We start from the raw sequence: 144,179 nt of genomic DNA on the forward strand, positions 1-144,179 counted from the left end.
GAAAATTTTATGTTCTCATAAAGAAAAACTCAGGCCAAATGGCTAGGCCAAGGAATTCTATCAAATATTTAAAGAAGAAATAATACCAACCCTTTATAAGCTCTTTCAGAAAAATACAGAAGGCAACACTTTCCAACTCATTCTATGAATTCAGTATTATCCAGACACCAAAAGCCAGCCACAGAATTCTTAGGAAAACTGGAGATCAATATACTTCATGAATATGGACAACAAAATATATTCTCAATAATCTATAGAAACATATAAATTCAGCAACATATAAAAGTATTATATACAATGGCCAAGTGAGATTTATCTCTAGGATGAAAAATTGGTTTAACACTTAAAAATCAATTAATTTCATTTACTATATTAATAAAATAAAATTACAATCTTCTCAATAGATGGGAAAAACACTTTGAATAACATATAACATTCATTCATAATTTAAATTTTCAAAGTAGAAATGAAAGAATATTTTCAAAGTAAAAATGAAAGACTATATATCATATTTATGGTGGAAGTAGAAATGGGGCATGCATAAGTAACCAAAAGGAACTTAAAAATATATAAAATAAACAATACTGAAACCAGACAAAAACACAGAGGGCAAGAAAGCCAAAATTAAGTATTTTTGAGTAAAGATTATTGTCTCAAAAATCTTTTATCCTGATGGGTCCTTTTTTATGTGTACCTCCAGTTTCTAGCTTTACTAATATTTTCCATTAGTAATAATGAAGTGTGTTTATATATAAAAATGATTTTATTGATAACTTGCATTAGGCCATATGCTTTATATTAGTTTTTGCTTATTCATAATAATATATTTTTTACTGAATATTCTACAATCTATTGCTGCTTCTATTAAAAATCAAGAGAAATAATGGTAAAATATTTGGCCAAGATAACTGTGCAAAGTATGGCTATAAAACCAAAGCCCTCCAATTATTATGTGTGGAAAATAGCTCTCTAACTTAACTATTACCAAAGAACTAAATTCAATCTGCCATCCTAAGTACAGAGAACTCTGGTTTTGAGTCAAGATGTTTTTAACAGCTATATTATACAGCTATACATAGATGCACCTGAAATATAATTGCAAATACTTAACATTATGACCAATGCAAAAACTGATTTTATTATCCCTAAAATTATGTTTAGATAAATGAAAAAAAGGTTTAAATACTCATTGCTATATTAAATGTCAGAAACATGAAATTTATTGAGGTGATATTAAAATAGGTGATTTTTAAATAGGTTAAATAAAGTGATTAGCGTATGAAAATGCACTCTAAAATTTCTCAAGTAGCTATTCAAAGTACAAATCAGGACTTTAAAACACCATATTTTAAAATGCAATGATGTTTACTACATAATGACTATATATCAGCTTTTATATTAATTGTGCACAGTGGTATATCATATTAATTTTATTGTGTTATTATTTGCATGAAGAGATTACTAATAGTTATTAAGGGAAACATAACTTGTAATTTTTTTACTTACATGTTTAAAAAAGTTTGCCCTTAATGTTTTATTAATGTAAGATTTTGCAATTAATTCCCAAAGCAAAAAGTAAGTAAATTAAAGTAAGAAAGCTCTGAAAAAAAAAATTTAAACCCAAATTCACTTGTAATGGATTTTTCTCTGAATGTGTGATTTGAAATTCAGCAAACAAAATTTTAAATGCCTAATTATGTGTCCTTTTATGAAGTTGTTCTCATTATAATAAAAGCAGCTTTATACTTTTCCTTTTCCCAGAATTTTTCACCTGACATAAAAATAAATGCCACAGTTTAAAAAACCAGACTATTTAGTGTAGGACTCCTGAAACAAGCCCTATAAATCAATGAAAAATAGTGATGAATCATCATTACTGTGCAAGACTGTGAATGCCCTTACATCCATTTCTTAATTTAGCTCCAGGGCCCATCAACAAATCCTAGTTCCTTCATTACACTCTTTGATTCAATAGCAGGAAGCAGTATTTCTCACTCCTTCTCTTTTAGAACTGCATCTGTTGCTTCTTCAAGGCATTTATCATTTGTGTGCTCTACAGTGGGTTCCTTCTAAAGTTTAAAATTCTACTCTGATACTTCCTACAATACCTAGCAAAGTATTTTGAGCACATGATCAAAAATATCTTTTGGACTCAAATTAGTAATCTGATACATTCTGCCATCAAACCCTGTGTTCTTAAATAATCTGACAAATTCTTGCGGCTTTTCTCTTGACCCCTGATCTCAAAGGGAGATGGAATCCCAGATTCATTGTACATCCCATTATTAAGACACCGTCCTGTTTACTTACTAACACAGACTATGCATTATTTGAAAGTGCTAACTTTAAGTGGATGTTTCATTGTTTAGCCCTGACAGAAGATAAAAATGAATGGTTTCACTGTATAAGGTCACAGAGCCAATAAAATCCTAATCAAAATCCAAACCCTTTTTTGTCATGTAAAACTTGTCAATTTTTTTAAATACAAATTCAAAACGTCAAGAAGAGACAGGGCATTTTTTTGTTGTTGTTGTTAATCCTCATCCCAAGATTTTTCCCATTGATTTTTAGAGAGAGTGGAAGGGAAGGGTGGGGGAAGAAAGAGATAAATAAACATCATGTGAGAGAGACACATGGATTGGTTTTCTCCTAATAGAGGTACCTGTCCTTGATTGGAATTGAACCCAGGACCCTTCAGTCCATGGGCCAACGCTTTATCCATTGAGCCAAACCAGGTGGGAGAGACAAGTCATTCTTGAAGAACAAGGTGAGAAACTTATAAAGTTCCAGTAATTAAGACAGTGTGATATTGGTGAAAGGATTGAATGAAAAGAATAGAAAGATTGACAGCTGTAAGGTTCATAGATAGAGGCTTGTTTTATTGCAAAGTTGTGTGATCGAATTCATTAATAATCACTAAAATCTGCCTCTCTGAAGAAAAGTAATATGTACACAAAATTGAACTGTTGACCGTGTACTAGCTTTGGCCAATAAATTATGAGAAATTAGTATAATTTCAGGGCAAAGGTTTACTACACCTCTATGCATGCTTCCCTCCTTCTCTCCTGTGCCACAAAGACCTGCAATGTTCTAGATCAGCCGTGGGCAAACTACGGCCCGCAGGCCGGATCCGGCCCATTCGGCTGTTCTATCCGGCCCGCGGAGCCGAAAGAGTGGAGGGTTCTCTTGCTCTCCCCTCCGCTCCTTCACCAGCAGCAGTGTTAACATGGCAACTTCGGGAAACATGGCCGCAGCTCCTTCTTCTGAGTGGGTGGATTTATATCCGCCCATTCAGTAGAAGGAACAACCTCTCAATCTTCCAGAGGCTCCTTGTAATGCCCACGGATGCGTCTCCCGACATCACCCTAGGAATGCGTAGACTTGTTATCGTGGTGATGTAGGGAGACACGCCCCTGGAGAGCACAGTATCAGAGCCTTTCTGAGGTAAGATTAAGAGCTCTACTCAAACACAATTTTTTCCTGTTCCCACATTCTGTGCATTACAATGACTTGTTAATAAAACAACAAAGACTTTCAGCTTTTAGGGCTTGTATCCACTGCAGTTTTTTTTTTCCCACTGCGGACACGCGCAGCAGGGAAAAAGACACACAGAGGACATGTCACACTAGCCATGCTGCGGCTGCATTTTTTTGCTGATACGGATGCGGTATCAGTAACGCTACTGTGGCCACTAACCACACGTGTTAGGGGCAAAACAAATGCATTTTGCACTGCGTTTGCTTCTCCCCCTTGCGCCTGTAAAAATGCGTGCTACAGGGCATTTGTGTTAACATGCATCACTGCACATTAGCATCAACACAAACATGATGGAAACCTGTGTACCCTGCATTAACCCTAGCTGCGCTGCATTGCAGTACTGCACCACACTGCAACGGCAGCACGGCTAGTGTGAACGAACCCTAATTCAGTGGGTTGAACAAAAAGATTGTATAGAAATGTGATGAACTAAAGATTTTATTACAAAATCGCTTAATTTCAGGGTTTCAGAAGTAATTGGACAAATGAAAAACTGAAAATCAAATGTTCTTATCTAATACTTGGATGAAACCCTTTCCTGGTAATGACAGCCTGAAGTCTTGTACTTATGGACATCACCAGATGCTGGATTTTCTCCTTTGTAATGCTCTTCCAGGCTGTCACAGTAGGGGTATATATATAAATATCCTGCCATTTCCAGCTTTTAATAAGAAAAACCGTTGCAATGGGCATTTAAAAGTGGCATTTGGTTGTTTTTATAGAGTCCAGTGGATGCAATCTGACATTGATAATGGGCTCTTTCACACTATGTGCACTGTGGCTGTTTTTTGCCAGTAATGGAAGTGCTAGTGGTAACTACTGGTTACCCATGTTTTGCACTACCCTAGCACCTCCCATACAAGTGTGTCTGGAAGACACAGCAATGTGCAGCTATGTGTGTTACCATAAACAAAGGGCCTGTGTGAAAGATACACAGGTTTCCTATGGAGGAAAGGGGTTGTTCTCTATGGTCAGGGTGTGCCTCTGTCCCATGTCTCAACTTTTTCAGATGATTTTGTTATATATATATTATTATAAGACCAAAAATGTTATAGTAGAGCAAATTTAATCACTTGTTTTTATACTTTACTGTCTTATTTTAGTAAAGAATTTAATAAGAGAACGGTACTGTTGGTTTTAGCCCAATATTAAACATGAGTGGACCAAAGAAAAGGAAAGTGGACAGTGAATGCCAAGTGTTTAAGAGGGAGTGGACAACAAAATATTTTTTCACTGAAGTCCGATCAATGCCGGTATGTCTGATATGCCAGGAAACACTTGCCATCTTCAAAGAGTACAATCTCAGCCGTCACTTTCCCACAAAGCATGGCAACTATGCTAGCAAGCAGTCACCTCAAGAATGGGAGGCTACTGCACAGAGGTTGATGGCTAAATTACAGGCTCAGCAAAATGTCTTTTACAGATAAACTGCAATTCAAGAGATAACTACCAAAGTAAGTTTTATGCTATCATTCAAATTAGCAAAAGCTAGCAAACCTCTCTCTGAAGGCGAGTTTTAGAAAGAATGTATGATAGAGACAGCAGGTCTCTTGTGTCCAGAGAGCAAAGGCAAGTTTGAAAAACTCAGCTTATCGTGCAGGACAGTGACTCGTTGAGTGGAACTGATTGATGAAGATTTGGCCAGCAAGTTAAATAGTAAGGCAGAGTTCTTTACATTTTATTCACTAGCATTGGATGAAAGTAATGACATAAAGGACACTGCTCAGCTCTTAATTTTTATCCAAGGGATTAGTGACAATTTTGAAATTACAGAGGAGTTTTTAGCCATGGAGCCACTGAAAGGAAAAACACAGGGAGAGGACTTGTATGACCGGGTGTCTACTGTCATCGAGAAAATGAAGCTACCATGGAGTAAACTTGCTAATGTCACGACAGATGGATCTCCAAATTTAACTGGAAAAAATGTTGGACTGCTAAAAAGAATTCAGGATAAAGTGAAAGAGGAGAACCCTAACCAAGATGTTATTTTTCTTCACTGTATTATTCACCAGGAATCATTGTGCAAGTCTATATTACAACTTAATCATGTTGTTAATCCAGTCGTAAAGCTTGTTAATTTCATTCGAGCAAAGGGACTTCAGCACCGTCAGTTTATTAAGTTTCTGGAGGAAACTGATGCGGATCACCACGACTTACTTTACCACTCTCGTGTCCGCTGGTTGAGTTTGGGCAAAGTTTTCCAACGAGGGTGGGAGCTCAAAGAAGAGATTGGTGTATTTTTGAAATTAAAGGGGAAGTCTGACGAATTTACTGAGCTGAGTGACAAGAATTGGCTGTGTGACTTTGCATTTGCTGTAGATATATTTTCACATTTGAATGAACTAAATGTGAAGCTACAGGGAAAAGATCAGTATGTACATGACATGTACACTAATGTGAAAGCCTTTAAATCAAAGCTGATTTTCTTTTCCAGACAAATTTCAGACAAAGTCTTCACTCATTTTGCCACACTAGCCACACAGAAGGAGACCATCCCAAACGTGAAGAAATACAGCAAATCACTGGATGACCTGCATGCAGAATTCTGTCGTCGGTTTTCTGATGTTGAAAAAATTGACCAGTCACTTCAACTGGTGGCCTGTCCTTTGTCACAAAACCCTGAAACAGCACCAGAAGAGGTGCAACTGGAACTCATCGATCTTCAGTCTGACTTTGTCCTAAAGGAGAAATTCAGCTCTCTGGAACTAAGAGACTTTTATGCTTAACTTAATGAAGCCACTTTTCCAAACATCCAGAGGATGGCACAGAAGATACTGGTGCTGTTTGGGTCAACCTATGTTTGTGAGCAGACATTTAGTATCATGAACATCAACAAAGCCCCTCACAGATCCAGCTTAACTGACGAACACCTCAGATCTATCCTGAGAATAGCCACAACAAAACTAACTCCAGACTTTGATGCATTAGCTAAAAAAGGAGACCAACAACACTGTTCCCACTGAAGTTGATGTTTTGAAGACCAAAAACCTTTCAACCCAGTCTACATTGCCATCTACATCTATGTCCCGGGCATAATTTGGAAGTTGCACTAAAGAAAATGTTTAATTTACTGTTTACACATTTTGTTCTTTTCTATTTGTTTTAGTTTTAAATTATTTTATTATATTTAAGTTTAATTTGAAAGGCTTTTGTACCTTTCCTTTGTTAGGCAATTTTATTTTGCCTTTGCCATCTTCAATATAAGGTATGTTATTGTGCTATGATTCCTCCATTTTTTGAAGTTTCAAATTATAATAATTAGTGTTTACATTCTTCTTGTTAAAATGTTTGAAATGAATAAAACTATTGAAATAAAAAAAAAAGACCGTACCCTTTTATGTAATGATGTTTACTTTGAATTTATATTAGTTCACACAAACACTCCATCCATGCTTTTGTTCCGGCCCTCCAGTCCAGTTTAAGAACCCATTGTGGCCTTCGAATCAAAAAGTTTGCCCACCCCTATTCTAGATAGAGAAGGTAGCGTGAAGCCAGAGCCCAGCCATGCAGACAAGCAATGTAATGAGAAATGAACTTCGTGGTTGAAAGCAGCTAAGACTTGAGGATTATTTATTGCTATAGCAAAACTGGCCTTTCCATATGATAAGAGTTTGCACTATAGAAAAATTATCCATACTCTTTTCCATTAATAGTGCGGGGATAAAAGTAGCTCCACATGGAAAAGGAGTTTTTGAAACTTTCCCCTACCCCACATCATAGGCAAAAGTTAATTCTAGTGAGTTACAAGTCCAGGAAAACAAAATGCTTTTGGCAGATAATGCACAAGTACATATTTATGATGCTAGGATAGTGAAAGGTTTTCTAAACAAAACAACATTATCCATAAGACAAAACACTAATTAATTGAACTACATAAAAATAAAATGTCTCATCAAAATATACCATTTAATGCCTTAATGTGGAACAAAAGAATATTTGCAACATATATAATTGACAAAGGGCTTATAGACAGAATACCACACAATTTTGTTTTAAATGGAAAAATCCTTAAACAGCCACTTAACCAAGAACTTATCCAAGTGTTAGCAAACATTGTAAAAAGGAGCTAAATCCACTACCAATTTGTAAAAGAAAAATTATAACATCATTACAGACCCACCAAAGCAGCTAAAATGAAAACAACAGACAATATTAAGTGTGAACAGAGAAGTGAAGCAACTAAAAACTCTCACACACCTTAATAAGGTTATAAATAGCATAAGCAATTTGAAAAGATTTGGCATTATGGGCAAAAGTTAAAGGTACTCATAGTCTATCACCCAGATGTACACTCAGAAGAAAATGCACCTTGCCTGGTCTCGGAGCCATTCAAGAGGCATCTCAAGAAATCAGCAAACACCCTCCAGCTATTGGCTCCTCCATTATATGCTTCAGCTGCAGAGAGCTTTAAAGCCCCACCCATTTGGGCCTTCAGCATGCTCCTGACCCACCTTCCAGGTTGCCAAGACCTTCTCACAACTGTATCTCAGTATAACTTTTATCTGTGTCAAAGTCTGCTACAACTTTTTTTGTCTTTTATAGTTGTTAGTCCCTAAAAAGTACTGCATACCCCAAATTCAATTTCATCATGTGCTTCTGAAAAAAATCAACCTATAACAGCTGGTGTTAGAAGTGGTCTGAGAATGTATCTGACAAATTAGGATTTGAGGCTATTTCATTCACTGCCCAGCTGGCAATGAAAACTCCATCAAGAGTAGTAGGTGGTACACAGACAGCCCCTGGTGCACAGGTGTTGATCACACTGTAAAAAATTTCATTGGCAGTGAATGCAGAGGGAGTGCTGGTGACAACGAATTCACCTGTATCAGTCTTTGAAGGTGTTTGGAGAAAACAGTAGCCATTAGGTATTGAGTAACTATTGCTAAGCACCATTAATGCTCTACAAAAATATAACACATAGCTATGGCAATGGACTGGCAATTTAAAGCCAGTTGTGAAACCCAAAGGGCCTCTTGGGTTGCATACAAAGAAGCCCTCATCAACTCTCTTGACAGGGGTTGGAGAAAATGGAGGATCAAACCCAGGCATTCACAGAGTAGCTGCATTTTGAAGAGAGTTAAATGCCCACTGAAGTCAGTTATGGCCTAAGGACCTCTCCTAGCTCCCAGCCATTTGGAAGATCCTGACGATCAGCTAAAGAAGGAGCTAAAAAAGGAGGAAAATCTATAAACTTGGATGATGTTATGGGCTGAATTATGCCCCTATCCCCCCGCCAAAAAAAAAAAAAAAACTTGTATGTTCAAGTAGTAACTCCCAGTAACTCAGAAAGTGACTGTATTTTAATGTAGAGTCTTTAAAGAAGTAATTATGTTAATCCAATATGACTGGTGTCCTCGGAAAATGAGATTAAGACACACAATAGATAGATAGAAGATAGAAGACGGCCATGTACAAGCCAAGGAGAGAAGCCTCAGAAAAAAACAAACCCTGGTGATTCTTTGATATCAGACTTCTAGCCTCCAGAATTGTGAGAAAATAAATTTCTGTTCCTTGAGTCACTCAGTTTGTGATGCTTTGTTATGATAGTCCTAGGAAAGTAACACATATTTTGTTACCAAGAAGTATTCCCTAGGCCTGGCTGGCAATCAGGGCTTATCAGGGATTTCCTTCCCCCGGCTGCTGGCAGCTGGCCCCGCCTGCACCACTTCCACTGCTTGCCATCTGTGAAGCTCTACCTCCCCTTTCCCGGCCACCAGTCCCATCCCTCTGAGGGCTACAGGTGTGGGGTGTGATTGCTTGGCTGGCCTGGACCTCCCTCTATGGGGCAATCAATAGTGGGGCCCCTAGATGAATTGCCCCACAGAGGGAGGCCATGCCACCTGGCTGGGGCTCTGGGATCGATTGCCGTGTGGAGGGTGGCTTGGGCCTCCCTCTGCAGGGTGATCATGGGGCGATGGCATGGCTCCCCAACCAATCGCATTGCACCCGTCTTGGCTGGCCTGGCGCCAGTGCCTGTCAGAGCGTGATTGTCAGGACAGTCATTCTGCTCTTTGGTCATTCAGTCAATTTGCATATTATGCTTTTATTGTTATAAATTATTCTCTGAGTCCCCAAAAGACATAGTCTTGAGGCAGAAAATACACCCACCATGAGCTCACAATTGTGAAACAAGTTTCCAAATATTCAAATGTTTTAAAGCAAATGCATACATATGCATACACATAAACACACACAAAGAGCAAGTATATCCTATATAATAAAAGGCTAATATGCAAATTGTCCCTTCCTGGGAGTTCAACCAGGAGACTGGGAGATCGATTGCTCACTATGATGTGCATTGACCACCAGGGGGTGGTGCGGAACATGGCGGGGTGCTAAGGAGCAAGGGAAGGAGGAGGCAGGGAGACTGGAAAGCAGGGAACCTGATCGGCCCTGATTGGCGGCCAGGCCTAGGGATCCTACCTGAGCATGAATTTTATGCACTGGGCTTCCAGTATCCACATAATATTAATGAATGCCATTGAAAGGAGTTTTAGGGACAAAATAGGCAGGTTTAGGGAGTCTTAGAAATCAGGAGGGTCCATGGGAGAGGAATATATAGATGGAGACTTGAAGATGCCAGGGTGCTTATCTTACTTGTACAGAGGATAAAGAAATGCCACAGGAAGAGAGGGTCCAGGCAGATGGAAACATTTCTGACCTGCACAATTAAAACAGCCGTAAACCAAGGACAGTCAGGGCTATCTCTGGCCTGAGCAGCTGGGAGATCAAAGGCCAACTCCAACCAGCAAGATAAGGGGGAAAGACAGAGGGGTTACCAGGTGGACTTTGAGCTTTGAAACTAATTCTATGCAGCAGAATGACAAATTAGGAAAACATGGGCATCCTAAATTAAGAAAAGGACCAATAAGAAAAGGTCAGATTCAAACAAAGAACTGCAGCATATATAAACCAGAGACAAAGGGACAGGAGGTGGGATTTTTTTTTTAATTTTCCCATTAGAGAGAGCAGGCTTTTCCCATTGGGGGGCCTCTCCCCATGGGGTCCACTTTGGAGACGCCCTTTCCTAGATGGAGTTTGTATCTGCTTCCAATAAACTTCTACATTTTTTATTAACAAAGCCTTTTTGACCACAAGTTTATTCTTCAAACTTCGTGAGGACAAGAACCCACGGGAAGAAAAGTCTGCACCCTGAACCTTGCCTTTCACCATGAGAATAACGCATGGCTGTGCTGAAATGTCTATGTTCAAAAAGCTATTTCTCATTTTCTAATTTCTTTGCCTTATATAATTATCCTTTCTTGCAAAATAAATGCAAGTTGGAAAGATTCTATTAATTTAAAGAACCTCCACTTGCAATACCACTAAGATAATTAGAAATGGTAACCCGAAGGAATAATTTGTAACAAACCACCCTTCTCATTTTAATATTACCATTTCCCAAATAGTTCCTACCAAAAAAGTCAAAATTTTTATTCAAATGGAAATAATTATTTTAAATAGAAATAGAAAAAAAATGCTGAACTCTTCAGAAAATGTCTGATTGCCTATGAACCTTGGAGGCAGCCATCTATACATTAGCATAGATAATAATTGCCTGCTTTGATGCTATGTACGAATTTGACATTCCTGCTACCTGTTTCCATGAGTAAGTATAAAATATTTACCACTTCTGGCATCTGACCAACTAATTACCTTCAAAATCCAACCAGAGTCTGCATAAAATAGAAAATTAAAACTTTTAAAAGAGTTTCTTCACATTCTTTAACTTTATATTCTCTTTTAATTCTAAGTAGGCCTTGGGGCTAAAAGTCTCAAGGTGCTGAAAAAGTCATTTGGAGATCCTAGAAAAATAACTAAGGTCATGCCAGCGGTTCTTAAACACACTTTATGTGTTTAATTGAAAATCACATTTTCTTTGCCTTCTTTCAGCATAAATCGTACTTAACACTCTGAACATTAGCCCTCAGAATAAAGAAATGAATAATATATAAGTTGCTCTTTATTATGATTTTGAAGCCTGATTTAAAATTAATTTTCCAGACTATTATGGAATACCAAATGTCGTATTCACTAGTACCTGTAAGCTGCTTCTCAATTGCAATGTGCTGTTTGCCACAGCCATCTGTTTATATTCGCTCTCTTCCAACTTGAATGAGTATTGATGGAACCTCTTTCTAAAGAAAAAGAATTAGGGATTTGAAGTTCTCCATGTTTTTCAGAAAGTTCATATAAAATTTACACCGTGTAGCTAGGAATTATAGGAACTCACATCAAGTCATTTGTGATATGGTTGGGTATGCCAGAAAAGTGTGTTACTGCATTTAAGCAATAGGTCTTATTGCACGAATGCTCATAAAGTATTTAATAGGAAGTCTATAGGGATTATGGAAACAAATGCAATGAATAGTCTATGGGATGTAACCTATTCTAAAAAATAAATAAATAACACTTAGAAAAAGAACTTTCATACAAATGATGCCAAATGCCCAAACTCAAATCTTCAGCACATTGTTTTTATACTTATCAAGCAAGAAGGACTTCTCAGTGTTCAAAATATGCATTTCTTGACTGCTGGGTGCAACAGTGACTCTGACAGCTTTATAAGTAGTATTTGACAGTTTCCAACTTGTAAAGGCATGTTAATCCAAACAGACTAAGTTCATACAGTGAAAAACATTTTGTGTATCTACTCTACATGGAGCACTATACTAATTTGGGAAACTGAAGAAGGAAAGAAAGAAAAACCACAAAGAAAATAATTGATAAAGTGCTTATTCTCAAATGTACTTTATATCCAGTAGGAAGGATAGCTAGGCTAACATACTGTCAGGAGAAAGAAGATAGAATATCAGAAAATCTGGTAACAAATAATATAAACAATACAAGAAGCCTTCATCTCCACCAATGTCAAAAGCAATGTGCTTTGTGTAGAAACTTTCCTTTTGAAAAAGAAATTAGGTAATCTAAAGAGAATAACCCATGAATATGTCATCACAGTATTTCTATATTTCCTAAGAAGATTAAAAAGATGGCTTTGGCAAAGTCTACTATGTGAAATAGCAGGCATGGAACTATTTCTCCCTCCTTGCTGTGAAAGTGTAAATAGTGCCTGGTTCCCTGCCCAGATCTATTGCCCAATGCTTGGAATAAATTCCAGGAGTGAATATGATCTGTCTTGTGACATCTTAGCCCAACTGAACACCGTGGTTGATATAGTTCACCAGGCCGGCTCCATAGGCATCCTTTCTTCTTCATCATTTCATGGGTGTCATACTAAAGCTGTTATTCTCAATTCATTTCCAGGTAATGGAAACTCATTCTTTAAAATAAGGCTGTCTGAGGACATGAGTTCTCTTGCTGGAGGTGCCAAACAAATAAACTGTATTTCTAGAGACATTACTCAATTCGACTAATTTCAGCCTGTAGCTTTTTATTATCTATACAACTTATGTTTTATCATGTCTGTAATATCACTGAGTAAGACTGCATCTTACCTCTGACAGCCACCTCTGTCACATTTCCAATTGGCATGAGCTGCCAAAACTGAATCACAATCTTGAACAATCAATGGCATGCTCAAATACATTCTGACTGGCTGAATGGCAACTGAATTGATTCTGTTCTATATATTCTACCACATTAAGCCTTTACTTTGATACAAGTCAAGGGACAACTTTAATTGCTAAATCCCACAAAAAAAGTATTATTGGGGCAATGCAAGATTGGCAAAAGGCAGAGTTTCTGCCCTGGTAGATCTGGAAAGCAAAAACAAAGTAAAAAGATTGATAGGTAAGGACAAATACATACCTCATTTCTTTTGTTGTTGTTGTTAATCCTCACCTGAGGATATTTTTTCCATTGATATTTTTAGAGAGAGGGGGCAGGAGACAGAGAGTGAAACATTGATGTGAGAGGAACACATGCATTGGTTGCCTCCTGCATGTACCCTGACCTGGGGCCAGGGATGGAGCCTGCAACCTAGGTATGTGCCTTTGATTGAAATTGAACCCACAACCCTTCAGTCCACAGGTTGACACTCTAACGACTGAGCTAAACCAGCTAGGACACATATCTCATTTCTTAGGAGAGAGTATACTGTTTCATTAATTGGCTATTCCCTCAGATATATGCCAAAGGAAAAAAAAAGTGTCACACATACACACACATATATATTTCAAGTTATTTCTCCATTACTGAAAAGAGATTACTCTAAAAGGTATCCAAGAGAGCAAAAAAGGAGATACTAATGTCCTTTTTTCCTTTCCCAGACCATCAAGTAAGCCAAAATAAAGAGCTTGATACAGCAGACAGGCTTTTAGCTGAATGTGTCAGCATGAAATACAAGCACTGCAGCAAAGGAGAATGGATTATATGTTTTCAAACCAATGCACATTTATATAACCTACCCTGTGGTGACCATGTGGCGAGACACATCAGGTGGGGATAATCAAGCAAGCTTTACCAGTAAACACTTCCATGTAGATTTTTTTTTTTTTCAGTAGAAACCACATTTCCAAGGATAACTTTTATTCAACTCCACAAACTCCTGTTTTTAATAGCTTATTTAAAGCATTTTTAAACAATTCATTACAGACTGTGAAAGGCTCTGCACAGCATTTTGAAGTGGGCTTTGCACTAGTGTGATAAGAGATATCTTTTAAAGAAGAAACGAAGAAAGGCCAGCAGAGCATATGGTGCTTACCATTCAGACATTTCTGGCTTTTTCTACTAAAACTCACCCGAGAACACTGAAGTTTTTAAGAAACAAATGAAAATACTTCCATACCTACAGGGATGCTCTTGTTTCTCCCATATTTTAATTAACTTTGAAAACTATATTATCACATCTTTTAGAAGCAACCTTAAGAGTTGGATAGGAAGGGAACTGGTGATGATTGTGAAACTGCTGTTGTGTTCAATGCCAGGCCTTCTGCATGTGCTATCCCATTAGAGTCTTTCAATAACCCTTTAAGGTAAGTCCTATTATATCACCTTACAAATGAAGATGCTGGAAACATTCGCAATATCTCACAGCCTTGACAAGTCGCAGGATATGTATGCAGACCCCTAATTCATGTATTCTAAACCACATGCTAAGCAAAATGTGCCAGAAAAACTATAGTAAACAGAACCAACATGCCCCTGCTTTCTTGGAATTAATACACTGTCAGAACCACCAACAGCATGATCCTTGGTGTCTTTTCTAAGGAACCTTCCTACCTGGTAAGTACCCTAGGGCCTCCAATAAAGCCCCAGTGCTATCCTAGGACATGAGTACTAGGGTACTTCTAAGAGGCCATACCCAGAGAAAGGACTAGAAGAATTTCTATACCCAGGGCCATGACAGTAGCCCCCCCCCCACCCCCCAATGTCTTTACTCTCTGATTACCCTTGAGGGTGATGTTCAACTTTTGTGGGGGTAGAATAATTAGGAAATGGGTAAAAAGAGTGGATCAGAAGACAAAAACCCTTATTTAATTACATCTTTAACGATAGATTCTTCTAAACGTTTCCATTTGCTTGGAGAAAAAAACTAGAACAAATAAGGAGTTTAGACAGAATGATAGCAATGAGAGTAGTATGGAGAGAGAAAGGAAGACATGCATTGCTTAAATGAACTGGGGTACATGTTTTCTCCTGTGGATGGTCATATGCATGATACAATAAACTTTTGAAAAGACAAAAAGGCATAAGAAAGAGGTCAAAGGGCCCTATCAGCATTTATGGATTGTCTAATTGTATCAAGTGTTTTTTTGTATAATTTTCATAGAATTATCACAATGATCCTGAAAATAAGGTAGTATCATTCAAATTTGGCAGATGAGAAATCTAAGGCTTAAATTGTTTCAACAATAAGCTCTTAGATAACACAGCCTAATGGATAAGCTTTTGAATCCAGACAACTTGGCCACAAAGCCACTAGGCCTTAATAGCTGGGGAGATGAGAGGAGTGGGTGTGGCTGTGTGTGCATGGCTTTTTATAACCCAAACCACTGAGATAACTTGCAAATAGGGACATTGGTTGGTGTATGAAGGTCACAGCACTGCCCATATCTCCTCAGGAATCATGCTTCCCCTCCACTCCCACACCATCTCCCCTATGGCTCCTTACAGTACACACCTGTGACTGCCACTCTGGCCCTTGCAGCTGCTCCAGTGGGACTAGGGAGGCCCTCTGCACTGGGGAATTAATAATCTCCTCCCTATCTCCCAGCAGCTCTCTGCTAATGGCAGGTGTGTGAGTGAATAAATGGTTCAGCTTCCTCACTCCCAGGTGGAACAGCTCTGAAGCATGCTCTCTGCAATCGTCCAGAAGTCCCAGAAGCATGGAGCCTTAGTTGCCCACAGAGGTACCTGCTCATGAACATATCCTGCCCTAGCTTCATGCCCTTTCCTTTCTCACGTGCCTACCGATGCTCCCAGGAAACACTTCCCAAATATGCATCATACACTCTGTCCTTATCTCAGATTCAGCTACAGGGGAAACTCAACCTAATATAGTTGAGGACACTTCAGAGAGAGGCAGAATTTAAATTGGACCTTGAAAAAAATAAGTGGAGTAACACTCTTCTTTCCTCAAGAAGGTAGAAGTGTTTTTTATGGTTAACCATTAAGTATTCATGTTCTGCCTTATTCCAGAAAGGACTTAAAAAGACTGAAAGGTTGATATCAACTAATTACCTACAAAGTTTGAAATTCTTATTTTATTGTTCAATTCTGGTAACAGTCCTACTGATAGAATTCTTCATTACAAAACCAATAGGAGAAAAAGAAAGAGAAAAGGATAGTTTAATGTACTAATTAATATAAAGTATTTCCTAGTTTCCTGATCACTTCCCTATAAAAGGCAATTTGTTAAATGAGAGTTTTATTCCTGCATTTGCATTATTATATGGAAATACAAAATCTTTTTTTAGCTTAATGTGCTTATAATGTCATCAAAATAATTTTTTATTCTGGAGAAAGGCGAGAAAAAAAATCTCTTTGGACTCCAAATACATGTTTTTGATGTCTTGGAAATTTAGGGATGAAATGCTAAACCTTTAGCAGAAACAAAATATAGAACATCATATGTTAGTCTTGATATTTAAGGTGAAGAGACGATATTTTCTAGCTTGGGCAAAACAATTAAACCTACATTTTTTTTATTAATTTCTTTATTGATTAAGGTATTACATATTTGTCCTCATCCCCCTATTCCCATCCCAAACCCCTCCCCATGCATGCCCCCACCCCCCTGTTGTCCGTGACCACTGGTTAGGCTTATATGCATGCATACAAGTCCTTTGGTTGATTTCTCCTCCTTACCCCCACCCTCCCCTACCTTCCCTCTGAGGTTTGACAGTCTGATCGATGCTTCCCTGTCTCCAGGTCTGTTTTTGTTCATCAGTTTATGTTGTTCATTATTTCCCCTAGATGAGTGAGATCATGTGATACTAGAAATACCCTTATAAGAACTGAAAATGAGACAAGCAATAATGGTTATGCTGGGAGGCAAATGAATCAGTCTATAGTGAGTTTCTTTCTGGGCCAACAGTTCTTTTGAGTCCCAATTTCAATGTCAAACAGTTCCTTATGTGTACATGTCAGCAGGGTACAGCAGACAAAGAACTGATCATGTTCTCATGGTTTTCCTTTTCCATTTTTAAAAATTTCTACTTCACCTGTTTTTAAAGCCTTGAAGGAACTTTCAACTGCAGAGTTAAGCACTCAAGTGTAGTTGAGAGTATGTAGACTACGATTTGCTTTAGGGACAGCAATTAAGACATTTTATAGTCAGAAATTGCTAAAAGGTATAAAAAGGCTCCAAAATGGACACCATTCGCTTTGAGGAATAAACAGCTTGCCTGGCCCAAAATCTCCCTAAAGGGCAGCATTTAGAATTTGGAAAAAGTGTTATATTTTCTCTTTTCCCCTTTCATGAGATAACTGCACATGAAAGAAACTGTTTCAAGTTTCCATAGTCTTTATTCTACCCCTAGACCTCAGTGACTGAATGGTGTTTGTGAATCCTCAAACTATGCAATTTACACAGCTTTTTTAAGTAACCTTGAGAAGATTCCTAAAACTGCCAAGGAGGGCTTGTGTGGCCATCTTGCTACACCACTAGAAAAGAGCAATGAGCCCTAGCTGGTTTTGCTCAGTGGATAGAGCCTAGTGACTGAAGGGTCCCAGGTTCGATTCTGGTCAAGGGCACATGCCAGTAAGGTGTGTGTAGGAAGCAGTTGATCAATGATTAGCTCTCATCATTGATGGTTCTGTCTCTCTCTCCCTATCCCTTCTTCTCTGAAATCAGTACAAGTATATATATATATTTTTTTAAAAAGAGTAATGGGAGGTGTTACATGAAAATTTCAGCTGAAAAAGTGGCTTATTTTGCATTTTACTCTAAATGGTTGTGCTAAGGATTTAAAAAATATTTACATTTTTATTTTTAAAGACGAAGAGGAGAAGATATTTTAAATTATTACTCTTTACAAATGAGTTTTTAAAATATATATATATGTTTTTATTGATTTTATTACCCTCAGAAGCATGTCTCCTGTTTTAGTGCTCTCCCATGTGGCGTTATTCTTAGGCAAGCTCTTTCTCAAGAGAAGAAAAGTGGACAGAAGGATGCTTTCTGGCATTTCTAAGCTGCCTAATTCTTACCGTGTAGGATCCCAAACACAGATACTAGCTGTTCCAATGCCTTTGTCAGTTTCATAATTCATACAAACAAGTGTCTATTTGATATCTGTATGACTAATACTATATCTAGAAATTAGAAATTTATCAGTGAATATGACAAAGTCCTTTATCCTCATAAAGCCTAAACATTTTCTTGGGGAGACAGACCGATAATAAAAAAAAAAAAATGAGTTAATGACATATTAAAAAGTGGTAAGTTCTATGTTAAGAGAAAAAGTAAAGTAGAGGATCAAAAATGCCAGGTTGTAGTATTAATTAGGGGTCAGGTAGGCCCCATTGAAAGAGTGAGACAGAACAAAGGTTCAAAAGAGATGAGAGAGTGAGCTATGTGACTAACTATTGGGAGAGCATCCAAACAGAAGAAACAGTCAATGCAAAGGCCCTACTACAGGTGAACTGATAGTGTTTTTCAGAAACTATAAGGAGATTGGTGTGGCTGGGGAATAAGGAGAAAGAGAAAGAGTAAAAGGAGATGGTTGTGAGGGGCAAATCATTTAGGATCTCATAAGCCATTTTAAGGACTTTGACTTTACACTGTATCAAATAAGAATTCACTCAGTGTTTTAAGCAGAAGAATGGCATCATCTGAATTACTTCTTTTTTTAAATCCATCTGGCTGTGTGTTGTGAATTGATTTAAGTGGACAAACATAGAAGCCAGTTAGGAGGGTACTGCAGTAATTCAGGTAAGAAATAATGGTGGCTTGACCCTTTATTCAACAGTGATAGAAATTGAAATGTAATCCTGATGAAAAGCAGTCATGCTATGAATACATTTTGAAGAGAAAGTGAAATGGATTTTGTGTGGTGGGAGAGTTACAAAGTAATCAGATATGATTTTATAATTTTCAGCCTGAATAAGTATAAGTAAGAAGTTACCAGGAACTGTAATGGAAAAGCCCATGAGAATTGTAAGTACTGGAGGAAGATCAGGACTTTTGTTCTGGACATATTAAATTTTAGTTGTCTAATAGACAGCCAGATAGAGAAATCAGGTAGGCAGTTGAATATATGAGTCTGGAGTTTAGGACAAGTTCTGGGCTGGAGACATAAATTTAGGCATCATCCACATATAAATCATATTTGAAGACTGGATAAGATCAACACAGGAGTAAGAATAGATAGAGAAGTGATCAAGAACTGATCATTCCAACACAGAGGTTGGCGAGTAGGGAGGGGTAGAGGTAGAACAGCAATGATGTGACAGAATTGAAATAGGAGGAAATCCAAGAGAATGTGGTGTGGTAAAAAACAGATAAAGAAAGTATCAAGAACAAGGAAATGGTCAATTGGAACAAAAATTCTAAGTGTTGCAGTTAGGGCTAACAATTGGCTATTAGATTTGGCAGCAAGATGGCCACAGTGACAGGAATGACAGCAATTTTGGTGGAGTATCAGACTCTAAAGACCTATCCACATACATTTAATAGATACTACAAAGATTAGGAATAGGGGACTACATGGCAGTAAGTGGAGCAATTATTGAGTGTTACTGCAAAAGAAGCTGGTGGTAGATAAGAAATCAAGAGGAAGCTTTTTCATTTCTTATGATGGAAATAATCTTAGGTGTATTCTGTAATGACAATTTTAGTAGAGTATGAAAAATATGACATTGTAGGAACTAGAAGGGAGAGTTGTTTGAGCTATTTCTTTGAGAAGGTAAGAGGGGGTTGAATCTACTATACATAGGGAGGCATTGGCTTAAGTAGACAATGTTATTCCTTTACAGAAACAAGTGAGAAAGCAAAGTGTGTGAGTGCAGAGGCAGTGGATGAGGTTAGTTGTAGGGGATGGTAATTACCATCTGAAAGCTTTAATTTTCTCAATGAAGAAGGAGGTGAGAGAGGATGTGTTGAGACTAGAAAAGAGAAATTGGGAAATAGTTACCAGAGTGGGAAAATGAAGAGACCTGGGACATTGTGTGATGACTGGCTGTATTAAGTACACTCTTGAGGTTCCTAGTCATAAATTTAAAATGAGACTAGTCATCGGATGGTGTGTTTTCCTTCAGCTCTATTTAGCTGCACAGGTACAGGTACAGAGTGAGTACATGGTTGAATCTAACTGGAGTTTCAACCTTGCCAAATAAGTTTAAAATTCCCAGGGCAAATGGAATATGTTTAACTTGTCGAAAACAGGTAAAGTTAAAGGAATTTTAAAACTCCTGGGTATCATATCAATAAAAAAAAAGTGTCTTATTCCTAAGTACTTATTTACCTAGGGATTTTAAGGCTCCCACATATCTGGCAAGAATTCAGCAGCATATATAATTGTGTAGTTGAGCTTTAAAAGTTTGTGTAATGGCCAAGTAATTGAAAGTTACGTATTTACAAGAGGTTAAAAAAATACTGAGCTAGTGCATTTTACTATGACAAACAATTCAACATCCTATTGTTGTGTCAGCATAAAATATAGTTAAATAAACAGCTGTCATTTTCATTTACCATTAGAAGGGTCTATGTTTTATTCCCCAACTAGGGTGACTGTTTATTTTAGGCAGATACTGGGTTTTATTTTTGTATTCCCTACTGAACTTAGCATAAATTATTTTTAAAGCATGTTTTTCAACTGGAATAACTTCTAAGTATTAGCTAAACAAAAGATTTTAAATTTGAATTACTATCTTTTTTCAATGACTTAAATATAATTAAACATTTGTCCACATACAGAAAATACTTCGTTTACAAATAAGCTACATTACCAGGAAAGGGCCTTATCAATTTGGATCTTAAAACAAAACAAAACAAAAAAACCACCAAGGCAGATTTTTAAGACTGAAATATAAATCCCTGAAAAATATAGCATTTATAATGAAAATGCTGACAGACCCATAGCCATAGCAGCAGTGCTAGCAGGCGCCGCTCTAATACTGAGCATCACCAGCCAATTTGCCTCTTCATTCATGTCTGTTGCTAAGTGTCTAGTTACTGTAAATGCTTCAGATTTTGCATAATTTATGTAAATTATTAAACACCTGTTCTCTTCCCAGAAAACAAAGATATGGAACAGTCTTCTTAGTTTAATTGATTCCTGGCTTGAGTTGTCATTGTTTCCCCAGCAACCACAAGGCAGTTGTAGTTCCCTAATGGTCAGATATCATTGGAAAGACGCAGATGTTGAGAACTGATCTTTCAGACACGTATATCTGTATAGCTTTATGTGTGGTTGGGTGAGCATATAAATGAAGAAATGAAAATGTCATTGTTTCTCCTGAATGCATTTAGAACAGAATGTGTGTGTTATCGATAATACTTAAAAAACCTTTACTGTTTTTTTCTACATTAACTTTTTATACTTTTAGTATCACCCTTAAACTTAAAAATACAAAAAGTGGGTTATATTTTTCTTTAATGAGGCAATCCATACTAGTTTCTGAATTCTTAATTCAAGTGGTTTTCTTCAAAGAGTTTCAAACATCTAATTCAAGAATTGTACTAAGATATAGAAAAAAATGTAGTCACTGAAGCCTATTAGAAAAATATATTTTTGCATTAAGTCATTAATTGTTATTATTATTCTCCTTATTTTAATGCCAAAACATTCCTGAATCAAAATAATATTGGAACTCTGGCCGGTGTGACTCAGTGGTTAGAGTGTCGACCCATGCACAGCAGGGTCACATTCCTGGACAAGGGCACAGACCTGGGTTGCAGGTGTATGTCAGGGCTCCTGCTGGAGGCAAACAATCCATGTGTGCTCTCTCACATCGATGTCTCTGTCTCTTTCTCTGTCTCTGTCTTTTCCTCTCTTTTTCCCCCTTCCTCTATCCCTTCCACTCTTTCTAAAAAACAAATAAAAATCAAATATCCTTGGGCGAGGATTAACAAAAATATTATAAGAATAATCCTATATAATAAAAGGTTAATATGCAAATCTACCGAACTGTGGAACGACCAGTCACTATGACATGCACTGACCACCGGGGGGAAACACTCAAGGCAGGCGCTGCCCCCTGGTAGTCAGTGCGCTCCCACAGGGGGAGAGCTGCTCAGCCACAAAATGGCTGACAGCTGGCGAGCACAGTGGCCAGAGCCTCTCCCACCTCCTTAGCAGTGCTAAGGATGTCCATCAGTTGGACATCCCCTGAAGGCTCCTGGACTGCTAAAGGGCGCAGGCCAGGCTGAGGGATTCCCTCCCCCCATCCAGTGCACGAATGCCATGCACTGGGCCTCTAGTAAATAATAATAATATTGGAATTATCTACAGTAAGCCCCAATTCTTGGAGTTAACAAAAATTTGAACTCAAAGTAGCTGTAGTCAACCTAAAAAGATGAAGAAGAGGAAAAAAGAGGCACATTGACAATGTAAGACATTTAATGCAGATGAGTTAAATGCATTCAATTTTTTGAAAGATAAATATCCAACATAGTAGATATTGCATGATAAAAATCTAAGCATTTAACTTAATATAAATTTAATGTGAGTCCATTGCATAAGGTGGGCAGCTAATGAAATGAAATAACATGCCTAGTATATGGCAAGTAGGCTGTATATCAGTCATTTTTCACTAGATAACAAACAACACACAATTTCAGTAGCATTCTAAAATAACAAGCATTTATTTCTTGCTCACATGTTTGTAGCACAGCTGGGTTCAGCTTAGCTAAACTGGCTTCTGTCCTCTGGGCTTGATTCCAAGCTGTGGGATGGGTCCAAACCTTTTCTACACATATATCATCACCTTGAACTATTAGGGTTACAATGCGTGAACTTCTCACAGTCAAAAACAGGAGCACAAGTGGGCAAGCCCATCTAATCAATCATGTATCAAGCCCCTGCTCACATATTGTCTGCTAACATCCCATTGCAAAACAAGCCTTAGGCTGTTGCCAAGCCCAACATCAATGGGATAGGAAATATGTTCCTCTAATGAAGAGAAAGAATAATAGAGTGAATATGTGCTGAAGAAAATTTTAGTCATCTTTAGGCAGGCAGCTATTATTATCATTTTAAATGTAATAATAAACTGAGGCTACATTAACAGATGTTTAATCCATGTTCAAAGGGAGCATGTCAAGTCCAGTAGTAAAAGAAAGAATTCAGCTATTTTAATGGAACTTACCCCATCCCAGCCCACAAATAGTATATGTATGTAGTATGATTATGTGTATGTGTGCGTGTGTGTGTGTGTGTGTGTGTGTGTGAGTGTAAAGAGAGCGAAAGGTTTTTTTCAGAAGTAATCTTTAAGTTACATTACTATCATTTAAAATATGTTCTCAATCCATGACTTACATGGTCATGGTCTCTCTACATAGTTTCTCCAATACGATCCTACACAATGTCCACGCCCCTCTCCCGAGCCACCATATTTGATTGACCAGAGGATAATGCCTCTACAAAGCTGCACCAATCAAATCATCAAGGTTGGCCATCTCACAGAAATACCAGGTACATGTGGGTGCTAGACATGTACTGCAAAGATTATTTCTAAGAGAGAAGTAAAGCCGACAATGGAGAAACTATGAGGTGAGAAGAGACCTATCTTTGTTTCTGGTTTTTGGATCCTAGTTCTATCTCAGATGAAGCTTATCCCTTCTTGGGCTTTGTGAGATAACCTAGTCCTCTTCCAATTAATTGATTTTACTGTGGCCAATTAAAGTGATATTCTATTTGGTACATCCAAAATAATCTTGGTTCAAAGCAGAAAATTCTTAAGTTTAGGTTTCACGGAAGCATATCCATAACTATCACTGAAGAATAATCAAATGATCTCTAAAGTATTTTCAGATATAGTGAGCACATCTATCAAGGATAGATATTAACTCATATTTCATCCACAGTCTAAATACATATTGATACACTGAGAGAAAGAAAAAAAAATTCTAATTAGCGAGAAGCCTATGTGCTCCTTGAGTCAATGACCACCAATTAGTAGGTGGAGAAGCATTTGATTTCCCTCCTGCTCCATCCCAATGGGCCTACCTGAATCATGAGATATACAGTTGACCCTTGAACAATGTGGATTTGAACTGCACATTCCACTAATATGGGGATTTTTTTGTTTTTACTCAATAAATCCATTCAGGCTTTTGTATCTGCAAATTAAACCAACCTGGAATAGAAAACTATTTTCAAGTTCCTAACTGTGGTTTCCCAACAGCAGATTCCCTACCACAGATAAAAAATACTGGTTTTCAATCTGCAATTTGTTGAATCCCTGGATGGGAAGGGTTGACTGTCAAGTGGAATGTTTTATGGGATTTTTGACTGTGCCAGGCTCAAAGTCCTAACCCACCACATTGTTCAAGGGTCAACTGTATTAGCTTTTAATGCGTGCTCTCCTGGCTAATATACAAGGGCAAAGAACTCAAGGAACTTCCCCCACTAATGGAAGGAAAGCATATCTAGAAATTACATTAACAACAAGAAATCTGTGATATTTGAAACTTTCAAGGGCTACTTTGCCTTTTTTCTAATAGCCATGTAAGTCCTGTCAATAAATTTTACACTTAGATAAGGTCACGTGGGAAGTTACAGCTTGTTTTAATCTAGAATATAATTTTCCTAAATGCTGTCTTTTATAATTACTGACTAGTGGCCTGGTGCACAAAATTCATGCATGGGGGGTATTCCTCAGCCCAGCCTGCACCCTCTTCAATTTGGGACCCCTCAGTGGATGTCTGACTGCCAGTTTAGGCCCAATCCCTGTGGACATCCCTCTCACAATCCGGGACCACTGGCTCCTAACCACTCACCTGCCTGCCTGCCCGATCGCCCCTAACCACTCTGTGTGCTGGCCTGCTCGCCCCCAACTGCCCCCCCTGCCGGCCTCATGGCCCCCAAATGCCCTCCCCTGCTGGCCTCATGGCAACCAACTGCCCTCCCCGGCTGGCCTGATGTCTCCCAACTGCCCTCCCTGGCTGGCCTGCTGGCTCCCAACTGCCCTCCCTGGCTGGCCTGCTGGCTCCCAACTGCCCTCCCTTGCTGGCCTGATGGCTCCCAACTGCCCTCCCTGGCTGGTCTCCCAGTCTAATTAGCATATTACCCTTTTATTAGTATAGATAAGGTATTTTTATATTTACAAAATAAACGCTTTATTTTATTTTTTTATTTTTTTTAATATTTATTGATTTTTTTACAGAGAGGAAGGGAGAGGGATAGAGAGTTAGAAACATCAATGAGAGAGAAACATTGATCAGCTACCTCTTGCACACCTCCTACTAGGGATGTGCCCGCAACCCAGGTACATGACCTTGACTGGAATCCAACCTGGGACCTTTTAGTCCACAGGCCGCTGCTCTATCCACTGAGCCAAACCGGTCAGGGCTGCTTTAGTTTATTTTTAAGGAGGCATTATGTAAGATCAATTTTAATTTTCTGTTTACATTATGCTTATAAGTTGGAACATAGAGAAATAGAAATGAAAAGATTTTTCTGTAAGTATAGGCAATTTGAGGACTGTATTATTTAATTTTCTGTATCTTCTTCTATAGCTTCTTCTGCAGAATCTTTCCATAATGCGCCTACAGCTAACCAATATGTGTTTCTGAGCAAGAAAGTAAAAATGTTTGCAAAAGTACATTTTTAAAATTAATTGCAATTACTTCTTAAATCTCTCATTTTCACCTCCACCATTATTACAATTTTAAGGTTTAATTTAATTTTGCTTAAGCAAATTGCAATAGAAATGATTCAGCCACCCAAAGAATTCATTCTGGGGAATAGAAGCTCACAGTTATTTGTTCTGAGATGTAAGTGTGCCTTAGAGGAATGCTTTAGAAACTGCTTGGGTTTGCCAGGTGTTCTAACTCAGATAGACTCTTGACTAGCGTGACATCTAAACACTTTGCCAAATGAGGACTTCTCTATTAGTGGCTCTCCATGGTGCACTGCAGCACAATGCAAATGGTTGCCTATAAGAACAAAGCAAACTATATTTGCATGAGTTTCATCTGTATTAACAGAAGTATATTTTGTCAGGCTATATTCTCAGTAATGCCAGCAGATTGCATGCAAAGATTATGCTAAGTTTAGGAAATATTTCCTCCCATGAGCGTCAAGAGGTTACATACTTTTAAAAAATATCTTGGTTATTAAAACTATCTGGTTTTATTACCATATTTATTTTCAGTTAGAAGAGCTGATTCTTATGTCTGTAATATTGTCAGGAATTTTGACTTCTAGTACTAATTCCTCTGCAGACTATATGGGGAACTTGTGCAAGCCACTTAATATTTCCTTTCTCTCAATTGTATCACCCCTCTAATAGGAATAATAAATACTAAAGTCACTAGAGGCCCAATGCATGAAATTTGTGCAAGAGTAGGCCTTCCTTCCCCCAGCTGCCGGCACTGGCTTTCCTCTGGCACCAGGAATCCAGACTTCCCTCACAAGCCCAGCTTTGTCTGGAAGGTTGTCTGGAAGGAGGTCTGGTCTAATTAGCATATTACCTGTGTGTGATATGTTTGCTCTTGTGAGTTACATGAGTTGAATGTATTATTTGTCCATAATTTTTAGAATGAAAGAGTTAAAAAGTGCCATTCAGTATGTTTCACCTGATAACCACTGATGACACTTTCTCAACATTCCAAAAACTGGTCCATATCAAAGAGTATAACATGAAGGGGCAATTTTCTATAATTAGTCTGCTTTAGAGGTAAAACTCTATGTGGGCAAAGTAAGGTTTTCTCAGCTCCCTTTCCATAACTCTTGCTTCTTTTTGCTTCTCCAAGCAGTAAAGGTAGTGCTAAACTTTTATTGTTCCCTAAATTTAATTCTACATGGCCCTTACAAAGATAAGTTTATGAATGAGCTCAGTTTTTATTTGTTTTACTCAGGACATAAAAAGATATGCACAAATCATTTTATGTTTTCTTTATATTTTTTTCTGATGGTATATTTGCAGTCTTGAAATTTTAAAAAATAATTAAAGCTCAAGTAGTTTTAGAGAAACAATAAGCTAATTATTTTGACCTCATTGATATCCTGCCTTTCGTATATAGGTAAAATACACTTCAATATTTTCAACCTCTATGATTTTATAATTATAAGCACACATACACTTATAACTGGCTTATAATTTAATGCTAACCATACGAGTATGCAGGGCTCCAGGGCTTAAATAAAGTAGGACAAGAGTCAAAGGAAAGGAAAGAAAATATTGCAAAAAGAAAAATGCCCTTAGACCCCTCGTGGCCAAATCATCAGTGCAAAGGAAATAATTGAAGGACATCAAAGAGAGGATAAAGGCCCTATTCAGCTGATATGCATGAGGGAACACCTAAAGACCAGGTAACTCTCTAAGTTGAAGCAAAATTAGAGTTTTATAGGGTTAGAGGAAGAGAACACTACACGTTCTTATGGTTTGGTTCTGAAGGGGTTCAGACTAGACCTCCCCAAGATGTGCTGCATTGACATGTGGATTATTTTTTAGATGAAGGCAACTGAGATTCTATAAGCTCAAGAGAAACTTTACTTCTCCCTTAAAGAATTTAGTTTGGGGCCTTGCCCATATTAAGAGTTATAACCAAAAACAACTGTAACCTATTTATAGGGCAGGTGAAATTTCTAATTACTAAATATCTGCTCTTCTTATTGTCCTGCAAATGATGTTCCTCCCCTCTGAAACCTCAGGGCACCTTTCTTTCCTTTTTTTTTTTTTTTTTTTGGCTCAGGATGTCTTAATACCTTATTTTACCTTTATGTCTCTGAACCTCTTCTGTATGTGGGGTTCTCATATGTATGTATGGGACGAAATTTGGTTATTTTCCTTGGTAATCTGTCTCATGTAGATTTAACCATTAAACTAGCCAAAAGAACCTAGAAAGATAGAGGAACGTGTGTTCCTCCCTCACAGCTCAGATTGCACTTTTTGTCTCTAAGTGCTCTGAAAAAGTGTGATTGCAATAGATAGAGAGTATCCCTACCTCTTTCTTGGTAGTATTGTTATAGTTCTGTACTAATAACTGCCACCATACTTCTTTCAAGACCTGTTATTAGCAAGCCTTGTTGATTGTTGACTGGTCAAGATTCAGGGAGCAGATGGTAGCAAAAAATATGGGAAAGGGCAGGGAAGGAAGAAAAAAAAAATGGAAGAAGTTAAGGGTTGAAGGTTAGGTAAATTGTGGACTCTGCTATGTCTAATCTAATTCTTTTACAGATCTTTTGTTAAAATTATGAATTTCTTTGTCATAAAATAAATGATCATTTGGGATATAAGAAAATAAGTTAGGAGTCAGAGAAAGGCTATGGAATTTATAAATTCTTTGAATCTTTCTCCAAGATTGTATTTTATAGCCCCTTTTATTTATACTATTACAGAATATCAGTAATGCCATTTACTCATTATAGTCATTTGCATAAGTAAAGTCTTAGTACTCAGACATTTATATGTTACAAAAAGGCCCAGTTCTAGACATCCATTGTAGAGAAGTTACTATATGATAAAACAAGCAATTCAATTACTAAAAAAAAAAAAACATTTCCTCTTCTAAAGCATTAGAGAAACAATTCTTCCTCTTCTAATTACAGTACATTTTAGTAGTTTGAATAGATTAGAATTCACATATGGTTTCAATAAATTTGAATGAAAGAGCAGAATGGAATGGATTCATTAATGACATTGGAATGAACCTTTTATAATTTGAAAGTTAACAAGGGTCTTATTGGTATCCAGTCTTACACTCTAGAGCTCAAAGGATGGTTTTATCTACATTTTGTTAAATAACAAAAATTCTAATTCAACTGAGTAAATTTAAAGATCAAATTGACTTTATTCAGTGATTCATGAATTGGGCAGCGTTCCATGTAGCAAATAGTAAGGAGCTCCAAAGGGCAGTACAAAATGGAAGATTTTAATGGCAGAAAGGGAGCAGAAAAAGGAAATTACTAGCAAAGAATGCATTGTTCCAGGCAAGGTTATCCTCCTAAGGGGATCAGTAAGGGTCTATCAGGAGGATTATCTGTCTAATGCTGACCAGGTAATTCCACATTGACTGGTTAAATGTTATATACCTAGGAAGCTCAAACTGCAATTAGATTAAGGATTAAATCTTGGTTTGCTGATGTGGGCTTGACACAATTGAATTCATTTTGGGTCTATTGCTTCTTTTTTAACAATTGTAACACAATGTTTTAATTTACAAACAATCTTCTTTTACAACTATATCTTTTTTGACCCAGTTGTCTTTGGAAGAATGAAAGGTTTTTGGCATCAATTTCTATTTTTCTCCTATATTGCCAGTAGATACTGAACTGATTGTTTCCAGAATAATCTTTCTTATCTTCTTTCAGAATGTTGCTTTACAGCTCATTATGGGCACTTAGATTTTTCAGGACCAAAACATGACCAAAATATTTGAAAACGTTATTGGTGTTTACCTAACTAAATTTGTCTTTGCTTGATTTCCTCATTATAAAAAATAATGTTTTTCCCCTAAATATTACATTAATCATGCTGGAGTGTGTTGACTGGTTAACTGTAGAAATTATCTCAATTCTATTCTTGTTTAGAATAGCTAGCCATTGAACCAGAACCTCTCTGGAGTTCTTGCTGTTTCAGAAAATGTATGAAAAAGATAGTAATTTAGCAACATGTGCCTTATAATTAGCTTAATTGTTGTCAGCATGTAGCTATAAACCAAATACCAATTAGTCCTATTTATATATTCATTGGCTTTTCTGGTTATCTTTGAGTTAAAGTTTCTTATTTGTGCAATTTAGAGCCCTCCCAGTGTGCAAGAGAAAATGTTTTTTATACATTTCAAATGTGTAAATTAACTATATATTTAGTTTCACTATGTAAATGAGCTGAGCTGATAAGTTTTTATTAGCAAAAGGCAGGTTTTATAATACTTAAAATTCAAAAATGTAGGGAAGCAATCTGTGATATGCTTCAACAGTCCACCAATTGTGGTTAGGTATTAGAGATTCAGTTACTGTTTAACAATCATTTAATCTCTATATCTTCTTGTATTTTAAAAAAGCCTATTTTTCAAATTGAAGAAAGAATAGTGTACCAAAATGATCCATGCTCCATATTAAGACAGGCACAGAGAGAAAGCATACATGCTGAGAGAAGTACACTATTCTGAAAAAGATTCAAATATATATGGAGAAAGGCACCCATAAGCAAAGTAAATCAAATACAAACAAAGAGATCCATGAACAATTCAAAGAAATACACATATTCAGAAAAAAAAAAGAAACATATTTAGGTCCAAAACAACAGATTCTAAATCCTTATAGAAATGTAAAAAAAAATGTTCACCAAAGTCTTTTTTCTTATCTCTGGCATCAAAAATCATATTTTCCAGCCTGGATTGCATATGTAGTCATGTGACTGAGTTTTAGACAATGGAATGAGAGAGGTAATGATTTCCACTTCCATGGTTTTCCCATAATAACATCCTAAATGTCTTTCTCCTCTGGTTGAGTAGGATGAAGATAAGCTCTTGGTGACTTTGATAGCTCCTTGTTAACCTGTTTAGAGGAGGAAAAATAATACTTCTTCTACCCTTCTAGATTCTTGGCTGAGATCACTCTGTAATAAAAAGACATATTAACAGGAGAAAATCAAATAGAAGTTTAATAACACTGGGCATATATCTCCTATGTGCCTGGGAGATACCCAAGAATACAGAATAACTCCTCAAAATGGCCAGAAACACACTAAATAACATCTCTACATAAAGGCAAAAGGAAATGTTGGGAAGGAGGGGAGCCAGTTATGGAAGATTATCCAGCACAGCACAGTGTACAAGGGAATGGCTGTTATGCAGATTATGTCAGCAGCCTTCTTAGTTGATAAGAGTTTCTAGAGGTTGCCTCATCCTCCTCTTCCTGGTACAGACAGGAGACACCTTTAAGATGGAGATTTTCCTTATAAATATAAATGTCTCTTTCAGAAGGGTTATTTCTACTTGGTTTCAGAGATTTTTCAATGTCTGCTGTTTCTTAAAAATAACCAGCTCACATAATTCTTATGTCAAAGTGGCATCTTTGGGGGTAACATATTCTGCGCCCCTCACCTGGATCCCTGATTTGGTACTGAGACCCTCCTAACTCCTTTGCCATCCACCTTGAACTATTAAAAGGAGAGAAAAACATTTCTATGATAGTTGAACCATTATACATCTTGATCTGTTACTTGGGCCTAGCGGGCTTGAACTAAAGCAGAGAAAGAGAGACAAACTTCAAGGATGCTTTCCAGCTTCTAGTTGACTTTTCCTTTTCCTTTAAGGATTATTAGAAAGTAATGAGTTGAAGAAAATGCTTGCTTTGGTGGATCTGACTTCAGCTACCATGAAGTCTTGTATTATAGGTCAAATACTGGGACTTAATGAAAAATATAGAATGGTATTGTGTTACTAGCACTGGACTAGAAATTAAAAAATGACTATATTCACGGTACTGTTACTTCCTAGATAATGACATAAACAAGTGATGTTTCCTAACTAGACCTCCTTTTACTTCCACTTCAGTGAGATGTGAACATTTTGATTAAATGACCACCAAATCTCTATCATACTGTAGTTATAATTCTGTGATTTTGTAATTCAAAAGGATTCAGACTACTACAGAGATTATTTGTAAATTAAAGAATAAAATTAGGAAAGGTGAAAAATTGTATCATAGGACTTTTTTTCTTGTATTTTCTCTGGGACTTTTGAGCTCTATTTTTTATGTAATCCTGAGCTAGTACCTACCTTTTTACTGTCTTGTTTATGACAACTCAACACTAATTGGGCATTATGAACAATTTCTAAAGTTATTTCGAAATCTAGTGCACCATGGCACTGAAAGATAGCGTTAACCTCCAGGAATGCTTAATATACTGGAAACGTTCTTAAACATACCCGGCTTCTCTGAACAAAAGAATAATATGAAAACTTTGTGGGTTTTATAAGATCTGTGTGATAATGAGCAAGTTGCTTAACCACTCAGAACCTTACTGCCTTCAACTGTAAATGGGAACTATCACTGGCCTCCTACTGTTGTTACCAGGATTAAAGGAGATTAGAAATGTGAAAGTTCCTAGTTTAGCCCTTGCTATGCCGTAGCCTGTGTGCACATGTGTTGCCTTATTCCCCATGTTACTGTACAGTGTAGGAAAAGTGTGTTGCACAGAAGGCCAAACTTTGGCCCAAACACTTTCAAGCCATTGAGAAATATTCATGATGCTTAACAGGGACTTAAATATTGGCAGAACATGCAGGTTGTGGCAGAAAATAAACCAGAGATAGATCATGTAAAATTAACACTAACCATGATGAATACTTTCTTGGAGTTACATTATTTATGCTTATAGGAAGAATGAAAAATAATTGCTTTTATTATTTTTTAATATTAAGCAACTGTTTGCTTTCAAAGTAGTAAAGGTCATTAACCTTATAATTGTTATAGAATTTAATCCTCAATATCAGACTTTTGAGTTAGGTTCCCCCCCTCTATCATGTAAGTTAAAAAAAAAAAAAGTCAAAGAGCCTACATCATATATGTGCCCAAGCCATCTACAGAACTAAATGTAGACAGAAAATCCACATATAGAGCCAAACACAAGTTTGTCTGGCTCCAAAGACCTATTTCTTTTTACTACATGACATTAACCTTTAATAATAAAGTCTACAACACCTCCAAATCAGTGTGCTTGAATTCACCAGCTCTTACTGTACTCCCCATTCCTGTCAAGTGAGCTCATATATTAAAACTCAGAAAAACAAAAACCAGGGTTGGGATGCGGTGGGTAGCCTAGCAATTTATAAGATTACTAATCCTCTCTAAGTGGTGTTTTGCATTGTGAAGGACACAGTTGTCCTAGACTACTTAAATGTGCATAGTTATTGGCAGAAAGTGTGGAGATGGTGGGAGTACTCTGATGTGTGGTTAAGTCAAGTAGAGCATGGTTAGCATAGAGAACAAACAAGAGAAACTTTGTTGTGACAGTTCCCCTGCATGTCGTCATTTGGTTCTTGTTAGTAAAAATCTGTAAATGACATCTGTTTATCCATTTGTGAACAATACACAGCCAAATTTTGTACCAAGTTTCTCTGCAAAGTCCCCTGAAGGAAAACTCCTTGTAAGTGATGATGTGTCAAAAGTCACAAAAAACTGTTAAAATTCTGCTTCTGCTGAGAAAATAGTGTACTTGATGAATATGTGTGTGAAATGTATTAAATCCAGATGAGAGTGGTATTTCTGTCTCCATTAGCAACAAACACCCAGGAGAATGAAATGTTTAACTTAAAGAAAAGATTGTTTGTGATCAGAATGGCAATTTCCTCGAGAGAAGCCAAAATGCAGACAACTCTACCACCTGGATATGTTTCAAAATTTTAGCCCCCACCATCCTCCTGCAGCATTATATGTGTACAAGTAGATAACTTCAGAAAATGCTTTACTGTTGTTTTGGAAAGAATTTCTTTTCTTTTCTTTTCTTTTTTTTCCTTTCTTTCTTTCTTTCTTTTTTTTTTTTTTTTTTTTACAATTCCTTCAAGAATTGTTATTCCTAAAACTTGCAGGAATTGTCATCAAAACTACAAATTAACTTTCCTTTTTTTTTTATCATGGGTGATTTTAAAATACTCTTGCATCTTTGTCTCACTTCAGCAAAGTTCCTATTTATTCACCACTTATGTACCAAAGGGCTCTATATTTAAATCAGGAAAAGTGCCATGTGCTTATCTGTTGTATGCTTCTACTAGGAGACTTATCAAAGCATTCAACCAGGGAAAATGTGTGGGTATGCATCATGACTGAAATGGGTGTTCCTATGTACATGTATATAACATCACTGAGATATTTTGATTTAAACTTGTGGAAATAAAAAAAAACTAAAAAGGACAATAATAATATTATGAGATAAATATATGCTAGTTATTTCAGTTATTATTTGCTGGTGGGGGCGGATTGCTTAACAGCTTAAAAACTATGAACCATTTTATTTGCTCACAATTCCACAGATCAGCAATTTGGACTGGGACCAGCTGAACATTTTTCTATAGATCTTACCTGAGATCACTCATGAAGTTGCTATCATTAGACAACTGAACTGGAAGTAAATAACCCAAGATCAACTCACATGTCTAATTGTTGGTGCTGGCTGTTGGCTGAAGCTCTAAGGGCAATGGGGCCATTCCGCGCCCCCCACCCCCCTCATATTCAGTAAGCCTGTCTGTGCTTCTTCATGTGGCAGTCTCAAAGGAACTAAAACAGAACAAATTTACAAGTGTTTTCCAAACCTCTGCTTTCTTCCAAAGTACAAGTGTTTTCCAAACCTCTCCTTTCTTCCAGTTTGCTAATTGGCAAAGTTTGTCTAGTGGCTAAACCTGCATTCTTAATGGAGGGGCAGGAATGCCACATTGCAAGGAACATTCATTCAGTGACAGTTTGTCTTCTAGTAACAAAGTATTTATATCCCCCTGTATGCAAATATCCACAACCCCATCCAAAGAGTGATTCTTCTTTTTTCTCTGTTGGACTTAGTGATTGGCACTGCCCACATTAATGTCCTCAGGACTCACTTTTCCTTTATTGCAGTAATCAAGGTTCTGTGCTTCCCAATGCTTTTTGTTTGTTTGTTTGTTTTACAATTCTCTTAGGTTTACTTCATCAAGAATGTTTTTCTTCTAAAACCATGAAGTCTGTCAGACCAGGTGTCATTGAGCCCCCTGTCTGTCAGTGAGCCTCACCCATGGGCAGAAACACAGGTGGCTGATCTCAATTATCACATAATCTTCTGCACTTGCTTTGCACTTGGCTATCCAAACGTGGTCCACCCAGTGCAGCCTGGTGTCCTACTGCTATGGCATCTCTCTGCACTGCTCAAAACCTTGGCATGATTTTTCACATCTCTCCTGACTCTTGTTAGCTATCATCTGAAATTCTCTAGGAACTCTTATTTATCCTGCTCTCAAGAATTCTAACTTCAGCTAGTAATAGATAGAAGTTAGGCTGCAATAGCCATTTTAGAAAAAGCAGATTAATGTAGCTAATTTTTTTTTCCACACTTTTTCTTTTCTCAGTAATAATAAGGTAAGGGATAGAAATGGCTACTTAATATGCAAAACATCTTGTCATTTAGACAATCACTGAAAACAAAACAAATAAGTAAGACCAATTTACGCATTTAACTTAGCACCAAATATGTCCTATTACATTAGTATCCAGAACACTGGTATCAGGTGTGGACGAGCCCTTTTTATTTTAGATGTCTGGTAGAAGAGAATATTGGCTGATCCATGCTAAACTCTATTGCTTAATCCTTCTAAACTTTTCTAGTTTGAACTCTTGAAATGATCAAATGTGTTCATGCAAGTGCTCAGACAAGACCAATGTACAGAAAGTAGCATGGCTAAGGATATCCAATTGAAATAGCCACAGACTCAACTGTTCCTGGCTGCTTCCTTTCTGTTAGATAGAATGTACTGCAAAAATGTCAAATGGAAATAGCTGTTTTACTAAAAATTCAAGCAAATCTCAAGATTTATCTAAGTTTGAAGGAGCCTGAGGCTGTATTTGAATGTAAGATTATCAGCATCAGTAGAGGAGTAATATTTGTCAATGACTCTCTGATCACAGGCCCCTTAGGCAGAGGTGGATCCTCGTTTGAGTCATGTAGTTCCAAGGCCAATACATGACCTTTAACAATGTGTCCACATGGTTGTGAATTTTTGTAAAACTTTCAAAAGTGCTGTTTAATCATAATTTTATATCTCTTAGCCATCCACTTATACTCCAGTATCCCCTTAGTCACACTCCACCTCTTGTCTGATGGTTGTGGTGTGGCACCAGCATAGCTAAGGTGAAGGAGTTATGAATCTTTTTAGATTAGGTTGGGTGTTTTGCAGTCACTTCTGTCCAAGGATTGCTTCCTTCCAAATTTGGAAACAATCCCCAAAACAGTTGATATCACCAGTAGTAAGGTCTGAAGACGAAAGAATTTTTTTCTAAAACTGAAAATAAAATATTTTAATCAACAAGGATTGAATTATTTGAGAAAAGATTAAATTATGACTATTTATAAGGAAATTGATAGGATAAGGTTGCCATGTGAAGAGGTAAAGAAAGAATATGCAGCCAAATGTAAGAAAAAAAAAATGTAGGTAAAATAGATAGGTAAAGAAATGTCTCAAGCAGCTTAGAAACTTAAAAATATTGTTATTTTTCTGCACTTTGTGATATTTGTGATTAGCTTTTTAAAAATGTATACTTTTTTAATTTCCAACTTCATATAAAAATTTTGTGATTGTATTTTCTTTTAAAGAGGTCTACAAGTTGGATAAGTTTCAGGCCCTACAAAATCAGGATCTGCCTCTCCCCCTGGGTACATAGATGATGATAGAAGATAGATGATAGATAGATAGATAAATAGATAGATAGATAGATAGATAGATAGATAGATAGATAGATGATAGATAGATGATAGACAGACATCTAGAAAAAGTGAACAGCTCTCTCTAGTTCACTTTAGCTTCTAGGAAATACACTAGTAATTAACGAAGGCAGACAACACCCAAACCATACAGAACTTTATGGATTAAAATCAATATTTCAGTGCAACCAGCTTGCACTTAGGAGCTAGCTAAGAGCCAGGGTAAAATACATAGTTGACTCATAAATAAAGCAAACCTCCTAATGGAATACATGTGAAAAATTAAGACAACAACAACAACATCCCATTTAAGAAAATTAACTGATGAAACAGGGACTCAGAACTGTTGGACATTGAAATTGGGACTCAAACATTTTTTGTTATACGTTTATTTCTAGTCTGCAGAGGCAAGATTTTTTAAAGGAAAGAAAAGGGGAAAAAAATAGATACAGAGGCAAAGAAGCATTGAACAGACTGTCAAACTACAGCGGGAAGGCAGAGGAGATTTTGAGCGGATGGGCACGGGGGGTGGGGGGGGGCTGTAAGAGATCAGCTGAAGGACTTGTACGCATGCATATAAGCATAACCAATGGATAAAAGACACTGAGGAGGGGCGGGCAGGTAAAGGCATGTACTGGGGGGAAGGGGAGCCTGGGGGGAGGTCAATGGGGAAAAAAAAAAGAGACATATGTACTACTATTTGTAATACTTCAAACAATTAAAAAAAATAAATTAAAAAAAAAAGAAAATTAACTGAAGAATCCAATCCCCTTTGTAGAGATGGTGTATTCTCAGCAAAACCTTGGGACACATGAATGGGACAGTCGCCCAAACCTTTCCCATACTTAGCTCTCTATGCTCTTAGTGAAGAGGAGATAGATTTAGGAGCCATTTGAATTTGGAGAGTATTTTGTCTGATGATAGATTTAAGATTAGATAAAAATGTCTCAATCAGAATATTATTGACGCTCAATAAAAATCCTAGTTTTTAAAACAGGAATTCAGGTTGTATTTTTTGTTTGTTTCTTTTTAAAGGCTCTTTATGATTTCTGTGTTACCACTGGCTATGGTGTTTTACTAAGGCAGTGGTCAGCAAACCGCGGCTCACGAGCTGCGGTTTGCCGCTCTGTTGACTAATGAGTTTGCCCACCACTGTACTAAGGTGTCCTCATTGTCTCTCAAATGTTCAGAAGTTTATAGCCTGTTCTGAAACAACATGTTGTTGGATGAAACCCAACTTATAAAGATGTGCATGAGAAACTTTTCTTTAATATCCTTGAACAAGAAAATTTCAGTTGCTAATACATTTTGAATTTTTTTTAAAAAGTTTTCTTTTTAAATAAATAAACCCCTGAAAGAGAATTTTCTAAAATCTTAACCACACAGTGTGAGATTAAAAAAGCTCTGAAGATAACAAACATGTGTATTTGCAGGACAGCATGATTCCTTCTCAAGTGAGAGCCCTCTGTGCCATTGGCCTCACCTCTGAGCCTCATTGCATTCATAGGTAAAATGAATCTAACAATGGAGCCCAAAATCTGAGTCCTGTGGTGAGGTTAAATGTGATCACAGGTAAGAATGTTTTAACACAGGGCCTTTATGAAATAATTAAAGGCAATGCTAAATTCTTTCTCAAATTTATATTGCCAAAATTAATTAAAGTTACCTTGCTGCTAAAATGCTAGTCACAAAATTTTGGGAAAAAGTTCCTATGGGACTAGTAGTAGTGATTACTATATTAAAAACACAACAAACAAGAACAAAATACAATATCTGCTAACTCAGATGAGTTAGTAATATATATGATATATGATATATGACATATGACATATATATAATTAAATATAATATATAATATATAAAATATTTACATATAAGTATATAATCTATATATATAAAAGGCTAATATGCTAAGTGTCCAACCATCTGGGTAATGATGTCATGTAGCAATGCCAAGCTTTCTCTCCCTAGCAACTAGCCTCCTTGCAGCTTCTTCAGCCCAGGAACACAACTTGCTTTATAGCCAGGTGGAAACATTTCACACTGTAACCAAATGTCTGTGAAGTGTTTTCCCATACCTCATCTCTTTTGATCCTCACAGAAGTCCTGGAGTAGGTAGATAGGAGACTCGGTGGAATCCTATTTTCTTTTCATTAGCTAAAAAACGGAGATTTAGAAAGCTTAGAAACTTGACCCAACTGAAAAGAAGTAAGAAATGGTGGACCTTGAAAATGACTTCAGGTTTTCTCACTGCACAGAATATAGTCAAACACTGCTGCAGTTAAATATTTTACCCTTTGTTCTCCCTGTGTGATCTACAATAATTATCTGCTTCATGTTGATATTTACTGATGTGTTGCTGATAATTACCTGAAAGAGAAGTTGGGGTGCTTCACTGGGTTGAAAAAAGTTTAGCTAAATCAGAAAGCAGGTCTAATTTAGCAAGTTTATTCTATATCTATAAAAGGCTAACTTGATTCACGCATGTGCGATATATATAAAGCTGTGTTTTTCCATCTGTCAATTGTGAATTAGGTTGGCATTTCTATTATAAAGGTCAAATAGCGATATTAAAATATTTGTTCTAATTAATTCCTTTCAATGTGCATGAATCCGTGCACTGGGCCACTAGTATTTATACATAAATAATACATATGTATATTTCCCCTGTGGTAGAGTTTTACGTTCCCAAGCCAAATAAATGCTTCTATAAGTTAGTCATGTTTAGGGTAATTCAGAGTAATGGTTATCTCTCTCTCTCTCTCTCTCTCTCTCTCTCTCTCTCTCTCTCTCTCTCTTTTTAATGCTTCTAGTGCATTTTGCAATAAAAAGAACAATTCACTCCAGTAAATTGTTTTGGAGGGTGGGGGTTGCAATTCAGATTTTTTAATAAAGAAACAAATACCATATCCTACTCTCAAGGACTTGAAAACCATTCTGTGACTTAGAATATCTCTCACACACACACATACACACACACACACAGACTATTTCTATTTTTTACCTTAGGGGAGCAGAGAGGAGAAGATGCTTAAAATTTTGTATGTGGTGGAGGAAATGCCAATGTGCTAGTTTTTGCTTTAATTGTTCTTCTTGACTATTATTAATAACTAGAGGCCCAATGCATGAATTCATGTACCAGTGGGGTAGCTCAGCCTGGCCTGCAGGAATGGGCAGAAACCAGCTCTCTGACATCCCCCAAGGGGTCCCAAATTGCAAGAGGGTGCAGGTCAGGCCGAGGGAACCCACCAGTGCACTATCGGGGCTGGGGAAGGGTGTGGGAGGTTAGCCAGCCAGGAAGGGACCGCAGGAGGGCTCCAGGGTGTGTCCAGCCCATCTTGCTCAGTCCTTATCGGCCAGACCCCAGCAGCAAGCTAACCTATTGGTAGGAGTGTCTGCCCCCTGGTGGTCAGTGCACATCATAGCTACTTGTCGACCAGTTGACTGTTTGCCCCCTGGTGGTCAGTGCACATCATAGTGAGCAGCTGAGCAGCCTTAGCATATCATTAGCATATTATGCTTTGATTGGTTGAATGGACACTTAGCATATTAGGCATTTATTATATAGGATTGTGACTTTTTCTTTTCATAAATGAAAGCAACATAAATGAGTTATTACTATCAAAATTGTAATTTGCATTTTTAGATATAATCTAGTGATTTCACATCCGAACCTTTTTAACAAAATACCAGACATTTTAAATAGCAATATTTTAAAAATCCTAAATTTCACCAGGTTCTATATTATTGACTGGTAGTGACAACAACTACATAACAAGAATAGTTAGAGTTCTGTAGCACTAGGTTAAATATTTTATTATATTATCTTCTGTATTTTTTTAAAAAGCCTTAGGAGATGTCCACTTTTAACATTTTAAAAATGAGAAAACTGAAATTAAGAGATCAATCCCTTGCCATAGGGAGCTGCTGGGAAGCTATTGACTTAAGATTTACATTTGAACTCAAGAACCCATCCTATATAATAAAAGGCTAATATGCAAATCGACCAAATGGTGGAACGACCAGTTGCTATGATGCACACTGACCACCGGGGGCAGACGCTCAACCGCTCAATGCAGGAGCTGCCTCCTGGTAGTCAGTGCACTCCCACAGGGGGATCGCCGCTCAGCCAGAAGCTGGGCTGATGGCTGGTGAGCACAGCGGTGGTGGTGGGAGCCTCTCCTGCCTCCATGGCAGCACTAAGAATGTCCACCAGCCATCAGTTGGACATCCCCCGAGGGCTCCTGGACTGCGAGGGGGTGCAGGCTGGGCTGAGGGACCTCCCCGCCAAGTGCACAAGTTTCGTGCACCAGGCCTCTAGTTTATATTTTATTCTCCATATGATTATCCGTAAAGAACTACTTCCTGGGTTATTGTTTGGTATAATAATACATTAATAGTTCATATTTTTTAACTTTCACTATGCCCAGAATTCTATCAAATCCTTTATATGTATGATTTTTTAAATCAGTACAAAGCCCTATAATTTTAGTACTTTTATTATTATCTCCATATCTCCATAAAAACTAAAGCTCAGAGGTTTCCCTATCAACACCTACATTATGTATTACTAGGTTATGTATGAGATGCCCTCTTCACACAGTTTAGAGAAGAATTGATATAGCATGAATTGAAAGACACCATAGGTTTCCCATAAGAAGTCTCACATTTGGAGCCTTTGGCTAAGATAGTGTTTAAAGGCAAGTGACAGGTAGTTTGTCTATTAAGTTATTATCACCTAATCCATGACACAGCTAAGGCCACTCTACTTCATCCAGGGAGGGGACTAATGAAGAAACACTGAAAGCTATTGGTAAGGGATAATCTTACCCTAAAAGGACAATTTAACTGGAGCAAAACAATCAAGTTGTGATATCAACTTTGTGACAAAACAGAGAAAGACCAAACTTAATGTACTTTTAAAAAAATGACAAATATGCACAGGGCAGGATCTTAGTTTTAAGTGCAGTAATAAATACATGAGTGGGCAAAAGTAGGTTTAGAGTTGTTTGTATGGAAAAATAATCTATAATAATAAAACTGTAATATGCCAATTAGACCAGATGTCCTTCCAAACGACCTTCTGGATGAAGCCAGGGCTGCAAGGGAAGCCCGGGTCTCAGGTGTCAGAGGGAAGCCAGTGCCAGCAGCCGGGGTAAGGAAGGCCTACTCTTGCACAAATTTTGTGCATTGGGCCTCCAGTTAATAAATAATAATACAAACATAAACTCTATGTTTCACGTACTCACACTGTCAACCCACTTTTAACCATCCCTGTTTATTCACTTTGGAAGATGTCAATAAACTGTATAAAGCAAAATATCTCTAGACTTTCTGTTGCTTGTAATTTTTCAAATGCTAACCCTTTCATTATTGCTTTGGTACTGCTATTCCTTTCAGTATGATTAAGAAGTTTGGAGATAAAGCATGTTTTCCAAGAATTGCATGGATTTTACTTAAGAGCCACCTCTATGCTTGATGTGAGATGTATAAATTAGCAGAGTTAATACTCTGTCTTCTAAGTGCAATAGATATCTTTTCATATGCAAAAGAGGTGAGCTCCAGAAAGTCAGTCTTTACAGCAATATTCATGCATTAAACAAATCTATATTAAGACAAAGTATCTTTGTCCCCGAGAAATGTTCTAGTGAAGAAAAGAGTGGAAAGTTAGCCATTACATTTATAAGGGTTGCTGTGGTTCATCTGGGGTATATTTTGTTGACACTTCTGAAGTCATAACAATTTTTTTCATGAGAAGACAACATGTCTTCTTACTCCAGTAAGCTTCTGTGTTCATTCTACTGTTTCTGAGTCTCAAATGTGGTGCTCCCACTCTCACTCAGGCTTTGATACTCTCAGGAACCCCCAAATGGGGAACATGAAGACCTTTGGAGTCCTGTGTTCTAGGGGAACACTATTTAAAAGAAAGAAAGAAAGAAAGAAAGAAAGAAAGAAAGAAAGAAAGAAAGAAAGAAAGAAAGAAAGAAAGAAAGAAAGAAAGGAAGGAAGGAAGGAAGGAAGGAAGGAAGGAAGGAAGGAAGGAAGGAAGGAAGAAAGGAAGAAAGGAAGAAAGGAAGAAAGGAAGGAAGAAAGGAAGAAAGAAAGAGAGAGAAAGAAAGAACCACTGTAGAGTTCTCAAATTAAACTAATCAGACTGAATACATCAGTCTGTCTGTCTTTCTTGTTTCCTGGCTCCTGACCTCTTTTCCTGACACTTGTCCATAGTTTCTCTGCCCCCAAACTATCAATAAACCAAAGGAAGAAGAGCCGAAGAAAAATTTGTGAATGGCCACTTCTCTCATCTCCAACTCACATTCATGGTTTATGTTTTATTTTTTAAACTTTTTTTCTGACAAGATTTCCTCCTTTCTTCTCTAGTGTATTGCCTCAGAGGGCAAGACATGGTCCTTGAATAGTGGTTGTACTAGAGGATTGTGAGGCGAGAATTGGTAACTAACAGGAGAGCTACAGTATTTTCATTCCCATTGTCTTAACAAGCCAAAGAATCATTCTTTTATCGTGCCTATATTTCTTGCCTTTCAAATTATCTATTCAATACATATTTATTTGGCACCAGTACCTGTCATATTTGTGTTAGTTTCTAGGGATATAAAGATAAATTGGATATGGGCTCTTCTCTCAGGTGTCTTTCCATTTAATATAAATATGCCTTAATACATCCAGCTACACATTGGTTATGGTAGATTATGTTTCCAAAGATGGTCATAATAATATTTCCCATCCTATATGCTCTTTGTCAATGGGGTTTTGCCATCCTCATATAAACATGTGTAGTCCAACCAGCGTGCTCAGTAGTTGAGCATCGACTTATGATCTAGGAGGTCACGGTTTGATTCTTAGTCAGGGCACATGCCTGGGTTGTAGGCTCATTCCCCAACAGGGGCGTGCAGGAGGCAGTCCATCAACGATTCTCTCATCATTGATATTCTATCTCTCCTTCTCCCTTCCTCTCTAAAATCATTAAAAATATATCTTAAAAAATGTGTAGTTGATTTTCCCTCCCTTTGGATTTGGGCTTGCTCTGTGAGTTATTTTTGTCGATAATATGTGAAGAAATTGATGTTGCATAATGTTCAAGGCCAGGCCTTAAGTGTCTATCTGGAATACCTTTGTTGGAAAACAGTCACTATTTTGTGAGGAAACCCAAATAGTTAAGTGCAGATGCCCAAGTGAAGAAAACAGAAGCTCCCAGCTAATAAGTACAACTGAGCTCTCACCAGAGGCTTGTCCTACATGTTGGCCATGTGGATGAGACCAGTTTTGGATTTTCCTGTGAGCTCAGACCAAATGAATCAGAATAACTTCCCAGGCAACCCACAGAATATGAAATTAACACATTATTGTGGTTTAAGCCATTGAAATTTAGGGTAGTTTGTCGTGCATGCAGCAATAGGCAATTAAAAACAAGTATGTAGCTTACATTTTTCTCTAGGACTGGCCTACCATACTTGAATTCAAATATATGAATAATATACTGTATTTAAGTGAGTAAATATAAATTTTATTTTAGTTCTCACAAAAGCAATTCTATGTAAGCAATCATTTCCACTGTACCGTAGAATGGGGAAGTATTATTTCATTCTTTATTCAACAAGAATCTGGGGGACTCTGCTATAAATCAGGCATAAGTCTTGGCACTGGGGAAGGAAGTAGGACCTCCACCCTTAATAATTCTCAGTCTGCCTAGTAAAAGAGGTAGACAATTGCATTTCAGAAATAAATGATGTTTTACATTGAAAAATGTAGCCGACTCCCTGGAGGTCCCATTTTCACATCCCTAGAGCCCACTTCTGAATTCAGCTCCAGTCACTGTAGAAGTTTCCATGTTTGCTCAGACTCGCATTGCCATGGCAGGACCCACTTCAAGCTCCTGTCACCCATCTTCCTGCTTTTTGCCTTAGGGACTTCTCCAACACAATGAAGCCTCTGTCTGAACATTTAGGAGACTTAGTAACACCAGGGGCAACTCTAACTAAATGAAGAAAGGCAGGCAGTGAATAATGGAAGCTAGCCTTCATCATTCATATGGGCATTTCTAAAGAACATTCTGCAGGCTTCTTAGAGTTTCCAAAGGAATTAAGCTTTCTGGGCACCCTCAATAATGCACACTTATCTATGCTTTGTTTCTTCCTGGTACCACTCTTCTTTTTCCTTCTCTCTTCACAAAGAAACTACCTGCATCAATTCTGTTTTCAGGTGAACTGAAAACAAAACAATGGACAGTGTGCTCCAGGAGCATAGAGGAGGGCCACTTGAGACTGGAACAAGATAAGCAACTTGTCTTTGGTGTAAAAGTGTGGTCAGCAGAACACATGGTGATTGAATGATGAATTGGCTGAGTGATTAAAGGAAGGAGCTATCATCGTCCTAATCTGAACAATAGGCATGTGTTAACTTTAAATCTGTAGTACCCAAATTCAGGATCCTTTTGGCTACTAAGAAAGGCAGGAGAAGAAAATCAGAGAGAGTAGGATGGTTGAGAATCAGATGAATAAATGCAGTTACCAGATGTTTATTTTAAATTTAAAATTAATGTGGTGAAAAAGTATATAGTTTGTCAAGAGAGTCTATGGAATGGAAAATATTAATAACAAGAATGTCTTATAAATGATGTACTCCCCAAACAGCTGAGTATACAAGATAAATTCAATTTCAAAGCCCTTGTGTCATTAACAAACTGCTCATGCTTGTCTCACTAGGCTTATGGATTCTCCAGGACCTTCTGTGCATTGCCTCACATGGTAAAAATTCATTAACTTCTCTTTCCTATTTTGTTATTGTTTGACCTCTGAATTAATTTGTCTCTGTAGAATTTCCATCACTATTGTTTTTTCAGACAAAATTAAAGAGTAAATTCAGTTAGAGTGAAAAATGTTGTACAACTTCTCACTAGTTCCAGTTGTGTTTAGCATTGCTTGTGGGCCAGCAAAAGTAGCAAGGAACCAAGTATTCCACTTGATCAGTAGTTTTCATGTTTTAACAAGATGTTTCATGGAGAGTTGCTTTATTGGTGCAGAAAGAATGATCTAGGGGTTAATTGTTCATTTCAATTTTAGGGAAAGCTAAATGAAATAAGTGTGCTCCGGCTGGAGTCCAGTGGCTCAGGGTGGAAATGAATATCTCTGAGAACAGCCATTGTTCTCCCCCTTGCGTCACTTACAGGAGAAGGCATAGCAACTCGTCTCATCTCCTCATTTCATTTCACATTAGCTTCATTCATACGTCAAAGTGGGAAGAGTCAGGGTTGTGAATGTGGGAAGTGAATCAGAAACATACCTGAGCCGCGTGTATTTAGAATATTTTATTCAGTTGGCAGGATTTCCATTTGTGAGGAATTTTATCTTAATAGGGATGCTCAACACACAAGTAATATCTACAGATAAATTTTCAAGAGTCATGCTAATTGCTATATTACATAAAAACCAAATTTGTAAATTGGACCACATATTTGAAGTTAAATCTGTGCTTATTTGTGTATTTTAAAATATATATCTGTGATAAAATTATGTAGTAATCAGTTCTATGATGCTTAAATTAGAATTTTTACAAGTTATTTGCAATCTACATAATCTATTTTTTAACTTCTATTACTTTTCCTCAACATGTTTTGCCTGTTTTCTATTTCAAGCCAAATAGTAAAAGCATTATTTTTTAAATACCTGTATGCATTTTTCTCTTCATGTATCTCAGCTCTTTCTTAAACATTATTTGTCATGTTTTTTAAAAAAAATCTGCCATTTGAGGCATAATAAAGCCTTGATTCTGTAACTATACTTTTCAATGGCTCCAGATTGCCATCAGCTCCAGGGCAAACAGCTAAAACTGCTGTCAATGCAGGGCATTCCCAGAAAAATGTCGTCAGCGGTGGCTGCATTCCTGCTTTTGCCTGTTCTGAACTTCTAAATCTTAGGTCAGGAAGAGTTCACCTTACTTAGTGGTCTGCGAATAACCATCAGCACTATTATTACTACACACTCAGATTTCAGTTCTCAATAGAACTGAATAGTCAGGAATTTTGTTCTGCTTTGTTCACTATTGAATCCCCATTGCCCAGCACAGTGCCTGAAACATAGAAGGAACTCAATACATATTTTTGAGCAAATACATTATAATTAATTGTAGTGTGAAATAGTAACAATAACTATCATTTTATTGATTTGTGACAAATACTCTGTGAAAACGATCAGACCTTTCCTTCCATTTTCCCCTCATTTAATCACTTTTCATTTTTCAATTGCATTTTAATTATGAGCTGTTCAATTGGACCTAGAGCCAACAGAGGGACCTGTTTTTTTTTGGAAAATAGTTCTAAAACTTCACAAATCTCAACACACAGCTGGCAGACTGAGCTCACCAGTGTGATTCTTATCCTTATACTTCCCTCCTTGTAGCTCTCAGAATAACCATCATGAACCTGGTGGCCAGCTGTCTGTGACATTTTTGAAGCATTGGGCGTATTTCCATTTATCCCTGCACCCTCCCACACCTCATGTCCCCTCCCACCACATTCATGACAGATTTGAATCTGATCCTCTTTAGAGAGTCTTGTGTGCTCTAGGTCCCAAATGCAGGCTTAGCCACATGAACTACAATATCACAACATACAGGGCATGAGGTGGGGGACAAAAGAAGGTTTACAGCTGTGAGTATATGAAACACAGATAATTCTTGTATTATTATTATTATTATTTATTAACTGTCTTATTTTCCATAAGAATAACTGTTAACCTACTTTTCCCCATCATGTATGTGCACTGATACTAATTTGGAGTCTCTCCTAATCAAAGAGCAAGTGTTAGCAACAAGTAAGCATGGCAAAAGAATAGCCTCTGTCCTGGCCCATGTATGAGCAGGGTTCTCTGAATGTAATAATGATATTAGAGAGGCTTTGAAACCCTGAGTGGGAAGGATATCTAAATGAGGGTAGACTAGATTATAGTATCAAGCGGACCAAACACAAAAATTAATTCTGTTGGTCAGGCTGTTCTGCTCTATGCAGTCATTCTGATGTCTCTGATAACAAAGATGGCATTATCCTTTATGCATGATTTTCAAAGTTGCTTGGGAAATTGTCCATTTCAATTGCATGGAAGAAGAAATGAATGACTTCAAGGAATAAGTTCTTTATTGGCCAAAGCTGGAAGATGCACCTCAATTCTGCTCATATTCATTTGGTAGGAACTCAGTTGTCATGCCTAACACCAAAGAAGGCAGAGGAATATAGTCCAATCAAAAGCTCTTTAAGAAGAAACAGATTGTGCTCTAACTGGTTTGGCTCAGTGGATAGAGTGTCGGCCTATGGACTGAAGGGTCCTGGGTTTGATTCCAGTCAAGGGTACATGCCTGGGTTGAGGGCTTGATCCCCAGTAGGGGGTTTGCAGGAGGCAGCCAATCAATGATTCTCCCTCATTATTGAGGTTTCTATCTCTCCCTCTCCCTTCCCCTCTAAAATCAATCCTATATAATAAAAGCCTAATATGCAAATTGTCCCCTCAGGCAGTAGTTCAACCAGGAGTTTGACCACTCACTATGATGTGAACTGACCATCAGGGGGCAGCATGGAACATGACAGGTATCTGCAACCTCTCGCTGGCTACCTGGGGGCGGGGTGACAGAGACGGAGGTTCCATGAGAATGTGGGGTGTCCACCAAGCTTGCTCTCACTCCCCTGCTACCCTCCGCCAGGATGCCAGGGCTCGCGTGCCAGGAAGCCCCCGCACTCAGGTGCTGAGTGCCCGCAAAGAGTCTGCCCTGCACTCATGCGGCCTCTTCTGGGTAAGCCAGGCTGAAGCCATCAGGACCACAGGGGCCGGTCAGGCTCCCTGTGGGTTTGCACAGGAAAGCCAGCTGGGAGAGAGTGTGCTGCCCGCTCAGCTTCTGTGCAGCACAGCTGGGTGGCCCAGAGGCCCACTCGGTGCTCTGGCCCACTGCTTCTCCACATGGGGACTCGGGCGACTTGACTCAGGCGGAGGGGGACACGCCAGGGCTGGGGGCCCAAGTGCTGCCCAGGGCCCAGAGATCAAGTGGGACCTGCCCTTCCATGCCAGGCCTAGGGATTGCACCCATGAATGAATTTCATTTACCAGGCCTCTCTCTAGTAAAAATATATTTTAAAAAATAAAAAGGAGAAGAAACACTGTGGCAGCCATGAACATTCACAGTTCACATATCCTGCAGCAGAGCCCATAGTTAACTATTGTTCCCAGCTGCTGTCCCTCTGCATCCACCACTGTATGAGGATTATGCCAAGTCTCATACTACAAACCTTCAAGTGCATCCTTTAGCATGGCTGCTTCCTAAACTCTACCTAAAGTCTTGTTCATGAAACTTTATGTCAAGATTTACAAGTGCAGAGTAGAATGTAGTAGTTAAAAGTATAGACTCCAGATCCAAAAGGTCTGGGTGACCTTGGACAGATTACTTAATCTCTCTGTCCTGTTTCTTTATCTGTAAAGGGAGGATTAAAAGAGTTATGTATGCAAAATTGTTAGAAGAGCATGTGGCACTTATTAACTATTAGTTGTTATTATTCTGCAACTATGCTCTATGAGATTTTGAGTTCTTTTTTTGTAATCCTCACCTGAGGATATGTTTTTATTAATTTTAGAGAGAGAGGAAAGGGGAGGAGAGAGAGTGAAAAAGATCAATATGAGAGGGAAACATCTATGGGTGGCCTAACATCTATGTGCCCCAACATCTATGTGCCCCAACAGGGTATTAAACCTGCAGCTTAGGTACGTGCACTGACTGGGAATCGAAATTGCAACCTTTTGGTTTACAGGATTATGCTTCATCTAACCAAGTCACTTGGCCAGGCCTAGAGTTCCTTTTTTTTTTTTTTTTTTAATGATCTTGAAAGCTGTCAGGGTGAGGTTCTAGACTTCTTATTCCAGTTTTGACCAAAGAAGCTCTAGTTTTATCAGGTTTTTTGTGTGTGACTTTGTTGGTGAACACAGTCTAGGCTTCAAGCTTTTCCTCAGTTAAAAGAGCCACTTTGGCCAAGTAGCTTCCACTTCACTTCCAGGAGTATATCTGATGCCTATTCAGAGCAGGGGTATAAAGGACGAGCCATACCACCCACTGCTGGACAATTGTGATAGACCATTCAGAGCTCCTGTGAATCTGGGAAGGTTTGTCTGTCCTACATTGCAATTGAGCTGCTTCTTCTGCCAAGTCTTGCTTCCTCCTTCTCCCTTTCACAGGTGTTGCTAACCCCTCCTAAACCCACTGCCTGCCAAACTTCCTATCAGTGCTCTCAACGCCTGCTGCTGGAAAACCCAACCTGCAAGAATTTCTATGTAAGATTCTTAAAAACAAACAAACAAACATACATAGAAACAAGGGAAACCACTGGTGGTGTCTACACAGTTTAACCTCATCTAATGACCTCATTGCTTTATTTCTTTAGGATATTTCTGTAATGAGATTACAAGCTTCTCAAGGGCAAGAACTTGAATACTAGTATATAGAAGGAAAGGCTGAATGCCTACTTACCTGACTCACTGGCTCTTTTGTTGGTTAATTGATGGAAATTTACATTAAATAAATCAGTGATATGCAACAAAATTAACATGTGAGTTTATTCCCGACTTCCTAATATAGCAACAAAAAATAGTACTTCAAATAACTTGTTCTAATTTCACAAAGGAAAGTCACAGGAAAAGAGTTAGGTTTAAAAAAACACACCAAACTGTCACATGTATGTTAACCAAAGTCTTCACTAATTACTTACTAGCTTGCCCAAATTCTTTGGCATTCTCTGTTTCAGTCAGACAGATAATAATCTACTAAACATAGCATCATATGTCAATGTTTGTCTCTGAACATTCAGGCCCAACCTGCTGATGCCCCCAGGAGCCAGAGGAGCCGGCTGCAACAGGATCTGCCTTGCAGACTGCCACTGATGACTCTAACAGTTGAGACTTCTTAATAGTGAATTGAAATCAGCCTCGGTAAAACTTTTAACCTATTTTCTTCTTTTTTACCATTTGGGGGGAGGCAAATAAGTCTACACTCTTAAAGATTACAATCCTTTAAATACTTTAAGACAGCTCTTGAAATTCCCTTATGATGTTTTCTTTTCCAAGCTAACAATTCTTTGTTCCTTTAAGAAATGAGATTTTCAGACTATTTGCCATTCTGGCCGTCTTCCCTTGGATGCATTCGAGTTACTCAAAGTCTATCAGAAAGTGTGGCAGCCAAAATTTAATATCATACAGCACAGTTCATTGGGACTATTAGTTTCAGTGTTTTGATCACTGTTTCTATTACCGCTGTCTACGTTTGCAGTGATTTTTTTTAGCTCCTTGTTTTATTATGAGGTCCACCCTAGTGGCATTCCTGTCAGATCTTTATGATTTTACTTTTCTCCAGTTTAATTAGACATTTACAACATTAAAAATTTCCTCCCACCTCTCCTCCTCCCAACTCCATCCCTCCTGCCCCAGCAAGGATAGAATTTCCTCATTAATATCATGGAAAATGTTTCCCATCTGGCCTTTTTAAAAAACCATTATAAGTAGGAATCTTACTCAGATGTTGAGTGACACGGTTCCACTTACAGAATACTGGCTCTCTGTGTATACTTTATAGGATCTCTGGGATCACTGCATGTAAAATACAATCCATGAAATAGAATTTTATTTTTATAAAGGTAAATTGATTCAGGAGAAGGAAAATTTCTCCCCAAACCTTCTGGAAATTCAAAGCAAGGTTCCTATTGTCATTGTTTGTGGATTTTGTTGTTTAGTCTAAATTTTATATTTTGTTTATATTGAGCTAAGTCTACACACCTTTGTAGTTCCTGGGATCTAGCTTCTTGTTTAATTGCTTCAGAAATTCTGTCTTGTGAGACACCTAGCACAAGAAAATTGTGTAAGCTATCTTTTTTTTTAATCTGTACCTTATACACAATCTGGTAGCAGGTAAAGCCAAGAACTAATTATGCAAATTATTTACACAAATATAACACAACCTATGGTGATTTATTTCCTGCAAAAGTGTGATTACCATTCTTATTATTTATGAAAAATTGATATTTCCCAGAAGTTCAAAATACAATATAAAAGTAATAGCTAGTATTTACTCACATGTTGTTACATATCAGTCGTTAGTAACAGTGAACTGAAGTTTCCTGAAATTTTGTCTCTCACCAAAGCAACCTTTATATCACTTAGGAATTCCTGGAAGGAAAATGAATTCCAGAACAGATAATTTCCATAGCAAATTTTACTTGGAGTCGGTCAAGAAATTTTAAAAATGGAGACCATTGTTTTGAGCCTTCAACTTCTGAAATGTACCCTCCAGAACAATACTTGAAATTCCCCAAAGGTAGTGACTGTGTCAGGCTCATCTTTGTAACCTCAGTTCCTAACACCAGATTGGTCAGAAGTAGGTCCTAAAGAGATGCTTGTGGATGGAGTGAATAATGAATGAATAAATAACGAGTGACAACTTTGAGAGTGAACATCTTGTGTCACTCACAGGCATTCCATGGAAAAGACAGTGAGAGCCAGGGATGATCAGGGGAGCTACAGAGGAGCAAATGTAAAAGGAACATTGTTGGGAGACCAGAGAGGACAAGATGTAGCAGCAGGATGGGAAATCACTAGGGACGACAGATATGGCAGGAGTTGGAGGTGACCAGCAACAGGAACAGGAAGAGAACCAATGAGCCTCTGGAAAGTCTGTACCAGGAAGGAGATGGCGCTGTGTGCTGAAACAATGTGGGAAGACAACTCTCAGGAAACAGACAGAGCATATGTAGCTTGTTCACTGAGGGATTTAAACATTACATTTGATATATAAAATTAATAAAGATGATGAAAAAATTAAAGAACAATGAAATGGATGCAAAGATGTCTTTAACTACATGTGTTTAATGATCATAACAATTTATTATAAAATGCTTGTAGCTATAGTCATGCTCATGAGATGAATGATTATCACGAAATAAAAACAGCTGTGGGGAAATCACAAACCAACAATATCAATAAAAGCAGTAAAATTAAAAGATGTACCTTGAAATATTATTTAAGCAGACAGTACATATGCAGTTATCTTTTATGCTATATATGACTCAATTAAAATGCAATTATAAAAACATGGTCATATTTGTAAACATTCTGTATCATCCAACATAATCTACCACAGGAAGTTTTTAATGCATTGGTATGTCTTGATAATTATACACTTAAAAAGACTGTATCGTACCATCTACATTGCAACTTGCTATAGTATAAGAATAGCAAATATTAGTTAGATGGGGTGGAGAACTTCAAGTTTTATATAAGAGCATCTGTACTATGACTAACAGATATGGATCAATGTTCATTAGGTGTAAAAGCTAATGATAATATATATAGGCAATAGCCAGGAGAGAAATCTCATATTGGAGTTTTAAATTAATAACATCTTATTACATATTGTTAGCAATATTGCTTAGATTTTTTTCTTTTTGAAAAAGAATTAACCTGGATATGCAAGTGGATGCATTTTGTTATTCTTTGAGAGTATGTGTATATAATAAGTTTTTAAGTTCTATATGTTTTATTTAATTTGAATATATATTTTTTAAATTTTTATCTAATTTATGATTTAACAAATTCATGAACTTTATTATTTGTGGAGAAACACACTCCCCTATATTATTATATAACTTTATATATGACAATTAATAATGTAGTTTGCATTTACATAAAGATTTTTTTGCCTACTTTACTTCTTTTTCTCACAGTAATTCCATATGATAAGCAGATTAGGTATAATCTTCATTTCAGAGATAAAGTAGGAGAAATAATGAAGTTAAGTATTTTGATTAAGGGCATATAATTACTTGATTTCCTAGGGCTAGAAGTCAGTTTTTCCAAATTGGGTTTCTTTGACACCCCCTCAGACCTTTTTGCCTTCTGTTTCTAGATGTGCCCGTCACAAATGGCTGAATAGAGTCTCTACTCAGAATGCTGAATTCTGAGTAGGTGAAGGCAGACAATCGGTATTCATTATAGGTGAATAATAACTGCTGCCTGTTAGGTTCACAACTTTGAGGGCCAAGCAGGATACTTTCTCATTTCCAAAAATAATAAAGTATTACCTCTTTTACTCATAGTGATCATATCAACCCCCTCAAAAACGATCACTTTATAACAGAAATCAAGCAATCACCATTTTAGGAAGAAATAAGCATTAAATAGTGGGGTTATAATGGAAGAACTTCAGTTACAAAACTTGACTGTCATCTTCCTGGTGAGAATATTTAAAATGCATTATATAGATTTTAGAAATATAAGAGGTGGCATGTCCTTCTGGACAGCAGACCACATTCCACTCAGTAACCTTGATCATCTATCACCATAAACACTCTCCTTTTCTGAAGGTTCCAGCTCATGAATTTTTCAATATCATTCTTTTTCATAATAGTTTTGATTTTTTCTTTGACTCTCCATTATGCCATTAATAAAATTCCATAGAGACCTTTTTCAAGTAGAACAAGAGCAGCACTTAATTACCAGAATTAGAAATGACAAACATCACAGGTTTTATCTAGTTGATCTCCTCTAAGTAGTCCTTGTGTAAATTTGAATAATCTTAAATCCATGACATTTAACTTCTTACAAAGACTTCTGAAATAATTTTTAAACTTTTTACATTTCTCCTAGAAAAGGGCAACATTTTTTCTTTCTTAATATGAGCCATAATAAGAATAGTAGCTATCATGCAAATATTAGCTTTTGTTTCCAATAAAGAATTTTCTTTTTTCTTTCTTTCTCTAAAGTTGTTTCCCATGCATCAATATTAATATAATCTCCAGATAAACAAATTTATCTGTTAGAGCAGTTCAGATTCTTTGCTTATAAGTTATAAAAATTGACTATGGCTGACATAAGCAGGAAAACTTGTTGAGAGAATGACAGACAGTTCCAAATATCAACAGAAAAGTAAACCAAATTGTGAAAAATATACTGTATATAGAAACAAGATCAACTGTGAGAGTTTAAGTGTCAAGAATCACTCAGCTCTCTAATCAGGGCTCTCCACTGGAATAAAAGAACTCAGGTCATTTTGTCTATTGATTCTTTCAAGAGTCAAAGTACCAACCATGAGAATCTAGTGGCCAAGATTGGATTACATACAGTACCTCAATTAGTATAAGTCAAAACAGCTTGATTTTCAGTCTCATTAAGACTATGCAAAATGAGAGGAAGGCAATTATTCTCAATAAAAACAGGATACTCCTAGCAAAGAAAGAAGGAATAAGTACCAGGCAGAAAAACATAGCAGCAGTAACAAAACATGTCCAATACCATAAATCACAGTTCAAACATTTTTTAAAAAAGAATATAATACCAAAAAAAAAGAATATAATTCTGGAAGCTAATTAAAATGCTGGACACATATAACTTTTATTTCTTCTGTGGCCAGATATCTGGAACTCAAGATCTATAGTCACTTAACTTCCTAAACACTTCTTACTTTTTAATTCCCAGCAGTCAGCCATTGGTACCAAACTCTTTATCAAAATCGGTACCCCTGAAATATCTAATCATTTACTTTTAACTGAGGCCAGTGAACATTCTTTTCTGTTCAATGGGCTCACAATCTCCATGGCATCCAATTTTAATGACTACAATCTGTGGCACTTCTTTATTATTTGACAAACAATTATTAAATAAGTACAGCTGTTACTCACTAGAATGGAGAAATACTAAGACTGCTAGACCCTTGAGGGGGTTCACATTTAAGTGGGATAAACTGAGCTTAAAAAATTATGGCATTGTATACCATGGGATTATAGACTAATCACTTATCTGCACACAAAGAGAAGAAGATTATTGGACAGAGAAGGATGAAGTGTAGTGGGGAGAGAAAAGGATGCACACAAAAATTTTATCCTATCTAATAAAAGAGTAATATGCAAATTGACTGTCACTCCAAGACACAAGATGGCTGCCCCCATGTGATCAAAGATGGCTGCCCCCATGTGGACACAAGATGGCTGCCACAAGATGGCCTGCAGGGGAGGGCAGTTGTGGGCAGTTAGGGGTGACCAGGCCAGCAGAGGAGGCCAGTTGGGGGAGACCAGGCCAGCAATGGAGGGCAGTTGCGGGGGACCCAGGCTTGCAGGGGAGGGCAGTTGGGGGATACCAGGCCTGAAGTGGAGGGCAGTTTTGGGTGATCAGGCAAGCAGGGAGGGCAGTTGTGGGCAGTTAGGGGTGACCGAGCCAGCAGAGGAGGGCTGTTGGGGGAGATCAGGTCAGCAGGGGAGGGTACTTGGGGGTGACCAGGACTGCAGGGGAGTGCAGCTGGGGGTGTCAGGCCTGTAGGGGAGAGCAGTTGGGGAGACCAGGCCTGCAGGGGAGGGCAGTTGGGGGGGACCAGGTCTGCAGTGGGGGGCAGTTGGGGAGGGCAAGGCCTGCAGTGGAAGACAGTTGGGGGGGGACCCAGGCATGCAGGGGAGGGCAGTTGGGGGGGACCAGGCCTGCAGGGGAAGGCAGTTGTGGGTGATCAGGCCAGCAGGGAGGACAGTAAGGGGTGACCAGGCCAACAGAGGAGGGGAGATGGGGAGACCAGCCCAGCAGGGGAGGGCAGTTGGGGGGGACCTGGCCTGCAGGGGAGGACAGTTGTGGGGGACCCAGGCCTGCAGGGGAGGGCAGTTGGGGGAGACCAGGCTGGCAGGGGAGGGCAGTTGAGGGTGACCAGGGCAGCAGGGGAGGGCAGTTATAGGGGTAACCAGGCCAGCAGGGGAGGGCAGTTGGGGAAGACCAGGCCTGCAGGGGAGGACAGTTAGGGGTGACCAGGATGGCAGGGGAGGGAAGTTAGGGGCAATTGGGTGGCCAAGGAGCAGTTAGGCATCAATCAGGCTGGCAGGAGAGTGGTTAGGGGGTGATCAGGCTGGCAGGCAGAAGTGGTTAGGGGCAATCAGGCAGAGGCAGGCAAGTGGTTGGGAGCCAGCAGTCTGGTGGGATCGGGCCTAAACGGGCGGTCAGATATCCCTCAAGGGGTCCCAGATTGGAGGGGGTGCAGGCTTGGCTTAGGGACACCCCCCAGCGCACGAATTTTGTGCACCGGGCCTCTAGTCATGATATAACAGGGGAATTCACAGCACCGCAAGAAGCTATGTATGATTCAAGTTAAGAATGTCAGAAGCTAAACTTGTATGGACAGACAGGGGCTTCATTGAAAAGCCATCTGTGTGACCTATGAAGGAACTTAAATGTTAGCCTATAGTGGGGTGCAATTGAAAGTTTTAATACAAAGCAATAATAATATCTGTGTTATAAGAAGACTAGTCTAGTGACTGTAGATGGGACTAGCTTAGGAATGGAAAGAGGAAGATATTTTAACACTATTGCAGCAGTCCAAACCAAAAATTAATAATGCAGATTAAGACAGTTGTATTAATTTCCTGGATCTGCTGTAATAAATCAGCACAAACTCAGTGGTTTAAAACAACAGAACTTGGCCCTAGCTATTCTGATTTTGTGGATAGAGGGTTGGCCTGAGGACTAAGGGTTCTGGGTTTGATTTCAGTCAGGGGCATGTACTTCAGTTGCAGGCTCTTTCCCTGACCCTGGTTGGGCATAGGCAGGAGGCAACCAATCAAAAACACATCAATGTTTCTCTTTTTCTGTCTCTCTGCCTCCCTTCCATTTTCTCTAAAAGTCAATGGGAAAATATCCTCAGTGAGGATTAAGAAAAAGCAAATAAAAAAGCAGAACTTTATTCTCCCACAATTTTGGAGGCCAGAAATTGAAATTGTGGTAATGACAGGTCTGTGCTCCCACAAAGAACCTGTGAGAGATTTTGTTCCTTGCCTCTTCCAGCTTCTGGTGGCTGCCGGCATTCCTTGGCTATGGCCCTGTCAATCCAATCTCTGCCTTCATCATCACATCTACTCTTCTGTCTTTAAAATTTCCCCTGGGTGGCCAGTGCAGGCACAGAGACCACGCCTTCTTGAGAAACAGAGCTGCTTGAGACTAGGATCCTGGCCTCAGCACCACCCAGTCTGGTCTCAGACATAAACCAGGACCCTGCAGCCACTGAGGACAGAGACCTGCGACCACTGCTGCAGACCAACAGACAACAAGAATCCAGACATCGCATCCACAGATTTCTGTGAGTCAAGGAGCCTATCCCCCTCCCCGCAGGCTTATGGGCAGTGCCATATTAACTGATAGACCCACCCCTCGCACTGGCCACAGCACCACTACTAGAATTTGAGCCTGCACACTCACAGAGACTGGAAATCTGCTCCCAGCAATGCAATTGGGCGACCAAACCCAAAGCCAACGCAGGGCGGCAGTGCCACCTGACTTCTATTCAGGACAAGTGCACACGGAAGTCTGTTTTCTGCAGCACAGGAGCAGACCCCTGGCTGACACAGTGCTACTGTGCAACCCAGTCCCCCAAGATGACTGGGACCCCGATTCTCTGGGTGGGAGGCAGCACTGAGCACCACTGACTTGACTCTGTTTCTTATTGCGTGCGCCTGGGATCCCTGACTCGCAGCACATTCACACTAAGAGCCAGTGACTACAATTCTTGGTGCCTGCACATACAGGGACACTGATTCTCAGCAAGAAGCCACATGAAGCAACAGAGAATCTGATACTCGATTCTTGGTGCAGACACAGGGGAACTCTGACTCCTGGCACATACTAGGGGACTCTGATTTTCAGCACATGTCAACAGTGCAGTGCAGGTAGGGTCCCTGATTCTAGGTGCGCTAACTGTCTCTAGCTCATACACACACTGAGTGCTGGTAGCACTGACCCTGGGTGAGCCTGGTTCCCACCAACCCACGGTAGCCACACGTCTTAGTGTTGGGGCACTTCAGTGACACTCAGGTGGTGCGAAGCTCCCACTGCACACGGCCCAGGTCCACAGAACTTGAAGTTTGAACCTTCTGGTGATAGTCAGAATGGGGAGACAACACAATCCCCAGAGGAAAGAAAATGAGGAGTCACCAAAAAAAAGGAAATTAGTGAAACTGAAGCATGCAACATGACCGAAAAAGAATTCAGAGTAATGGTTGTGCAATTCTTACATTGGATGGATGAGAAAATCAACAACCTATGCAAGAATCAGGAAGAAATGAAAAGTGATATAGCTACAATCAAAAACACTATGGAAAGTTTCAACAGTGGACTAGAAGAAGCAGAGGACCGAATTAGTGAGTTAGAAGATAAGGTAGAGAAACAAGCTCAATCTGAACAGCAACTGGAGACAAAAATTAAAAAGCAGGAAGAGAGCCTAAGGGAACTTTGGGACAACATGAAACGAAGTAACATACATATAATAGGGCTGCCAGAAGGACAAGAAGAGCAGCAAGGATTAGAAAATCTATATGAAGAAATAATGACAGAAAACTTCCAGCATATGGGGAAGAAAAAAGTTACACAAGTACAGAGAGTCCCAAGCAAGATCATTCCAAAAGATCCACATCAAGACATGTCACAATTTCAATGGCAAGTATTGATGACAAAGAGAGAATCTTAAAGGATGCAAGAGAGAAACAGAGAGTTACCTACAAAGGATCCCTCGTCAGATTATTAAATGATTTCTCAACAGAAACACATCAAGCTAGAAGGGAATGGAAGGAGGTATACAAAGTGTTGCAAAGCAAAGGACTGAATCCAAGAATACTCTATCCAGCAAGACTATAAATCAAAATTGAAGGGGAAATCAGGAGCTTCACAGGCAAAAAAAAAGGCTAAGGGAGTTTATCACCACCAAACCAGCAATGCAAGAAATGCTAAAGGGAACACTGTAAAAAGAAGAAATAAAAAGGTAAGAAGGAACATAGGCACAAAAATAGAAATGACTACAAACACGTACCTTTCAGTAATAACTTTAAACATAAATGGACTAAATGCTCCAATCAAAATACATTGAGTGGCTGAATGGATAAAAAAAACACGAAACATATATATGCTGTCTACAAGAGACCCACCTCAGAACAAGGGACTCACACAGACTGAAAGTGAAAGGATGGAAAAATATCTTTCAGGCAAATGGAAATGAAAAGAAAGCTGGGGTAGCAATACTTATATCTGACAAAATAGACCTCAAAGTGAAGGCCATAACAAGAGATAAGGAAGGCCACTTCATAATACTAAAGGGATTGATACAACAACAGGATATAACCCTGATAAACATATATGCATCCAATGCAGGAGCACCCAAATACATAACATAACTCCTGAAAGATATCAAGGGAGAGATAGACAACAATACAATCATAGTAGCGGACTTTAATACACCACTGATATCACTGGATAAATCCTCTAGAAAAAAAAATCAGCAAAGATTCAGCAATCCTAAATGACTCACTAGATCAGATGGACTTAACTGACATCTTCTGAACATTTCACACCAAAGCCACGGAATATATGTTCTTCTCAAGTGCACATGGGACATTTTCAAAAATAGACCAATATTGATTGGGTCACAAGCAAAGTCTCCCCAAATTCAATAAGATTGAAATCATACCAAGCATCTTCTCAGACCACAATGGCATAAAATTAGAAAAATAATACAATAAAAATAATCCAAAAATCTTAAATACTTGGAACCTGAATAGCATGCTATTAAATAATGACTGGGTTACCAAAGAGATCAAAGAAATTAAAAACATCCTGGAAACTAATGACAACAAAAATACAACAATCCAAAATCTATGGGACACAATGAAAGCAGTCCTGAGAGGGAAGTTTATAGCTCTACAGGCCTACCTAAAAAAAAAACACAAAAAACAAACAAACAAACAAACAAAAAAAACCAAGAAAAAATGGTAGTAAATCATCTAACTCTACAACTCCAAGAATTAGAAAGAGAGCAACAACAAAAGCCAAGAATGAGCAGAAGGAAGGAGATAATAAAGATCAGAGCAGAAATAAATGACATAGAGACCAAAAAAAATAAATAAATAAAAATATCAATGAAACCAAGAGTTTGTTCTTTGAAAGGATAAACAAGATTGATGAACCTCTAGCCAGGCTCACCAAGAAGCAAAGAAAGAAGACTCAAATAAACAAAATCAGAAATGAGAGAGGTGAAATAACAACAGACCCCATAGAAATACAAAGGATTGTTAAAAAATACTATGAACAACTCTACTCCAACAAACTACACAACCTGGAGGAAATGGACATATTCCTAAAAAAAAATACAACCTTCCAAAACTCAATCAGGAAGATTCTAAAAATCTCAATAGGCTAATAACTATGGAAGAAATTGAAGCAATCATCAAAAAGCTTCCTGCAAACAAAAGCCCGGGGCCAGATGGCTTCGCAGGGGAGTTATAGCAAACACTCAAGGAAGAATTAAAATCTATCCTCCTCAGACTATTCCAAAAAATTCAAGAGGAAGGAACACTTCCAAGCTCATTCTATGAAGCCAGCATTACCCTAATACCAAAACCAGATAAAGACAGCACAATGAAAGAGAATTACAGGCTGCCTGTGGATTCCTCTAGTATTTTTATGGTTTCCCATCTTATGTTTAAGTTCCCTCATGAACATAGATGCCAAAATCCTCAACAAAATTCTAGCAAATCAGATCCAGCAATATATCAGAAAGATCATACACCATGATCAAGTAGGATTTATCCCAGGAATGCAAGGATGGTACAATATCTGCAAATCAATAAACGTGATACATCATATAAACAAATTGAGAGATAAAAATCACATAGTCCTATCAATTGATGCAGAAAAAGCATTTGACAAAATCCAACACCCTTTCTTGATAAAAACTCTCAGCAAGGTGGGAATAGAAGGATCATACCTCAACATAATAAAAACCATATATGACAAACCCACAGCCAACATCATACTCAATGGGCAAAAGCTAAAACCATTTCCCCTAAGAACAGGAACAAGACAGGGATGCCCACTCTCACCACTCCTGTTTGACATAGTACTGGAAGTACTAGCCATTGCGATCAGACAAGAAGAAGAAATAAAAGGCATCCAATTTGGAAAAGAAGAAGTGAAACTGTCCTTATTCGCAGATGACATGATATTGTACATAAAAAACCTGAAAGACTCCATCTAAAACTTATTAGACTTAATAAATGAATTTGGCAATGTAGCAGGATACAAAATTAATGCCAAGAAATCTGTAGCATTTCTCTACACCCATAGTGAACCTACAGAAAGAGAGACTAAAAAAGCAATCCCATTTACCATCCCACCAAAAAAATTAAGATACCTAGGAATAAACTTAACTAATGAGGTTAAAGACCTATATGCGAAAAACTACAGGACATTGAAAAAAGAGATAGAAGAAGACGTAAAAAGATGGAAGAACATACCGTGTTCATGGATTGGTAAAATCAACATCATTAAAATGTCCATACTATCCAAAGCAATCTATAGATTCAATGCACTCCCCATTAAAATACCAAAGGCATATTTCACAGACTTACAACAAACTTTCCAAAAATTCACCTGGAATTAAAAAAGACCCTGAATAGCTGCAGCAATTCTGGGAAAGAAGAACAAAGTAGGTGGGATCTCAATACCAGATTTCAAGCTGTATTACAAAGCACTGTTCTTAAAACAGCCTGGTACTGGCACAAGAACAGACATATAGATCAATGGAATAGAATACAGAACCCAGAAATCAACCCAAACCACTATGCCCAATTAATATTTGACAAAGGAGGCATGAACATAAAATGGAGTCAAGACAGTCTCTTCAACAAACGGTGTTGGGAAAATTGGACAGATACATGCAAAAAAATGGAACTGGACCACCAACTTACACCATGCACAAAAATAAACTCAAAATGGATAAAGGACTTAAACATAAGATGGGAAACCATAAAAATACTAGAGGAATCCACAGGCAGAAAAATCTCAGACATATGCCGAAGGAACTTCTTCACTGATACTGCTCCTAGGGCAATGGAAACTAAAGAGAAAATAAACAAATGGGACTACATAAAAATAAAAAACTTTTGCACAGCAAAAGAAACCATCAACAAAACAACAAGAAAGCCTACTACATGGGAGAACATATTTGCAATGTCATCACCAATAAGGATTTAATCTCCAACATTTACAGGGAAATCATACAACTTAACAAAAGGAAGATAAACAATCCTATCAAAAAATGGGCAACGAACCTAAATAGATACTTTTCTAAAGAAGACAGAAGGAAGGCCAAGAGACATATGAAAACATGCTCAAAGTCACTAATTATCCAAGAGATGCAAATCAAAACGACAATGTGGTATCATCTCACACCTGTCAGAATGGCTATCATCAACAAATCAACAAACGACAAGTGCTGGCGAGGATGCGGAGAAAAAGGAACCCTCATGCACTGCTGGTGGGAATGCAGACTGGTGCAGCCACTGTGGAGAACAGTATGGAGTTTCCTCAAAAAAACTAAAAATGGAACTCCCATTTGACCCTGAGATTCCACTTCTAGGAATATATCCCAAGAAGCTAGAAATACCAATCAGAAAGGATATATGCACCCCTATGTTCATAGCTTCACAATTCACCATAGCTAAGATTTGGAAACAGCCTAAGTGCCCATCAGCAGATGAGTGGATTAAAAAACTGTGGTACATCTACACAATGGAATACTATGCTGCAGTAAAAAAGAAGGAATTCTTACCATTTGCAACAGCATGGATGGAACTGGAGAGCATTATGCTAAGTGAAATAAGCCAGTCAGAGAAAGATAAATACCACATGATCTCACTCATTTATGGAATATAATAAACAACATAAACTGATGAATAGGGACAGATCCAGTGACAGAGAAGCATCAATCAGACTGTCAAACCTCAGAGAGAAGGTAGGGGATGATGGGGGTAAGGAGGAGAGGTCAACCAAAGGACTTGTATACATGCATATAAGCCTAACCAATGGACACGAACACCAGGGGGGTGAGGGCATGAGTGGGGGACTTGGGGGGTTAATGGAGGGATGAGGACATATATGTAATACCTTAATCAATAAAGAAATTAAAATAAAAACTAATAAAAAAAGAAAAAGCGATGTTTAGAAGCAAAAAAAAAAAAATAGATTTTCCAAATGTTTCCTTTCTTTTCAGAGCTATCTTCAATCCTTGACAACTTCACTCAATATTTATTGAATGCCTACTATGTATATATATGTTTATTGATCATAATCTACTTCTTTAGAAAATAAAGTCACTTATGGTTTTAACTATACTTTTTTCTGATAATTCACATCACTAACTAAAATTACATCATTGCTCCTGAATTCTCCATTTGTAGTTACCTACAAACTTTTCTTTCCTTTTATCCTATAACCAGTGACTCTGAAATTTTTCTTAACCCTCAGGAAATTTCTTCACCTTTCGTTTATTTTCTAATATTTGAGCTCAGTGTTGTCTTTTGTCTATCAGTATCTGAAGTTAGACAAATTATTAGAAGTTTCAAAAGCAAGTTATAATTTTACTTTAAAATAATAGAAGAACCTTCCCTAATGAAAATTCATCTTTAGGTTTCAACCTGCCATATCTCATCTAGAAAGTACTCAGGAAAGCAGAAACTACTCTGTGTGTGTGTGTGTGTGTGTGTGTGTGTGACTAGATTACAATGACTTTGAAGATTTAATATTCTTTCAAAATTAAACTATACATCCTAATAAGAAATCAGCTGCAGATTTCTTTTCCCCAAAAAAACATAAACATAAACTAAAGTAAAAGTAAATAATAAAATCAGAGCCCCTGTGAATTGTCTTTGTTTACTGAAAGATAATGTATTTTGAACAAATACGTTCTGAAACTTGTAATTATAAAACTAATTTTAAATAATTTCCACTAAAACTTAAAGTGGTCTTGTTTCTGAATTACTCTAAAAATAAGAGCTTGCAAGTAGTGAAGGCATTTGAATAGGCTCATGAGATACAAGTCAGGAATTTGGGAAAGAATTGGCCAGAGAGTTCTTGCCTCAAGTCCCCCATGTGGTGACAAGTCAGCCGCAGGTTGGGGCTGCAGTCATCTGAAGGTCAGTGTGCCGAATGTCCAGATGGCTCACTCACGTGGCTGCAGGTGATGCTGGCCAGAGTGCCCACATGAGATAACTTTCACATGGCAGTTTCTAGAGGGTTGAACTTCTGACATGGCAGCTGGCTTTCCCCAGAGTGAGCATCCCAGGAGAACAATGCAGACGTTGCATGACCTTCCCAGATCTTGCCCTGAAAGCCGTCCAGCATGAGCAGTGTAACATTCTTTGAGTTACAAATTACTAAATCCAGTCCACCTCCTGTTTTAATTTAATGCCTGAGAGTTAATCATCATAAAAATATATTTTTTAATTTTCTTAATGAGAAATGTTAATAATTTTTACAGTCAATATGTACTATATTTAATATAATCCCCTTTTCATGATCTTGCTTATGGGCAAGAGAATAACTTGTTAGTATACAATATCCTATATAATAAAAGCTTAATATGCTAAGGGTCTGGTCGTCCAGTAGTCCGTTCAACCAATCAAAGAGTAATATGCTAATGATATGCTAAGACCCCTCAACTGCTCACTATGATGCGCACTGACCACCAGGGGGCAGATGTTCCGACCAGTAGGTTATCATGCTGCTTGGGTCCAGCCGGTCAAGACTGAGTGAGATGGACCAGACACGCCCTGGAGCCGTCCCACAGTCCGTCCCTGGCTGGCCAACCTCCCGTGTTCCTCCCCGACACTGATCATGCACTGGTGTGATCCCTTGGCCTGGCCTGCACCCTCTCACAATCCGGAACCCCTTGGGGGATGTTGGAGTGCTGATTTTGGCCCTATCCTGCTCAACGCAGGAGCTGCCCCCTGGTGGTCAGTGCACTCCCACAGGAGGAGCGCCACTCAGCCAGAAGCCGGGCTCATGGCTGGCGAGTGCAGCAGCGGTGGCAGGAGCTTCTCCCAGCTCCGCAGCAGCACTAAGGATGTCTGACTGATGGCTTAGACCCTCTCACCACAGGCCTAAGCTGTCAGTCAGACATCCCTCGAGGGCTCCCAGACTGCAAGAGGGTACAGGCTGGGCTGAAGGACCCCCTACCCCCAGTGCACAAATTTCGTGCACTGGGCCTCTAGTATGCTTATAATGGTAAATTTCTTATATAACAAAGAAATAATACAGCCTGTTGGGTTATGCATTTCTACCCTTTACCCTTGAACCATTTTTTTAAAAAATCATTAGGGTTAAAGCTTCCATTTATTAAAGCTAGAGACTACCTCTGGGGAGGAACTTAGAAAGTAGTGAAGGCCTTGTTCTTTCAAGCTGTGAACAGCAGTTACTTTAAGTCTTGTCTCTGCAGGAAGAAAAAAATAAACATGACTTCTTAGAGTAAAGGGTAAGGAGAAAAGTAAGGCCTCATATTGACACAGGAGGAAATTAAAAGAACTCTTCTCCAGTTTGGGTTAGTGTTCCCAGAAACTTGCTTTTTAAAAACTTAAAAACTAACTCATTGACTATCTTTTACTGATTTCTTTTTATTCATTAGAACTAGTGGCTTTAGATTTTTCCATTTGAAAATATTTTGGAAATTTTAAAATAAAGAAACAGATCAACCAAATTTTAGAAAATGTTATTAAACCTACATTTCTAGTACTTTTACTATGATAACACAAGCAGTTCAGACCTATCCTTTATTTTACAAATGTCTTTCCTGGTTATAATTTCAGCCTTTTAAACAATTTAAATCATCCCTTATCCATATAATCATTAGCTTTCATGTTTGCAAGTTATATCAAAATATGTATCATAGATTCTCTTTTGTTAAGGCCCCATGCTGTTTAGTGTCTGAAAAGTTCCGATTCCTTAGTATCATTGTGCTACACCAGCCATAATGAAAATAAATTTGTAAAAGATTAGATATACCTTTCAGGGGTTATTTTTATAACTGTAGAACCTGTCAGTAGATGATGGCACTGTTGTTTGTAAATGTAGCCTAGGAAAAAATAGTAGACTTTATTTCCAGCATAGACAATTGTTGATTCCAGTTTTCTGCTTGTCAAAGTTATGATACCTAAGAAGCTTTTTATGACAATAAAGAAGTAACTAAATCAATGTTTTTCTACTTTTGGACTCTTTCATATATGAGATAAATAAGGCTATTTATTAAAGATACTTCTAGATGGATATTCTGTTATTTGAAGTAAAAAGTAAAATGATAACATTTAATTGCAGTGTTTCAGGTGCTCTACAGAGCCAAGCAATTCTATTTGCTTGTGGTAAGAAAGACTTTGGGATATTGGGTCTAATCACTTTATCTATTCCTGAGGCTCACTCTAGAAGGTTCACCCACATTTCTCTGTAGCTAGAGTATATGTAGAAATGTATGATTGAGTTCAATTAATCTAGGGAGGGTTAGAGCCATACTAGGGTGAAAAACCAGCATAAGAGCAAAAAGACAGTGAGTATAACAATTGCCTTAGGAAATATATTTATTTTTAAAAGGCCTTGCTCTGGCCAGTGTGGCACAGTTGGATGAGCATTATCCCATGCACAGTGAGGTCATCTGCTCAACTCCCAGTCATGGCACATGGCCATGTTTCAGGCTCAATCTAGGAGCGTGCAGGAGGCAGCCGATTGGTTTCTCTCTCACATTGATTTTTTTTCTCTCTCTCCTTCCTCTCTCTCTAACATCAATAAAAATATTTTTTTAAGATAAAAGACCTTGAGTTTCAAATGCATAGTCAGTCATAATCCTACCCTATACATGGAACAATGCTTAAGGCAAAGATGTGAGAAAGCTGTTTCTACTTTTTTCATACTGCCTTCAGCTGTGACTTCCTTCTGCTTTAAAAGCTGCCTTTGATGTTGCTTTTAGCTTAATAGCACTAATGGATCTGATGAATGTCTGTGAGACAATCACAGAGCATTCCCTTACTCCTATACATTGTTCTGTGTTTGGGTTGGGCTTCAGTGCATGCATTCTTTCACCTGTTCATTCTTAAAGCATCCATTGACCACAGATTGTGTGTCAATCATTGAGGTGGTGCTGGGCATGGGAAGGTGATTAAGGCATAAACTCTGAACTCACATTCACATAACCTTAGTCCCTAGGCATAGGATGTGCACATAAAGTCATGTATAAATGTCATAAATGCACAAAGAAAGAAAAACATTTCAGAGTGGGTTAAGGAATTTTCCACAGTAGACAATTAAACTGGGTTTTGAAGAAGGATCACTAGGCAGAAAGACTGTTGGAGATGTCTGGGGAAGAAGTTTATGAGTAGAGACACTGAAGTATGAGAGCACTTAAGGGTAGCAGGAACCTAATGTGTATAAAATCAGAAACTTATAAGCCATGCAGAATAGCCTTGGATGCTGGGGAGCATCTGGAAAGGCACTCTAACTGGGTCTCAATCCTGAAACCTGGGCATGTGCCCTGACCACGAATTGAATTGGTGACCGCTTAGTTCATAGGTCGATGCCCAACCACTGAGCCATCCCTGCTGGGCTAAATCTTTTTCATAAAAATTTTATTTTGAATTTGAATGGAGAGTCACAGAAGAATTTTAAATGGTGACATGGGATAATGAAAATTATATATTAAGGGGGAAAATAACCCTGGTAGAAATTTAGAGGATGGCGTAGAAGGAAATGCTCCACCATCCTATTTAATCTCCTGAGCAAGAAAAAAAACCTCTAAAGAGCATTTTTTTTGCAAGGGATTACACAAATTGCCTCTCTTCTTTCACTTCTAAATATGGCTTTCTGATTACTAAACAAAAGTCCTCACTGATCCTAGCATTCCAGCCACCAATTTGATAGCTGCTTCTTCCCATAGTATTTCTCTCCCTGGTATTACATTCATTAAGAAAAAAATTTTTTTTTCTTAAGGAAACAGATTTTTGTCTTCTTTGAGTGCTTATTTGTAAGCATTTTTAACAAATTAAAACTGAAAATAATAGTAGAAACAGTTATTGGATATTCAAAACAGTGGGGGTTTTCCACATTTTGATTACATTGAAAGCCTCACTGGGTTCATGATTATATTGCATTTGCTAAATTATTTTAGACTACGCATAGCCCTTGTTACTGGCATTGTATGACTACATGCAAATTCCTTTTCCTCTGACCTGGTTAAGAACAGACCTTTTCTCCATTTGGTACCAGATATTGACAAAGCATTGGATGTGAGGCATGTCAGCTTATGTCTTCCCCGTTTCATTTGCTGCAGGTGCTCACCATAGAAAGACTCACTTATGTGGAAAAGAGCACCACTTTCGTTTCTGTTTCATTTTTCCTCATTTTGCCCTCCTTTAATCCTGAAGATTTCTGAGTTTGTGACACTAGGGATAGCATAAAGAGAACAAAAAGATTCCAAAGAGTAGGATGAGCTTGCCATATATGGGCAAACTGATATGAACAAAATTCTAGTGGGGATTCCTTTGGCGGTGTGTCATCTTAGTTTTTATGGGAATTAGCATAACTTAGTGGATTATATTCAGGCTGACTGACAGTCATTGTGCCTGTGCTTGACTATCTCTGACAGATCATCATAGCAGAGCATGATATAATGGAAAGAGCCCATCACCTGAGAGTCAGAAGGCCTTTGTTCCATCCTGGATCTGACACAAACTTTCTAAGGCAATGGAAGGAGCGACTTTACCTTCCAGAGCCTCCAGTATATTGTATATAAAATAGAGTCAACTAACATCATTCGAAAGCCCAGTCCCTTCATGTTCTGCAACCCAATTATTCTTTGAGTGAATTTAAAACATAGAGCTACAATCATTTTAACTCTGGTTTGTTTTTAAAGTCATAGTAACTAATTATTAAACTGAAACCAGTTAATAATCCAACTTTGTGGAGGGAAGCCTCACCTGAAATTTACACCAATACATTTTACCTACTCTGGAATTAACTGTTTAATGTCTTGCCTTGCTGTGTCTAGACTGTTACCAGGTGTTTCAGTATAATGTTATTCTCCGAAACTTCACTAATAGAGCAAGAGATAACAAAATATAGGGAAGATAACAGAAAAGCACCACATGCAGTGTCAACAAGATCCTTTTATATCCACCTCATTGTGGGTGGCTTCTGCCCCCACCCCCATCTCCACTTGCGTTCAGAAACAGCTACAGCCACATGTCTAGGGAATATGGTAGCAATTGCTGTGTTGTGGATATTTCAGCAGAGCACAGCCTTGTATTGCATCCCTCCCCACCTGGGTGACCCAGAGCCAACTCTGAAGATACCACTCTTCTGAACTCAGATTGACTTGGTAAAGGAGCTGATGTTGTTTTTTCCTCATATATATTATATTCAGTAAAGTATTCAAAAGCAAAAAGTGCATTTCAACAATCTTCACTGGATCAGCTGTTTTAGCATACAAACAATAATCATGGTAGTAGACAAGCAAGAGTCAGCTTTTTGTTTTCAATGTGTAAAATTTTTATTTTCAAGAATGGTAAATCATTCCAGAATTCTTTTCAAGAATCAAAAAAAAATCAGTTAATTACTATCATTATTTTGCTATAATTCCTTCTAATCATTCCCTTTGCACATTCATTTCTATTTTTGCATGTATATGTGGGTATGGATGCATACATTAAATTGACATGTACACTTTTATATATATATACTAGAGGCCCTGTGCATGAAATTCGTGCATAAGTAGGGTCCCTAGGCCTGGCTGGCGATCAGGGCCGATCTGTGGGGTGACTGGTGGGGCAATCAGGGGGCCCCCTGCTGGCTCCCACCTTGGCAGGCCTGGCACCACCTGCCTCCCTCTGCAGGACGACCAGTGGGGCAATGGGGGGGTGCCCCACTGGTACCCACCTTAGCTGGCCTGGGGGCCTGTGGGCTGGGGGCAGCTCTTGTGTTGAGTGTCTGCCCCCTGATGGTTAGTGTGCATCATAGCAACCAGTCATTCCACCGTTCGGTTGATTTGTATATTAGGCTTTTATTATATAGGATCCTTATTATTTAATATTGCGTTGTTTACTATAACCATAGCTTTTAAAGTCTACTCTGTAGCATATCATCATCATAATATTGAATTGAAATGTTTGTTTTATTAATCAGATAGAATATACTTTCATGAGAAATATAAAATGCAAAAAATATTAACAGACAAAATTACCTTATATTAATTCAATTAAAGACATACCTACGTTATAGTACTTACCATGTGTATTACTTTCCTATGGCTGCTGTATTAAAGTATCACAAACTGAGTTGTTTAAGTAACAAAAATTTATTATATCACAGTTCTGGAGGCTAAAATCTGAAATCAGAGTGAATGCCAGGCCACCCTCCTCTGAAATCTATAGAGAAGGATTTTACTTTTCCCCTTTTAGTTTCTCATGTTTGCCGGCAACCCTTGGCATTCCTTGATTTGTAGAGATACATCACTCTAATCTCTGCTTGTTGTCACATGACAGTATTTTACCTGTGTATCTTTCTCTCCTTCTATATGGACACCAGTCATCTTGGATAAAGGGCTCATTCCAATATGACCTGGTATAGCTAATTACATCTGCAATGACTATTTCCAAATAGATCACATTCTGATGTTCAGAATGAAGTGGTTAGGACTTCAACATATCTTTTTCTGGGGACACAATGTAATACGTGCATGTATTAGAAAAAGATACCATTCCTGCTTCTGCCTGTGCTCATGCTGTTTCTCCTATCTTAGAAACCCTTTGTCCTTTCCTCATATTTTCACACCTTCTCCTTCTTTCAGGGCTAAATCAATTACAGCATTCTTAACAAATACTGACTAGGGGCCCCATTCATCAAGGGCCTATGGAAAGCCAGGAACTTTGAGTATGGAGCACTTTATATGGATCAAAATTTCAGCCTTGTGGTATCTTTTCTTCAAACTTCCATAACAATAGTTGTGATCCCAATTCATATTTTCATGTATTTTCAGTTATTTTCCAGTGTTTATTTTTTCATACAGTTCAACCCAAATTTGAGTAAAATGTGTGATGATGAATAAATAAATACATGGATGATGGACATTTCCCATGCATGAGTGCTTTGTAAGATTCTGTGAGTTCTTCCCTTCTCAAGGACTGACTCCTCTAGGAATCCCCTCTGTCTGCTTTTATTTTCCACTTCCCTCTCTCTACTGTCTCATTCTTATTTATATGCAAACAGGTTTTAGGATCTTCCATCTTTAAAATGTTTTATCTGACTCCATATATCTACCTGCTGTATTTCTCTATCACTTTAATCTCTTCACAATTAAGCAGTTTTGTTTACATTTAGTGCCTCACAACTGAATATACACTTCTTGAATTCCAGACTTTGCTTGTCTTCTTTATCATAGTAAACAAAGCAAGCCTGATATAACAAATATGTATTCAATAAATAAATACATAAATATTTCCCTCCTAACTATAAACTGAATGAAGGAAAGGACCTTTTGTTTTCAGCAATATATATCCAGTACCTGGCACATTGAAATAGATCAATAAATATTTCTTTGAATAAGTGAAGGCGTCATGATAATATTTAGTATATATAATATTATAACCTTTTTTGAATATTGATATAAATAACAAATACTATAAAAGATGAATTGAGTTATCTTTCCCTTCTAGGAGGGAAAGCATATAAACTTCTTGAAGAATATAAAAGTCCCTCCTGAATTAAAATATAAAATGATTGAAAGGGTCTTTCTAGAGTTAGTCAAGGAAATTCATTTGTTTTTGATGTTTGTTTTTAAGATGTCTAAAAATTATATAGGCCAGGAAAACCAATTTTATCTCATAAAGGGCTTATAAGCTGGGGAACATTTTGCTATCTCTGGATAAAGTGCTCAAGTATTAGCAGAGTTAAAACAAGGGAGCCTCTACTTTTAGAGGCAATCTATTGCAAGCTCATGTTGTAAGGTGTTAAACCTTACCACTGATATAGTAAAATCTCATGTGTAATAAACTTACCTGTATAGTCTCTGGGCTCCTTAATTTCATCTCTGCCCTGAGGTAATGCTCACAGTGAGGATGCTATCCTTGAGGGACTCTATCTGGAATGCAAAATGAGAGCAAATAGGGCAAGATAAACACCCTAAGAAAATCAAGGCCACTAGCACTGCTGTTTTAAGAAAAGACAGGTTTCCTAATTGCTTTACAACTTCAGGGACACCTGCCAATTATAATTAAAGAATCAAAAGCTAAATATTCCATAAATGTTAATAAGGAACCATGGAATACAGAAGTCAGAAGGAAATATAAGTAACAGTCTTTCCCAAGAGTTCAATGAAATCTCTTTGTATGGGCCGCTTAATATTATGTACAAACTATAAATCCATAACAAGTACATTACCTAGTGTAAAAGGCAATATCTCTTTGTCAACATATATTCTAATTCATGGTGTCAGAGATACACTATATTTTTGGATGAATCATTATCAGATAAAAAGGCTTTCTAATTTCACAGTACTATGCCACCCAGTGAGGTGGCCTGTAAAACTTAATCTTTGGAAAAACTGTGTCTCTCATAGTTTATATTATGACGAAGGGAAGAAAAAGGGGAGGGGACAGGGATCATCATGTTAGTATTTTGCATGGTAATGTTTTTGTTATTTTTGTGAGAAACTTGTGTCCTGATTATACTCCTGTGTTAGTGTCCTCATTTTCCTTCCCAGACTCTCTAATCAACAGCAGCCAATGGTGTGTTTTGGCTATGGATTCAGATCATTCTCCACCTGCAAAATTCATCTCATTTCTTCTCTAGGATAGTGGAATTGCAGTTGTCTTGATTTAAAACGAGGCGGTACAGGGTCATGCAAAGAACACATGTTCGGGAAGCAGGCAAATCTGACTTGTATCCTTGCCCTACATGACCTTGAGCAAATGCAGAAGCCCTTCTAGGCTAAGATGTTTCATATCCACAATATTTGCATTTGCCATTACTCTGCCTCTAACCTCTTCCTAGATCTTATTTATTCAGTGTCCCCATAAAATTTCCTTTTAAAGAAACTTTCCAGCCACTTACATATTCCATACAAATCATCTTATCCTTATCTTCCCCCCAACCCCCAGTAATTCTCTATCCCCATCACTGTGTTTCTCAATATTTGGAATTGCATTAATTGTTGATTGATTCACTGCATGTGATCCCCCTACTATTATGTAAACCAGTGGTTCTCAATCAGGGGCAATTTGGTTTCCTAGGGGACATTTGAGCAAATGTTTGGAGACATTTTTTGGTTGTCACAACTTGCATGGGGTATACTGGTTTCCAGTGAGTAGAGGTCAGGGATGCTGTTCAACATCCTAGAACTGGAAAAGATAATACCACCACAACAAAATTATCTTGTGCAAAATGTGAATAGTGTCAAGATTGAGAAACCCTAACATAAATCCATGAAAGCAATGACCCTGTCTCTTTAAGTCCCTGTAGTCCCCAAGGGCTAGAACACTGCCTGGCATAAAGTAGCCTCTTGAAAATATTGGTTGAATAAACCTAATCAGAGGATGATTGGGAGGAGTCAATAGGATAGGCACATAAACCTCTTAGCAGGGCTATGTAAATGTGTTTTCCCCTCATTGTATACCCATTTTGCATTCTTAGTAGAGACCTCTAGTACATGTGTTAAAAACTGTAACCTGCCTGGGTTCCTCACCTACTACCTGGTGGAACCTCCAACAATGTTTCAAACTCTGGCAATGATATTACTCACTTGACTTTTCTGATAGAAGGACCAATTTTGTGATCTGACTTATTTTTACGACCACTAGTAACAAGTATATTACTCCTGCTTCAAGCAGCATGTAAATCACAGATAATTTGCATCATCCTTGGTAGTTTCAAGACTTCCATTCAACATCCCATGGCATCAGCATCCTTGTAATATTTCTTCCCCGAGGGCAATACAAAAAATACACCAGGGCCTAGAAATTTACCTATATGAGATTCTGAACTGTAGGATGCTGCCTGTTTTTATGGGTGTTATTCCTACAATCTATCCTTTTTCAATAAATAATCAGTTGTCAATTTATTTAGTTAAAGTAAATGTTTATCTTTCCCAACATTTGTATAACCAAGTAGGTTAATACTGATGTGGCTTTGGCATAATAAATCAGAAAATTGTTTTTGATTTAAGCTAGATCTGCTGCCACCAGAGACTCCCTGGGTAATACACAAATTCCAGCAATTCATTTTACATATAATGTAAAGGTTTAGATAGTAAAGTTCAACCAAGTTACAACGCACATATCTATATTCATTGATGATAAATTAAACAACTTATACCATAAAAACAAACTCTAGGTACACCATACTTAGCAGTTAAGAAAATGTCATATTTCTGTGCAACACTATAGATTCAGAATTCTGTGTTACATTTTGCAGCATGCAATGCATGTTTTGTCTCTTGCTCCTAGAACTTTCTCAGTAAATAAAACACGTTGCATAATGCTTTGTGTAAAGATTTTTTATATTTATATGTTTTCTTTAATCAGGTAATTAAAATACAGCAATATTTCATGGTGGTATAGTTATTCAACGTATTGGCATAAAATAATGGTTCTGAGTGATTTTAACTACTATATTAGAATTGAAATAAAAAGTTTTATATACCTCAAAGAGCTTATCTTACTAAGCTATCAGTTTATTCCAATATGGTTGTCATTTCAATGCTATTTTTGATAGACCATCAAAATTCTTGACACATTCACATATACAGTACATTCTCAGTTGATTTTTGCCAGTAGAATAGATTTTAGCATGAGCCAGAATCCCTTGGGAGTTAGTAAATAACAGAAGGGTTCAGGCATTTAATATTGTTTGATTTAAAATAAAATAAAAGCTAAGTAGGTTTTCATGTGTTTTTTAAAAAATTATTCTAAAGATAAGTTCAAGAGATGAGTTTCAAAAATTCACAGCAATATTATTGGCATATATAGTCTCCTTAAATGACTTCTTATAAGCGCAAATAATATTTAGAAAAGCAAGCTGTGCTATTTTTTCTTGAAAAAGACTTTTACTTAATAAATACCTAGTAGAAAACTAATGTAAAGAATTAAAAAAAACACACTGTGATAGAGTGTGATAGTTACCTAGAATTTCAAAAATTAAAAAGGGACTTTAAAGAAGCTTACTAGAGAATAGGCAGAAAAATGTTGAATCTCAAAGAGAAGGCAAGGGTGGGTGAGTGGGTGGGTGGGAAGAGATCAACCAAGGAACTTTATGCATATATGCAAAACCTAAGGACACAGACAATAGGATGGTGAAAGTCTGGGGCAGGGACAGAAGGGTCACTGGGGAGAAAAGGGAGACATATGTAATACTTTCAGCAATAGATATGTAAAAATGATAAGAAAAAAGTAAATAATAAAGAGCACAGGCAGTTTGAACTAACTATGACATGTGTAGCTCATTTTTTTTTTAATAGTCCAGTAGGTGGCTAACAAGTCTGTAAACAAGTCTGTTTCATGGAATATTATCTTAATAATAAATATGCAATATATTAGTACTATAGATATGACTACTGGAGTAACACAAGTGTAATAAAAAATTGTGTTACAAATGACATAGACCAGTGGTCGGCAAACTCATTAGTCAACAGAGCCAAATATCAACAGTACAACGATTGAAATTTCTTTTGAGAGCCAAATTTTTTAAACTTAAACTTCTTCTAACGTCACTTCTTCAAAATAGACTCGCCCAGGCCGTGGTATTTTGTGGAAGAGCCACACTCAAGGGGCCAAAGAGCCGCATGTAGTTCGCAAGCCGCAGTTTGCCGACCACGGACATAGACTATACAAATGCTAACAGTTGGGTACTTTTTAGTGATAAAATTTGGGCCCTGACCAGTTTGGCTCAGTCGATAGAGCATCGGCCTGCGGACTGAAGGGTCCTGGGTTTGATTCCAGTCAAGGACATGCACTTTGGTTGCGGGCACATCCCCAGTGGGAGGTGTGCAGGAGGCGGCTGAGCGATTTTTCTCTCCCATCGATGTTTCTAACTCTATCTTTCTCCCTTCCTCTCTGTAAAAAATCAATAAAATATATTTTTTAAAAGATTTAAAAAAATTTGGGATTCTCACTTAGTCCTACCAATGACAACATAGGCATCCTTACAGATGAACACTGGAAGCTATTCTATAAAACATATCAACCACAGAGCAAACCTATGACTTTTCATTATTTGTGTCAGGTAAGTGTATTGTCACTCCCTCAAAACTAACATTTTTATTTCTGGACACAGCATTATAGTATTTTATACTTAGGATGATTTTTAATTAAACAACTACAACTGTAACAAACTCTAAGAAAATCAGTGCAGTTCCATGGATGTACAAATTGAACAGCCAGATTGTGGGTAACAGCACATTAGAAGTCCAAACACACTGGTGACCAGTGGGAAGTAGGTGGGTTAGCAAGAAAAAGCATTGAAAGACAAAGCTGCTCCAATCAATCTGAAATATAACAACCTGTCAACATAGGTTTCTCAATTTTATAAAGCACAACAAGGTCATTTTTTAAAGTATCGGTGATTCTCTGGTTCTGTGTGTTCACCATACCCTCATGCCACATCTCATCCTAAATGAGCTAATGAGCCTGGAGCTCGTGAGATTACATGGTACATTGAGCGATAGCTGCTTAACTCGGTAGAAAAGAGCACGTTTATTACATGATATCACCGGGCTTTTATGGTGAGCTTTATGGGATCCCACACGGTGATTTACAATTACTCTGTGTCACCAGTGTGGCACTACTGTTGCATTGTTTTGGCTATTAAAGTAACTGCCTCCTGAGCCAATTTGGGAATGGAGACAAGTCACAAAGCAGCAGTGCTTTGTACTGTAAAAATAGATGCTAGAGATAATTGGGCAAGGTGGTGTCATGTCACTTGTGTGCAGTTCATTAATTAACTGCTTGAAACTGCTATAAAATAATAGCCATGTCATCAGGATGAAAGTACAAGAGTGCAAAGGAAATAAAACTTCCTAAGAAGACAGAAGTAGCTGTTATGAAGAAAAATGTCTCCTTCCCTTTTAGTATCCAGTCTATTACCCTGCAGTTACAAACCTGCACTTCAACTTTTCTTATTATTACTTGTTAGCGTTTATTGGGTGCTAGATGATGCATGCAATTTATGTCCCCCCTGAACTGTGGATGCTGATGGATTGTTTACTAAAAGGGCTCAGGGATCATTGCCATAGACAGAGCAGTACCCAGTGATTTTCCTCCCACAATTCAGAAACAAGGTCTACATTAAAGACCTTCCCAAATGTGTCACTAATGGGATTTCTAATTTCAGCAACAACCAGATCTTTAGCAGATACAGTCACGCGTCAGGAAATAAACTCCTTTGGAGGAACTGTTTTGCCAATAGTAAAAGTCTTTGCAGATATACTGTCATTTAAAAATATTATTATTACACCCACTACTATTTTTCACAACCAGAACGGTTAATTGGCGGCTGCATCACATGTATAAGACAGAAATGTAAGTCAAAACTGTGGTCACTGAAAAGTATTCAGATCCTTATCCTGTGCATACCATACCAATAACTATTTTTATCTTCCTTCCAGTTACCAGTTCCACAGTGACTTAAAACCTGAAGGTGTGAGGTACTTAACAATTGGAAAAATAGATTTGGGATACCTGGCTGGAGATGCCTCTGGCTAAAAGAATATGCAATATGATTACACACTACACATAGCCTAGACAAATATAAGAGTGAGTACTTAAAAATATTAAGTTTCTTTCTCCATCAGGACTCCCTCTCTGTGGCAATACGGTAGTAATGAAAGAGCTGGGTCACCTCACAATGGTAATTCTCTCAGAATTATGGCACACTTGAGTCGATCTGATCTCCTTTAAGCCGAACGTTGAGCTAAGTGGGCAGTGTGAAAAAGAAGCAACTCATCATCCTTATCACTGCGTGTAGGAGACGGGTGACCACAGAATGGCCTCTGAGGTCTGTCAGTGATTGTTCGAGGGCTTAGGCTGATGAAATATTTCCTGTCAGGGCTTATTCCACACCTGACATTTCTCATATTTGATCTGTTAATGGTTATTGCCCACTATGCTGGTTTCAAAGGTCAGATTCATAAAATGGTTCTACCTCTACTAATTGAGCCCTTCTCTAGGAATCTCGTTCAAATATCTGTCATAAGCCAGGGTGACAAGTGCCTGATCCTTACCAGGAGCACACAGGTGTGATGGCTCATTCCCAAAGGATCATTTGTCTTCCTGGACTTTGAGGAAGATATCCCTTCCAGAGTGTTAATAGAAAAAAAAAAAGTAAAACCGTGGATGATTTTCTTTCACGTGTATTTTCACATTTTCTTATTAGACATAAGAAACACAGGAATTATAACAACATTGATAGACAGTTGGTAGACATTTACCATAGTTTTTACAATAGTATATTATTTTGAATCACATGTTTGCTAATAAACAAACCTAAAGCAAACTAAGTTGGCAAGAGGAAACATTATCAATGTCAGGACACAGGACACATGGAACAATCAGACTTCAGAAAGGACAGGGATATGGATACACCTGGAGTCAAGAGATTGACTCTAACCAGGACACCCTTATATCTGAATCTCTATCTGCCTTATTTTTTCTTACCACAGATCAACTTCTTCCAAATAGTGTTGTTTCATCATTGGAGAAGGAAAAACTTTCTCATTTTTACTTTAAAAAAACTGGAAAGACTTACTGGCCCAACCCATATCTGTCACCCTTTAACTAGTTCACTAGGGGATGAAGAAAATGTATTAAGTGTCTGATTCCCTTGTACCAAATGGTTAGACTGGCCAGTTCGGGGGGCAGGGGTGGAGGGAGTGATGGCAGTTCTCAAAAGGAGTCGGGGTCTGCAAGAGGAGAAGGAGAACAGTATGCTTCTGAAAGAAGAGAATGATCTGTCTGCAAGAGGAGGAAGAGAACAGTATGCTTCTGAAAGAAGAGAATGATCTGCTGGTCAAATATTTGTGTTAAAATTTCTCTAGAAACTTTACTTTAAAGTCAAAACACTATTCCAAAAGTCCAAATGTACTGCACACCTTCTCCTAAAATGTATATCTTCAATAAGAAAACAAACTTGGAGGGAACTAATCAATCTAATAAGATAGATATATAGAAGGTAGATATAGATTATATGTAACTAAATATATATAAACTAGAGGCTGGGCACATGAAATCATGTGTGGGTACAGTCCCTGGGCCTAGCCTGTGATCAAGGCCATCTTTCCCTGCTGCTGGCAGCCGGACCCGCCTCCCTCTACCACCCACCTGGTTTCCCAGTTCACCATCGGGGGATGGGAGCCTGCCGGCCATGGGGAGGGACCAAGAGGTCGGCTGTTCCCACCCACTTGTCAGCCCCACTCCCACAGCAGTTGCCCTCTGTGTATGGGGCGACTGGCAAGGCAGGGGCGTTGGCCTGGCACTGCCAGCATCCCCCGCCACCCACCCTGATTTCTCGTTCACCATCGGGTGATGGGAGCCTGCTGTCTGGGGAAAGGGACCAAAAAGTGGTCAGTGCACCTAATAGTAACTGGTCCAGCGGTCATTCTGGCTGTTCTGCCATTATGATCGCTGGGTTTTTATTATATAGGATGTGTGCATATAAATCTAATTAAATATATAAACTAAATATCCTTGACTTTGTAGTATATTTTCTAGAGGAGATAATTAGACAATAAACAAATAAATTAAATTAAAATTATGTATGATGTCAGGGGTATGAAGAAGAACAGCAGGGTAAGAGGGTGGAGGTAGGCAGTGATGAGGGACTAGGTTACAGGTTTCTGTAGAGTTGTCAGGAAAATCTCAGAAAGGTGCTTTTGAATTAATATCTGAGGGAATGAATGAGACATGCATAGGTCTGGAATAAGAGTCAAATATTTTTTAACCAAAAAACTAGATTTTGAGACTGATATGAAGGATTATAATAATAAAAAAACATCACTGACCTAAAAGCCACTCTACTTAAAAAGTTGTGAAAACTTAGAAAGGTATTTTCAGTTAGGACTCAGCTCCCCATACATTTTCCCATTTTTCACAATACCTTATGATTCTTAATTTGATAAAATTATTTCTTAGTATCTAATTTAGACACCCTAATACTGAGCAGTTTATAGGTGAGCATAAACTGCCTAATCTATTGCTGGGACCATATCAGCAGCCATCTAACTCATGCTTCTGTATCTCTCCCTGCCTAAGCGCATGCTACTCCTAGGACACAAGTCAAATTATGTCACTCTTTTGCTCAAAGCCCCCATTGGCTCTTCATTTTATATGAGTAAGTAAAAAACCAATTTCTTAAAGACCTACATGAACAAGGGCATTATATTCTCTCTTATGGACTAAACCACCCCTCCTCTGCACCCTCAGTCCCTGGAAAATCCATGTATTGAAGCTCCTAATTCCAATGTCCTCAGAATGTGACTTTATTTAAAGAGGTAATTACATAAAATAGGTTTGTTAGAATAAGTTGTAATCCACTATGACTGGTGTCTTATAAGCAAAGGAGATTAGGGCATACGCAAGCACAGAGGCACCATGAGAAGAGACCAGGAGAAGATGGCCATTTGCAAGCCAAGGAGAGAGGCCTCAGAAGAACCCAAACCTGCCAACAAAGCTGTGTTGTCAAAACCACCCAATCTGTGGTTTTGTTATGGCAGACCTCACAAACAAAAACACTCTCTAACTTGATCTTCTAGTAATATTCTCTTGCTTGTCTTGAACACACTAGCCATGTTCCCCCTTAGGGCCTTAGTGCCGATTGTTTCCTCTGCTTTAAATATTCTGTGCTCACTCATTGCTTCTCTAAATCTTACTCAAATGCTTTCCCCCCACTCTCAATGTAGCTGTCCATAACCACCTCTATTAAAGTGAATCTGGCCCTGGCCAGCTGGCTCAGTTGGTTGGAGCACTGACCCATATACCAAAAAAAGTTGCAGATTTCATTTCAGGTCAGAGCCTATACCTCATGTTGTGGTTTCTATCCCTGATCAGGACACATATGGGAGGCCACCTGTGGATGTCTCTCTTTCTTACATCCATCTCTCTCTCTCTCTCTCTCTCTCCAAAATCATTAAAAGTATATCCTCGAGTAAGGATTAAATATATATATACTAAAGGCTCGGTGCAAAAAATTCATGCATGGTGTAGGAGTGTCCCTCAGCCTGGCCTGTGCCCTCTCACAATCCGGGACCCTTAGGGTAGGTCCCTAGGCCTGGCCAAAGATCAGGGCCTATCAGGGCTTTCCCACCCGGGGCTGAGGGCAGCTGGCCCCACCCCCGCTACTGCCACTGCTTGCCATCTGTGTGGCACTGCCCCCTCTCCCCTATACTGGTTGCCTCCCTCTGCAGGGCAATCGTGGGGCAATGGCGGGACCCTCCCAACCAATCGCATCGCAACCACCTTGGCTGGCCTGACGCCAGTGCTTGTCATAGCGTGGTCGCCCCGAAGGTCATCCAGACTGTCATTCTGTTAGTCAGTCATTCAGTCGATTTGCATATTACACTTATTATTATAGATAAGTGCATCTCCTCCCCCACTACACTTAATCCCATATAACTTGTTCCATTTTGTTTTCCCTCTAGCACTTTATCATTACAATAGTAACTTACCAGTATTTATGTTGTTTGTGGCCTGTCTCTCTCCACTAAAAGCTAAACTTCATGAGGGTAAGGATGGCCACCAGTACGGCACACTGACATACCTTTGTAGCCTAGAACCCTATCTAGCATATAGAAGATGTTCAAGAAATATTTCTTAAATGGATAAAATTAAATCAATAACTGGATAGTACTTTAATGATTACTTAGTTCAATTCCTTTTTGGACTATATAAAAAATCAATTTTATATTTAATTTTTCTTAGCTAGTAAAATCTACAGTAATTATTTACAGCAAGTAAACATTGACCTACTTGTAATAAATATCACTTTTTTATTGAAAATTAGTATCTAATATATGCTTTAGGTATTTGTGGGCAATCCATAGACCCAATTAATTATGGCTTTGCATTCAGTTTTCAAGAGTCAAGGTATGCTAAGTAGGATAACAAACATCCTCTAATTTTCATTAACCTAAGATGAACAGGGGTTTGTTTCTGAGCTTTAAATTATTCATTTCATAGTGAACTGTGAATTCAGCTTGGAGATCTGGGGTCTTCTCCACACAGTCGTTCTATCAACTGAATCCATCTTTCACTAAGTAGTAAAGACAAGGAAAGAAAAGTGTCCAGAACTTGCAGGAAATTTTGGGGACCAGATTTGGAAGTGGCATATGTTACTTTCAGTTACATTCCATTAGCCAGAAGTAGTTACTTGGCCCCGCCTGCATGAAATGTAATTAAGCAAATTATCAAGCAAGAAGAGGTGGACACACATATTGGTGAGCCGTAGTTTCTCACTAACCCTTGACCATTCTCTGCTCTGGGAAAAACTGCCACAGAGTCTCCACACTGATGCTGCATGCAGACAACAAAAAGACTGATATTTATTGTGGCCTGAGTTGCTGGAGATCAAAAACAGAAAGCTAGGAAAGTTTCTTATCACCTTAATTTTGTTGTTTCATTCAGCTTTATTGTTTAATGTAAATCACCAGAACATTAAATATATGTATTCATATGTATATTTAAAATAGATTACAAATGTAAATTATTTTATATGTCCCCACTATAATTTTTACCCAAAATTTTCCCCATGAGTGCAAATAACAAAGAGTTCATTACACAACATAAAGCACTTGAGAGCACAAAGGAAAATTTGAAGCACAAATCTTAACAGCTACCTCCGAATTAGTTATCATTGGACTAATGATAAACCATAAGCCTAAATCTTCAAGTACTTTTCTACTAATAATAAATTAAATTGTACAAAATGATAGAATTAACTGGTTGTTTATTTAATCCCTTAATCCCTTCACCTTTCCTGGCAGCCTTTTCTGAGCTTAAAACAATTATAGCAGTGTACCAGAAACTGAGAGGATTTTTTATTTCATTTTTAATTAAAACTTTATTTCTGAACTTCTGCATCTTACAGCCTATTTGAGTTAAAAATACATGATATTTTACATTTTTAATAGAAAGAACATGGGTTTGGGAGCCTGATCTAGTGTAAAGTAGTGGCTCTAACACTTACTAATTGTGCAAGGTGGGCAAATCACTTAACTCCTGAAACTTAGTTTCCTCATCTGTAAAACAGAGAACGATAATTCTTACCTTACAGGGCTGTTATACATTTTAGAATTAGTTATGAGAACAACTAGTTCAATTCTTACCCCATAGTAGGGGCCCTGAATACACTGTAACTATTATTATTATTGCTCTTTAAGGTAATAAATTTTAAGGGCCAAAATAAGTTTTGGATAATAACTGTAATGAAAGGTAAGATATATGGGAAATAAAACCTACATCGTAACATTGGGGGAGGAAGTTCAGATGTAGTTTGAGCTGAACTTTAAATTATTGGTAATTTTTGGATGGAAAAGTGGTGCAGCAGAAGCACAGTGGATTTCAAACCAGAAGTAAATATGAGCTGTTCAGAGAATGAGTGGAGCATCGAAATGTTTAGGATATTTACATGTAGTTTACTCTCTTGCCTTTATAATTCTTAGCGGTGGAGATCAGATTTACCAACATCTGAATTTACAAAAAGTGCAGTTCAATAAAAATATTAAATAAGTACTGGCTAAGAAAAACATTATAAAACATTTCTGCAATAATAAAAATCAAAGGGCATTTGATAAGGCATTTATAGATTGCTATTATAAGAAGATTTGAATAGTAGCTTAATTTTTATATGTATTATTTGCATTAATTTGCTAGGCAGGATATATCAAATTTCTATTTAAAACACCAAATATAGGTAACATTTTAGAATTCTTCCTCTTTTTAAATTATAGAGGTAAAGATTATTGATTGTAGTAGTATGAATTATTAAGCTTCTGATTCTTTTTTGATCCTAAATCAGAGAGAAGACAAATATGAGAATAGACAGATTGAATATAGTATCGTTTTCCCTTTCATAAAATGCTGTCTGATAATTTTACTTTAAAGATAAGAAATGCATGCAAGATGAATTTTTCTTTTCTATAAAATCCTACTTCAGAAAAAATCTTGCTTAATATAAACAAACCAAAATTTAAGTAGGCCTACAAACTTGTCCTTATATCTTGCCCAAGTATATCTATATAGCCATGAATAGAGAAATAAACTAGAAAGTTGCTTTGTTAGAGAGAGAGAGAGAGAGAGAGAGAGAGAGAGAGAGAGAGAGAGAACATATTTTTAGCATTTATAGCAGTGAGTATGAAACTATTTCAAATCCAGATAACATGCATCTTCAATTCATCCACATTCTGTCTCCTCTAGGCTACCTCAATGCCAATTAGAGGCTGGAATTGATCAATGATCTGTTCCATACCCTTGGTATCATACACTCAGACATATACACACATACAGAGGAGAGAGAGAGAGAGAGAGAGAGAGAGAGAGAGAGAGAGAGAGAGAGAGAGAATTTAAAGTATTATTTTCTAGGACATTTGAAGTAATTTCAACAGCTCAGAGGTATTAAAGGAAAAACCACCCTGATGTACCACTTTGTATTTTTATTTTTTACTTCACTACATGACTACATCAGCACATCTGGTATTTCCTGTGAGCCAAAATTGCAGTCCCTGCTGGATAATTCATAAATGTTTTAGAGAATCATTTTCAGTCCAATGACTGCCACCAAGGAAACATCATACTTATATATATTCGTTACATATGAATTGATTAATATAAAGTGAGGTATTTTATTTCCAACCATATTTTCAGTTCAAAATTAGTGGGCCAAAAGCAGTGAACACTAAATTTATACTAAACCCATATTCCATGAGAATATTTATTTCTACTAGTAGAAATAAAATATAAATAAAACAGAAGTATACCAAATGATTATACATAGAAGCAATTAGGATATTGCAACCGTAGGCTAGATTTAAATGCAATATTTTCCCCCTCCTCCTCCTCCTCCTCCTCCTCCTCCTCCTCCTCCTCCTCCTCCTCCTCCTCCTCCTCCTCCTTCTCCTCCTCCTCCTTCTCCTCCTGCTCCTTCTCCTCCTCTTTTTCCTTTTCCTCCTCCTTCCCCTTCTTAGTTATTGTGCATTGTTTTTTCAGATTAGCTATGTCCTAATGAATGTACATTGTTAGTTAAGCATTGCTTGCTGGGGGAATAGATATTTAATGATTCTGGACCATCATTTCTATATCTACTTGGAATATGATGTTGTTTATATGGAAAGGGAAAGAAGGATAGTAAACCCCAAATTCCTTGTTTGGTGAAAGAAGGGGAAAAATAGGGACAGAAGGAAAGAAGGGTTAAGAGAAGGAAAGGATAAGTAAAGAAGAAAGGAAATAGGGAAGAGAGAGAAAGAAAGAGAAGTGGGGAGAGAAGGAGGAAGGGAGAACAACAAAATAACCTAATTTTGTTTGTGTAGGAAAGTGATCAGATATTATTCTCTGAAACAACATGCCATATAAAGCACAGGCATTGAATTGGATCTTAAAATTTCAGAAAAATAATGTTTGAATAAATTTTAAATACAGCTTGTCAGGAGAGAACCAAGATGGTGGCATAGGTAAATTCTGGTACTCGAATCCTCCCACAACCACATCAAAATTACAACTAAAATACAGAACAACCAACATTCAGAAGCACCTAAAAACTGGCTGAATGGAAGTCCTACAACTAGAGAATTAAAGAAGAAAGCACATGGAGACTGGTTAGAGGAGCGGAGGCAAAGAACAGATGGTCCAACACCCACGTGTGAACTATTTTAATTTGGAGGGCTAGCTTGACTGTGAAAGCTTCCCGTGAGGAGCAAGGGTATCCCAGTCCCACACCAGGCACCCAGCCCAGGGTTCCAGTGCTGGGAAGAGAAGTCCTCATAACTTCAGGCTGTAAAAACCAGCAGGAATTGTGGCTGAGTGACACAGAGGCTCCTGGAGTGGAGGGCAATGGGGGAGAAAGGGGGATATCTGTAATACTCTCAACAATAAAGACATATTAAAATAAATAAATTATATAAATGAATTAATTAATTAATAAATAAACACAGCTTATCAGAAATATGCCAGATCTTTAAATTTTACTCAATAATTCTTTTTAAATTCTGGCCTAATAGAACTCTTCACCTGAAATGTCCTATCTAATTATGGCTGGAGAAGGAGTGGTGGATGAACAGACGGGTTGGAAGTTATAACAATTTCTAACCCAAATGATAGCTTAGTCATTATACAGAAGTTTTGGGTAGGGGTTGTTTATAAAGATGCTTAATTCTACCACATATTAAAATCCTCCTGCTCATTTTGCCTCCATATTCTCCTTCTTCCCACACACACACACACATACATACACAACCAATCTTTTACCAATGAACAACTACAGCCACCCCTATCCCACCCCCACTTTCATTGCTTTAATTCAGACCTTCTATTCCTGCCCAAAATATTTCAATAACCTTCCAGTTTGTCTCTTTATCTTTGACTTAAATTCTCCCATCTATCTTCCCCCACACTCAAATTGTTAATTTATTCATTTATTTTTTATTGCAATTCCTTCACTGCCTTTAATATAAAATTCACATTTATTATTATAATATTCAAGGACCATTATAAATTTATTTCATTGATGCAACAAACATTCCAAATTTTCTATAAGCATAAAACTTTGCTAGATTCTATGGTTATAAAGATGAAAACACAGTTACTGCATTCTTAAAGTACATAGTCAGATAAAAACAGAAATAATCAAAGTTTATTTAGATCATTTCTTAAATAAACTTTAGTGCCAATTAAGAGAAGTAGTACTTATTACCTCTGAGTATGTCTTAGTACAAATGTTTTTTCTCCTTCAAAAGAGAAAAGTTATGGAATGAAAAGTATATTTAGTAAATTTTGGGTGAATGGAAAAGGAGTGAATAAATTATAGGTTAATTTGAAATACTTTTACCTTTTATTGATGAATCCCACAGAAAGTCTACAGAGGCTATGGTGGACTCCATGAAGATTCTTCTTCAAAAATAATGGATGCATTCCTTCAGAGGCATATAGTGCTAGGGACAGACAGCCCTCAACTCTAGTAGGCCTTTAGGGTATTGCCTTCTCTAAAGAGAATTGCCTGGCCAAAGATGATGCCTTCTTTCCTATGCAGCCTATATCTAGTGACTAGTTCCTGTAAGGGAGAAAAGGCTCAGTCTCCTCCCCATGAATCTTACAACTGGAGCTCACCATGGGGTCAGCCGAGGCCTTTGTTGAGACTACATTGTAGATTAGCTGCCTCACTGCTCAATCCTGCTGCCTTTCCTTCCCTTCCAAAGGTGGGGCCCCCAAAGCATATACAAACAAACCAATATTTATCTCAGAATCTGCTTTCCAGGGAAACGTACCTATGCATGCCTATTTTTTCCCCTTACTCAGCAATTATGAGTTTGTCATTCAATAACTAAGTGTGCACTTCAAATATGGCAAAGCGTTCATGAAATTCTGAACTGGCCCACAAGAATGTGATTTCCATTGGGTTTATAATTAATTAAGTTTAACAATTCTTAAGGGTTGTTTTTAATACATTCTACCTCAAATTCTATATAATAAAAGCCTAATATGCTAAGTGTCCAGTTGTCCAGTCAGCCGTTCAACCAATCAAAGTGTAATATGCTAATGATATGCTAAGGCAATTCAACCGCTCGCGATGATGTGCACTGACCACCAGGGGGCAGATGCTCTGACCGATAGGTTATCTTGCTGCTGGGGTCCAGCCAATTGGGACTGAGCGAGATGGGCCGGACATGCCCTGGAGCCCTCCCACGGTCCCTCCCCAGCTGGCCAATTTTCTGTGTCCTTCCCCACCCTGATCATGCACCAGTGGGGTCCCTCGGCCTGGCCTGTGCCCTCTCACAATCCAGGACCCTTTGAGGACTGTCCGAGAGCTGGTTTCAGCCTGACGGCGAACTACCAGTCGCTATGATGCACACTGACCACCAGGGGACAGATGATCAATGCAGGAGCTGCCCCCTGATGGTCAGTGTGCTCTCCCAGGGGGAGCACTGCTCAACCAGAAGCAGGGCTCATGACTGGCAAGTGCAGCAGCGGTGGCGGGGGCCTCTCCCCACTCCGTGGCAATGCTAAGGATGTCCCACTGCCAGCAGGCCTAAGTCGTAGTCAGACATCCCCCAAGGGCTCCTGGTCTATGCGAGGGCGCAGGCCAGGATGAGGGAACCCCCCTGCCCGAGTGCATGGGCCTCTAGTTTAACTATGTAGATAAAAATAACATAGCTAATGTTCATTGTAGTATACCAAAAGAAGTCAATGAGATTTTAACAAATAAAATCATAAAGTGATGTTTTCCTTTATAGTGAGACTAGAGGCCCAGTGCACGAAATTTGTGCATGGGGTGTGTGTGTCCATCAGCCCAGCCTGCACCCTCTCCAATCTGGGACCCCTCAAGGGATGTCCGACTGCCTGTTTAGGCCTGATACCACCAGGATCGGGCTTAAATGGGCAGTTGGACATCCCTCTCACAATCCAGGACTGCTGGTTCCCAACTGCTCGCCTGCCTGCCTTCCTGATTGCCCCTAACCGCTTCTGCCTGCCAGCCTGATCACCCCCTAACCACTCCCATGCCAGCCTGATTGATGCCTAACTGCTCCCCTACCAGCCTGTTTGCCCCTAACTGCCCTCCCCTGCAGGCCTGGTCACCCCTAACTGCTCTCCCCTGCAGGCCTTGTCCCCCCCAACTGCTCTCCTCTGCAGGCCTGGGTCCCCCCCAACTGACCTCACCTGCAGGCCTGGTCACTCCTAACTGTCCTCCCCTGCAGGCCTGGTCCCCCCCCCCCCGCCAACTGCTCTCCCCTGCAGGCCTGGGTCCTTACCAACTGCCTTTCCCTGCAGGTCTGGTTGCCCCCAACTTCCCTCCTCTGCCAGCTTGGTCACCCCTAACTGCCCTCCCCTGAAGGCTTGATCGCCCCCAACTGCCCTCCCTTGCAGGCCTGGTCCCTCCCAGCTGCCCTCCCCTGCTGGCCATCTTGTGGTGGCCATCTTGTGTCCACATGGAGGCAGGATCTTTGACCACATGGGGGCAGCCATCTTGTGTGTTGGAGTGATGGTCAATCTGCATATTACTCTTTTAATTAGATAGGATTATTCACTAATAATTGAGTCATACTAATAAATGACAAATCTCTGCAAATATAATAATTTAAACTCAAAATTTGAATTGAATTTTAAAACATATTTTTGCTTATATAACTTAGAGTCTCCTGTAAATTATTAATGATTAAAATATTTGAAAAGGAAAGATAAATAAATGTAAATATATTCATTTATAATGTTTATTAATATGCATGCAGACCATATAAATTTCTGTAGTAATATGTAGTTATTGTGAAGTATCTTGCCTTTTTGAAAACAATATGTAGCATTGAAACTTATAGTGGATAATGAAATAGTGCAAACTAAAAGCATATAAATCACCAAACAACCCTAATGAAATTAATACAGGTTTATAATGTGTTTTTTTCAAAAATGTTACTACTGTTTATTCCATACTTTATATGTATATATGTGTGTGTGTGTGTGTGTGTGTGTGTGTGTATGCCTAATATGCTAAGTGTCTGACAGGTCAACCATTTGACCAGTCGCTATACTCCGACCTGTAGGTAGGTTAGCTTGCTGCTGGGGTCCGGCCAATCAGGACTGGGCAAGATGGGCCAGACGTGCCCTGGAGCCCTCCCGCAGTCCCTCCCCGGTCCCAATCGTGCACCAGTGGGGTCCCTCAGCTTGGCCTGTGCCCTCTTGCAATCTGGGACCCCTCAGGGGATGTCATAGAGACGGTTTTGGCCTGATCCAGGGGATCTGTGCACCAGGCCTCTAGTAAAATTATAATAATGTACATTAATACAACTTAGATTCATGGTTTAAACCTTAACCTATAAGGACACTCATACATTTACTTACTATTGTTATATTCTTACTTAACCAAGTATATCCACATGATGTATTATAATAGAGACATAAAAGAAAATTTCTATTTCTCTAGATTATTTCCTTCCTTTTGGTCAAAGTATTAACAACACTTAAAAATAATGTTACAATTTGCTTTCATTTGAGCACCTAAAAATTTCAGTCTTAAGTTGCTTTAAGATTCTCTAATGTAATTTTTATTATATTTTGATAGAAAGGAAAATTAACTTGAAGCAGTGACCTATGAGTTTTCTGCCTTAACATAAAGTCCATAGTGGATTATGGACTTTAAAACTAAACCTGAACATATCTCAAAAAGGTGCTCAAGTTTAACTATCTTGTCCTGTAAATATGGAAGGCACTTGGACAAAAATTGGATCTCCCTAATACCCATATGGATTCAAGTATTGCAGAAAGGAAATGGATTGTAAATTTTGGCAACTGAACCTAGCTATACTTCCATATGTATACTATACCAACCACAGAATTTGGAATTCAAACTCTTGTTACAAACCATTTTTTACTAATTAGAAGAGTCTTCATTTTTCACCTTCACAAGTAAAGTTGCAAGAAGCCCAATGTTCGCCTGGCTTGTCTCAAATTCCTATTTGGCAGGCAATGTGAAAATTAACTCCCAAAGAGCTGTCATATGCCTAGAGTCTCCAGCTTGGCACAGCTACTAGCTTTGACCTCAGGGAATTTTCATGTGTAAGTCTTCCTGTGGTTTACCTCTGAGAGTTCTCTCACAATTGAAAGAGAAAGAGGAATGGGTAAAACAACAGCCCAACAAGCCAGGTTTATTTTAAGTGGTACACAAAAAACAGCTCTGTAGCAGGACCTAACTGCTCCAACAAGGTCTCAGATAATTACTCTTATAAAGTAATTCAGGAAGAGCAAGGCCAATTAGCTCAACAATTAAATGTGTGCTAACAGTACAACTCACATTAATCAGAATTAACACCCATAAATGTTTCTAAGGACATCAGATCAAAGTGTAAGAAATACAGATCTTGGTGACTATGCCCCTAATTATCATCAAATGCCATCCACTGACATAGGATCTGATCATTTCCTGTTTATATTTCAGCCACCATGGAAAATCCATTTAACCTGCCTCTTTGTAAATAAGCCTGGATGATTGAACCAACATAAAGAAAATCTAAAATTCAGGCTTTAACTAGTTTAAACTATTATTATGTATTTCTAGATGTCATCCAGATCTCAATATTTGAACTGTGTAATATGTTCTTTTTATGAATTCTTCTGGAATATTTTTACTTGTTGCTTATTTGGTAGGAGTTTCTGTTTTCAAGGTAGAGTGGGTGGAGGGCTGAATCTGGTGAGTAAGTTCCGTGCTTCAAGTCCCAGCTCTGTCATCTATTAACTAATTTTGGAAAAATGTCTTAAATAACCATTTGTGTGATCCATTTGCAATTGGTCCTCAGATTTATTCCCTGCTCTGCCGTTATTCACTTCTTTATTACAGGGAACTCCATTCCCCAGTATCCTCTAGAACAGAGTAAGAGTGTGGTATCCCTCTGTCTCCCACTCTACCTCATGTAAAGTTTTGGCAGATTCTGTGCCTTGATGTGCTACTTGGATAACCACTCACTCTTTGGGCACACACAGGGAAATCCCACTGTGGTTCTATCTTCTTCAAGGTGGTCCCAGATACAGCAAGGTACTATTTCTCTGTGTATCTCTAGAGTTAGAAATAGCTTCTTAATCCACCATTATCTGTGTAAACAATTTCCTATATTAAATTCCTATATTAAATTTAATTTAATTCCTAAATTAAATTTTCTGAGGCATATCAAAAGATTCCTATTTCCCTGATTGGACCCTCATTAGTAAAATGGAGTCAATAATAATAATGATGAACCTACAAAGTGATTTTTAGAATTATTTAATGCAGTTATTTTCAGCTTCATGGGGCCTCAGAATCACTTGAGGAGCTTATTACAGTGCAGATTTCAAGGCCTTACCCTCAGAGTTTCTGATTCTTTAGGTATAAAGTGGGGCTCAAGAATTTGTATTTCTAAGTTCCCAGGTAATTGGGTGCTGTCACCCTACAGACCACACTTTGAGAACCACCATAGTATAAACTATTCTATAGAATTCTAAAAATTAATGCCGACATTTATCAGAATTAACACCCACAAATGTTTCTATAGACATCATATTAATCAAAGTGTTGTTTGGACTTAATTCATACATTGCTGCCATCTTTGGTCAAACCAGTCTGCTACCACCCTTGAAACAAGATATATTGAATAGATGATTGCCCCCAACAACATGGAACTTGGGTTTTATGTTTGAAGAAACTGAGCTTTAGAGGTATAGAGTATCTTTCCCAACTGGGTGGCCATCTAATACATCATGACTAAATGCTTAGGCTTTCTGATGATATACCTTATTTTCATTCTGCTCTGCTATTGTGCCTATGTAGGCATCATTATTGATAAACACCAATATGTTAGTTGCAGTCCTTTGGACAGCATATTAAAGAAGGGATGTGTTCATATATTAGTGTGGACCTGAAGGACATGGAATTGAAGTTTGCCTGCCAGGATGAATAATCCATTAGAAATAGAGAAGAAAATATTTCTTGAAATGGAAAAACCTTTAACGGAAAAATATTTTATGGAACTCTTTAAAGGATTTCTCTTCACAGGAGTGCTTAAAAAATGATGGTAGAGGATTAGGAGAATTAATAATAACGATGATAGCCATTTTTTAGTGCACACTCATATTCCAGGCATTATATGTGTAGTATTTCATATAATCCTCCCTATAACCCTCTGAGGGAGGAATTACTATTCTGATTTTACAAGTAAGAAAAATTAGGCTCAGAGGGGCTTGAGGTCATACTGTAGTAGAGACTTTGTTTAAACAAACACATAACACTACCCTGTGCTAGATACCACCATTCTAAGCTCTTTACAAATGTGAAGTAAGTTAACCCTTAGAGCAGGGTTATGACCTCTGTATTATTATCCTTTTATTATCCCCAGTTTACAGAGATATTCTGAGCAAGTGCTTGATCACTGTTATGTTGCTTGGTAAGTAATGGGGCTGGAAGGCACAGTTTCCTGTTTGATTCAAGTGCAAATGCTCCAAAAAATCTAAACTTGACTCCATTCCACAACTTCAAGTCTATATATGCAATGAAAGGCTAGTAGTTACAGACGGTGATGTATGCTTGGAACAGTTTGGTAGGTAAATGAGAAAATATTTAGAAATTAAACAATAACAAAGAGTTGTTATTGTTGCACCTTGATCATCATGCCATAATAATAACAACAATAATAAATCATGATCACGTGCTTATAATATTTAGGAACTATAAAAGCCTTTTTGTATTTTTCTCAATTCACACAACAACCTAGACTAGGTACTGCTCTCACTTATTTTCCAAATGAGAGAATTGAGAATAAGGGGGGTTAAGTAGATTGCCCAAGGTCACAAAGCTAGTAGCAGTTGGTTGATTTGTGCCTGAACCCAGGCAATGTGACTCCTAAACTGACATTCCTAATCCCTAATCTACATGGCCATGACCATGAACCCTGAAAATAACCATAAAGAGAATAATGTTTTGTAATTCAAATACTAATTAGCATAATATTTGCATCTATTCTGGTTCCTAACAGAATCATCATCCTTTGGTATTAGAAGATTTTTTCCAACTAGCTACAATATTGGTAATAACACACACACACCAGTACACACACACACACACACACACATCATATATATATATATATATATATTAGAGGCCCGGTGCACAAAACTCATGTGGGTGGGGGGGTGTCCCTCAGCCTAGCCTGCACCCTCTTCAACCTGGGACCCCTCGAGGAAGGTCTGACTGCCCTAAACAAACCAGGACTGCTGGCTTCCAACCGCTCACCTGCCTGCCTGCCTGATTGCCCCTAACCGCTTCTGCCTGCCAGCCTGATCACCCCCTAACCACTCCCTTGCCATCCTGATTGATGCCTAACTGCTCCCCTGCCAGCCCAATTGCCCCTAACTGCCCTCCCCTGCTGGCCTGGTCACCCCCAACTGCCCTCCCCTGCTGGCCCGGTCGCCCCTAACTGCCCTTCCTTGTTGGCCATCTTGGGGTGGCCATATTTGACTACATGCGGGTGGCCATCTTGTGTGTTGGAGTGATGGTCAATTTGCTTATTACCTCTTTATTATATAAGATACCAGTATAGCCCTAACCAGTTTGACTCAGTAGATAGAGCGCCAGCCTGCCGACTGAAAGGTCCCAGGTTCAATTCCAGTCAAGGGCATGTACCTTGGTTGCGGGCACATCCCCAGTAGGAGGTGTGCAGGAGGCAGCTGATCGATGTTTGTCTCTCATTGATGTTTCTAGCTCTCTATCCCTCTCCCTTCCTCTCTGTAGAAAATCAATAAAATATATATTTTTTAAAAAAAAAAGATACCAGTATATATGTATTCATACACATGTAAGCTAGCACAACCTTTCAGGAGCATTTTTTCCCCCTAATTTCTACTAGTGGCCTGGTGCACAAAATTCATGCACTGGGGGGGGGGGGGGGGTGTTCCTCAGCCCAGCCTGTACCCTCTCCAATCTGGGACCCCTCGAAGGATGTCCTACTGCCAGTTTACAGGGATTGGGCCTAAACCAGCAGTCGGACATCCCTCTTGCAATCCAGGACTGCTGGCTCCTAACCGCTCACCTGCCTGCCTGCCTGCCTGATTGCCCCTAACCACTCTGCCTGCTGGCCTGCTTGCCCCCAAATGCTCCCCCACCAGCCTGATCACCCCAAACTGCCCCCCCGTGCCAGTGTGCTTGCCCCAAACTGCCTCCCCTGCCAGCCTGCTCACCACCAACTGACCACCCTGCTGGCCTGCTCACCCCCACCATGCCTCCCCACTGGCCTGCTTGCTGCCAACTGCCCCCTGCTGGCCTGCTCACTCCAAACTGCCCTCCCCGCTGTCTTGATCACCTCCAACTGACCCCCATTGACAGCCTACTTGCCCCCAACTGGCCACCCTGCTAGTCTGCTTATCCCCAATGGCCCCACCCTCCACCACAACTGCCATCCCATCCTTGCCTCTAACCACCATGGCTTTGTCCAGAAGAATGTCCGGAAGGTCTCCTGGAAAGTCTCCCAGTCTAATTAGCATATTACCCTTTTATTAGAATAGATAGAGGCCTGGTGCACAAGTGGGGGCCAGCTGGTTTGCCCTGAAGGGTGTCCCAGATCAGGGTGGGGGTCCTGCTGGGGTGCCTGGCCAGCCTGGGTGGGGGGCTGAGGGCCATTTTTAGGCTGGCCACACCCCCTTCGGGGGGGGGGGGTCCCGCTGGGGTGCCTGGCCAGCCAAGGTGAGGGGCTGAGGCTGTTTTCAGGCTGGCCACGGCCCCCTGCAACCCAAGCTCCCAGCCCCTCCTTTTTCCTTTTTTTTTTCAGCGCCTCCTTGAGCGGAGACCAGGGCCGGCTGGAAGCAGGTATCTGGGATTTATTTATCTTCTATAATTGAAACTTTGTACTTTGTAGCCTTGAGCGGAGGCCAGGGCCGGCCAGGGCAGGCGGGAAGCTTGGCTTCCTCCATCGCCAGGGGCAAGCCAAGCCTCCAGCTCGCTCCAGCTCCGTGGCCACCATCATCTTTGTTGGGTTAATTTGCATACTCACTCTGATTGGCTGGTGGGTGTAGTGGAGGTATGGTCAATTTGCATGTTTCTCTTTTATTAGATAGAATATCTATATAGTGACTGTAATAAGAGCAAGAAAAAAGCTATCACTAATTAATTGCACTTTATTAAAGGTAATGTGCAAATTCTTCATTTCTACTTACATATGACTCCTTTTCTGGTCTAAATATATGTTGTTTTCGAGATGTAGTAAATGCAACTTCTATTTCAAGCCTAGCAATAGCTCTGAATGCTGCAGTGCCAGTTAACTCACAGCACGTACATGAGCACCGAGCTACGTTAGCTCCTGAGGCTTCGTGAAGCCAGTATTGAAGTGGTGATGGGGATTAGCCATTGAACAGGTCTCCCTTCCAGGCTCATGATCTCCAATACACAGTAAGATTTTCTGAAAATTTTGTTCCAGATGAAAAAGAAAAATAATAAAGTCATTAAGAGAAAAGACTGAGAAAAGAAGCTGAAGGTTAAGCTGATGATAAGAGAACTAATGAAGGAAAAGACCATGTAATTAACTCTGCCACTCAAGAGCACAGAGCATTCTGGGAGCAGAGGACATCAAGTAATCATGAAATGAAAATAATGAAATTAACTAAGACTTTTATATTTTTGCCACTAGTGACAAAAATTTGTTTTAGACCAAAATTCATAATCATGGAGCTTTCGGTGGAAATGTTAAAGATGTATAGGGAGTACATTCTTTATTTCTACCTGTGTGATCTCGCTTATTGTTGCTTTCTTTTGTACAAGTAAACTTTGACATTGAAAAACAGACTCAACAAACTTTTTAGAGTAAGAATTTTTTCAACATAAAAACACAATAATCCAACAACACAACAAGACTGATGAACTGTCAACAGACACGAATCACTCCTCCTCCTTGCTTTTAGGACTTAAGACTTCCCAGTGTCTGCTTCTCCCCAGGCAGTCAGATTTCATCCCCATTTTAGTGTGGAATCTGATCCCTGAACATATTAAAATGTTGCTTCATTCTGCTAACATTTCTTCTTAATTGCTCATGTGTCTTACATGACATAAATTTATCAGTGCTTATCATGAATTTCTAGCCTGGGAAGAAAAATTACCTTTAACAAGTCTTTCATTTCATTTCATCAAATTGCATCTTGATGGATTGAGACAGTTGGGCAAAGTAATTTTCATTATCTGATTATCGTAACATTTATTTTTATTAAAAGCAAACAAATTAGCAGTTCAGTGTTTTATATATTCACAGAGATGAAATCCTGTGCACACTCAGAGGCCCTGTGCATGGCACAGAGAGGGACACGGGTGGACACTACATTCAACCAGTTAAACCAATTTCCAGGGTTGTGTTTTTGAATCTTGAAAGTATGGCCCTTGTGAAACATTCTGACACTGTGAATTTGAAGTCTCCTTATACGGTGACTGCCAGAAAGTTTAAAACGTTAAATAATCTCTCAAACTTGCCCTAGAAATTCAAGTTGGCTTATTAAAGTTTTTCCCCCCTTGTTTGAACAACTTCTTTGTTTCACTAACGGCAAATCTCCTGTGTTTTGTCACGTTGTTATTGAACAAGTTTAATGATTTGCTGAGGACCTCATCTAGAGGCATTACCAAGCAGCTCGAGATTAGAAACGTATGGTGGTAAAGGCTCTCCTAGAATAAATGGAAATATTTTATTCAGCTACTGAGAAGGGTCTCCAGAGATCAAATTAGAAGCTGGCTGTGAAGGGAGATGTTTAGGCATGCTCTGGAATTATTTATCAGCATTTTCTGCTTGTGTGAGAATAAGCAGACATTAAGTTTAAATTAAACAAAGGGGGAAAGAAAATAAGTTTTTTCAGTAATTTGACTGCTAATGATATTTCTGAATTATTCTCAGCTTAATAGTTTAAGTAATTTGCAATGATAATAATTGTTCCTGCTAAAGCTCCAATAGTGTCGATTTTTTTTCCCTTTTTGCCAAGATTAACCCCCTTTAAAGCCTTTAATGGTCATGTAATTGCAAATTTATTGTGGGCTTTGTTAATTTTTAAATGTGTTTTCTTCTTGACATTTCTTTTAATTTAATTTAATTTTATTACATTCATCAACTATATGAGAAACTAACTTAAAAGTCCATTAAAAAGGAATAAATGTTCTTTATGTTGCACTTGTTTATCTTTATTTATAATGAGCCTGAGTTTTTAGATAGACTAAAGGCAGCTTAATTATTACTTTCAACATTAATGTGCTTTTCTCATACACTCATTCAAAATGAGTATGCTTTTAGGGTTTTTGGAAAGAAGTAAACTGTTAACATTGGGTTGCAATTGTACCTTAAATAATTAAACAAAACACATCCATATCCCAAATTAACACACTAGCCTGTATTTTAAATAACATCTAGGTGATGAAGTTGTAATAAAAGCAATTAAACTTTGTTCTTAAAAGAAAATGGCATGCTATCACAAATAATTGGTAATTGAAAATATTTTCATGTGAAATTTGGCAGGTTAATGAAGCTAGAAACTAAAACCCTAGGTGCTATGGCTGCTTTTCATATTGCGGGAATAGAAATATATAGCTCAACATTTTCTCAGCCAGTAAATTGTCTTTCCTGTGTCTGGAACTAAGTCACCATATCAATCATCTGCATAGAAATGACCAGGACTACTACAGCTCCACTCGACGCTCACTGTTTTGAAAGTAAAACACCTGATGAAAATTACACTGTCCCTAGAAATTCAAGTTGCATATTTCAATGTTCTGGGTTTATATTAACCTTTCTAAAAGAATTTGGTTATCTGTTCTAGAATAATTTCTATTAACTTATTCCATTGTGATTTAGAATTAAATTGTACCATAAATGTTTAAAAGAGTAAAAAAGAGAAAGAAAAGAAGTGAGATAAGGTGAACTGAGAACTCAATAAAAGCAGACTCTGCCTGGCCAGAAGAAAAACATTCTTAAAATTTGAAATATATAAAATTAACTCCTTATTTGTATGATTTGAGAAAGAGATATAGTTTGGTACTTTTTTTTCTTAATCTGAAACTTTGCAAACATTAATGACTTTTACACACTTTGAAGTGGCATTCTCTACCCTTTGCTAATACTCTTTCAGTGCTTGGGAATCAAGAATTACAAGATGAGATATTAAAACAGCCCAAAAAGCAATAGAATACTGTGAATTAAAGTAATAAAAAGTACTGAGCTACTGACATAAATAAAGAAATACTAGTAATTCAAATGGACATTAGTAATAAAAATTTAGTAAGTTCCTTAATATTAGTTTATTTAAAATATTCTTAGTATTTACATGTATATATTATTGTTTTTACCTCAATTGCTTAATTTTCCCCCAGTAAATTATTTTCTTCTACAAATAATTGCACATAGTTCTCATCTACATGCTGCTCCTTCTTCCTCACCTCCCATTCACTCCTTCAAATACTGGCACATTATCAACACTCCACCATATGAACACTCTCACCAAAATCACCAATGATGAGTTTATGCTAAATTTTGTGGATATTTCTCAGTTCTCATCCTACTTCATTCCTCAGCACCATTTGACAGCATGGACCACTCCTTCCTTGTTCCAAAAACCTCTTTTAGTTGCCTTCCTAATAACGTATTACAGGAGTTGACACACGATGGTCCATAGGCCAAAGTTAGTCCTTCACCTGTTTTTGTAAATAAAGTCTTATTGGAGCACAATGCTACTTATTTGTTTATTCATTTGTCTATGACTGCCTTTAGAATCCATGGTAGAGTTGAATAGTTGGGACAAATACCTTATCACAGAGCTTAAATGTTCATTTTCTTATCTTTTGCAGAAAAATTTTGTCAATCTCTGTTATATTATATGACACCTTTTTATAAAGTAATCTATTTAGCTGTTGGAAATTTGTCTCCATTCTAGGTTTTATTTTCTTACTAGATCTTTTAAATGTCAATGTTTATCCAGGTTACAACCTGGGTCTTATCCTTTTCTTAATCTACACAGTCTATTTGAAATATTCCATCTGTATGTACGGGATCTTCACATACTAGCTGGTCTATATGTTGTTAATTTCCAAATGTGTACATCCAGCTCAAACACCTCTTCTGTGCCTCAGAAACATATATCCCACTGCAAATATCCTTCTACTTAATTATCGTCTAGGTTTGTAAAAGTTAACAAACACAAAAGTGAACATACTTTCTGAGTTGCTTCTCCAATCTGTTTTCTCCTTTGTCTTCTGTCTCACTAACAGGCCCCACTCATTAGTTGAGTCATAAAGTGAAGTTTCTTAATGGCCTCCTCTTACCTTTTTAGGGCTAATATATCAGAATGTCCTAATTTTCACCATACTTCAGGTCCTCTCCATCTCTACTATGGATCACCTCAAAAACCAGTTAATGTTCTCTCAGTTCCATTGTCAACCTCAGCAATGTTTATGGCTCAACATGCACTGCCTTCCCCCCCGCCCCCCCACTCATTTCTACCCACATTCTCCTCCTTCCTCATGCCCCACTTCAATGGGTTAGCTCCTGATTCAGGCTTCCGTTTTCTTCCTCAAAGATTTCATTGTCCCACAAACTCTGCAGACTACCTTACTATCTCTTTTTATGTTTCCCAATTTCTCCATGCTTCCTCTTGTCATACTTTTTTACATTTCATTCCCTTTACTATATTCAAAGTCTGTGACTGATTTTGTATTGACCTTCATTGTGGTCTATTAAGCAAGTTGAACAACATTTAACTCAAATTAAGAACACAATAAGCTTAACTGAATGAATGAGTTATAAGGTTTCATCAACTGGAGAATCGTCCATACCTTATATGCTATCTGAAACAGCTGATGGATTTTTAATTAATTTAATATTATGAGTAACCATTATTTAAATTATTGCCTTCAATTCTTAAAATATAAGATTCTCTGTGTCTTCAGGTATTACTCAATGGCCAATTTTGAATATGCAGTGCTGGTCTGTGTCTTTTACAGAAGAAATGCCTTTATCCATGGATCCTTCTTTCTTTGTCAAGGCTTGTATACAGGGCTTTTGCACACACAAAAGAATAATTAGCTGTTTTGCAAGGTGCTGCTGGGCAGTATAACGCTGTGACCAAAAATGTCACCAACTATAAATTTGAAAGCAGTATATTTGCATTTTGAAAAAGGCGGTGTGGCTGTGTTTAGTCATTATGTTTTATATTTTAAAATATCATTGTCTTTATTTTTATGTTTCATAAATGAAACGTATTTTATGAATTTTATAAGTGTAATCAATTGACAAATTAATATATAGTACAACCTAAACTCATAGAGGATATTTATTAAATATAATGTACTAATTACTTAAGAATGAACAATAATGGAATTCTTATCTACATAGGAAACATATATTGTCAAATTATCACTTGTCATCTGAATGTGTTTTCTCAAAGCAGGAAGACTTCTGAGCCACAGACCCATTATTCTGCACTATAAAAATGGAGGCCATTTCAAGTTACAGATATAAAAGACAAAACATCTTTGTTTTTCCCAATTTTTATAGTTTATCTAATTTACATGATGAAATTTAAAACCTGGAGAAAGAGGAAGATGTAATAAAAATTGGAGCAGACTCCTAATGGTTACCCAGTGAATAGATCTCCTGCATAACTTCTTATGGATAGTGATTCTCCACCTACTAAGGGAGATAGAGTGAAGCATTCCTTGGCAAATTATATTCTCTTCTGTGCTGCTGCCAAAATGAAATACTTGAACAAGTGCAATTCCACACCCTATCCTTAATGCAAGTCTAATGTCACTATACTTGGAATGAAACATGGCTCAAAAATTGGTAACAAAAATGTTTTTATTTTGAACAGGTCTCAACTGTTTCTCTTCTCCCTCGTATCTTGCAAATAATATACCTCAGATTCTTAAGAGAATACTCTAAAGAGAATCGTTTTCCATTTCTATAACAAGTCTTTGTAAGTAACCAGGTTAGAGGTAGCTGTTAAGAAAAAGCCCCAAACCCTAAAACATATTTTGCCATTATGGTTTTAATTTTTAGGTGGCATTTCAGGTAATGTTTTGTGTCCTAATGACAGAAAAAAGGAAACAAAAAATTTATTATACTAGTCTCACATTTCTGCCAGCAGAGTAGCAAAGCATTGGAGGAATCTAGGCACAGTGGGTAGCAAGAGATAGCTGTAAAGCAATGACGTCCGCATATCTATAACAACCCTCAAAGTGCTGCCAGGCTGACTTTTCCTGTACACTGATGGTATCACACCAGTTTTCACGTGAGGTAACACCTTCCTCTTTCCCGTCATACAAAACCAAAATTCTGCTGTTTGCCTTTCAGAGCTCCTAAGCTCTTACCTAATGCTACATGCTTAGGTAATGCATTCTTCACCCACATGGAACTAACTCTACAGTGTCCTAAGAACTGAGGTCATGAATTTTAGGCAGAAGAGGCTACTATGGATGGGAAGTTTAAAAAGAAGTACATGTGATACCCAACCGTAATCTAAAAAGCATACGCTTAGGAAACAGGAAAATTTGAGTGTAATCCCAGGCCAACCATTTAGTAGGATTAATCCTTTCTAAAGACAACAGTATAACCCTGGAGATGACAATGCTTAAATGAGGCAGACTAAGTAAGCTTTCCAATCCCCTCTTCCATTTCCACTATAGGATACTACAAATGCTAAACACTCTTTTTCCCAGTTGTGCACAATCATCCTATCTAATAAAAGAGTAATATGCAAAATAACCATCACTCTGCTACACCCACAAGCCACGCCCACAAGCCACGCTCACAAGCCAATCAGGAGCAAATATGCAAATAAACCCAACCAAGATGGCTACTGCCACAGAGAGCAGGAGGGAGGCTTGGGTTTCCCCAGCAATGGAGGAAGCCAAGCTTTCCACCTGCCCTTGCCAGCCTAGGCCTCCACTCAAGGCTACAAAGTTTCAATGATAGAAGATACATAAATCCAAACAGAAATGGCAGCAGCCACAGAGCTGGAAAGAGCAGGAGGCTAGGGTTGCCCCCCGTGATGGAGGAAGCCAAGCTTTCTGCACACCCTGGCTGTCCCAGGCCTCACTTAAGGCTACAAAGTTTCAATTATAGAAGATACATAAATCCAAAAAAAATGGCTGCCGCCACGGAGCAAGCAGAAGGCTTGGCTCCGCTCCAGGCTACAAAGTTTCAATTGTAGAAGATAAATAAACCCCAGATACCAGGGCCTCCACTTGGGTCACCAGCGGGCGTTGCCGGCCTGCAAACCACCACAGGCCCCTCGCCCAGGCCACCCCTCGCCCCTCGCCCCAAGGCAACCCCCACCCTGATCCAGGACACCCTTCAGGGCAAACTAGCTGGCCCCACCCATGCACCAGGCCTCTATCCTATCTAATAAAAGAGTAATATGCATATTGAGCATCACTCCAACACACAAGATGGCTGCCCCCATGTAGTCAAAGATCCTGCCCCCATGTGGACACAAGATGGCCACCACAAGATGGCCAGCAGGGGAGGGCATTTGGGAGGGACCAGGCCTGCAAGGGAGGGCAGCTGTGGGCGATCAGGCCAGCAGGGAAGGGCATTTGGGAGGGACCAGGCCTGCAAGGGAGGGCAGTTGTGGGTGATCAGGCCAGCAGGGGAGGGTATTTGGGAGGGACCAGGCCTGCAAGGGAGGGCAGTTAGGGGTGACCAAGCCGGCAGAGGAGGGAAGTTGGGGGCAACCAGACCTGAAGGGAAAGGCAGTTGGGGGGGACCAGGCCTGCAGGGGAGATGGGGGGGACCCAGGCCAGCAGGGGAGAGCAGTTGGGGGGGACAAGGCCTGCAAGGGAGGGCAGTTAGGGGAAAACCGGCTGGCAGGGGAGCAGTTAGGCATCAATCAGGCTGGCAGGGGAGTGGTTAGGGGGAGATCAGGCTGTCAGGGGAGTGGTTAGGGGAAGATCAGGCTGGCAGGAAGAAGCGGTTAGGGGCAATCAGGAAGGCAGGCAGGTGAGCAGTTGGGAGCCAGCAGTCCTGGATTGTGAGAGGGATGCCCGACTGCCCGTTTAGGCCCGATCCCGGTGGTCCCAGATTGGAGAGGGTGCAGGCTGGGCTGAGGGACACACACCCCCATGCATGAATTTCGTGCACCAGGCCTCTAGTATATAAATAAAAATCTGCCTGGCAGCTATTGGGAGAGCTTTTATTTCCCTTATTTTTGAGGGAGATATCACTGGCTGCCCTTGCTCCCCCTTATTCTTGCCTTGAACATGGATGCAGTACCAGGGTAAAAGCAGCCATATTTTGAGCCGGAGATAGCATACTGAGGATGGGGACAACATAGAACAACAGAAACAAACAGCACTTATTATATTATTGAATGGCCATAATAGCTCTGAACTGCTTATCTCCATACTTCAAGTAGATGAGAAAAAAAAAAAAAAAAACACCTTATTATTTAATGACCAAAATTCAGAGTCAGTTACTAGTAGCCAAAGCATTCTTAACTGACATATTACATCCCAACCTAAATATTCTATATTCAAGGAACCCTTAGCATCTTAGTAAATTTTTTACAGTACCCTTAGGCCAAAAGAAACATTTAATAAGTTCTAGTTATAAACTAGTTATAAATTAGTAAAATTTATAAATCTAAAAACATACATATATATATAAATATATATGTATATATTTATGTACTAACAACTTAGTATGTTTGGTTATAACACAACTTCTCAAACTTTGAAATTAAAGTTTGATTCCAAAGATTGTGGATACTGCCACCATCATTTCCTACTCCACATGGAATTTTGTGTGGATTGTTTATTTGTTTTTGTTTTTTATCATAGCCATTGGAAATCCAACTTCACAGAGATATGTCAGTGAAAGATATAATGTCTTTGTAGCAGTCTACTATCAAAACTGCGAATTATATCCTTAGATACTGATTTGTATAGTTACCAACTAATGTCACTGTATTTCCATCAAGAATTATCTCCCTTTGCCTTTCTGAGTTTGTCTTGATGCACTCTTTGGGAACCAGAGCCCTAACTTTCAGAAATGTTGTGATCATTAAATTAGATCATGTAAATAATAAGTGCCAATAGCTGGCATGTAATAGGTGAGTAATAAATTGGAGACATTAATAGTAGTAGAGTTCTCAAGTTTTGGACCTATTTTCATGAATGTCTTCCTGTACACAAACAATTCCTCTGAGAATGGGAAATATTCTGTTCCTTGTTCTGCTTTATTATGAACAATATATATAACATTGAATAGGAGCACAGTATTTGATGGATTCCACTCCACACACAAACATACATTTCAATGTAAAGGTGAAAGCAATTGCTGGGAGATAAAGATCTAATGTGGCAGATCAAAATAGTTACAATACAGCAAAGGCACTATTACCCTAAACTAATTCACCACTTAGAATTTCATCATAATTCCATATTCATGAGTGTCTCCTATTTGCCTAACACATGTTAGAGGGCAAGTTACAGAAATGTATAAATGTAAAGAAAAATCTTTGACTTTGTTGAGCCCATATTCAGGGATTTACTATCTCATGGTTGGACTTGCAGTTCTGCAATTATTTCCTTCTTTGATTACTCTCCTAGAATTCTAAATGGTGCTTTAATTACTCCTTTCTTTGTTTGTGTCCTTCACAATTAAATTTGAGTGTGGGTTGCCCCAGTACAGTACAACCCCAGGGGCCCTATCCACTCTCCATTCAGTGTGAATAATGTTCCCTTCAACCTTGGTTTGTTGCACTTAAGTTTGATGACCAATCTCTTTCTCAGATGGTGGGCTTTTTCTAGCATCAGGAACTGGAGGCCAAGCCATTGTTTTTCCAAGCTAAATTCTTGCTGTTGTCAACTGGACAAGATGTCTCAGTTGTCCAAATACATCAAGTTTAATGACTCCAGGAAATAACAGTCTAACTCACCAGAAAGTATTCAAAGTCACATATTGGATACTTAATGTGAACTTAAGGTCAATTTCTTTGGAGGCATGAGATGTAGAGAAACATGTCTCTACTTGTCAAGGTCACTGTTTGCTTGGAGAACTTCAAGGCATTTTATGATGCAATAAAAGATAAATGAAACCATTTTCAAAGAAACTTGGGAACCTCTGCTTCAAAGACTGGCTAAAAACATTGTGCCAGGCAACAAAGCTATTGGTTTCTGGGGAGCAAAAGCATCAAGAGGCCTAACCAAGGGGATATATAGCAATGAGAAAAAGATTGGTCCTTTTTAGTGAGAAAGTAATGGGTAAGCAATGAAGTCCAAAGTAGTGACCAAAAATGCAGGTTGATTACACTGGAAAAATGCAAACCTGCTCTCATCCATGTTGCAAGTACCTATAGCCTGTGTGGGAAATAGTATAGAAAACAGAGACATTCAATCCCCTTTGCAGAATTTTTAATACAAATAATAACCCCTGGCCAGTGTGGCTCAGTTGGTTGAGTGTTTTCCCATGCACCAAGAAGGCACCTGGTCAGGTGCCTCGGTGGTGGGTTTGATCCCCAGTAGGGGGCATGCAGGAGGCAGACAATTGATGTTTCTCTTTCTCCCTCTCTCTTCCTCTCTCTCTAAAATCAATAACAGCATATTCTTAAAATATACAAATAATAAGACTCCATATTAACCTTCACTTTCTAATTTTCTTAGGCAAATTACTCTCTCACTTGAAATTACTAGAGTATATGGGCATAGCAAATAAATCAAGTTGCTAAAAATAGGTGTTATTTAATTCTTTGTTCTTTTTTATCTTTTAGATCTTTCTATTCTGCCATTCCTTCCTTCTTTCTGTAACATTACTCCTTCCCCATAATTTAGGGGGGAAAAAAGGCTAACAACTGGAGGATGAAACTATTACACTGAATTTGCTTTGTGTAACTTGCAAATCCTGCCACTCAAAAGGAATATCACACATAACTCTTTGCACACTCAAGTTTCTCAAGATACTTGTCTCCACGACTTGCATACTGCAAAGTTGAAATTTATTTATTTAATTATGATATTGAATTTTCAAAGTACAGTATTTGATACTGGGCCAAATAACACATTAACTGTATTTTCTTTTTAAATTTTCTGCAATTAGAATGAAGTGTGACATGTTGATTAAAATTCACATGAAGAAGAGCTAGTGAACAGTAAGCCCAATCAATAGCTTAGAAACCCTGGATACTATATGAATTAAACTCATTCTATGATCAGGCTGACCCTTTGTCTTCTATTTCCTCATCTGTGAGTTGGCGAAATAACCTCTTTCATTTACCGCTTTAAAGTAGAGAATTAATGAGATAAAATTTGTAGTCAGATCAAAGTGTACTACGTAAGTACTGTAATTTTCTAGGAAATATTATGGGTATTTGCATTATATACAGTAATGAAAATGGAAATTATTTACTCTGGGGACCCAGGCTGCATTATTGTTAAATTATTTGCATCCTGAAAAATGATTTGCATGCTAATGAGCATGTATTACCAGAACAGCCTTTCCAAAGGTTGCTCTATAGCTTTCCTATCAAGTATATATGATACTATGCAATAGAAAGATGTAAAACCTCAAAAATTGTGAAATTATCCCTTGTTTCCTTTGCAATATGTTTTTAGAGGATTATTGAGTGTTCTGTTTTAAATTTTCCAGCTTACTGCTAATGAGTTCTTCCCAACTCTATGAGATTTTTCATATATATATATATATATATATATATATATATATGGACATATATATGGGTTTTTTTTCAACTTTACCTCTCACAAGCTTATGCTGCAGTTCCCTTCCTTAATGTGAGCCAAAGGTCTTTTCTATCTATTGTTGGAATGACATAAAATCTCAGTCTGTTGCCCTGGCCGGTTTGGCTCAATGGGTAGAGTGTTGGTCTGCTGACTGAAGGGTCCCAGGGTCTCAGTCTGTTGCCCATGCCCAGGTTGCAGGCTCAATCCCCAGAAGGGGGCGTGCAGGAGGCAGCTGATCAATGATTCTCTCTCATCATTGATATTTCTCTTTCTCTCTCACGCCCTTCCTCTCTGAAATCAATAAATATATTTTTAAAAGACCTCAGACTGCTGATAGAAGATAAATATTCTGAGTTGGAATTCTTTTCCCACTTCAATATTTTGCATTTGACTTTTTATTCGGATTCCACCCACGAAGGAAAAACAGAAAACCTTTCTTTAAGATTGCAAATCAGGTTTTGCCTATTTAAGTGAATTGTAATTCCTCTGTTCTCCTCTTGAGTAATATTCACTATTCTGATCTCCCCAGAGATGGTATTCCCAACATCTACCTGGATTAAGCTACTATACTGAGGGCACACATTTGATCTGAGATTCTGCAGTTAGATATTGCAATAATAATAATAATAATAATAATAATAATAATAATAATAATTCAATCATCTCAAGGGTGTTCTTATACTAGCTAAAATATAACTTAAAAGATTTCTGGGGGAAGGGTTAGTTCCCAAAGGGAAAGGCTATTTCCCTACACTTGCTTGTTAGAGGATGAATACGCTAATTGGAAAACTAGAATTCTGGGGATTTGCAAGTGGAACAGGTGAAAATGTAACTGGTGATAATTAAAGGCTAATTATCTTCAACCCGCAATTGGCCACAGGAGGTTTTTCTGAGCCACATAAAAAGATAGTTGCAAGAGAGAGAGAGAAGACAGACAGAAAAATATACACATTATTTTATACATTTGTGCTATTAAATATAAGTGGAGATTGAACCTGTGTAGTTATTGATGGTTGATGCCTGCCTCACCATCCTTATATTTCCTCCTGAATCTATCTAAGGATTACATTTTACAGCAGCATTAATAGGACCTATCTACTTTTAAAGTTCATCATTTAATAGAAAATAGATACTCCTCTGATATCCTGAAGCAAAAAATTCCCAAGCTGCAAAGTTACTGTATGAACTCTTCTGGAAGCTGAGGGATGTAAACTGTTTCCATGGATCTCTGTTTTAACAATTGTTTGTGCAGCATCAAGGTCAAAAGAATCAGGCCCTTTTCTGGCTGGTTTGGGATTTATTTAGATACTCTATTTTAAGAGCGATTCCAGAAAGCTTTCTCCAAGAAATCTGGAGTTGTGTTAGGTGAAATGAGTCAAGAATAGACCAAGAGAAATGTGTTGGTAGAATAGTCATTCCAGGAGAATGACTAGGTGAGTGTTTCTCCAGTAATGTGGAAGCACATGATATACCCCTTACACTGCTGCTTCCTCCTCAGCATCTAAGTTGACCAATCACCTGTCTATCCTCTCTCCTGGAACTTCTTTCCTCATTCATACAACCCCATCAAAACTAACATGGTCATATATAAACCTATACCTACCCTGCCTAAAGCTGAGTGATCCAGAATTGAGCACTGATCTAAGTAGGGAATATCAGGGAGCTCCTACAGGATTTTTAAAAAAGAATCTGAGTGACAGAGGTAATCTCTCTCAGGTGGCAGAAAATGTATGGGATAAAACTCAGAAGCTGTCAGACACTGTGTTTTCCACTGTGTGGAAAGAGCTGGTCTACAATAGGAGAGAATTAAGCTAACAGAAATAAAGTAATAAGCAGTGGAGAAGGAAATAGCTTGTTCCTTCTTCATCCCCTAATTTGGGGGATTCCAAATGCATCTCTGATCTCTGTGGTTTGGTTACTCAATTCTACCTTTTTGACTAAAATAATTCAATTTAGAATCTTGACATTAAAACTGCAAGTTTTCTAAATGAAGGCAATGTAATGTTAACCAAGATATGTTTTTGGGGTGTTGTTGTTGCTAATCCACATGCCTCCTGCCACCAACAGAGAACAGAGAATCTTTCCTTTTGGCTAAGCCCTGGTTAGAGGGAAGGTATATTATACCAAATGGGTTTGGAGAGGTCCATGAGCAATAGGGATTTATTTCTTGCCACCTGGTGATGTTTGAAATGTCACTGCAGCTTTCAGAGAAGGCCTCTGGCAAATAATCTGGCAGTTCTTAGTGAAATTGGGTGAGCACTATCCAACAGACTCATTCCTGGCCATATATACCAGATACACAAGCATGCTAATGAATGCATTGCTTGTGGTTGCAAAAAACTGGCCACAGCCCACTTGTCTGTCACTGGGGGAATGAATAGTTTAATTAGAACCATTTGAAATTGCTAATATTTGACCATTTTTTACTATCATAAAATATCCATTTCATACAGTTCAGTCTATTGTAGTGTGGTGGTTATATACTATGAAGGAGACAGAAATAAAAAGCAAACTGGATCTTCCTACAGCAACAGAGACATGTCTTAAAACTTAAAAATATATAGATGCAAGATGAGATTTATAGCATAATACTATTTACATAAATTAAAAACATATTCAAGAATACAGTATATATCTTACCAGAATAGACATTTATAAGAATACATATAAAACACAGTTAATGGGGCTCCTTATTAAGGGGAAGAAATAGGAATGTAAAAAATGGGAAAGAAGAGAAAAATTAATTATACACAAGAAATGCTTTGGATGTACCATTGATTATGTGCCATGGGCTAGAGAAAAACAAACCCAGTTCTCTGCACCTGAGAAATAATAAGAGTAGTAAAGTCAGAAAGCAAAGGAGAGAAAAAGGAAAGGTACCTATACCAACATGAATCTTCAGCAAAAAAGCAGAAAAGAAGTGTGTCTAGGCAAAGATGACCTGAAACAATTTCCAAAGTCTTCCATAGTTCTAGAAAAAAAATCTATAGTTTTTCTGAATGTTTCCAGGTTTTCTAGTAAGCCTGATGAGACCAAAATAGCTGAGAGAGGGATACCAGACAAGACAAAATCTCTTTGGGGCCACTGGATGTTGAAGTGGAAGTTGTCAGTGCATGTGGTATAGATCATAGAAGCTAGAACCAACTTCAACTGTGGATTAAAGTAGGTGATGCTATAGGAAATGAGACCAAGGTTCAAAGACCTGACATCATGATTTACCTCTCTGCAGAGAGGCAAAGGTTGCTATAGTCAATAAGTTTCCTGCATTCTCACCATCCATGCTTCATCCTAATCATGTGCATTATATCTAGACTCTAATTTGGACATAATATGAGGAGCAGTAAGAGATAAATATAAATTTTTACTAAAAATCAGAAATAACTAACACTAATTTGAGTTTACTTGGTGGAAACTTGGGTGAGTTGGAAATAGGGGCTCAATGTATAAATTACATTTAGTAATAGAAAAACAATGAAAGTTCAATTATGCACATCTATATATTTGACTAAAGTTTGTAAATAATGTATATATATGAACATCAGTTACTCACTGCCTATAACTCATTTTAACTATTAAACTTATCTGTCAATTAATTCATCTTCAATATAGCATGTAAGTTTTGGCTCTGTATACATTATTTTTGCACAGAGAGATATTACAGGCATGCTAGAAACAAAGTTGGAGGTTAATAGACATGCCTATGGTATCTAAAAGTAAACAACACATTCATTAGAAACTGATATGTCAAAAAAGCTAATTATTATTCTTGGCTAGCTCTTCATGCAGACATTTTTTGGCTTTTTTCTTTTTCTTTTTCTTTTTTTTTTTTGTATACTTTGCAGTTGGAGACCAGTACCTTTGAAAATGTGTGTAATGCTTTAAAGACAAAGAGCCTCCTCTTAACTAATCGCATTGCTCTAACTTGATCTAACTAAAGCAGTATCAGAAAGAGCCAGCAATGTCACCCCATTACATTTCATAGCATGTCTCTATCTTTCACAACATTTTCTCAGGAGAATTCATCTGCAGGATAAGGTTCTGGGCCACACACTTAAAGGATTTAGCTAAGGAAAAATTCAGTGCCAAGTGGAAAGTTTGGCTCTTCAAGTGTAGTATTTGAAAAGATTTGAATAGACAAACAAAGAAACATCCTTAGGAGAACATTGCTGGCTTGTAAAATTGCACTCAGCAGTGGAATCCATTTCAATCAAAATTCAGAAATAAACTCTATTAAATAAATCACCTGACATCAGAGATGTTCTGGCTGAAATAATTTTAGAGGGCTTGGAGCTCAGTCCCACTCAGATTCAGGAGTTGCACCACATGGCTTTACAATATCCATGGACTCTGCCAAGCACACTTTGGGTTGAGCATTGGTAGTTATAAAAATAAGATAATAAGAGGAAGACAAATACCAAAAGCTGCTTTTATTTGTATTTTACTAGGTGCCAAATCCTTAACCACATTACTTCTGACAATCTTTCCAGTACCTTTAATCCCCAAGTTACAGATAAACAAATTATGGTTCCAATAGGTCAAGTCAGTTGCCAATATTATTACTAAGCAGGCTGCCTGAGTCAGTAAACCTGAACTATCAATCACTTAGACTACAGACATTAACATTGGGTGGTTTCTTGGTCAGTGATGATGTTAACAGGGAAGAAAGGGGCACTAAGGAAAGAAAAAGTTTCCTTGGAAGGGAAATGGGGGGTCATAGGACTTTAATTCAGGACATGCTATGTGTGAGGTGACACTGAGATTACCAGATGGACCTGTGTAAGCACTTGGACTCATGGAACTGGAATGTGATAAAGAGATCAAAGGTAGCAAGATATAAAATTCAGAGCAACAATAACACATAGGAGATAGTTGAAGCCAATAATGTTACACAGGGAAATAAGATAAGAAAGAGGAAAGTTAATAAATCCTCAAAAATCATTCACATGTAAAGAATGTTTGCAAGGGAAGTAAGTGAGAGGAGAAAAATTGCAGACACTTGGGAAAAGAAGGTAAGCATCCTGAGGGCAGGGATTTTTTTCCCCCTGTTTGTTCACTAATGTGTCCCAAGTACCTAAAATAATGCCTGGTACATACAAAAGGCCAATGAACAGTTATATAAATATGTTAATCAGGCTCAAGTACTACACGGAGGAAACTGGTCTTTGTACTGGAAATATTCAGGGAACTTATACAAATAGTGTCATTCAAATATCCTTATAACACTCATTTCCCAAACCTAAACTCAACATAATATACATGCTTAATTTTTCTCAAAATAGTATAAGAAAGGGAGATTTAATTATATAATTTTATGTGACTAAAAAATACTAAATATCTCAAATATGCTTAAATATTTTAAAACTACTATTTTAAAAATGATATAATTATACAACATCCTATAATTTAAAAAAACACTAAATATTTAAGAATTATTTTACTAAAAATTAATTTCTTAATGAGATCAATAGTGGAGTTAAAGAATTTCTTTTTCCTTTTTTCTTTCTTTCTTGCTTTTTTTTTTTTTCTTTCTTTTAGGGGCTAGGGAAGGCATATAAGGGAGCAGTATAAGTAGGAGCAAACAGGGTTTGCTCAGGGACATGAGAAGTGCAATGTGACTGAATCGTTGGGTAGAAAGTGAGGGTACTCTGGGAGATGAGGCCTGGGACCCCTTGATAAAAAGTGTGGTTCCAAAACTATTGGTGGTAAAAACGGTTAGATCTGACTTTGGTTTAGCAACCTTGGTACATAGGTTCTGGCTATGAAAGAATTCAGAGCCAAGACTCAAACTATAAGAGCAAGTTGATTTAGAAAGTCACAGAGGTAGAAAAAGTGAGCTGTAGAAGAAATGAGCTCAGGAAACAAGTTACACTGGAGAAAGAAAGGCTCTTGAATCTTAAGAGAAAGAGAGAGGCAATGAAAATGGGCCTGGGGAAAGGGATGGGCAAAGGCTAGGGAGTGGCTCCATTGAGAGAGCCACCAAAGGTTTTCTAAAGAAGTAAAAGGTTTGAGAATTGTATTAATTTTTAGCCTTAGGTTTGCTTACTTTCACATACCTACATGTTAGAATGTTTTCATTAATTTTTCAGTTGGGCCTATGATTTATGAAGCAATTAATATGAATTTGTGTCTTAGTAACAACTGTTTCAAAAAAGAAAACCACAATCATCACTTGGTTGTGTTGGCTGACAAACCTGGAGCAATTAATCTTTGTTTTCATTGAATATTTTATTAAATTAATTTCCAAAAATATGTGCAAATTACAGTTTTAAAAAAGCTTTTATCTGTGACAGTGAAATATAGTGAAATGTACTCAAACTTAAACAACTATCAAGATTTGAAAAAATGAATATTTTTTAAACCCCCAAAATCCAAGGGACTCGGAGTTTTCCAAATGAATAGAGGTAGGCATATTAATTATCATGTATTTGGTCACATGCTCACTGTTCACCTGACACTGTTCATGGCACTTCAGCAGGAAATATGTCAGTCTTTGAAGATAGACAGTCCTGGGTTGGACCCTCTTTCGATACTTTCCAACAGTGTGACTTTGAACAAGTTATTTTAATTCTCTGAGTTCTTGTTTTCTTAATAAAATGGGACTATTTGGATGTCCATTGCAAGGTCATTATAAGCTCTGTGATAGCATAAACTATATATGTCTTGTCCAACATTACATAACTGATTCCCAGCATAGTAGGAGTTTAAAATACTTGTTTTATTAGTTGGTAAATATGTAGAATAGCATGTCTATGCTGCCTCCCACACAGAAAGTACCCAACAAATGCTACTTCCCTTTCTTTCTTTCAACTAATTATTTGCACCAGTCAGTCTCTCCCCAAATATTTCTGTTATTGGAACAAATGTACATTTTAAGCTTGAATTGTCAGAATAATCTAAATTCCCTAATATCCCTCTTTGTCTTTAGAGATACTACGTCTCCTACATTATAAAATATTATCATTAGTTATAATTTTATGCACTAATATAAAGCTACCCAAATATTGTTCTCAACTCTCTCATAGCAGTAGGAATTATTTTTTATTTTCATTGTTTCACATGACATCCATAAATTCAGAGTTAAATCATCATAATAGAATTGAGTTTTACTAGTGTTTTGGTTAAATAGATGACAAGGCGTGACAGGCATGCTGCCTTTGGTTGACAAGCATAACATATGCCTCCCCCACTGTAAATTTTACTTATGGTTCTGGTGTCAGCAGCAAGTGGTGTAATGAAATATGCACTGATTGTTATTGAAATTAGGACAACCAGCAAGAAAGATCCCAAAGAAACTTTATTACATTAAAACCATTGTAAAATTGAAGCAGTGACATTATTTAACTTAGCTTTGCTTAGAACTATTGATTTTGATTTTTGTACAAAGAAGTCCTTTTGGGCTAAAGCTCAATACAGAAAATCAATTTGTTTAAAATGCTTCCTTTTATGCGTAATAGCTTACTCATCAAGGACTGAAATTCTGCATGTGAATAACACTTTGGTCTCCTTCTTGCCAATCACTGGAAGCACTATGTAAATTATAATTGGAAATTATGGCAAAAACCTATAGGCCATAATCTTTCCACAAAATAATCAAATGTCAATAATGATCCAGGAAAACACTGAAAGATGAACCTCAGTATGAGTATCGATGCCCTCGAATTAACTTTTTATATGTTTTTCTATTCATTGTGCACTGAAATTTTGTCCAAGTATAGATGAATGCAAGCAAGTAGCTACCCACTAGAAGCATTTTGGGCTCCATGTATAAACTTCAGAAATATGATTAGAGAAATATTGAATTCAATTTTATTTCCAAATGTGTCACTAACTAGCAACAAGACTTGTTAATTAGGGCAGTTATTTAACCTCTTTGAATCTAATTTTCTTGTTTATAAAATTGAAAAGTCGCTTTTAAGTCTAAAATGCTTCAATTAAATCAAGAATTATACAGCTAATAATTGGAAACTATATTATTTAAATGTTTGAAATAATAAAAGGAAAAATGTTATATTAGAACTTCTAAGACAAGGCAATAAAATGAGAACTGAGGCATTCACACCCATATACTAACTTCAGATATTTTAAATATATACTGTTTCTTGTGAATTCAAGACTATTATTTTATAAATCTTATCAACTTAAAAACATAAGTTCATAAATACTATTTTCCATGTGGTCTGGTAAAGAATGTATTAATTAAATAAACTAAATGAGATTTGTAAACAATTTTCAGAATCTAATAATTGATATTTTAACTGTGTTAAGTAAATTGATTGAAATGTAACCATTTCCCAATGCAGTATATGCAAATCAAGTCATTATGTCGTGTACCTTAAACTCCCACAGTGCTGTATCAATTATATCTCAATAAAACTGAAATAAAAAATGTTTCTGTGTCAATCTGGTACCTGTCTTATATAAACTCTAACATATTAAAACTTTCTCTAATATGTCACACAAATTATATCCTGACTCTAAGGAAGATAAAATAGTTTCACACAGATATAAAATATACTTGTTAATATTATGCATGAGTATTACATTTTGCCTATGATCTGCTTCCATTCAATTTCCTTAAAGCTAATTTCAGAGTCATTTTCCCATAAAGATTTAATTGGGAATTTCTCTTCACTACAGATCTAATTATTTCCTACTATACCATGAACAGGACACACTTCTGGCCTCATATACCCTAAAGAATTTCAATTAATTCTAGCTATTGTGAAACATTAAGAAAGTAATTCCTACCCATTGAGCAATATGACTAATCTATATATATCTAAGGAAATGTGATCCAACATAATCATATTTTACTGAAGGCCAAATAAAGGACATAAATGTGTTATTGAAAGGTAAATCTCATATGATTGAAATTTGTTTTTCCTCCAGCACATAGTGTCTTCAAAAGTTATTAGAAACAAGGCTTATTCCATTTTTCTATGCATAAGGGGGAATGACTAATCTTTTAACTCTAGCAAATAATGGATGCATTTTAATAAGGTTTTTTAAATCTAAAATTAGCATAACATAAAAACGATGTTAGACATTTTATCAGTTAGTATACATAATCATTTATTAATGAGAAATTATACTTTTTAAATATTTATAATTTTCTAAGTAACACAATCTCAGAAAACAAATTAACATAGCCTAATAGCTTAGTCTTCTTTGATTGATACTTACTGAAATCTGCTGCATTTTCAAAATACAATTGAATCAGTACATAGAATAATGAATGAGGATATGGTCTCTGAATTAAGACTAACCTACTTCACTTGCTACAGGAATTTGGGTAAAGTTCTAATATTCAGAGTCTTAATACCTTCTTCTGTAAAATACAAATCAAAATAATACTTTCTTCATTTTCTTCACCAGGTTTTTTGTAATGATTAAAAAGGTAATGCATGTAAAGTTGTTAGAAAAGTGCCTACAACTTAACATGAGGTCGATAGTAAGTAGGTTTCACTCCACATTCATCAGTCATAGGATTCCCTCATTTGGAGGGAGATTTGTACAAAGTGAACATAAAGGCATTGGTCTTTGACTAGTTCAAGGTAGAGTGGATTTAAAAGACATGAAGTGATCACCAAGCCATTCTCTATGGTCCTAATACCATAGGTCCCCTCTCTCTCCCATCTGCCCTCTATATCAATGGTGACTGGTGTTTGAACCACACTCTCTGGGCACACCTGGCTGACATGCTTAGCAGTGAAATTCTTATTCACTTATTGTTTAGATGTACAGCATCTCCATGTGTTTTATTCATTATTACCTGATCCCAAAGGATTTTATGTCTATGCTTAACACTCCTCTCCAACAAGAAATTCTTATCTGCTGTTAACCAAGTTCTTCTGATACAATTTAAGATCATTTGGTCTCCTGTTTAAAATGGATAAATTGTTCAGCATTCTTGGTATAAGAAGACTTTATACACTTAAACACCTATATTAAAAATGTGACAGAAAGCTTATGCAGTTTAGCCTTATGTAATTTGGCATTGCGAAAACACAAAAGGAGTCTGACTTATATTTAATAATTTACAAAACCAAAAAATGATATTCAACCAGTATCTCCAAATCTTTTTAGTTTTAACTTACATAAAATGTAAATTCCTTTATCTACAAGGTAACCTATTTTCTCTTGTTTTGTTCTGAATAAATAAATAGAACAACTACTCATTGTTTTGCCAGTAGTTTTTATCCTTCTGTAAGCTATTCCTCTTTTCTCAAAATCCTTATTATCCTTGCATTATAAAGAGTTGCATGCCCTGTTTAAATTTCTGTCTTCATAATAGCTCCAATAATATTTAAGTAAGTCTGGATGCACTATACCTACTTAATAAAAGCACTGCAAGCAGTTAATATCTCTGTTCTTTTTCATCATGTGTAACTAGTTGTTATTATATATTGAGAATTATTTATATACAAATACCTGCCTAATATTATGTCATATGCTAGTACACTTCATTTTGAGTAGATATTAATAGCAACTCTTATTTCTACATTCCTCATGTTTTTTTATATCACTGCAGATTTATTTTATAACATGTTGTTAGCTTGATTATTTCATTCTCATAGCTTAAAAATATTTCTTGATGTGTTGTGATATATTTGCATTGGAATATATTTATTCTAGTGTTGAAACATAATAAAGTTATAGACACATGATGTTTCCTTGTAGCTCCAACCTTTGCTAGGTTTTCAGAAATCATCAGGACTCACTTCCACATAATTAGTCTTCCTTCACTCCTGACATTTGTTAATTCTACCCACACCCACCATACTAGTACACCACATTGCCCTGGATTTATTGTAGTTGTCTGTCTTTATTTTCTGGAAGCTTGTCTACATTGTTTCTTTCTATGAGTAAACAGAAGACCAAATTGATCAATATCTGTCCCTGAAATTGGTCCTTTCAATTGAGTATTGCACTTACTCTGTCACTTGGAATTGGAATTGACATCACCAGTATTGGACCAACATCAACCTAGAAAAACAGAAATGTTCACCTTTCCTTTCAACTCTCTTCTTATGCTAATCTTAACTCAAAAAGCATCACCATTCGAATATTAACTTTCCAAGCAAAGCCCTCAGGATAAGTTTCTCTTCTTTCCTATACTTTATCAACAAATCCACTTACATGCTAGATGCTGTTTTGTTGGTGTTCTTTATTATTAATGCAGAAATGGGTTAGTTGTGTTTTTTGTTTGTTTGTTTGTTTGTTTGTTTTTTGTCCTTTCTAACAATCTCTGCATTCCTAGTGTAAACATAGGCTTTGACCTTCCATCTAAGCAAGGATACAATGTGCATTAAAAATGTTAAGCAATTTACAGCACTCCCCTAAAAGTCTTACCTTTCCAATTGTTTATTTGTGCACAATTAAATGTGCATATAAATTTTTTTAATTTTAAATTTATTTACTTATTTATTTATTTTGTTGCTGTTGTTATTGATCCTCACCTGAGGATATTCTTCCATTGATTTTCAAGGAGAGTGAAAGAGAGAGTGAAAGACAGAAACATCGATATGAGAGAAAACCATTGATTGGTTACCTCCCAAATGAGCCCCAACCAGGGCCCAGACTGGGGCGGAGACTGCAACCAAGGTACGTGCCCTTGACTGGAATGGAACCCAGGACCCTTCAGTCTGCAGGCTGATGCTCTATCCACTGAGCCAAACCGGCCAGGGCTATACCTATATTATTTAAAACCTGACTAATCAACCTAAAATTATGTCCTTGAGCTACTGAACCTGACAAATGTCATCAGGGAAACTATCTTCCCCCCATTTTTCCACTAATGTTTAATTTTTTATCAGTTACATTATTTCTACTTTGAATTGTTTCTACCTTACATAATTTCTAACTTTATTTTTCATTGTAATGTACACATTTGTTTTAATCTCAGTTCTACAGTTAAATATATTCTGTACTCACCATACACATTGATTGACTGAGGTTATACATTGGTAGATTCTTCATGACATTTTTGTGGACACAGTATTTTCTGAGTTTTTGCACCTTTAATACTTTTACATATATGTATACAGTATACACACACACACACACACACACACATATATATATATGTTACATATATATATATATATATATATATATATATATATATATGTAACATATATACTTGAAAGCAACTTGTCAGGTCAAAATCCTTGGCTCACACATTCTTGGGCATTTTATTCTGTTTTCTACTGCATTAAGTGTTCCCTTATAGAAATATCAGGTCAACATGATTTTTTTATCCTTTTAAAGTTACTTGACAAATATTTTCAAATGATATATCTACAAAGGGTAAATATTACTAATATATAAAGGACTTCTACAACTCAACAAAAACATAACTTGATTAAAAATGGGAAAAGTACTTAAGTAGCTACTTCTTCAGAAAAGAAATACAAATGGCCAATAAACACATGAAAAGATGTTCAACATCACTGATGATCTGATGATTGCAAATCAAAAGTACAATGGATGTAACTTCACACTATTAGAATGGCTGTTTTTAAAACAAAGCAACAGTAAACAACAAGTGTTAGGAAGAATGTGGAGAAATTGGAACCTTTGAAAATTGTCCGTGAGAATGCAAAATGGTATAGCTGCTATATACTAGTAAAACAATATAGTGGTTTCTCAAAAATTAAAAAATAGAATTACCCTATGATTTAATAGTTCTACTTTGGGTATATACCCTAAAGAATTGAAAGCCAGGACTCAAACAGATATTTACATATCCATATTCATAGCAACAGTATTCACAATAGTGAAATGGTGGAAGCAACTCAAGTGTTCATGGACAGATAAATGAATAAATAAAATATACTATATATATTTTTAAATATATTTTATTGATTTTTTACAGAGAGGAAGGGAGAGGGATAGAGAGAAACATCGATGAGAGAGAAACATCGATCAGCTGCCTCCTGCACACCTCCTACTGGGGATGTGCCCACAACCAAGGTACATGCCCTTGACTGCAATCAAACCTGGGACCTTTCAGTCCACAGGCCGACACTCTATCCACTGAGCCAAACCAGTTAAGGCTACTGCATTTTATTTTAATGGTATACTATTCGGTCTTAAAAAGGAAGGAAATTCTGACAACATGGATAACATCATACAACATGGATGAACTCTGAAGACATTAACCTAAGTGCAATAAGCCAATCATAAAAGGACAAATACTGTATGATTTCACTCACATGAGGTACCTAGAATAGTCAAAATCGAGAGATTGAAAGTAGAATGATAATTGCCAGAGGCATAGGGAAGGGGTAAATGGGGAGTTATTGCTTGATTTGGTACATAGTTTCAATTTGCAAGATAAAACGTTCTGGAAATGGATGGTGGTGGTGACAATAAGAATGTACTAAATGCCACAGAACTGTTCCCTTTAATAATGGTTAAAATGGTGAATTTCATGTTATGTACATGTTTCCACAATAAAAAAATATTTGCCTACTTTGTAAAGATATACTGGTATAAGTTTTAAATGGACACTTAGTTTTTAAATTAAATAATGTACTGGTAGTAATTGACACCAAAATATTGAATTTATTTGAAAAAGTGACTTACCCTCATTTGACAATAGAAAAGAAGATAAATTATTTGATATATTCATGCAATGTAATACCACTCAGAAATACCACAACATGAATAAACCACAACATTATGTTGAGTGAAAACCTGCCACAAAGTAGTATATGCCTTGTAATCTCATTATATGAATTATTGTATGGTGATAGAAATTAGGAAAAGTGGTTATTGTAGATAATAATAACTAGAAAGAAGCATGACAAAATTTTAGGTGGTAATATTCTACATCTTGATTGGGTCAGTGATTACTAGGGCATACACTGTCAAAACCATCAAATAGTACACATAAATTGCAGTATCTGTATTTTTTAGTGTGTGAAACACAAGTTATGATCTTTTGCCTTCTTTGCTCAAAAGACTTTTTAAATCTTAGAAATCCAGTTGCTATTTTAAGGTATATCCTTGTTAAGATCCAACTTCAATCATGTTCTCCAAAAGGTAATATGTTCATGTATTATATAGGTACAATTCTTTTATCTAAAAATAAAGCTTTCATGAACTGCATATATAAATATATGATCTGTTCCTTTTTTTTATATGGTTTCTTTTTCAGAGACTTTGAAAATATCTATGAAGTCTTTTATTATCGCTTCTTATTTTTTCCAGCTCTTTTTAATTCTTTTAAACACACAAACTCCTCCAATCTGACACATACCACCATTATTCCACTGAGATAGCTTTAAATAAGAATATAATAACTTAAACATCCTGAATAACTTTAACTTTCTGAATATTGTACTTTATTACCATTTTTTTCTCACATATCTGGCTTGTCTTTCTCTCTACCTCTTCAGGCTAATCTTTCTCTATCCAGTGATGAAATCTAGAGAAAACTCAAGATTTTTCTTAGTCCTAATTTTTATTCTCATTCCATATACTCTTCCTACACAATTTCATTTGCACATATTTTTATTTTCCACTTATATTTAGATGACTCCAAAATATTTCCAACATAGACCTCGACTTTGAACTGTGGATCTGTATCTCCAACTGTATTCTTACAATCTCCATTTAGATACATCAAGGGCATCTTAAAATTCATGTTTACAAAACAAAGCTAAAGATGGGCTTTTCCCACAATATTCATTATTGCAATGAATCACTTCATCTTCCATCAAATTAAGCAAAAACCCTAGGAATCAATCTTGATTTTTACATAACCCTCTCACCATATCAAATCTATTATGAAGACTTGTTGAGATTTTATTTATATATTTCTAAAGTCTATTTATTTCTCTTTATAACCATAGCAACTACATAACCATAGTAACTACTATAGTTCAAACTCATCATCTCTATCCAGCCTTAGCTACAATTGCCTCCTAACTGCACCACACTATACATATCCATTTTTGTTTCTTTCAAATCTATTTTTCATAGCAGCCATAATTTTTTTCTAAATACAATTCTGATTATGTCACACATCTATTTAAAAATCTTCAATTAATTTTATTTGGTCTTGAAGTAAAGTCAGAAATCCTGCAAGGCCCTGAATACCTGGTTCCCAATGTACTTGTCTAACCTCATCTCCGATCTGAACCAAACAGCAATGTTTTGTTTTAATTTCTTGTATGATTCATCCTACATTCTGCCACAGAGATTTTTTAAATGTTTTTTATGTAAATAGAATGCTTTCTCTCTCTATTTAGTTCACCCTATGCTCACTTTTGTTTCTCATAATAATTCATGACTCTATGAGAGAAGAATTTGTAGCCATCTTACTCTAGTCAGAATCCATGAATACATTATTTCATTGTGCCATGAAATTCTGCTGTTAACATCACATTAGTCATTTTATGATTGTTTCAGTGTGATCATTATAATAATGTGTGGTTCAGCCACCAAAGTTTATGCCATTTTTGAGGAGAGACTATATTTGTTTTGCTTATAATTTGCTCTTCGGTGCCTAGCACACAGTACTTGGTATTTAATAGGCACTCAATAAATAAATGTTAAATAAATAGATAGATAGATAGATAGATAGATAGATAGATAGATAGATAAAGTAATTCAGAATATTATAAATTGGAACCAGATTGTGAAGGATACTCAACACAAGGCTAAGGAATTGATACGCAATTTGGTGAGTGAGCAATAGAAACTCAGTGGAGGGTTTTGATCAAGGGAATGGCATGAAGGAACTGTTCCTCAGAAAGATCAATGTGCTAATGTTTGCATGGTTGCTGGAGAACTGAGGTCAGTTAGACATTAATAGAGTCATGCTACAAAATAACAGAAGTGTAACATTAAAAGAAAGTTGTTGCCCTGGTTGAGGTGCATGCAGGAGGCAACCAATTGATGCGTCTCTCTCATATGGATGTTTCGTTCTCTCTGTCTTTCCCTATCCTTTCCATTCTCTCCAAAAATCAATGGAGTCCTAGCCAGTTTGGCTCAGTAGATAGAGCGTCGCCTGCGGACTGCAGGGTCCAAGGTTTGATTCCAGTCTAGGGCACATGCCGGGATTGTGGGCGCGATCCCCAGTGGGGGGCGTGCAGGAGGCAGCCAATCAATGATTCTCTCTCATCATTGATGTTTCTCTCTCTCCCTCTCCCTTCTTCTCTGAAATTATATATATATATTCAATGGAAAAGATATCCTCCAGTTAAGATTAACGAGAGAGAAAGAGAGAGAGAGAGAGAGTTGTTGGCAAATATTGAAAATTCTAAAAGAATGAAGGTAGAGCAAAAGGCATGCATATTTACCCTGTTTATTAATTAGAGTATTGACAAATCCTTAATTTCCTCCCCTGAAAATTGATTATTACCTACACTATACCTTTTGTTAAAATTAGTTAACATGAGTATTTAACATGTCTGTTACATTATAATCAAGAAAAGCAAATGTTATTCCCATCTAACATGAATGTGCCCTTAACATAAAAACATTTATTTGTTATTTTATGTGTTTCATTAATTGCTTATACAGGTCAACCATTGTGGATATTTATCTTGTTTAGGGTCATATTTACTAATTAAATTAATTTTGATGGTAAAACAGTTTATATTTGTGATAGACTATGTATTTGAAGGCCCTTTAACATGAATAAAGGTGAATTTAAAACAGTTACAGTAATTATTGTCCAATTAATCTCAAAAGCAGCTTCTTTCAATGAAGTGCTAAGAACCTAGAATGTCATTTTATCAGTCAGACAGTCATTATATTATTAAACGCTTTGCTATCAGAACTCTTTTTAGAGCATATTCAAAGATTGCTTCCATTATAGGCTTTGCCTCAACATTCATATTCCTCCTAACCAGTGTATTCTTGATTATGAAATGAAGATACAGTGTAGTTGCATATATACTCAATAAACAAATAAGGTTAATGACAGCTTGTACTAAAATGCAAATAAAATACAAGCATATGTAAAATGAGGTGGCAATTACACTTTGATAAAAATAAACACATAAAATCTAAAACTACTAGTACTAAGAATACACAATCAAGAGAATATAATTCATTTATTCATTCAATAAGTATTTTCCAGACACTATACTAGACACTTGGGATAAATCAGTAGGGAAAAATAAAAGCAGAAAATTCCTGATTTGGCATTCATATTTTAACAGCTGAAATTGCCCCCACCTCGACACACACACATGCACACATGAACAAACAAAATATATACTATTCTAGGAGGCCAAACATTCTGTAGAAAAAAAATGTAGAGCAAGAGAAGGATAATCAAAAGGGCAAGCAAGAAAGTAGAGGTTGAAATTTTGAATTGGATGGTAAAGTAAACCCCAATGAGAAGGTGACATGTAAGTACTAGTAAACGCTTAAATGAAGTGAGAGATTTACCACAGGGATATTCCGACAGAAGGCAAAGGCTCTAGGGCTCCTGTAGCATTCACCAAGAACAAGAAGGCAGGATGCCTGAAGAGGAGGGAGTCAGGAGCATAGTGGGTGGAAGGGTCAGAGACGTATGGGACAAGATCAGGGAGATCTTTGTTTGAACTGTTATTTACCTGCTTGCACTTTTATGTCATCAGGAAGCAGCCATTGGATTTTTATTCTTTTTTTATGTTCTATAACCTACTTACCTCTTATTTCTAATCAATTAAAACCTTTTGATTGCTGTCTTATACCCATAATACTCTTTATTTTCAGGTGTACTATGAGTACATTTTAAATCTTGATTAATTTTGACAACATTTTCTTTAAATACTGTGGTCTTTGGTCTAAGACAGCGGTCGGCAAACCGCGGCTCCTAAGACATATGCTGCTTTCTTAAACAGAGTTTTGTGGACAATTACAGTTCACTCTATAAACATATCCAAAGACTAAATGTATTTTGAATGTCCACCATATGTCTAATTTCTGATATCCTAATTAACTTTTTTTTTACCCAGTTTAAGTTTTCCAGAATTAGAATGCAAAGACCAGATGACAGATTATCTCATGACTAATACTTCCATTAATTTGTAAACTTGTGATATAAAGATCTGCATTCTAATTTACTAGAAAATGAGACATTGATCTTGGAGCTATGCTAGGCAGGGCTCCAATCTTAAAATTTATAGAGGCTCCTATAAATGAATTGAGGTTAATAAAACAGAGTTTCAAATTTTCATGAGAGTCATAAGAAACTAACAAGAACAAAAGGTTTCTATAATTCTTAATCATCCTCCTTATATGATTATATCCAAAACTAATATTGTATTTCATTATTAATGCAGAATATATATTTCTAAAATATAAAATAGTGCAGTTTTATTCGTCAATAGTTCCAGTCTCTGACTGCATGTTTTGTTTGTTGGTACTGTATTTTGGTATTGGATAGCATAATAATAGTTCCATGTATCTTCAGGGCTATTAGAAAGTATACAATTTTGGGTTAATGTGTGTTTTTTTAATTTATTTCAATAAATAGGTTTTAAGTGTCTCTCATATATGATCTAGGTATCATACATTATATAGAATTAAATGATGAATAAAAACAATCTCTCTTCTCTGGGACCTAACAATATTCTGTGGACTTCTGGACTAACTAGTGGAGTGAAATCAGAATGTATGCTGTCTATATTTACGGCTAAACTTCACAAGCTTGATTTAAAATTAAATTTCCTGTTACACATCAATCACAATCGTGTAAAGAGAATACCAATTGTGATTATATCAATGATGATTCATACATATAGTTTTTCATGATTGCATGAAGATATTTAATCTTCCTAAGAGGAGCAAGAATGACTTCATGAAAGTGACATCTCTTAGGGCGGACATGGAAAACGAATTCTCAAATATAGAAATAATAGTAAGAACAAAAGGAATAAAAGTGGGAAAGTACAGGGCATCTTATAAAATAAGTACTTATAAATCAAGGACATATAAGTTCATTCTTGCCCTAGCTGGTTTGGCTCAGTGGATAGAGCGTCGGCCTGGGGACTGAAGGGTCCCGGGTTCGATTCCAGTCAAGGGCATGTACCTTGGTTGTGGGCACATCCCCAGTAGGGAGTGTACAGGAGGCAGCTGATCGATGCTTCTCTCTCATCGATATTTCTAACTCTCTATCCCTCTCCCTTCCTCTCTGTAAAAAATCAATAAAATATATAAAAAAATAAATAAATAAATAAAGTTCACTCTTACTAACTAGAGGTGACAGTGTATGCAGTGAAACAATTCAGAAAAAAAGAGACTTTAACATTACATTAAAGAAATATTATTTCTATTTTTTAATTGGGCAGGAGTGGTATTTAATTTCATAGACAACAGGGATCTGATTAGGTTTGAAAAAGAGCATAGTAGAGTTAGGGTTGTAGTTAAAAACGAAGTTAGCTCTATAAATAGTAAATGTGCTTTTCTAGAGTGAGGAAGGATAGATGTCAGAATCATTATATTAATGATCCAGAGGAGAATTCATAAGGGCTTGACCAAGCCTTCTGTCAGTAGGATTAGAAAGAAGGAATGAATTTTTCTGAAAATGAAAGAGATAGAATCTAAAGACAAGTACCTAAATGTTTTGAGGCAATATAGAGTGAAGGTTTAAAGATAACCCTGAGGCACTTGCAGTGTATAACAGAACTCTGCTAATATTACAAACGGAAGAAGCCAGAAGCAAGGTAGGTTGTGGGAAGAACACGGGCTGAGCTGATTTTAAGGGCTGACAGGGTGGCTTTGCAGAGAAAACTTGGAGCTGCAGATGTGAAGCTCTGCAGAGATGAGGGCAAGCAGTTAGATGCAGAAGTCTTCTCAACAATAAGCCTGTTCAATCTATACCCACCTAGTCACTGCTGAGCCTATACTTAGCATTTTATAAAACTCTCAGTCAATACATTTATTGAGTTGCCCACACATTTTCTTAGTAGGGTTTTAAGTGCAATTTAAGATGGAAATTACGTAACCTCTTAGTTCAGTGAATATTGTAATATCTTTGTGATCTAAAAATAGAGAAAATGCTATCCCAAGTTACTTAAAGCTTCAGGAATTACATAATTCTTAACACTCCCTGGACTCCAATTCTCACCACAGTAGCATAAGCAGCTCAGTTCTGAATAGATTATTTCACCTCTTTCTTAATTTATACATAAAAAAGTGAGTGGTAATCTCTACTTTACCTCCCTCATAAATGTGTGTTATTACTGAGACAAAATTGAAGCACTATTGAGAAGTAAGAAGTGATTATTATGTTCTCCCTCCACCTCTATCTTGCATTACCACATGAAAAATTCAGCCAACTGAATGGTACAGACATTATATCCAATTGCCAGGCCTCAAATTGGCTATGCTCAGGGTTTGGTAGGTTAGGACATGGACTTCAAGCATGGGTATGAGGCATGATGTTGTGCTTATGGGCATGAGCTATGAGACCAGGTAAGGTAATACTCACAACATGCCTTGGTTTACTCTTCAGTGAAACTGAGATAATGATAGACCATCTCCATTAAGCTGTTGTGACTACTAAGTGCTCAGAAATATTAGCTATAGCCTATTATTGGAATGGGTTCAAATTCTGTCTGAAAGATGGCTTAATGAAAATGTAATAATTATTTTCTTGAAAAAGTAAAATTAAGATAGCTCTACATCCTTTATTCCAGCTATTGGCAAATTTATTTTCAAGATAACAGTCACATCAGATTTTTAAATAAGTTCAATTCAGAATTTTGACTCAGTTAATAAAGGTTTCCACACCTGCTCCCTTAGCATACACTCATCTCCTGTGCTTAATTGTAGTCTGGACCTGCGGTCGGGGGTCTCTGGTCCATGTGCCCACACATTATCCTCTATCCTTGCTGTTCTCCACTGTGTTAGATACATGATAGCATGTTAATCCCGGCATTCATCCTTGTGCACTGGCATCTAGCGCTGACATCCATGATCTTAGTGGCGCCTGGCTGAGTAGTTTACATAGTGTGTCTTCATTGTACTCACATCCATTGATTGGCTAACATATGCTACAGTGAAAAATAATCCCCAAATCACAATGGCTTATAAGAACTATAATGGCCACATAATGGATCATAAAGCTTCTGCTAGAAAGTGCTTTTATCACCTCCATTTACATCACATTGATCAGAGGAAGTCACCAGTCCACGTCTGATTTTAATAGGAGTGAGGAGGTAAGTCTAATCTTCTCTCAGAGAGAATAGCAACTTTTTTTAGAAAATAATGTCATGTGGGGGGGAAAGGAGGAACATCTGTAATACTTTCAATAATAAAGATATTTTTAAAAGAAAATAATGTAATGTACCCCAACACACAAGGTTTCTTTGAGTCCCCAGATCATTTTCTGGCCTAACTGTATCCCTCTGGAGCAGCCACATGCACTTTCACATGTGTCAGCATGCCAACATGAGGAAGCAGCACACTGAGGCTACCCTCCTTCACATCTAGTTAGATTTAAAGCAGCGCAGAGTTCCACTGTGTGGGGAGATACACAGCCTCCTAATGTCAGGTGTCCAAACACCTTCAAAGCTCAGTGTCTATCTAATACAGTTGCAAACACTCTCACAGGCCTCCTCCTAACATTTGCAAAGCTCGAGGCAAAAATACAAAAGGAGGCTCCCTCCCATATCATATGTCTAAATATTTAAAGTTAGGACATGTATGAAACTATTACTTAAAATATGCTCTAAGTCTTCAGTTTGACAAATAATTCCTCACTAAGCCTGAGGAAGCTAGTTCTTCATCAGAACATGACAGAACAGAGAGAACCTGCCCAATCCCAGGCCCCAGGCCCCCAGTCTCTGCTGTACTCAGAGAGGCCTTGTGCCCTTGTGTGAGGACATTCCAACCAGCCTTTCCATTCTCTACCCACATCACCCATATCTAGGGCTGCGTTCATCAACAACAGCTTGGTCTGCCTTCAGGAAGGCATATTTGCGAAAAAGATCCACACAGGCCTTGGAAACTACCTAAGTGACATTTGGGCTAAAATTGTAGGGGCCCTGAAACCTGTAGAATGACCAAAAATAAGATACCTTAGTACCTCTCACCTTTGAGGAGGGGTGTAGCCAGATGATAGCAAAAACAGGGCCCTTTAAATACATGACATGGGATGGGGTAAGCTTCACCTATGATCTAAAGGTGCTAGCTCAGAGTAAACTTGGGAGCATACAAGTGCAAGTTACATTGGTGTCATAGTATATTTTCACATGTTTTCATTTTCACTCATCATAAAAGGATTCTAAAGGATTGTTTTAAGGCTATATGCTCTTCCCATTTCTCTTCAGCTGCAGGCACTCATTCCAGTATGATCACCTAATTTCTGAGCAAAACTGATACAGTCAGAGAGTGTTTTAAGAACTCCCTGTTCAGAAATACAAAAGAAGTCCCTTTGGAAAAGAATTCCCCGAAAGTTTCTTATAAATAATGATTTCCTTTAATACTTTTAAAAGACAGCATTACTTATAAAAGTGTGTACTCTTTTAAGACTTCCATATCTACTGTGTAAAGTAATATCTATTTGTCTTTGCAAATAACTCAACACAAATTCTGACTTTTGTCTAAGGACATGATGCAAATTTATCAGCAGGATGTCCATGTCAGCGTAATGTATCACTAGAGACTAATCTGCCTTCCTGGGCATGATGCCTGCTCTCTGAGAATGGTGATTCCTTTTGTACACAGCTGGCCAAGATTCAAGGGCTGTGCCTGTGGCCAAGACAGAGAGGTTTTGCTCTGAGTAAAATTAAGTGAGACTCCAACTGTGGCCTCACTTGTACCCAAACTTCAGGTTCTCTGTGCCCAATGCTATCACCACAGACCATTTGCTTAAGTAACTAAGCAGCATGTATGAGTAGGCTGGCAAGTCTTCCTTAGAAAAACGCAGCATGGAAAATGCTTTACAAATGTGAGTTATGATATGTGAGTTTCAAGTCAGCTTGGTTTAAAATAACCAGTTGTGGTTTCTTTTCAGCTTGTCACTCACTACAAAGTTGTTGTTTTAGGCCAATTTGTTTTATCTTTATGTGTATTTAACTTTTTGACTCTCAAATGGGTAAAACATAAAACAGAAAATATCCCATGTAACCAACCTGAAACAAGAAGGACAATTTCTTTTCCCTAATGAAATGTTTGATTTCCTTCATTTGCTGTTTTATTAATTTCCCAACTTCATTTTATGCTGATCTAAATTTCCATAGTTTTCCCTGAACACAACTTGAAGAAAAGATGTTTAGATTAATTTATAAAATTATTGTGTGTCTATAGTGTGAAAGGCACTTATCCATGAGCTGGGTTATGGTAAAAGGCAATCGGATTTCTACTGTCACAGAACTTTCTTTTAGAGCTGGAGTGATGGCAGATTAAAACAGGCAAAAGAAATAAGAACTAAACATCTATATATATAAAAGCTTAAGCAACCATTAAAACCAAATGACCATAATGACCAGAATGACTGGTCAACCAGTCTCTATAACATGCAGAAGCTGCCCCCTGGATGGCCAGTGTGCTCCCACAGCCAACCTTCCACAGCCTACCAAACTCCCACAGCCCCTCCCTCCACCTGGCCAACCCCCCCCCATCAGTCCCAATCTGGGGGGCCTGCTGACCAACCTCCCAATGTCCCTCCCCCTGGCTGGCTGGCCCCTGATAGGCCTCGATCACCAACCAGGCTGAGGGAACCCACAGGTGCATGAATTGGTGCACTGGGCCTCTAGTAGTGATATTAATCACCAAGAAAATAAAAAAGGTTTATGTGACAGAGAATAATTGGAGGGAACATAACCTGCATAAAGCCTTCTCTGAAGAGATAAGATTTGAGCTAAGGATGTGTTCATGAGCTAGAGAAAGCAATGCATGTGAATATTTGAAGAAATGCTGAGCTACCAGAGTGAGCATTAAGGACAAAAGCCCAAGAAGGGGACTGACTGGTTTGGTATGTTCCAGGATTATAAAGAAAGTCATTATAATGGGAGCATAATGAACAATGGAAAGAATGATAGAAAATGAGGAAAGATCAATACAGGGAGCGTTGGGGGTTACCATGTCAATTATGATATACCAGGGTGTTTTTAAGGTATGTTCCATTATATTTTCAGTAGGAAATCATTGAGGGTTTTCAGCTGATGAGTAATGTGATATAATATACACTTTTAGGACTTTACTTTGGTTTCTGAGTGTGAGATAGTGGGTGATAGGGTAGGCAAGAGTGAAAGCAAGGCACCAGGACATCATTACAGCCTATGACTGGATATCTGTCTGACTTTGGGTCTCACCATATAGAAAAACATGACATTATCAAAACTCTATATTCACCCATGCTTTTTCTTGGCTTTTTACCTGGATTCATAATATGTGTCCCCATTATTTCTTTGTCTCTTTTTCCCTTTATCTCAGATAAGTCAGGAAGTCACTTCTGTCTCCTGCAAACGTTCAGAGCTCCACCTCTGACCTCATGTACAGATAGATGTATGTGCAGAATCCTCCTTCTGGAAAAGGCAGCATAGCACATAGTAACCACTCTTAGTGTTTCCAGGCCCTGGTGTCCACATGGATGACAGGATTTACAGAAGCTACCCACTCTTTTTCAGAAGTTGCTAAATATGCATAAGCTTATCTGTGGCCTAGTAATTTTAGATAATAGGCAAATTTATTTTTTCCTCTTTGAGGCTTACTCATTATAAGTTCTTAAACTATAATTGATCAGAAAACCAACTTTATGAACATGGAAATTATTTTCAGTTATGAAAAAGCCAAAAGGCCTTTTTCCTCTGATTCTCCTCCATGCAAAGTTATTGAATGCTGGCAGCTGAGTAACATGAAGAACATTTATGGTGTTTCTTTTGTTTTCTGTCTTTATCATACATGTTCCATCTGACTTCAGGAACAACACTTTTATTGTAAGTTATTAATTTTTCTGAGGTAGAATACTTAGTGGTTTGGGTTTAGTCAATAACTTCTCTGGTATTAAAATGCTCTTTAAATGCAGTGACTCATGTGTGCTGTTCAATTTCAGTTCTGGCTGGGTGTCTCAGTCTCCTCTGGTAAAGCCACGATGTGAACCAACTCCATATAACTTTTTATTAAAGAGTCTCTGGACCTAGTGGGTAGAGAAAAGGATTTTGCAATTTCTTTGTTTCAAAAATCTCATCACTGTGATTCCTATGCTTTCAAATGGATGGGTATTCACAACAGAAATGAGGTTGTGGTTTAGACTGAAAAGGCCATAAATAGGGAGAATATTACCAGGTTTTCTAACAGGTGCTCTCTCCGGCTCAAAGCTTGAGTCTATCAAATTATTGAAAGGAACATTTGTAACATCATGTCTCAGTGAGCAGTAGGGGGAAAAAAGACAATCTCAGGCTATCTTTCTGCAAGATTCTGTGTATTTAAGAATTAACTACTACATTTGGGTGGGCCAATGCCCTAAACAGTGAAATTTAAATGATGTGTCGAGATTTTCTGGGCTTCTTTGATAATAGTTTTTTTTTTCTTTCTTAAAACAGCTACCTTATTCATTAGCTTAAGTCCAGATCAGCAAGCTTTCACTTTATCTTTCCTAGGAGGTACTACCTTTGTTCTAAATTTAGCCACAAGTAATTCCGTACATGTCAGTCTGTGGAACAGATGTAAACTTGGCAGGTTTGATACTCAGCAGCCCACATTATCTTTGTTGCTACCTGTTTCGTGTGATCCATGGCTTCCATCACTGAAGATGTAGAATTTAATGCAAATACTCCAGTGAGATCATTGTAGACTCTATCATATATTAATGAATTGCTTTCCATTTTGCAATCTAATTAGTGCAGTGGAAAATCCTGGATGCTGACTGTGAACTTGGGATCAATTTGCTTCTATCAACCATTACTTCTACTTCAGTCCATGTCTTACTACAAATGGGAAAAAAATCAGTTATGTGTAACATATCAAATACAAGTTCTTTCAAAAATGATTAGGATAACTAGGATTGTGCTATGGCAAACAAACAAACATAAAAAATCTCTATAAGCAAAGGGTATCTTGCTCAGTATACTCAATACGGGATCAGGCTGAATGCAAGCCCACCATTTTCAGCATTGCCAGTTTCTCAGCTAAGGAAAGGGAGCTCTACAGAGAGCAAGTAGAATGTTCTAGCCCAGAAATGACACACTCACAATTCATTGGCCAAAAGTACTCATGTGGCCCCAAGGAGACAGAAAGGAGGGAATGGAGGTTGCAAGCCAGTTGCAGGAAGTACAATTCTACACATGTTCTAAAGGAAGGGGAACCAAAAGCATTTTAATAAACACTTTCATGATTACCATAGCACTCCACCATTGGTCTTCCAAGGCTTTCTGTGAACTGTTCCATTTAGTTTCAAATACACGAGGTTGTTTTTAGTAACTTTGCCTGAGGAATCAGTTCTTGAGGGAAGGCTGGAAGAGAAAAGGCTGCTGAGTCAAAAATGAAGAGGAAAGAAAATAACACTTGGTTTTCTGCCTTGGATTCCGATTAGCTAAAAAACACAAGCTAGTGTTGGTGTTAGTCTCCCTCCCTGGCACTTGCACAATAGCAACTCCATGAACTCCCTTGCTCCAGCATATATCCTGATGCCGGTAGAGACAAAGCATTTAGTTGTACTATGTCTCTGAGGTTTCCTGTGTGAGAACTGAGTCTATTTGGCACTTTCCGGGCTTCTTTGGACTTTGGCTTCTCTGTGAAATAATTCCACACCAGGAAATCAAAAACTATTAATAATCATTCATTTGGAAGGTGGAGCTGATTGAATAAAAAGTTTCTGAGTCGTGCCTTGGCTTTGCTCGAGGGATTTTCCTTGGCTCACTCCCAAACATTCTATCAACTTCCTCAGATCACACACACACACACACACACACACACACACACACACACACACACAGAATGTTAACAGGAATTTCAACTTCACTGTCTATTAGGCAGACATGTCTACCTTCAGCTGGTAACACTGAACTACAGTAGTCAAGGCAGTCACCCAGGATATAACCTTGCACTCATTGCTACCTAAAACAAAGAACTCCGCTAAGCCCTTTCTTTCTGACATTCCTTTTTAATAGCTTCGCTGAGATGTACTGTACATATAATAAGTTACACATATTTAAAATATTTAATTTGATGTGATTTGACTTACATAAACACCAGTAAAACCATAACCACAAACACAGAATGAACATATCCATCACCCTAAAAAATTTCCTGGTGTCTCTTTTCTCTCCCTTCTGGCTCTCTCCTTCACCCATCCCTAAGCAGTGAATGGTCTGCTTTCTGTCACTAAAGATTAGTTCACAATTTCTAGAATTTTATATAAAGAGAATCATAGACTATATACTTTTTTTGATGTCTTCTTTCACTCAGAATAATTATTTTGAGCTTTATCCTTGTCATTATATGTGTTAGTGGTTGATTCTTTTTTTTTTTTTTTGCTGAGTAGTATCTTATTGCATGTATATGACACCATTTGTTTATTGTATGTCACTTCCAGTTTTTAATATCAGTAATAAATCTTTTATCACTATTTGTATACAAGCCTTTGTCTAAATATATGCTTTCATTGATCTTGGGTAAATACAACCATCAAATTTAGAAAATTAACATTTATGAATTATAACCATTTAATAATCAGAACTTCAGTCAAGTTTTCCAACTGTTCCAGTGGGTCCTATAAACATAAAAAATCAGTTCAGAATCACATGTTGCATTTAATTGTCATGTCTCTTTAGTTTATTTTAGTCTGCAATATTTTTTCATTCTTTCTTAGACTTTTAGAACCTGATTATTTTAAAGATCACAGATCAGTTATATAGTAGACTGTCCAGATCAGTTTTAAATTCTGGCTATGCATTTTTGACAGGAATATCCAGAAATAGTGCTGAATTCTTCTGATTAAATATTATTTTTAAACAAAACAATTTTATTAAGATATATTTCACAAATAATAAACTGCTCTTTTTTAAAGTATACAATTTGATAATATTTGACTTATGTATATGTCATTATCACAATAAAGACAATGAAACTACAACTTTTCCAGAAGTATCCAAAAGACCCTTATTATCCCTCCCTCCAAATCTCCTCTCCTATCCCTAGACAACAAATGATATGCTTTATGCTTTTGGTCACTGTAGATTGGTTGTGTATTTTCTAAAATTTTATATAAATGAAATCATACAAAATATAGCTCAGTGCTACATTTTGTCTGGCTTTTTTCACTTGGCATAATTCTTTTGAGATGCATCCATGTTGTAGCATGTATTAATATTTATTCCTTTTTTATTTTCAAAGAGTATTCTATTGCATGGCATACCACTGTTGTTGGTATTTGGTGAAAATTTGAGTTGTTTCCAGTTTTTTACTTTTACAAATAAAGCTGCTATGAACATTTATGCACATATCATTATGTGGACATATGTTTTTATTTCTCTTGGGAAAATACTTTGGCATGAAATAGCTGGATTATATGGTAGGTATATATTTAATTCGTTTTTAAAAAATATATTTTATTGATATTTTATAGAGAGGAAGGGAGAGAGATAGAGAGAAACATTGATCAGCTGCCTCCTGCACACCCCCTACTGGAGATGTGCCCGCAACCAAGGTACATGCCCTTGACTGGAATCAAACCTGGGGCCCTTCAGTCCTCAGGCCGACACTCTATCCACTGAGCCAAACCGGTTAGGGCTATGTTTAGTTCTTTTAAAAATTGCCAAGTAGCCCTAGCTGGTTTGGCTCAGAGGATAGAGTGTCGGCCTATGGACTGAAGGGTCCCAGGTTCAATTCCAGTAGAGGGCTCATTCCCAAGTTGTGGGCTCGATCCCCAGTGAGGGTGTGCAGGAGGCAGCCAATCGATGATTCTCTCTCATCATTGATGTTTCTGTCTCTCTCTCCATCTGCCTTCCTCTCTGAAATCAGTGGAAATATATTTTTAAAAAAATGCCAAGTAAATTTTAATGTGGTCATGCCATTTTACATTCACCAGCACTGGATGAGAAATCCAATTTGTTTGCTTCCTCACCAGCACTTGATGAGGTCAGATTTTTAATTTTAGCCATACATGCTAAAAGGTACATAGTAGTATCTCATTGTGGTTTTAGTTCACATTTCCCTAAAGACTAATGTTGAGAGTTTGTTCATGTGCTTATTTGTTATCCATATATCATGAGATTTTAATGAATCACTCAAAATATGTTTGTTAGCAAAATTTCAATAGGGTATTTATAATGAAAATCTGTAGCTTTGTTTCTCTATATTTGGCAGGGGTCAAGACATCTTTATTTTCTGTTTCTAATCATCACTACTCGCTTCTGTTTTGAATGGTTGAAACCTGGTATATCCTTCTGTTTTTTGTTTGTTTGTTTTTTGTTTTTCTTTCAAAAGTACAGTTATTCAGGTACTCAAAACCTCCTATAACAATATCAAAATTACAACAAAACTGTCAAATAAACTTAATTCAAAACCATCTGAAATCTAGTTAAACATAAGTCTTCCAACAAAGGATATAAATAAGAAGCCACATGGAGACTGGTAGGAGGAGCAGATACATGGAAACAGTTGATCCCACACTCATGTGTAGTGGATAAAAATTGGGAGCTATATCTCAATTGCAGATGCCCCCTACTGAGAAGTAAGAGGGTCCAAGTCACAAACCAGGCTTCTGCAACCCAAGATTACAGTGCTGGAAAAGAAGTCCCCAAAACTTCTGGTTGTGAAAACCAGCATGTATTGTGGCTGAGTGGAATGAAGGCTTCTGGAGTCCCAGGTTTTCCTCTTAAAGGGCCCCTATGGACTTACCAGACTCACTCATTCTGAGCTCCATCACTGGGGCAGCAGCTTGAGAAGTGCCAGGGACATATTGGGGGGGGCATGGGGGCTCTGAACTGTAGTCTTCAGGACGAGGGCTAGAGAGGCAGCTTTCTCCCAGACAGAAATGCTGACAGAAGCAATTGTTCCTTTGCTGGGCCCTCCCGCAACAAAGCCAACAGGCAAGCACCATATCTGAGTCTCCATCAAGCTTGTTAACACTGTTCACCCTGCCCAGGTGATTCCCTGAGACCCCACCCAATGTGCTATGTCTTGCCTCATCCAGCAGACTTTGCTGCAGTCTCTCAAAGGTTCACAAATCACAAGTAAGCAGCATCTAACCTCACAGTGCCCTGTAACTCTTGCTACGTGTCCCCAGGCCTGATACTAATGGCAGCCATACTTGGCGCACAGCTTGGTCTCTCCTGGGCACCTCCAAGCCCAGCACAAGTAGCAGTCATCCACAGATTGCTCTGTAACTCAGGCTGGGTGGTCCTGGGCAGGATACAATCGGCAGGTAATCTTCCTGGAAGGCCCCAGAGCCAGCACACCATCAGACACTATCAGACTCTGCTAAAGCACCAACCAACTACCTCCAGTACTGACATAATCAAGGAGTGGCCTTAGTAAGCACCAGATCCCTGCTGAAGTGAGTCCTGCTCCATGGAGTTGTCACCTGCACAGCAGGTCTTCTACTGTGGTCGGTTGCTGCCAGTCTTCTTAAAAAAAAAAAAAGTTAAAAAAATGAATAATAAAATGGTCATGGATACATAGATATAATCCATTTATTCATTGCAGCATTATTTACAATGGCCAGATATGGAAGCAATGTAAGTGTCCATCAATAAATGAAAATAAATGAATAAATAAAGAAGTAGTGAATATATTCAATAGAATAAGACTCAGTAAGAAAAAAATTAATCTTTCCATCTGCAAAAACATGGATGGACCTAGAAGGTATTGTACTGAGTGAAAGAAATCAGACAGAAAAGGAAAAATGACATAAGATTTTACTTAAATTGTGGAACTTAAAAAAAACACACAAATGAAACAAACAAGCAGAACAGAAACAAACTTATAGATGCAGAGAACATTGACAGTTGCCAGAAGGAAGGGGGATTTAGAAGATGGGTAAAAAGGATGAGGGATGAATAAGTATAAGTTGGTACTTACAGAATAGTCATGGTAATATAAATTACAGCATAGGGAATATAGCCAGTAATATTATAATTATGTATGGTGTCTGATGGGTATTAGATTTATCAAGGTGATCCCTTCCTAAGTTATTTAAATGTCAAATCACTGGGTTGTACACCTGAAACTAATATAATATTGCACATAAACTGTAATTAAAAAACAAAATTATTTTTTAAAAAGTATAGTTATTAAAACATAGAAAGTCTTGCCTGTTTCCTTTAAAATATTAATGGTTGTTAAGGTTTGATGATTTTTGTTTGTTTGTTTACTTTAGTACTCAAAGTTTACTGATTAAAAGCAGTCTATAGTTCTTAGACATATAGAGGTATTAATAACATTTTCCATGTATTTTATTGGCTTTTTTTCTCAAACAGTTTTTTTGTTAAATATTTTTAATTTCTTCAGTTATAAATTTCATGCTATGTGCAAAGAAGTAATTCTAAAAATAAAATATATAACTAATGTTTTATGCACTTTGGGATACAAATAAAAACAAGATATTGATTTTTTACAGAGAGGAAGGGAGAAGGATAGAGAGTTAGAAACATCAATGAGAGAGAAACATCGATCAGCTGCCTCCTGCACACTCCCTACTGGGGATGTGCCCGCAACCAAGGTACATGCCTTTGACCACAATCGAACCTGGGACCCTTCAATCCACAGGCCAATGCTCTATCTGAGAATCCAGGTCCACTTAGACCAGCTGCTTCAGTGGGGACTTGTTAAACGATGCAGGTCTCCATGGAACACACCACTCTTGCCTGTCAAAAGGCCTGGGACTAATGACTACCGCCCTGTCCAGGATCTACGGGCTGTTAATAAGGCTGTTATAACCCTGCATTCAGCACTGCCGAACCCCTACACCCTTCTGGGACTCATCCCATCAGAGGCGGAATGGTTTACATGCCTAGACCTGAAAGATGCCTTTTTCTGCCTTAGATTAGCTCCTTCCAACCAGCCTCTTTTCACTTTTGAATGGGAAAACCCAACTACAGGGGCCAAGGAGCAGTTCAAGAACTCCCCTACTCTTTTTAGTGGAGCACTGGCATCTAATCTGTCTAAGTTCCCAGGACAGGACTTGGGGTGTGTGCTACTCCAATATGTACATGACCTCCTACTGGCTTGCTCCACATGAGCTCAGTGCTGGAGGGAACACGAGCCCTTCTGAGACTATTAACTGAAACAGGTTATCGGGTGTCTAAGAAAAAAACACATATTTGTCAGAAAGAAGTCAAGTATCTAGGCTTTCGGATCACCCAAGGGAAACGAAGGCTAGGGACTGAAAGAAAGCAGGCAGTATGTGCCATCCCAGTCCCTAGCACCTGGCGGCAGATTCGGGAATTCCTGGGAGCAGCAGGGTTCTGTCGAATTTGGATCCCAGGGTTTTCAGACCTGGCTAAGCCTCTCTATGAAGCTTTAAAAGGAGAAGAGAATGCATCCATCAACTGGGGTCCCAAACAGGAGAAAGCCTTCATCACCATAAAGGCAAAGCTCACTGAGGCCCCAGCACTAGGGCTACCAGATGTGACACGATACTTCAATCTTTTTGTTCACGAGAACAGTGGGGTAGCCCTAGGAGTTCTGACCCAGGAGTTTGGACCTTGGCAAAGACCAGTAGCCTATCTCTCCAAGCAGATTGACCCAGTAGCCTCCGGGTGGCCCCCATGTCTTAGGGCCCTTGCAGCCACTGTATTGTTAGTCAAGGAAGCAGATAAGCTTACCTTAGGACAAAACTTAAATGTAAAAGTACCTCATGCTGTTGTCACCCTGATGGAAGCAAGGGGGCAGCACTGTCTGAGTCATGCTCGAATGACTCAATATCAAGGCCTATTAAGTGAGAACCCACGGGTATGATTAGAAACAGTGAGAACTCTTAATCCTGCTACCTTTCTACCCGTTGCTGAGGGGGCCCCTGAGCATGATTGCCTGGAAGTCCTAGAGGAGGTTTATTCAAGCCGGCCAGATCTAACGGATAGGCCCCTGCCAAACCCGGACTTGGTATTGTTCACAGATGGCAGCAGCTTCTTAGATGAAGGAAAAAGACGAGCCGGATATGCAGTGGTATCAGACTTTGAGACAATCGAGGCACAGACCCTGCCTGAAGGACGGTCAGCACAGAGGGCAGAACTTTGGGCCCTTGCCAGAGCCTTAGAACTCAGTAAAGATAAGCGTGCCAACATCTACACTGACTCGCGCTATGCTTTTGCTACCCTGCATATTCATGGGGCCATATATAAGGAAAGGGGGCTCTTGATGGCTGGAGGAAAAGGAATCAAAAATCAGAATGAGATTTTAAAGTTACTAGAAGCAGTCTGGGAGCCCAAGGAAATAGCCATCATCCATTGCAAAGGTCACCAGAAAGGGAAAGACTCAGTGTCAGAAGGAAAGCAATATGCTGATGCTGCAGCCGAGCTGGCTGCTAAAGAACAAGTGGCACTGTCATGGATCATGTTGGCCCCGAATTACCTGAACCTCCAAAGTACACTCCTCAGGAAGAGGAATGGGCCCAGCAAGAAGGGGGCAAGAGAATGAAGGAAGGCTGGTGGATACGCCCAGATCATAGGGTCTATGTCCCATAACAGTTAGCCCATAAGGTAGTCCTACAGCAGCATGAACTTACTCATTTAGGGAAGACTGCCCTAGAAGCTTTGTTAGGCAGATACTACCTAATTGCCGTCTTCCCTCCTTGTGTGCCTCAGTCTCTCAACGTTGCCTCCTCTGTGCTCAGAACAATGCCAAACAGGGTCCTGTGGGACCAATAGGAGTTCAGCGCTTTGGGCAAGCTCCTTTTGAGGACTTAGAAATAGATTTTAAAGAAATAGGGCCTAGCAGAGGAAATAAATACCTGCTAGTTTTTGTTTGCACCTTTTCAGGCTGGGTTGAGGCATATCCCACTCGCATGAAAAAGGCGAGAGAAGTCACTAAGGCATTGCTGAAGGATATAATTCCACGGTATGGAATGCCTCTGACCATAGGGTCCAATAATGGCCCAGCCTTTGTAGCAGAAACAGTACAACAGGTAGCTAAGGCTTTAGGAATTAAATGGAACCTACATATAGCCTACAGGCCTCAGAGTTCAGGGAAAGTAGAATGCATGAACCAGACTCTAAAGCAGACTATGGCTAAGCTATGCCAAGAGACAACCTTACTCTGGACAGATATCTTGCCTCTTGTACTTCTGCGGGTACGCTGTGCCCCAAGGGCCAGGGTAGGTTTCTCTTCCTTTGAAATTCTATATGGTAGACCCCCTCTCTTAATTCGGCCAAAGGGAGATTTGGGGAAAATAGGGAACTTAGAAATCCAGAAACAACTACAAGGACTTGGAAAAACTGTCTTTTAGGTACACAGATGGGTTATTGACCGACTGACTACCCATCTCTCTAGAAACAGCCGTACATCCTTATAAACCTGGAGACCAGGTTTTGGTAAAGGACTGGAAAAGGGAGCCCCTCACGCCTATCCAGTCATATTAACCACCCCCACAGCTCTCAAGGTTGCAGGACTGAATACCTGGATCCACCACTCCCAAGTGAAGGCAGCCCACCAGCCGAGTGATGCCCAGCCTGAGTGGAAGGTGACCTCTGACCAGAAACACCCCCTGAGGATCACTCTCAAGAAGACAGCAGATCTGGCAGATCAACCTGCTCCAAGGAATTCAGAAACGCCCTGCTGAATTCTCCCTAACACTAATCTCTCTTTCTTATCTCCTCCTAAAGAGTGCCGCCAGAACCCGAGACTAGTACCAGGAGGAGAACTCATCTGTTCTTGCTGGGACCACAGAAGCACCATAAAATTACTGCTTCCCACACAGCAAGGAAACAAAGGCCTCATCATGGATTGCTGGACTGCACCTTGTCATGCTATCCTTGGCTACATCTGCCTTGCAGGAATAGCCATAATACTGCTCTTTGTCCTAGTGGTTCACTGTTGTGGACCCCCACTGAACAGAAATAGAGGGAATAACATGCTCCCACTAATAATATTAGCTAGCACATACTTGCCTCCCATAGGGACCACTGCCACGTGTCCTTGCTTAGAAACTCACTATCCAAATATGCTAGACTGGATAGCCTATAGGAAAGCCCCATGAAGCCAGATGTTTGTTAGCTATACTTATCAACCTGTGGCATGTTATGACTCCACTACCAAATGCATGTGTGTGGTGGGGGGGGATTGTATTGGATGGGGAAAATGATAGGACCTGTCACGGCCAATGTGCAGCTAATTAATGTTGCTCCTATTTGTTTCAGCAGTACCCAGGGCCAACATCCAACAGGTTGCCTCCCAGATGAACTATGCAACTCTACCCTCAAGGCTGAAAACACCACCTGGTGCTCCCCTGCAGGAACATTCTATGTGTGTGGAACCGCTGCTTGCCTCTGCCTGCCTGCAAAATGGACGGGAATGCCTTTAAACTTCAGAATTTCCTACAAACCCCTCACAGGATGCTAACCCCTTTGTCATTGCCCCTTTCCAGCTGGAAGCAGTTAAGAGCAGTCGTCGGCCATGTTCACCATAACATCCCATAGTCGTTGTACCACAAGGCTAAGAGAAGCTTGTGGGACAAGGGAGGGCAGGGGGAATGAGAAGGCTAAAAAGGGCTAATTCCAATGTAACCCTGATAGTTGGGGCTAGTGATCTGAATCCAAGCCAGCAAGCTCAGTGTACATCCCTGATAACCTATAATTAAGTCCCTCTCTCCTTCCCAGATACTGGTCTTGCAGAACCTGTTACTGTGAACAGTGCACTGCCCCAGGAGGGAGGGTTATTAATGCTGGCGCCAGGCCAGACCATCAGATATGGCCTGGAGATCCCCAACACCTGGGGGCCTTCTTGCAAGGCCTGTGAAAAGGACCGGAAGCATAATCCATGTTTGTGAGACAAAGATCACAGGGAGAGAGATATAAAGCAAAGCCTCATGCTTATTCCTTCACTCAGATTTGGAAGGCTGTTCCCTGAGTCCACTGGTGTATTAAACAGTGTCCCTCCTTTTTTTCTCAGAAGCATCCTTGGTTTTCTTTGGTCTTCTGCAACATATCCACTGAGCCAAACCGCTTAGGGCACATTTTCTTTTTTTCTAATATATTTTTTATTGATTTCAGAGAGGAAGGGAGAGGGAGAGAGATAGATAGAAACATCCATGATTAGGGAGAACCACTGATCTGCTGCCTCCTGGACACCACTTACTGGGGATCAAGCTTGCAACCTGGTCATGTGCCCTTGACCAGAATTGAACTCTGGACACTTCAGTACACAGACCAATGCTTTATCCATTGAGCCAAACCAGCTAAGGCCAAGTCTGTTTTATTTTTCTCCTTTGCACATAGCTCACTGCATTCTCAATCATCCCTGGGAGTTAGGTGTGCTCATGTCATT

The sequence above is a fragment of the Plecotus auritus genome (assembly GCF_963455305.1).
Source record: "Plecotus auritus genome assembly, chromosome: 2".
In the NCBI taxonomy this organism is placed as follows: Eukaryota; Metazoa; Chordata; class Mammalia; order Chiroptera; family Vespertilionidae; genus Plecotus; species Plecotus auritus.